Source organism: Narcine bancroftii, chromosome 3 (assembly GCF_036971445.1).
Source record: "Narcine bancroftii isolate sNarBan1 chromosome 3, sNarBan1.hap1, whole genome shotgun sequence".
NCBI classification, from domain to species: Eukaryota; Metazoa; Chordata; class Chondrichthyes; order Torpediniformes; family Narcinidae; genus Narcine; species Narcine bancroftii.
The window spans coordinates 236,969,512-237,097,613 of NC_091471.1; the positions used below are offsets into that span (position 1 = coordinate 236,969,512).

The 128,102-nt window shown below is 42.7% G+C and overlaps 5 protein-coding genes across 6 annotated transcripts; 1 reads left to right on the top strand and 4 right to left on the bottom strand.

Moving 5' to 3' along the window:
• Window positions 1–10,041: 10,041 nt before the first annotated feature.
• Window positions 10,042–42,224, bottom strand: get3 (guided entry of tail-anchored proteins factor 3, ATPase). The gene is made up of 7 exons (XM_069927163.1): window positions 41,968–42,224; window positions 37,866–38,013; window positions 32,293–32,441; window positions 30,981–31,131; window positions 29,023–29,130; window positions 18,922–19,122; window positions 10,042–12,528 (listed from the first exon to the last, which is right to left on the bottom strand). Exons 1-7 carry the CDS (start codon window positions 42,105–42,107, stop codon window positions 12,400–12,402), a joined length of 1,026 nt encoding a protein of 341 aa, XP_069783264.1. The 5' UTR covers window positions 42,108–42,224; the 3' UTR covers window positions 10,042–12,399.
• A 214-nt stretch (window positions 42,225–42,438) lies between these two features.
• Window positions 42,439–48,657, top strand: trir (telomerase RNA component interacting RNase). The gene is made up of 3 exons (XM_069927164.1): window positions 42,439–42,735; window positions 44,657–44,734; window positions 45,938–48,657. The coding sequence occupies exons 1-3, from the start codon at window positions 42,481–42,483 to the stop codon at window positions 46,043–46,045; spliced, it is 441 nt and encodes a 146-aa protein (XP_069783265.1). The 5' UTR covers window positions 42,439–42,480; the 3' UTR covers window positions 46,046–48,657.
• Window positions 48,658–53,944: 5,287 nt separating this feature from the next.
• LOC138758353 (RING finger protein 11-like) lies at window positions 53,945–66,514 on the bottom strand. The gene is made up of 3 exons (XM_069927162.1): window positions 66,262–66,514; window positions 56,406–56,575; window positions 53,945–54,425 (listed from the first exon to the last, which is right to left on the bottom strand). The coding sequence occupies exons 1-3, from the start codon at window positions 66,484–66,486 to the stop codon at window positions 54,254–54,256; spliced, it is 567 nt and encodes a 188-aa protein (XP_069783263.1). The 5' UTR covers window positions 66,487–66,514; the 3' UTR covers window positions 53,945–54,253.
• A 10,738-nt stretch (window positions 66,515–77,252) lies between these two features.
• kri1 (KRI1 homolog) lies at window positions 77,253–111,863 on the bottom strand. 2 transcript variants are annotated; one of them, XM_069927160.1, is made up of 19 exons: window positions 111,691–111,806; window positions 109,574–109,644; window positions 108,262–108,367; window positions 105,863–105,962; window positions 105,177–105,228; window positions 104,526–104,575; window positions 103,925–104,021; window positions 103,212–103,289; window positions 100,540–100,646; window positions 93,292–93,424; window positions 90,612–90,707; window positions 87,929–88,099; window positions 87,200–87,275; window positions 85,590–85,705; window positions 84,546–84,684; window positions 81,920–82,050; window positions 81,142–81,206; window positions 80,489–80,584; window positions 77,253–77,821 (listed from the first exon to the last, which is right to left on the bottom strand). In XM_069927160.1, the coding sequence occupies exons 1-19, from the start codon at window positions 111,767–111,769 to the stop codon at window positions 77,335–77,337; spliced, it is 2,250 nt and encodes a 749-aa protein (XP_069783261.1). In that variant the 5' UTR covers window positions 111,770–111,806; the 3' UTR covers window positions 77,253–77,334. The 2 variants fall into 2 exon arrangements, with proteins under 2 accessions (XP_069783261.1, XP_069783262.1); XM_069927161.1 differs by lacking the exon at window positions 80,489–80,584 and having other exon boundaries at window positions 111,691–111,863.
• A 4,981-nt stretch (window positions 111,864–116,844) lies between these two features.
• On the bottom strand, window positions 116,845–123,487 carry LOC138758360 (cyclin-dependent kinase 4 inhibitor D-like). The gene is made up of 2 exons (XM_069927172.1): window positions 123,310–123,487; window positions 116,845–119,926 (listed from the first exon to the last, which is right to left on the bottom strand). Exons 1-2 carry the CDS (start codon window positions 123,445–123,447, stop codon window positions 119,552–119,554), a joined length of 513 nt encoding a protein of 170 aa, XP_069783273.1. The 5' UTR covers window positions 123,448–123,487; the 3' UTR covers window positions 116,845–119,551.
• Window positions 123,488–128,102: the final 4,615 nt, after the last annotated feature.

Here is a 128,102-nt window from a genome sequence, read left to right on the forward strand (position 1 = left end):
CACGTTTCACTATTGGCCAGAAAAATCACCTCAACTCTATCTTGTCCCACTGTGTACTTTAAAAAAAAACATTTTAAGTGTTTTATTTCAATGGCACATTCCTGGGTGCAACGATCAATGTTGGGCAGAAGAAATTTATCCCAATGCTCACCAGTCCTCCTTCACCGTGGGCCAAACTCACCTCGAATACTGTGAGGCAATGACAGGCATCCTTAATGGGCAAATTGGTCCACAGCTGAAATTGCCAACTTTCTAAATCAATGTGAACAACTCAGAATGGTTCTCTTCATTTGTTTGGGGGTGAAGAGTTGTGGGAGAAATCAATGTGACCTCAAGGAGAGAGGGCGAGCATTGGCTGCAGGCAGGATGGAGCAAAGACCATCTTGGAACTAGGCTACGGTTTCAGGGCTTTGTGGAGATTTGAGCACGGAATCTGGCAGAGCTCCGAGCTGACTGAGTTATGGTTTGAGTGGTGTGTAGATATAAGGGAAGTTTGCCAAACACCCTGCAAATGCTAGACATCGACTAGAGAAGTTTAACTGGTCACAATGTGGACGGCACAGTTAGTGCAACACTGTTTCAGCATAAGTAATCTGGGTTCCAATCCGACGGCCTTTAAGGCGTTTGTATGCTCTCCCTGTGTTTGCGTGGGTTTCCTTTGGGTGCCCTGGTTTCCTCCCACCCTCCTAAATGCTCAGGAGGTTGGAGGTGAATCGATCTATTTGGGAACTCTAGGCACATGGACCAGAAGCACCTGTTGTCGTGCTGAACATTTAAATTAAAGAGATAAAAAGAGGGTTTGATAACAGTTGAATTTTTTTTTTAATTTTTTATTTTTCACACCATAAATCGCATTAACCATGATACACACTTTTTCCTTTTCACACATATACAGTGCCATTTTCTCCCCCCCTCCCTCCTCCCATCCCACCCTCCCTACCTCCCCCCTCCCGTCCATTTAAGGTATAAAATCTAGGATACATTAAACCAGTCAGCCAATGTTGTCATTCAATAAAAATACACCAGAAATTCCACTGAGTCCATTCTTTTCATTTCCTTTTCCTTCCGTTAACTTAGGTAGTGATTGTCCCCGGTAGGTTTTCGCTATTGTGTTTAATGTAAGGCTCCCATATTTGTTCGAATATTTCAATATTATTTCTTAAACTATATGTTATTTTTTCTAATGGAATACATTTATTCATTTCTATATACTATTGTTGTATTTTCAAATTATCTTCCAATTTCCAGGTTGACATAATACATTTTTTTGCTACGGCTAGAGCTATCTTAACAAATCTTTTTTGTGCATCCTCCAAATCAATTCCAAATTCTTTGTTTTTTATGTTACTTAGGAGGAAGATTTCTGGATTCTTTGGTGTATTGTTTTCCGTTATTTAGACTACACAAAAGAGTCTGGAAAAACAACCAACTGAAAAACCTCACAAAGATAAGCATATACAGAGCCGTTGTCATACCCACACTCCTGTTCGGCTCCGAATCATGGGTCCTCTACCGGCACCACCTACGGCTCCTAGAACGCTTCCACCAGCGTTGTCTCCGCTCCATCCTCAACATCCATTGGAGCGCTTACACCCCTAACGTCGAAGTACTCGAGATGGCAGAGGTCGACAGCATCGAGTCCACGCTGCTGAAGATCCAGCTGCGCTGGATGGGTCACGTCTCCAGAATGGAGGACCATCGCCTTCCCAAGATCGTGTTATATGGCGAGCTCTCCACTGGCCACCGTGACAGAGGTGCACCAAAGAAAAGGTACAAGGACTGCCTAAAGAAATCTCTTGGTGCCTGCCACATTGACCACCGCCAGTGGGCTGATAACGCCTCAAACCGTGCATCTTGGCGCCTCACAGTTTGGCGGGCAGCAACCTCCTTTGAAGAAGACCACAGAGCCCCCACCTCACTGACAAAAGGCAAAGCAGGAAAAACCCAACACCCAACCCCAACCAACCAATTTTCCCTTGCAACCGCTGCAATCGTGTCTGCCTGTCCCGCATCGGACTTGTCAGCCACAAACGAGCCTGCAGCTGACGTGGACTTTTTACCCCCTCCATAAATCTTCGTCCGCGAAGCCAAGCCAAAGAAAAAAGAATTTTATTTAATATCTGATTTAGATCTTCCCAAAATTTTTTTACTTTCTCACATTTCCAGATTGCATGAATTGTTGTTCCCATTTCTTTTTTACATCGAAAACATCTATCAGATACTGTTGGGTCCCATTTATTTAACTTTTGAGGTGTAATGTATAGCCTGTGTATCCAGTTATATTGTATCATACGTAACCTCGTATTTATTGTATTTCTCATCGTTCCGGAGCATAACTTCTCCCATGTTTCATTTTTTATCTTTATATTTAAATCTTGTTCCCATTTTTGTTTAGTTTTACCATTTGTTTCCTCATTCTCCTTTTCTTGCAGTTTAATATACATATTTGTTATAAATCTTTTGATTATCATTGTATCTGTAATCACATATTCAAAGTTACTTCCCTCTGGCAAACTCAAACTGCTTCCTAATTTATCCTTCAAGTAGGATCTCAACTGGTAATATGCCAGCGCTGTATCTTGAGTTATATTGTATTTATCTTTCATTTGTTCAAAAGATAAGAATCTATTTCCTGAAAAACAATTTTCTATTCTTTTAATCCCTTTTTTTCTCCCATTCTCTAAAGGAAAGATTATCTATTGTAAAAGGGAGTAACTTGTTTTGTGTCAATATTAGTTTTGGCAATTGATAATTTGTTTTATTTCTTTCTACATGAATCTTCTTCCAAATATTGAGTAGATGATGTAATACTGGAGAACTTCTATGTTGTACCAATTTTTCATCCCATTTATATAATATGTGTTCAGGTATCTTTTCCCCTATTTTTATCTAATTCTAACCTAGTCCAATCTGGCTTTTCCCTTGTTTGATAAAAATTTGATAGGTATCTTAATTGTGCGGCTCTGTAATAATTTTTAAAGTTTGGCAGTTGTAGGCCTCCTTGTTTATACCATTCTGTTAATTTATCTAGTGCTATCCTCGGTTTCCCCCCTTTCCATCAAAATTTCCTTATTATTTTCTTTAACTCCTTGAAGAATTTCTCTGTCAGTTGTATTGGCAATGCCTGAAATAGGTATAATATCCTTGGAAAAATGTTCATTTTAATACAGTTTATCCTTCCTATTAGTGTTAGTGGTAAATCTTTCCAATGCTCTAAATCGTCCTGTAATTTTTTCATTAGTGGATAATAATTGAGTTTATATAGTTGGCCGAGATTTTTGTTTATTTGTACACCTAGATATCTTATTGCTTGCATTTGCCATCTAAATGGTGATTCCTTCTTAAATTTTGAAAAATCCGCATTATTCATAGGCGTTGCTTCGCTTTTATTTACGTTGATCTTGTAACCCGACACTTCTCCATATTCCTTCAATTTCTTATATAATTCTTTTATTGATAGTTCTGGTTCTGTTAAGTATACTATAACATCATCCGCAAATAAACTGATTTTATATTCCTTGTCTTTTATTTTTATCCCTTTTATATTATTTTCTGTTCTTATCAATTCTGCTAGTGGTTCTATAGCTAACGCAAACAATAAAGGTGATAGTGGGTATCCCTGCCGTGTTGACCTGCTTAAGTTAAATTGCTTTGATACATGTCCATTTACTGTCACTTTCGCTAATGGTCCCTTATATAATGCTTTAATCCAATTAATATACTTCTCCGGTAAACTGAATTTTTGCAATACTTTGAACAAATAATTCCATTCTACTCTGTCAAAGGCCTTCTCTGCGTCTAAAGCAACTGCTACTGTTGGTACTTTATTCCCTTCTACTGCATGAATTAAGTTAATAAATTTACAAATATTGTCTGTTATGCGTCTTTTTTTGATAAATCCAGTTTGGTCTAGATTTACAATTTTCGGTACATACTCTGCTAATCTGTTTGCTAATAGTTTAGCTATTATCTTATAATCTGTGTTAAGTAAAGATATTGGTCTATATGACGCTGGTGTGAGTGGATCTTTCCCTTGCTTTAGTATTACTGTAATTATTGCTGTTTTACAAGAATCTGGTAAGCTTTGTGTTTTATCAATCTGGTTGATTACTTCCAGGAGCGGAATTAATAACTCTTTAAATGTTTTATAAAATTCTATTGGGAATCCATCCTCTCCTGGTGTCTTATTATTTGGTAATTTTTTTATTATCTCTTGTATTTCTACTATTCCAAATGGCTCTGTTAATTTATTTTGTTCCTCTATTTGTAGTTTTGGTAGTTCAATTTTAGTTAGAAATTCATCTATTTTCCCTTCTTTCCCTTGGTTTTCAGTTCGGTATAATTGTTCATAGAATTCTCTAAAGTTTTCCTTAATTTCTTTTGGATTATATGTAATTTGTTTGTCTTTTTTCCTTGATGCCAATACCATTTTCTTAGCTTGTTCTGTCTTAAGCTGCCATGCTAGGATTTTGTGCGTTTTTTCACCTAGTTCATAATATTTCTGTTTTGTCTTCATTATATTCTTCTCCACCTTATATTTTTGTAGTGTTTCATATTTTATTTTTTTATCCGCCAATTCTCTTCTTTTAGTTGTATCTTCCTTCATTGCTAATTCTTTTTCTATATTTACTATTTCCCTTTCCAACTGCTTTGTTTTCTGATTATAGTCCTTCTTCATCTTGGTTACATAACTTATTATTTGCCCTCTAATGAATGCTTTCATTGCATTCCATAGTATAAACTTATCTTTCACTGATTTTGTATTTCTTTCAAAATACATTTTAATTTGTTTTTCAATAAACTCTCTAAAATCCTGCCTTTTAAGCAACATAGGGTTTAATCTCCATCTATACATTCTTGGAGGGATGTCCTCTAACTTTACTGTCAATATTAAGGGTGAATGGTCTGATAGTATTCTAGCTTTATATTCTGTTTTTTTTTACTCTATCTTGCATACGAGCTGATAACAAAAATAGGTCTATTCTTGAGTATGTTTTATGTCTAGCCGAGTAATATGAATACTCCTTTTCCTTTGGGTGTTGTTTCCTCCATATATCCAAAAGTTGCATTTCTTCCATCGATTTAATTATAAATTTGGTTACTTTGTTCTTTCTGTTAATTTTTTTTTCCCAGTTTTGTCCATATTTGAATCCAAATTCAGGTTGAAATCCCCTCCTATTAATATGTTCCCTTGCGTATCTGCTATCTTCAAAAAGATATCTTGCATAAACTTTTGATCTTCTTCGTTAGGTGAATATACATTGAGTAGATTCCAAAACTCCGAATATATCTGACATTTTATCATTACATATCTCCCTGCTGGATCTATTATTTCCTCTTCTATTTTAAATGGCACATTTTTACTAATTAATATAGCTACTCCTCTTGCTTTTGAATTATACGATGCTGCTGTTACGTGTCCTACCCAACCTCTCTAATTTCTTGTGCTCCAATTCAGTTAAATGTGTTTCTTGCACAAATGCTATATCAATTTTTTCTTTTTTCAGTAAATTTAGCAGTTTCTTCCTTTTAATTTGGTTATGTATTCCATTAATATTTAAAGTCATATAGTTCAACGTAGCCATTTTATACTTTGTTTATCTTCCCTTTCCGTTTCTCGATCATTACCTTTCCTTCTTATCCATTTCTGTTTTCTTGTTTTGAACCCTTTATAAGACAACATTCCTAAAACATCAAACATTTTCCTTATTCTCCTATTTAAAACTTCTTTAGCCCCAATCTCCCCTTCCCCTCCTGAGTTGTCCTTTATCCCTTGTCGGACAACCACATCTCCCCTCTCCATTTGTATTTGCGAATTCACTCGCAAGCGTCAGCTGATTTTGCAGTGACCGTAACTCCTCCCCATCCAGCCCCCCCCAGAAAAGATTTCACTTTTCATATGTAACAAAGGTCACTCTTTTAATTCCCTCCTTATTCCCTCTATTCCATTTCCTTCCCTTATTAATTCTTGTCTATACTATCTATATTTTCCTCTAATTACGGATACATTCATGTATGCACATTATACATATACACACATATACCTCTTTACCCACATACATATAAATCGTGGACATTTTTACTCTTATTACATATCTTCATCTCTCTGTTTGTTTTGTAGTTATTCTGCAAATTTCCTTGCTTCCTCTGGATCCGAGAATAGTTTTTTTCCATAAGATCGTTTTCGATGTATTGAACTCCTTCCTCTTCTTCAGGAGTTCAAAACTTATGTGTCTTTTTAGTTCACAGTCTTTTGTACTCTCGTTATACGTCTTCATCCCTCAGTCTATTTTGTAATTGTTCTGCAAATTTTCGTCCTTCCTCTGGATCCGAGAATAGTCTGTTTTGCTGTCCTGGAATAAATATTTTCAATACCGCTGGATGCTTTAGTATAAATTTATACCCTTTCTTCCATAAAATCGCCTTTGCTGTATTGAACTCCTTTCTCTTCTTCAGGAGTTCAAAACTTATATCTGGATAAATGAAGATTTTTTGCCCTTTGTACTCCAGTGGCTTGTTGCCCTCTCTTACTTTTTCCATTGTTTTCTCCAGTACCTTTTCTCTTGTAGTATATCTTAGGAATTTTACTAAAATAGATCTTGGCTTTTGTTGTGGTTGTGGTTTAAAGGCCAATGCTCTATGTGCCCTTTCTATTTCCATTTCTTGCTGTAGTTCTGGACATCCTAGGGATCCAATCTTTTATAAACTCTCTCATATTCTTGCCTTCTTCATCTTCCTTAAGGCCCACTATCTTTATGTTATTTCTTCTGTTATAATTTTCCATTATATCTATTTTCTGAGCTAACAGTTCTAGTGTCTCTAACTTTTTTATTAGATTCCTCTAATTTCTTTTTTAAGTCTTCTCCCTCCATTTCTACTGCTGCTTCTCGTTCTTCCGCCTTGTCCATTTTTTTCCCCATTTCTGATAAGGTCATATCTATTTTATTCATTTTCTCTTCTGTATTGTTTATTCTTCTTCTTAAATCATTAAATTCTTGCGCTTGCCATTCTTTAAATGACTCCATGTTTTCTTTAATAAGAGAAAGTATATCCTTTGTCTTGCCTTTCCTTTCTTCTATTTGACTGTACTCTTCCTCTTCTTCTTCCTCTGGGTTGGCCATCTGTTGTTTCTTTGTTGTCCTTTTCTTCTCTTTTTTCTTGTTTTCGTTGTCTTCTATATTCACCTCTTGCTGCAGGTGTTCTGCAGCTGTCATTGCCAGCTGTGAAGATCGACTCTCCAGGTGGTCACCCCTCCCGTCGGTGTGTTTTTTTGCATGCGCGGTTGCGCACTTTTACTCGGCTCAGCGAGCCATTTTTGTAGTCCACTTTCTACCGACCTGAGGGAGCAGGTTTCTCTCTCCACCGCGGGCCTCTTCGAACAGGTAAGGCCTTCTCCTTCTTCCGTTGTCTTCTCTTCCTCTCTTCTTACCGTTGGTTTTGATTTTTCTTTTTTCGTCGCCATCTTCCTTCCACCTTTATACTCACTTTAATTTTTATTTTTGTGCCTTTGTGTTTTCCTTTGTTTTTTTCTGACTTTTCTGGAGAGGGCTGGAATTCATCGTCCAGCCACTACTCCATCACGTGACTCCTCATAACAGTTGAATTTTGAAGCCGATTTGATAAAACCTCACCAACAGTGAGAAAATGATACGAAGTATTTACTTTGGAAATGCAAAATGCCCATTCTATGGGCAATTCTGAGATGCCTTTATTCCATGGCACATTTTATTTAAGAAATCACCTATAATTGGTGAACAAGAGCAGGCTATTTAACAGTCACCACCAAGCTGAATCCTCACTAGTTCAGCCCCCCCCCCCCCCCCCCCCCCATAACTTGTCAATAGCTTGCCTGCAGGAAAATTAACTCATTAATGGAAGGTTCCCTTGCTGGGCCTGTAGCAACAGTCCACTGCTGACCTGGCAAAGCTAGATTTTGATGACTATAACTGAACACCTCTAACAGGACGATACTGCTAGATTTTAAACCAGCTTCAGCACTCCTTTTCTCCAACTTCTCAACCCTGTTCATAGAAATCAGAAGAGATGGGGGAAATTTTAAATGATTTCTTTTTCTTCAGTTTTCACTAAGGAAAGGAATATTGAGTCAGGTAATGAGGAGGTAGTACCGGCTAATTTAGAGAATAAATCACCAGGACCTGACAAGATGTTCCCCAGAACCCTGAGGGAGGTTAGTGTAGAAATAGTTGGGACTCTGACAGAAATATTTAAAATGTCATTAGCCACGGGGAGGATTGGAGGGTAGCTCATGTTGTTCTGCTATTTAAAAAAGGCTCTAAAGGTAAACTGGTTAATTATAAGCCTGTGAGTCTGACATTGGTAGTTGGTAAATTAATGGAGAGTGATCAGAGATGAAATATACAATTATTTGGATAGACAGGGACTGATTTGAGTAGTCAACATGGTTTTGTATGTGGGAGATCACATTTAACTTTATCACGTTTAATCTTATAGAAGTTTTCGAGGAGGTTACTAAGGTTGACAAGGGGAAGGCTGTGAATGTTGTAGTAAAGCCTTTGACAAAGTTCCGCCTGGAGAGGTTAGTTAGGAAGGTTCAAGCATTCGTTGAAGCAGTGAAATGGATGCAATGGTTGGATGGGAGATGCCAGAGAGTAGTGGTAGAAAATTGTTTGTCAAATTGGAGGCCAGTGGAGTGCCTCAAGGATCAGTCCTGGGTCCACTGCTGTTTGTCATATATATTAGGATGGTAAATTGAATTAGTAAGTATGCAGATGATACAAAGATTGATGGGGTTGTGGACAGTGAAGGTTATCAAAGCTCGCAGTGGGATATAGGACAGTTAGAAGAGTGGACTGAAAGACGGCAGATGGAGCTTAATACTGATAAATGTGAGGTGCTACATTTTGGTAGGACTGATCAGCAAAGGTTATACACGTTAAATGGTGGACAAGTGATGAGTGCAGTGGAACAAGGGGATTTAGGAATTCTGGTATGTAATTACCTGAAGGTGGAGTCACGTGTAGATAGGGTGGTGAAGAAAGCTTTTGGCACATTGGCTTCATAATTCAGAGTATTGAGTACAGAAGTTGGGATGTCATGTTGAAGTTGTACAAGGCATTGGTGAAGCCAAATTTGGAACATCGTGTGCAGTTTTGGTCACCAAATAACAGGAAGGATATCAACAAAATAGAGAGTGTGGAGAAAATTTACAAGAATGTTGCCCGAGTTTCAGGGTTTGAGTTATAGGGAAAGGTTAAACAGACTGGAGCATAGAAGATTGAGGGCTGATTTGAGAGAGGTATTTAAAATTCTGAGGGGGTGGGGGTCGATAGGAGTAAATGTGGATAGGCTTTTTTCATTGAGAGTTGGGGAGATTCAAACAAGAGGACATGGATTGAGATTGAAGGGGGAATTTCTTCACTCAGAAGGTGGTGGGAGTGGGGAATGAGCTTTCAGCCAAATGCAGGTGCGATTTAAATATTTAAGGAAAAGTTCAATAGGTATATGGACAAGAGAGGCGTGAAAGATTATGGGCCGGGTGCGGGTCAATGGGAGAAGGTTTTCGGCATGGACGGAGACCAAACTGGCCTCTTTCTGTGCTATAATTGTTATATGGTTAACCATAGAACATTACAGCACAGGAAAAAAAAGCCCTTTGGTCCTTCTTGTCTGTACCAAACTATCATTCTGCCTAGTCCCACTGATGTTCACCCAGTCCATATCCCTCCCATTCATGTGTGGTGGTACGAATATGTGACTGCCAATGGATAGCTACCATTCCTCACTCTATGGCCTTGGAGTTGTTGATAGAGCCTATCACCATGTACCTGTCCAAATCTATCTTAAATTTGATAAATGAGCTCACATTTACTTCAGCTTGTTCATACTCACACCACTCTGTGAAGATAGTCCCCTTAAAGTTGCCTCAATGGATTAGTGAAAGTAGATCCCAAGTAGCGTACAAGGGCAGTCAGTAACTGTGTTATTGAGCTACTTTCTTGAACAAGTAAACACAGTGAACACAACTGAAATCATTAACATTTGCACAAGTGACAGAAAAGATAATTGGCAGCAAATTTATTTTGACCCATTCAAAATAAAAATCTGGAAACAATTTTTTTTTTTTTTAAAAGATAGTTTGCGTGATTTTACCGGTCTAAAGAATGTCCGACATCTCAGCATTGGTCGATCATACAATCTCTGTTTCCTTACGCGAGTTTAGACAACATACCAGAAGTGCAGTCATTAGAGAGGTGGGACTTGCAATGCGCATCATCAATACATGCCTGTTGTTCACGAATGTGTGCAGCTCACTTCAGACTGCAGCCATTCTATGAAATTTACAAGGGGTCTAGGAGGTAAAATATGGGAACGGGAATGGCACTCATTCCTGTTCTGATCTTTTTACACAGCATGCATGACATGAAAATGGCAAACAGTACCTGGATGCAGCAGCGATGTAACAGACAGAAATGATTTCAAAGTTTGTAGAGGACGGAAACTCTTATAAATGAAAATGCCTTGTCAGAGGCACTGCATATTCTAAAGAATTTCACAAGGCAAGCACAAGGCAGCTACTTCTCAGAGGAGTCGTGAGCCAGATTCCTGCCCACTGAATATAAAGTCTGCTTCTCCATCAGACGCACTTGTGGAGAGATCTTTTAGCTTGCTGAACTGAATCTCTTATTACGAGCCTGCCTTCCACCTGTTGATGACATTCGTTAGCCATTCAGCACATTCTAACACCTTATTCATGTGCACATTTCTCCCATGTCAGACTAAATCTTGATGGTTAATATTTGAGCCCTAAGTTGTTCACATCTATATCCATTTTCCAAGGTAGATGAGGTTCATTTAAGAATGGCAGCTAATTTTTCATGTCCATTCTGCATGCATTTCCTAAGAACTATTCAACCAGAGATCCAACTGTTCCAGCAAAACCATGGGATCAAGCATACCATCTTCTTGGTCTGAAATGGTTCATTATTTTAAACCAGTTAAGACTCTGCAGGGAGTGTTGTGACAATGGGATCCAACACAAGTTTTGCCCAATTGCCCCTTTCAAATTCATGGACTGATGGGATCCAACACAAGTTTTGCCCAATTGCCCCTTCCAAATTCATGGACTGATGGGATCCAACACAAGTTTTGCCCAATTGCCCCTTCCAAATTCATGGACTGATGGGATCCAACACAAGTTTTGCCCAATTGCCCCTTTCAAATTCATGGACTGATGGGATCCAACACAAGTTTTGCGCAATTGCCCCTTCCAAATTCATGGACTGATGGGATCCAACACAAGTTTTGCCCAATTGCCCCTTTCAAATTCATGGACTGATGGGATCCAACACAAGTTTTGCCCAATTGCCCCTTTCAAATTCATGGACTGATGGGATCCAACACAAGTTTTGCCCAATTGCCCCTTCCAAATTCATGGACTGATGGGATCCAACACAAGTTTTGCCCAATTGCCCCTTCCAAATTCATGGACTGATCGGACTCCAGATTTGACAGATACAGGCCACGCACACCTGAACACAAATCCAATGCAGTAATATAAATATTCTGGTTAGTTATTCTTTAACATTTCTTGAATAAAAATTTTAATAAATCAGGAAAAAAAATTCCATAAAGCACAGGCAGCATTCACAACAGCGGGGCCTCAAGAATGATTAATTAAACACTGGGTGTGCCAAACAAAAGAGGGTCCTATAACACTTGACACCAACAGATTTCTGTTGCAACCCAACATACTTGGAGAATGTGTAACCAGAATAAGTGATGTAATGGGAGAAGTTGTTAAATTAGACCCAAACGAGAGTCCTTGGCAAAAGTTTCCCATTCACATCTTTACCTCTAACTTGTGTTGACACCTAATAAAGTAATATGGAGAATGCTGCTAGTGTTAAAGTGTTTAATGGACTGGACAAGTAATGTTATCTCTTAGCATACACATTATGCTGTTGCATCACAGTAGAACTGCCTCTTTAGTTGTGAACTTTGCACTTCCTTTTGACGATTATTACACGAGAAGGGAAAATTGATCTCACACTGAAGTGGAGCTCCAGTTGGGACAGGCCAGCAGTGGGTTCAGTCTCAGGTCAATGGTTAATTTCAGAGGGGATGGGTAAACATTTCTGGGGAGGAAGGCTGGTCAAAGCTGGTAAGCAATTGTCTGTAAAGTTTGCAAGAGCAAAGATTTAGGTTTGCTCCACAAACCAACTTTAACACCTTCTATACCCTGTGCAGTAAGTATTATCCCAAAACTACACCAACAGAACAAAACCCACTTCTGGCTCAAGAAAATAAATAACATCCACACACCCCTTCCCTATGCTGGTTCCTACAAACATAGTGTTAATAAATTACAAATCCTAGATTCTCTTGTGTCAGAATTGAAATGGAATGGAGGCAGTCTATTCATTTACTGGGTGGTATGTACGGCTCAAGCAAGAGCTTGGAGAAAGTGTTGACTTTGTCAGTGCCCCTGACTTCATGAGGTAACAACGGGAGCTTCACAATGTGAAAATCTTCATACAAGTCCTCCATCTGCAAAGATAAAATAGTTTCTTAATAAACGGAGTGCAGTGAACTATCCCCCAATGGAAGGGAGCCACTGCAAGTTGCTTCATGGAATAAAACAAAGCACCATATATACTCGTATAAAAGTTACATTTTCTGGACCAATTCTCATGTTAAATTTATGGGGTCAACTATTACATGCATATTACTTTTGAGAGGCTATCAGTAGCAGAAGTCAAATGATCTCCAAACAAATAAAATCAAAAACACAAGGAATTAAAGTAAGAAAAGTCTGTGCATCAAAGCACAAACCCTGCCACGTAACATAAACTTTTAGAGTAAAAGTCTGTAGACACCGTGATTGAAGTAAAAACACAAAGGATTGGGAAGAAATAGTGAGGAGGGTTTTGCGTGTGATGACCTGGGCTGTGTCCAGTACCTTTTGATGGGTGTCCCCATATCAGACCTGGAGGCAGCTGGTCAGCACACTTTCCACCACACATCTTTAGAAATTAACCAGGGTTTCTGGTGTCATACCAAATCTCTGCAAACTTCTGAGGAAGTTGAGGCATTAACATGCTTTCTTCACGATGCCATCAGTGTGTTGGGTCCAGGAAAGATCTTCCGAGATAGTGACTCCCAAGAACTTAATTTACTCACTCTCTCTGTGTGGGGGAGGTCAGGACTGCATTAAATAAATGTTGGCAGGAGCAGCTGGGACCGAATGGGAAATCTGTTTCAAAGGCAGCAGGAGATCCGGCCTGTGGGTGGTCGGGACCAGAGATGAGAAACTTGCACATTTTTTGGCCCACAATAGGGGGTCAACTTTTACATGAGTATATAAGATGATCATTTGGTTTCCTTGCTAACTAGATTCAAACCCCCAGGTCGGTTTTGTTCATTCAAGTATAATGGCAAAAAAAACAAATTGAACAATCACAAGAACAAATTGACTTTTGAAACAGAATTCCACACCTTAAATACCAGGAACCATTTGGTTGAACTGCTCAGGTTGTAGATCTGAAGGATGATCTCATCAAGTGAAGAACATTTGATTTTCAAGAACACAAAAAAAGTTATGAGAGGATTAACTAATGGTATTTTTGATGACAGAATTTTTGGTAATTGAATCTTATTCCAAATATTAATCAAATGTTTCATTAAAGGAGCACCTCTGTCAACAGTCATTAACCTTGATTCCCATTTGTAAATAAATTCAACTATATCTTCTCCAATTTTATTAAATTTCCACCCAAGATGGTTTAATACTTCCAAATGTGGAGACAAGAAACCTTAACTGTGCGCTTTATAATAATTCTTAAAATTAGGAAGTTGTAATCCACCTTGTTCATATTTCCATGTTAACTTTTCTATCGATATTCTCGCCATCTTACCTTTACAAATAAATTTTCTAATTTGTTTATTTAATTCTGAAAAAAATTTTATAGTATAGAAATTGGCAAAGTCTGAGATGAGGAAAAATTTCTTCTCTCAGAGGGTGGTGGATCTGTGGAATTCTTTGCCACAGAAAGTAGTTAAGACCGGTTCCTTGTCAATATTTAAGAATAGGTTAGATTTGGCCCTTGTGGCTCAAGGGATCAAGGGGTATGGGGAGAAGGCAGGAACCAGGTACTGATCATCCATGATCACATTGAATGGCCAAATGGCCTACTCCTGCACCTATGTTTCTATGCTTCTATTGAAGTCTTGGAAAGATATTCATTTTAATAAAATTAACTCTTCCAATTGAAGTTATAGGTAAATTTATCCATCTTTTCAAATCCTCATTTACTTTTATATAATTTATATTAATTTTTCAAATTATTATCTGTACATATTCCTAAATACTTAATCCCAGTGTTAGACCATTTCAATTGAATATCTCTGACATTGTGAATATTATCACCTTGCACTAATTCCACAACTACTTTTATTCCAATTTATTTGATAACCAGAAACTTTTCCATAATCTATCATCCGCTTATAAAGTCTAGGTAACGATAGTTGTGGCTGAGTTAAATATACCAACACATCATCCACAAATAAACTAATCTTATGTTCAGTTCACACTCCTGTTCAGCTCCGAATCATGGGTCCTCTACCGGCATCACCTACGGCTCCTAGAACGCTTCCACCAGCGTTGTCTCCGCTCCATCCTCAACATTCATTGGAGCGCTTTCATCCCTAACGTCGAAGTACTCGAGATGGCAGAGGTCGACAGTATCGAGTCCACTCTGCTGAAGATCCAGCTGCGCTGGGTGGGTCACGTCTCCAGAATGGAGGACCATCGCCTTCCCAAGATCGTGTTATATGGCGAGCTCTCCACTGGCCACCGTGACAGAGGTGCACCAAAGAAAAGGTAGAAGGACTGCCTAAAGAAATCTCTTGGTGCCTGCCACATTGACCACCGCCAGTGGGCTGATATCGCCTCAAACCGTGCCTCTTGGCGCCTCACAGTTTGGCGGGCAGCAACCTCCTTTGAAGAAGACCGCAGATCCCACCTCACTGACAAAAGGCAAAGGAGGAAAAACCCAACACCCAACCCCAACCAACCAATTTTCCCCTGCAACCGTGTCTGCCTGTCCCGCATCGGACTTGTCAGCCACAAACAAGCCTGCAGCTGACGTGGACTTTTACCCCCTCCATAAATCTTCGTCCGCGAAGCCAAGCCAAAGACAGCATAGTAAAGGAATTTGTAAAATAGGGGATTGTTATGAGTGGTAGATTGATATCATTTGATCAATTGAGAATTAGATATGGGGAGGGGTTGATGGTGTCGGGAGATGTGGAAAAAAACCTCCCCCGGCAGAACTATTAAAAACCCAATTTTTAAAGTTTTTGTAACTCTTTAGAAAATATTGAATATATTGTTGATATATTCTGTAAACAACTATGAGGGGGGGGGGGGAAAAAGTACAAGCAGTTTAAAAAAATGACTTCTAAACAGTTATCAAGTACGGAAGAACTTGGGCCAACCTTTGAACCGGCACCAACTTCACGTAGTGTTGCAGAAGATGTTGTCCTCCTCCAGATTATGAGGAGCAACTGCGCATGCGTGAAACCTCACACGTGCGTTATATCGCGGGGGGCCCAACTTCTCTCAGGCCAGCAATGCTGGGCTGACGGGCGGCGGGGGTGGGGGAATCCGAAATCACAGTTGGCTGAAATGCTATCTGCATCGATGGAGGAGGAAGAAGGTGACATTGGAGGGGGACTGGAAGAAGAAGAAATCTATCCAGGTATGGAGGAGGAAGAGAATGTTATATACTAGGGTAGGTCCATATCTAAACAGGTTTCAACAAAGTTTAAATCTGACCCTCATTATTCAGATCCACCAAGTTGATATATCTAAACAGATATAAATTTTGGCAACTCAGGTGGGTCAAGGTTTTTCATGAATGAAGGTCCAACTTACTGATATGAAGGGGGAGATATCATCTATTAAGTTGGATGTGGAAAAGTGTGTGAAAATGGTGAATAAGGTACAAGATAAATTTAAGAAGATTGAGGAAGATTTTCATGACTAAGGATGATGTGGAACAATGTAAAGAAAAGATGGGTCAGATGGAGGATTCATTTACTGGTTGGGAATTACAGAGAAATTATTTATTGAAGAAAATTTATGCGTTGGAGAATCAAAGTTGAAGGAATAATGTTAAAATTGTTGGTCTTCCAGAAGATTTTGAAGGACCAGACCCAGTTCAGTTTTTCCAGAAGTGGATTCCTGAAGTTTTGGGGAAAGAATACTTTCCGAACAGTCTGGAATTGGATGGAGATCATAGAGCGATAAGAAGGAAACCTCTTCCAGGTCAAGCTCCACGTTCTATCCTGAATAGATGTCTATGCTATCAAGATAGAGAATTGATCTTAAGAGTTGAAGTTCAAAATGCGAGAAGTAATCAAGGCTGCTTGGTGGTGAAGAATAACAGAGTTTTCTTTCATGTTGATTTGAGCCAAGCTGTTATTAAACAACATAAAGAATTTAATTCTGTCCAAGCTGTTTTGTGGAAGAAAGGATACAAATTTGCTTTTCGGTATCCTGCTAGTCTTTCATGGAGACTTTCAATCTCAGTTCTTTAGTGATGACACTGAAGCTACAGATTTGCTAATTCTCTACCAGATAATAAACAGATGAAAAGTCAAGAAGCTTTTCTCAACAGCCTGCACCAGTTCAGAAGGAGAAGAATGGAGGGCGAGAGAAGAAATCTCACCAGTTGATTGATATCGACAATGATCAAATTAATACAGATCTGGAAGAAGCATATCATTCTTGAAATAACTTGTCAGTTATTATTTTTTGTTCTGTTCGGGGGGGGGGGGCAGTTAATTACTGATTCTTCCAAAGTCGTTGACCTCTTTGTGGCATGGGTCACTCCCACTCCCATATAATTGAGGGGGGGGGTAATACTGTAGTACAGTATTGTTTTTTTATACGTTTTTTCTTTTGAGTAGATTATTTAGTCTTTTTTGCCATGGAAAGGAGTTTCATCATGTATGGTAAGGTAGTTTTTGAAATGAATTGCAATGATGGCTAATTTAAATTTCACTACTATTAATGTTAACTGGCTTAATAATACGATTAAGAGAAAAAATTGGTTGATGTTGCTTTTTTTGCAAGAAACACATTTGACTGAGAAGAAACATCAAAAACTGAAAAGAGGTTGGGTTGGGCAAGTTACAGCGTCTTCATTTAATTCAAAAGCAAGAGGAGTAGCAGCTATTTTGATTAATAAAAAGGTTTTTTTTAATTGGAATCAGTTATTGAGTCAGTTGGTAGACTTTTGATTGTTAATTATAAAAAAATTTATTAGCATATGTGAAACTACAAGAGAAAACACCCAAATTAGGTTTATTTAGGCCAAAGCAAAGATGGGGAACGTGATTTAAATATACCAATAGATCAACAAATTTGGCAAAATCTATGTAAAAATGCTATGTCTAATACAATTAAATTAATATATAGATTACTTCAGTATTATTTTTTTACATCATTGAATAGATGGAAATTGATACATCCAATCAATGTTTTCAATGTGCTGAAGATGTCGGAACTTTTCTTCATTCTACACGGTCTTGTTCAAAAGTTAAACCTTTTTGGATTTCTGTTAGCAACTTTTTGCAACAGGTTACAGGTGTTGTTTTTCGTTGAATCCTGAGTTATTTTGATGGGGAATTTTTAAACTATAACTCCTAAATTACATTTATCAGATTTTCAATTGAAATTTGTTAAATTAGCTCGGGTGATAGCAAGAAAATGTATTGCTGTTACTTGGAAGTCAGATGTTTCTTTAACATTAGGAAGATGGCAAACAGAGATTCAAAGTTGTATCTCCTTAGAAAAAATTACATATAATTTGAGAGGTAAATATTCTGTAGTTTTACAGATCTGGAGCCAATATGCACGAACATTAGTTTGAATTTTGAATTTATAAATAATTCATTTGAATCCTCCGGACTAGTGAAGTCTTCCCTTAATAAATTATGTTCTTTTGTGAAATGTTTTCGGGATCTTTGAGTTTCCTAAAGCAATCCAATTTAATATATATCTATATTCATATAGCATTTTAGTAGTTTAGTGTAGTTTTAGTGGGGGATAGAGGGGGGGCTTTTAGATGGGTTTTTACTTTGTACCTTTTTTCTCTCTTTATAAAGCAACATGTATTCAATCAATCATTTGTAACAATGTGATATAGTTTCTATTGATTTTATGTGTTAATTCTAAATAAAATATTCAAAAAAATTACATGCATGCCTCAAAACTCTTTAAGACTCCTTGGAAAGAAGTAACATCCCAACTAGTAGGTCGAGGAGGGTCCAAGAAGGCACAGAAACAACATGAATCTCTCTGTACAAAGGCAGAGTTCAAACAATACACGAAACATAGAACAATCCAAGCATCCCACCCACCCACTCTCAGGCAGCAGATCCTGTAATGGATTCACCAATCACCTTTGAACTGTGGAACAAATCAGTCATCCTCAAGCCTGAGGGACTGCCAGATTATTTTGAAAGTAGTTGGTAGGGAAGGTTTTGACACTGTAACAGGCACGAGTACAGTTGTACTCCCCTCTTTTGCACAATTCCGCGTCGATGAAGAGGACAGAACCATGAGTGAGAGAGCTGAGCTCTGCATGCATGTGTGCATGCTCCCACTGGTTGCCAAAGACAAATCCCTTCCAAGAGAATTTTCACTGACAAAATCCAGAACAAGGGGATACAACCAGAAGGTTGGGGTGTGCCCTTTACAGAATTGGGTTCAATCTAATAAAATATTTTAATTTTTCATATTGGGTGAAAGGTCTACAATAACCTAACTATTGGCCACATGATAAAATCTATAACCTTACAAAGAATTTGAACCACTCAAAGGAAATGTGTGACTAATTACCCATAAGAAACTTCCTGCCAACGGCAGCATACCTGGTCCAGGTATTTTGACTGGATTTTGTGCCGCGCCTCACACATCCGACAGGGTTTCTCCCCGGGGTCTGGAAACACCAGCTGGTTTACAATAATGTTGTGGGTGTCGATTTTGCACTTTGCCAACTCCTGAATTAGTCGCTCCGTTTCATACAAGGAGAGAAACTCAGCAATGCACACGCATATAAATGTGGTCTGTTCCTGTAAAACGCAAAACAAAGGCCATGGAACAAACAGACCGCAGTATTAATTCAAGTTTTTGTCAACTGGTCCCCACTCTCTCCGACTTCCCTCTTGGCTGGCACTCCAAAAGACAACTGTCCTCAGATGGCCATAGAGCCAAATCCCTGTCACTGTGGAAAAAAGTCTACAGTCCAGGGCAGCTCTGGGCCACCTTTCAGAAGAGATATTAAACTAAAACCATTCTTACTTCCTCGAGCAGCCAAGAGATGCCACAATGCTGTTTTGAATCTGCAATTCACATCGCAAATACATTGGTCATTTTTACTGCTTGAGTAATCTTTTATATTTAATTAGCAACTTTCAAATAGATGAAATGCCCTTTCCAGGGGTAATAATTAATTGTGAAACAGACATTGTAAAGCTCTCCTTTTATTGGTGAGGATTTCACGTGCTGTACAGCGGAATACTATCCCTCGTGTCCACTGATGCTCCCGAAACAAGCAGTTGCACAGAATAATCAACACAGCACATGCTAGTTTGTCACCTCCATGAAAGCCTTCTTTATTCAATTAACTGCTTATCCCACCATTCCTTGTGTGCCTCTTGCCTCTAACCGCATCCAAGCTGTCTAACTCAACAAACCTCTGGAAATACGTTCTGTATTCTACATAACATAACAATTACAGCACGGAAACAGGCCATTAGGCCCTTCTAGTCCGCACCGAACCAAACACCCCTTTCTAATCCCACCTCCCTGCACAATGCCCATAACCCTCCATCTTCTTCTCATCCATATACCTGTCCAACCTTTTCTTAAATAATACAATTGACTCCGCCGCCACTATTTCTCCCGGAAGATCATTCCACACAGCTGCCACTCTCTGAGTAAAGAAGTTCCCCCTCATGTTACCTCTAAACCTCTGCCCCTTAATTCTTAACTCATGTCCTCTTGTTTTAAACTTTCCTCCTCTTAACGGAAATAGTCTATCCACATCCATTCTGTCTATCCCTTTCATAATCTTAAATACTTCTATCAAATCCCCTCTCAACCTTCTACGCTCCAAAGAATAAAGACCCAATCTGTCCAATCTCTCCCCATACTCCAGATACTTAAACCCAGGCAACATTCTGGTAAACCTTCTCTGCACTCTATCCACTCTGTTTATATCCTTCCTATAATTAGGCGACCAGAACTGCACACAGAACTCCAAATTAGGCCGCACCAACGTCTTATACAATCTCAACATCACCTCCATGCAATGATTGATAAAGGCCAGCATACTAAAAGCCTTCTTCACCACCCTATTCACGTGAGTTTCTACCTTCAGGGAACGATGTACCGTCACTCCTAAATCTTTCTGCTCTTCTGTATTTCTCAATGCTCTCCCATTTACCACATATGTCCTATTCTGATTCTTCTTACCAAAATGAAGCACCTCACACTTATCAGCATTAAATTCCATCTGCCATTTTTCAGCCCACTTTTCTAAGCAGCCCAAATCCCTCTGCAATCCTTTTTTTTTTTTAATTTTTTTTATTTTTCACACCATAAATCACATTAGCCATGATATACACTATTTCTTTTTCACACATATACAGTGACTTTTTCTCCCCCCCCCTTTCCTCCCAAACCACCCCCCCACCCCCCCTCTCATCCATTTTAGGTATACAATCTAGGTTGCATTAAGCCAGTCAGACAATGTTGTCATTCAACAAAATTACACCAGAAATTCTACTGAGTCCATTCTTTTCTTTCCTTCTCCTTCCATCAACTTAGGTAATGTTTGTCCCCGGTAGGTTTTCGCTATTGTATTTAATGTAAGGCTCCTATACTTGTTCGAATATTTCAATATTATTTCTTAACCAATATGTTATTTTTTCTAATGGAATACATTTATTCATTTAAATTTGGTAGTTTCTTCCTTTTAATTTGGTTATGTATTCCATTAATATTTAAAGACATATAGTTCAGCGTAGCTCTTTTATATTTTGTTTATCTTCTCTTTCCGTTTTTCCATCATTACCTTTCCTCCTTTTCCATTTCTGTTTCCTTATTTTCAACTCTTTATAAGACAACATTCCTACAACATCCAACATTTTCCTTATTCTCCTATTTCTATCTTATTTATCCCCAATCTCCCCTTCACCTCCTGAGTTGTCCTTTATCCCTTGTCGGACAACCACATCTCCCCTCTCCATTTGGATTTGCGAATCCACTCGCAAGCGTCAACTGATTTTGCAGTGACCGCTATTTCCCCCCACCCCGCCTCCCCCAGAAAAGATTTCACTTTTCATATGTCACAAAGGTCACTCTTTTAATTCCCTCCTTATTCTCTCTATTCCATTACCTTCCCTTATTAATTCTTGTCTATACTATCTATATTTTCCTCTAAGTACAGATACATTCATGTATGCTCATTGTCTCTATTCACTCTTATACCTCTTTACTCGCATACATATCAATCGTGATCATTTTTACTCTCATTATCCGTCTTCATCCCTCAGTCTATTTTTGTCTTTACCCACATACATATCAATCGTGATCATTTTAACTCTCATTACCTGTCTTCCTCCCTCAGTCTATTTTTGTAATTGTTCTGCAAATTTTCGTGCTTCTTCTGGATCCGAGAATAGTCTGTTTTGTTGTCCTGGAATAAATATTTTCAATACCGCTGGATGCTTTAGTATAAATTTATACCCTTTCTTCCATAAAATCGCCTTTGCTGTATTGAACTCTTTTCTCTTCTTTAGGAGTTCAAAACTTATATCTGGATAAATGAAGATTTTTTGCCCTTTATACTCCAGTGGTTTGTTGCCCTCTCTTACTTTTTCCATTGTCTTCTCCAGTACCTTTTCTCTTGTAGTATATCTTAGGAATTTTACTACAATAGATCTTGGTTTTTGTTGTGGTTGTGGTTTAGAGGCCAATACTCTATGTGCCCTTTCTATTTCCATTTCTTGCTGTAGTTCTGGACATCCTAGGGTCTTAGGGATCCACTCTTTTATAAACTCCCTCATATTCTTGCCTTCTTCATCTTCCTTAAGGCCCACTATCTTTTTTTTTTTTTTTTGCATATTCTGAAAACATTATTTATATTCAATAATAAATGTTACATTCAATAAACAATACAATATTTATTTTATCCCACAAGAACCACACACCCATGGCTATCCATCCAAACCCACCCAACCCACTATTAAATGATACATAAATAAAGAAAAATGGAAACAATAATAGAGAACATCAACTAAACCAATACATTCAGGTATCAGTCGTGGTTTGGGAAAACCCTATCCCTTCATGTGAAATATTTTAACAATTTAAACACATTCAATCCATGTACGAGCTCCAAACTTTAACAAAAAGATAATTATTTTCAGATTATATGTTATCTTCTCTAATGGAATACATGACCTCATCTCTGCATGCCAACGTTGAATATTCAATTCAATATCATTCTTCCAGGTAACTGCAAGGCATTTCCTTGCAATTTGAAAATTGCTTAACTTCCTTCTTTTCTTTGGCTTGGCTTCGCGGACGAAGATTTATGGATTAATATTATCCAATAAAATATTATTGTGTTAAATGGAATTTTGAATTTAAATATAACTTCCTAAAATTCTTTAATATTATCCAAAAACTGTTAAACCGTCTCACATTTCCAACCAAATGTAAGAAAGTTCCTACTTCCATATGACATCTAAAACAAAAATATTAAGTGACATATTAAACTTTCTTCACCGGGGGTTAAATATAATTTTTTTTTTTTTTAAAGTTTTTTTTTAACTTTTTTATTTTTCACACCATAAATCACAATAGCCATGATATACACTTTTTCTTTTCCACACATTTACAGTGTAGGCCCACTATCTTTATGTTATTTCTTCTGTTATGGTTTTCCATTGTATCTATTTTTTGAGCTAGTAGTTCTTGTGTCTCTTTAGTTTTTTTATTAGATTTCTCCAATTTCTTTTTTAAGTCTTCTACCTCCATTTCTGCTGCTACTGCCCGCTCTTCCATCTTGTCCATTTTTTTTCCCATTTCCGTTAAGGTCATCTCCATTTTATTTATTTTCTCTTCTGTGTTGTTTATTCTTTTTCTTAAATCCTTAAATTCCTGTGTTTGCCATTCTTTAAATGACTCCATGTATCCTTTAATAAGAGCAAGTATATCCTTTACCTTGCCTTTCTTTTCTTCTTCTATTTCACCATACTCTTCCTCTTCTTCTTCCTCTGGGTTGACCATCTGTTGTTTCTTTGTTGCCCTTTCCTCCTCTTCTTTCTTGTTTCTATTGTCTTCTGTGGTCTCTTCTTGCTGCAGGTGTTCTGCAGCTGTCGTTGCCGGCTGTGGAGATCGACTCCCCAGCTGGTCCCCCCTCCCGTCGGTGTGTTTTTTTTCATTCGCATCGCGCACGCGCGAAGTATCGCGCATGCGCGGTTGCGCACTTTTACTCGGCTCTGCGAGTCATTTTTGTAGTCCATTATTTACCGACCTGAGGGAGCGGGATTCTCTCTCCGCAGCGGGCCTCTTCGGACAGGTAAGGCCTTCACCTTTTTCCTCCTTTGTCTTCTCTTCCTCTCTTCTTACCGTTGCTTTCGATTTTTCTTTTTTTGTCGCCATCTTCTTTCCACCTTTATACTCACTTTTCTGTAACTTTTATTTCTGTGCCTTTGTGTTTTCTCTTGTTTTTCCCGACTTTTCTGGAGAGGGCTGGAGTTCACCGTCCGGCCACTACTCCATCACGTGACTCCTTCCATCCCTCTGCAATCCTTGAAAACCTTCTTCATTATCCACTATTCCACCTATCTTAGTATCGTCTGCATATTTACTAATCCAATTCACCACCCCATCATCTAGATCATTAATGTATATAACGAACAACAATGGGCCCAATACAGATCCTTGAGGCACACCACTGGTCACCGGCCTCCAACCTGACAGACAATTATCCACTACCACTCTCCGGCCTCTCCCTTTCAGCCAATGTTCAATCCATTTGACTATCTCAAAATTTATACCTAAAGACTGCACCTTCCTAACTAACCTTCCATGTGTACCTTATCGAAGGCCTTACTGAAGTCCATATAGACAACATCCACTGTGCTACCCTCATCCACATTCCTAGTCACCTCTTCAAAAAATTCAATCAGATTGGTCAAACATGACCTTCCTCCCACAAATCCATGTTGAGTGCTCCTGATCAGACCCTGTCTATCCAGATGTTTATAAGTACTATCTCTAAGAATTTTCTCCATTAATTTACCTACCACAGACGTCAAACTTACAGGCCGATAGTTGCCAGGCTTCCTCCTTGAACCCTTTTTAAATAACGGAACCACATGCGCAATGCGCCAATCCTCCGGTACTATCCCCATATCTAATGACATTTGAAAAATTACCGCCAGAGCCTCTGCTATTTCCTCCTTCACTTCTCTCAATGTCCTGGGGAAGATCCCGTCTGGTCCCGGAGACTTATCCACCTTTATATTCTTCAAAAGCCTTAAAACTACACCTTTTGTAATCTCTATATTCCCCATATTTACCCAATTTGCTTTTTTTATCCCACATCTCCCAATATCCTTCTCCTTAGTGAATACCGAAGAAAAGAAACTGTTCAATATCTCCCCCATTTCTCTAGGTTCCACACACAGTTTTCCACTCTGATTTTCTAAGGGACCAATTTTGTCTCTAGCTTTCCTCTTACCATTAACATATTTGTAGAACTCTTTTGGATTAGTTTTCACCCTGCTTGCCATAGTTTTCTCGTACCTTCTTTTAGCTTTCCTAATTCCTCTCTTAAGATTCCTCTTACATTCAATGTATCTTTCAAACATCTCCTTAACTCCATGCTTCTTATATCTAATGTACGCCCCCCTTTTTCTTCGAACCAAGTTTCCAATATTCCTTGAAAACCACGGCTCTCTCAAACCTTTTGCCCCTCCTTTTAACCTAACAGGAACATAAAGCTTTTGCACTCTCAAAATCTGATCTTTAAAAGACTTCCATCTCTCTACTACATCCTGCCCATAAAACAAATTGTCCCAATGCACACCCTGCAAGTCCTTTCGCATCTCCTCAAATCTAGCTTTTCCCCAATCAAAAACCTCAATCCTTGGCCCTGATTTCTCTCTTTCCATAATGACATTGAAGCTGATGGCATTATGATCACTGGACCCGAAGTGCTCGCCAACACTAACCTCCGTCATTTGACCCATCCCATTTGCCAACAGTAGATCTAACACTGCTCCTTCTCTGGTCGGCACCTCTACATATTGTTGTAAAAAACTATCTTGCACACATTTCACAAACTCTAACCCATCCATTCCTTTCACAGAATGTGTTTCCCAATCTATATGTGGAAAATTAAAATCTCCCATAATTACAACCCTGTGCTTATCACAAATATCTACTATCTCCCTACAGATTTGCTCCTCTAGGTCTCGGTCCCCTCCGGGTGGTCTATAATACACCCCTACAAGTGTAACCTCTCCTTTCCTACTCCTCAGTTCCACCCAAATAGCCTCCGTGGATGTGCCCTCTAATCTATCCTTCCTAGGCACCGCTGTAATATTTTCCCTGACAAGCAATGCAACCCCACCTCCTCTTGCCCCTCCGACTCTATCACACCTAAAACAACGAAACCCGGGGATATTCAGTTGCCAATCACATCCCTCCTGCAACCATATCTCACTAATCGCTACCACATCATACTTCCAAGTATCAATCCACACCTTCAGCTCATCCACCTTTTTTACAATACTCCTGGCATTAAAATATATGAATTTCAGGGATTTCCCATTTTTTAATCCCTGTTTTCCCTCATCTTTAAGAACAACATTATTTACTTTTCCTGCCAATTGCCCTTCATCTTCTTCCAGAGCATTTCCCTTCTCTATCACCTGCCCATCCATATTCAAATACTTACTACAAACTTTCATTGTTTGCATTCTAACCTTCTCCTTACTGCTCTGTACTATTTTGTTCCCTCCCCCCCAGCCATTCTAGTTTAAAGGATCCTGAGTAGCCCTAGCAAATACCTCTGCCAGGATTCTGGTCCCCCTGGGATTTAAGTGTAACCCGTCCTTACTGTACAGGTCACATCTCCCCCAAAAAAGGTCCCAGTTATCCAGAAACTTAAAACCCTGCCCCTTACTCCACCCCTTCAGCCACGTGTTAATCCTCCACCTCATTCTATTTCTATTCACACTGTCACGTGGCACAGGGAGTAATCCAGAGATTACCCCCTTTGCGGTCCTTCTTTTTAACTCCCTACCTAACTGCCTGTACTCACTTTTTAGGACCTCTTCTCTAATTCTCCCTACATGTACCACGACCTCTGGCTCCTGTCCCTCCCACTTTAGGATATCTGGGACACGAGCAGCAACATCTCGGACCCTGGCACCAGGGAGGCAAACCACCATCCGGTTCTCCTTGCTGCGTCCGCAGAATCCCCTATCCGTCCTCTTAACTATGGAGTCTCCTACCACAATTGCCCTCCTCTTCCTTTCCCTCCCTTTCTGAGCTACAGGGGCCGACCTCGTGCCGGAGGCACAGCCACTGTCACTCCCCCCAACCTTGATGACCCCCTCAACAGTGCTCAAAGAGGCGTACTTATTGCTGAGGGTTACATTCACAGGGCTCGTCTCTGGCACCTTACGTTCTTTTGTCCCTCTCCTAACAGTTACCCACCTTTCATCCTCCCGTGGCCCTGGCGTGACCACCTGGCTGTAACTCCTGTCTATGACTACCTCTGTTTCCCTAACCAGCCTGAGGTCATCGAGCTGCAGCTCTAGTTCCCTAACACGGTCCCTGACAATCTGCAGCTCGACACACCTAGTGCAGATATGGACATCCGGGAGTCTGGAAGACTCCAGGACCTCCCACATCCGGCACTCCCGACAACACACAGCCTTAACACTCATCCCTTACCCCAATGAAGAAGTATGAAGACTATCTTAGCTTTCTCTCCGCCTGCTTTCGCCGAAGCCCGATGAGCCAAAGCCTGGAAATCCCACTCCTTCACTGGGCCACTCACTCGCTGGGCCGCTCGCTGTCCCTCTTATTTATTGGCCTTTTACCAATTAACCCCTTCACACTCTCCTGTACGCTGGCTCGACCAATGGCCGCCTCCGACGCCGACTCCTCCCCGCAGACCCTGGTAAGAGACTTTTTTTTAAAGTTTTCTTACCTGCCCCGGACTCTTCAGATCAAACAACTTTCTTCTGAATTCCTTATTTAGGCTTTAGTGAAACACTTCCAACAATATCCTCTACCTTTGGTCGCCTCCACAGATAGAAAAGATCAAACGTTCCATGAAATTTATCCATTTCAGTTATTGCTAAAAGCTATGTTTTCCCTGCCCACAGTCCCTAGTGCATCAACATTCTCTTTGTAATATGGCAACCAGAACAGTTCAAAATCCATGACACGTTTGGAGAAGCTTCTCAACTAATTGCCCTCAAACGGTTGCAGCAGGCAAACCTCAGCCACAGCACCACCAACTGTATTCCCCACTCCTTTTGCTTCTGTGCTCTATTTAGACCATCAATTAACAAATTTCCTATCAAAATATAAATATACATATATTTTGGTGGAAAACATTTGCCAATTGTACAACTTTGCAGCAACTTTATTCAAATCCTGCAATCTTGTTACAGCATTTGCAAATTTTAAACCTTTTTTTTTAAATTCCAAAAACCAAATGTTCAAGATACACTTTTCAGATTCTGCCTCTCAGAAAGGTGCCTTTTAGCTTTACCTCTACTCTCTGCTTTCTGACTTGCAGACAGCTAACCAAACTCCCTGCAAACAGTTCCCCAACTTCCCAGACTCTGACTTTAACTAGTTTATTCTAATATTTAAACAAGAACCTTTTTTTAAAAAAAACCTAATGGCATCTATTACATTTCCCTTGCAGAATAAATAGCTCCATGTTGAAATCCATTATCATTTAGTTTCTAGATACTTTTCTACTTTGAAGACACAATTATTTTGCTGACTGCTAAGCCTAACCTGACTATTGTGCAGTTCCCTAGATACTTTCCTAACCCATTAAATATTGGCTTAACCTCGGTGAGACAGCAAGGCCCTGGCGGTACACTTAACCTGTCCATCTCTTCAAAATCCCTTCCAGACTGCAAAATACTGAAGGAATCTACCATGGGTATCACCAGAAAGCAAAAGACTGGTGACTTATCCATCATTGACATCACTCTCAAGATTAACCAGAACATCTGTAATAGTGTTACCCTTCCCCCAGACTAAACAAGATGAGCAGAGGTTTGATATTTCAACACTGATGTAGGATCAAAAGAACTTTAGAACTTTACTTTAGAACCAAATGGGGGAAAAGTGAGGTGGGGGGGAGGAAGAGAATTAGGACTTGCCCTTACATTTCAATATCAAAAACAAAATTGTTGGATCCACTAAGAAAATGTTGCACAATAAGTTGATGTCCAATCTGTACTGGACCCTGGCATAATTAGGTAGTGGGTTACTATTATCTGATGCATGACTATGTGCAAACAAGGCGAGCAGGCCTGGGATAAACTGAAGATATTTAGTGGAGTGTACAAGGTGTTAGAGCCAAAAAATAGCATGCAACGGTTCCCCCCCCCCCCACCCATGACCCGTCATCACGACTGATTCACTTAATTTTAGTGGTCTCAGAATAACAAATACAGACTTCAGTTTGACTCAAATATTTGGCACTGGGAGATGAGTAAGCTACAGTCTGGTATTCAAGGAACTGAAATCCACTGGCTCAACATCAGGCACATACAGTGACAGGAAGGATAGTGAGTGTTTAATGCTGTGATTGCAGATTTGTGTAACAGGAGTTTTAAAACCCCAGCTAGACAACTTCTGCTGAACTATGAAAACAGATCAACACTGATGAGAGATTACACGATAATTACCGGGTCTTTAAACTGTTCACTGACTGAACGAATGACAGGCAACGTTTCTTCCAGCTTTGATGCTAGTTGATCTGCATTCATATCACCAAGCCCAAGCATGCTGCACATCTGAAATGTAGACGGCTGATTAATAAATACATTGCTGAAGTTGAATGTAGAACCAAAGATAACAGAGATCATCAACAATAGAAGTGAAAACTATTCAGAAATGTTTACAGAACTGGCAATGTTTTAACTATTTTAAATGAAATCACAACTTGCTATTTTAGTTATAGTTAAACTGCGAAGAAACTTAGCGATCTTGATTTTAAAGGTTCATTGGCAAGTGATGAACATTAAATTCACCTATTATTGAAAGCAAATGTTTCCAAATGCACAACAGGCAAATACAGTGCCAATTATTTGGGCATTAAGGTGGGAATACAAGGAATATTCATTCTAATGACTGTAGCAGCCAACCCAATTTCACAAGGAATTGTTACGCCTTCCTTTCCTGGCAGGAAGGCAATCGGCAAGCCCCTTTAAATCTAACGTCACCAACACCAGTAAAACTGTACAGGATCAAAGGAATGCAAAGTGTTCAAGTAGTAGAATTCCTAATCCTGCCACACGCTTAAATATAATTCATCTCTAGCTACTTACAGAAGCAAGATTTATGGGGTTGCATAAAATTAGATATTACATTGCAAGAACTAGAAGGGTTATGATGGTGTTGCAAAAACAGCTTTGAATACATTTTTTGGGGCCACTGAGTAGTGCCTTGGCAACAGAATAAAAATTGAATAAAGACAGAAAAATTAAAATTAATTTGTTAATTCCCTTTCTGAAAGGAGTGAATAGTTGGTGTAATATGGCTTTCTCTTGAGCCAAGCCCCATCATTTAGAAGCATTTCTCCTCACAGATATCGAGTGAGAGAACAGCACCAGGAGAAGGGATTTTGATGGCTTTCATTTGCATCCATTTCTTTGCCAAGGATATTCACCCCTGCCATAGCACTCAGTTATATTAATGGTGTGAACCCACTCCAGCCTGCACAGAAACAGGCCCCTTTGGTCCTTCTCGTTTGTGCTGAACCATTTTTTTGCCTTGTCTCACTGATCTGCACTCACCCCATAGCCCTTCCATGTACCTGTCCAAATTCTTCTTCAATGGTAAAATTGAGTCTGCATTCACCACCTCAGCTGGCAGCTCGTTCCATACTTCAACCACTCTCTGGGTGAAGATGTTCCCTTAAATTTTTCCCCTTCAGCCTTAACCCATGTCCTCTGGTTTGTATCTCACCTACCTTCAGTGGTGAAAGCCCATATACATTTACTCTGTCTATCCCCCTCAAAATTTTAAATATCTCCATCAAATCTCCCCTCATTCTTCTACTCTCCAGGGAATAAAGTCCTAACCTGTTTAATTTTTCCCTTTAACTCCGTTTCTGAAGTCCAGGCAACATCCTAGTAATCTTCTCTGTCCTCTTTCTATCTTATTGATATCTTATTGATATCTTTCCTGTAGTTAGGAAGGCCAATATGCCAAAAGCTCTCTTTACAACACTGTCCACCTGTGACGCTACTTTCAGGGGCTTGTGTACGTGTATTCCCTGATCCCTCTGTTCTACTACTCTCCTCAGTGCCCGACCATTTACCGTGTACATCCTTTCTTGGTTTGTCCTTCCTAAATGCAACATCTCACACTTGTCTGCATTAAATTCCATCTGCCATTTTTCCATCTCAACTTTAAATTTCATTCATTTCATCCAGGGACCTTCTGAGATATAGCCCAACCTCAGATAGCTCCTCCTAATGAAGCATCCAATTCAATGAAGGGTTTCAGCTCAAAACTTTAACCATCTATTCCATGGATGCTGCCTGACCCACCTGTGTCCTTCCAGCATCCAGTTGAAGCATCCAATCATCTTTTGACAACAGTTACTATACAATTTCAAACAAGTCAGTTTAGTATATACCTGAGAGATGAAAGGGCTGATCTGGTTTTTAATCTGCATTAGCCTCCCGAGACCTCTCTCAACAATAGTTGGGAAGTTCAAAAGTCGCAGTGTGTGTCCTGTTGGTGCTGTGTCAAACACCACTACTGAGAAATTCATGCCTTTTACCAATCTGTAAAATAGATGCAAAAAGTTGTTTCACAAAAACAGTGCCAAACCAAGAAAACACTTCTACAGTAAAAGTTGTTTCAGAGCACTGATTCAGTTGTAAATCACTGCACATGATTTTATACTAGAGAACCAATAAAAATCTGCCAAATCCATAATTCAACCTCAATGTATCCAGCAGAAAAAAGTGGATGGCAGGCAAGTACACACCACAGCAGTAAACGCCTGCTGGAGGAACTCAGCAGACGGAGCAGGAGTAGCATCAGTGGAAGAAAATGAATTACTGATGTTTCGGGTCAGAACCCTCATGAAGTCCCATGGCATCCTGAGCACCAGATTGTCTCTTGCTCCAGATTCCAGCATCTTTAGTCTCTTGTGTCTTAAGTGCACCAGCGTATTTACTATCCAGAGGGCTCCAGCATATAGCTTTAAATTCAGGAAACCAGCAACCACCGTTCCAGGATTTTCATGCACAGAGACAAGAGTTAAGCTTCAATAAAACCATGCAATTGGAAAATCAGGAGGTAAAATCTCCATTCAAGGATTATAGGACGTAAAACCTTTGGCACCACATGCAACAATGAAAAAGGAAACGTGGCCAAAAGTATTTACGTCAGTGTTAATACTCCACATGCAACTCCTTCCACCCCACTACCCCCTTGAGCATTAGCATATCCTATTCTCATTTCACCATCCCATTCCATCCTTTTTGGTTCACATTTCTCTTAACTTTCTTGGACTACATCCATATTATTCACCTCAACTACTGATGCAAATTGCACATTAAAATGGTCCAATAGTTTCATTCTAAGCTTATGCCACCAGACACATACATGTTCTTCCCAATCCTATCCCAGTCATGTCTTCCTACAGTTCTCCAAGTAGTTCAGGGGAGGTGTGGAGTCTACTATAGTATGATCACAAATCGATTTCAAATCATTGACCATTCTTTTGTTTAAAGAAGTGTTTTCTCGTGTTTTAACTTGATAGAAATCAAGAGGCAAAGTACAATCTCACAGTTAAGTCCATGCCTGGATGTAACAAATAGATTCTTCCTCTATTTGACATTGTTTCTGCACCAGTTCACAATGCAAGAAAGGAGTTTCTTTCGCCCAGTTAACTGGACCAATTATGGATGGACACCCGACCCACTGCCCCACTTTACCTCATAACTTCAGCATAGCTCATCGCTTCATCAATGCCTGGGAATGCACTCATCGCCTCCTGCATCATCTTCTTGCCCATGCTCAACATATTATCTTCTTCGAAAAATTCATCAGGCAGTTCAGCCACACCCAGGCTTGGATCAATTTCCTGCTCAACAAAAAGGAAACTAAAGCTAGATTGCTATCTGATCACTCACCCCTGTTATTAGCAATAGAACTGGAGGACATCCCACCAAGAACAGAGATTAAACTCCATGCTACTTAAAAGACAGGAATTTTGAGAATTTATTGAACGTCAAATTAAAATGTACTTTGAAATAAATACGGAATCAGGGAAAGACAAATTTATACTCTGGGATTCAATGAAAGCCTTCATTAGAGGGCAGATAATAAATTACGTAACTAAGATGAAAAAGGACTACAATCGGGAAATAGAACAGTTGGAAAGGGAGATGATAAGTACAGAAAAAGAACTAGCCACAAGGGACAATATAACAAAAAGAAGAGAATTGGCGGACAAAAAAAATAAAATACGAAACATTACAAACGTATCAGGTAGAGAAGAACATAATGAAAATAAATCAAAAGTATTATAAGCTAGGGAGAAAAAACACAAAATATTAGCCTGGCAACTTAAAACAGAACAAGCTAAAAGAATTGTATTGGCATCAAGGAAAAAGGACAAACAAATTACATATAATCCAATGGAGATTAATGAGAACTTTAAGGAATTTTATGAACAATTATACCAAACTGAGAACGAGGGGAAAGATGATAAAATAGAAGAGTTTTTAGCTAAAACTGAACTGCCGAAATTGTAAGAGGAGCAGCAAAACAAGCTGATAAAACCATTTGAAATAGAGGAAGTACAGGATATATTAAAAAAGCTGCCGAACAATAAAACGCCTGGAGAGGATGGATTCCCAATAGAATTCTATAAAACATTTAATGAGTTATTAATTCCTCATCTCCTGGAAGTAAAACACAAAACTTGCCAGATTCATGTCTTTGGCTTGGCTTCGCGGACGAAGATTTATGGAGGGGGTAAATGTCCACATCAGCTGCAGGCTCGTTTGTGGCTGACAAGTCCGATGCGGGACAGGCAGACACGGTTGCAGCGGTTGCAGGGGAAAATTGGTTGGTTGGGGTTGGGTTTTTCCTCCTTTGTCTTTTGTCAGTGAGGTGGACTCTGCGGTCTTCTTCAAAGGAGGTTGCTGCCCGCCGAACTGTGAGGCGCCAAGATGCACGGTTTGAGGCGATATCAGCCCACTGGCGGTGGTCAATGTGGCAGGCACCAAGAGATTTCTTTAGGCAGTCCTTGTACCTCTTCTTTGGTGCACCTCTGTCACAGTGGCCAGTGGAGAACTCGCCATATAACACGATCTTGGGAAGGCGATGGTCCTCCATTCTGGAGACGTGACCCATCCAGCGCAGCTGGATCTTCAGCAGCGTGGACTCGATGCTGTCGGCCTCTGCCATCTCGAGTACTTCGACGTTAGGGATGAAGGCGCTCCAATGAATGTTGAGGATGGAGCGGAGACAACGCTGGTGGAAGCGTTCTAGGAGCCGTAGGTGATGCCGGTAGAGGACCCATGATTCGGAGCCGAACAGGAGTGTGGGTATGACAACGGCTCTGTATACGCTTATCTTTGTGAGGTTTTTCACTTGGTTGTTTTTCCAGACTCTTTTGTGTAGTCTTCCAAAGGCGCTATTTGCCTTGGCAAGTCTGTTGTCTATCTTGTTGTCGATCCTTGCATCTGATGAAATGGTGCAGCCGAGATAGGTAAACTGGTTGACCGTTTTGAGTTTTGTGTGCCCGATGGAGATGTGGGGGGGGGGGCCTGGTAGTCATGGTGGGGAGCTGGCTGATGGAGGACCTCAGTTTTCTTCAGGCTGACTTCCAGGCCAAACATTTTGGCAGTTTCCGCAAAGCAGGACGTCAAGCGCTGAAGAGCTGGCTCTGAATGGGCAACTAAAGCGGCATCGTCTGCAAAGAGTAGTTCACGGACAAGTTTCTCTTGTGTCTTGGTGTGAGCTTGCAGGCACCTCAGATTGAAGAGGCTGCCATCCGTGCGGTACCGGATGTAAACAGCGTCTTCATTGTTGAGGTCTTTCATGGCTTGGTTCAGCATCATGCTGAAGAAGATCGAAAAGAGGGTTGGTGCGAGAACACAGCCTTGCTTTACGCCATTGTTAATGGAGAAGGGTTCAGAGAGCTCATCGCTGTATCTGACCCGACCTTGTTGGTTTTCGTGCAGTTGGATAACCATGTTGAGGAACTTTGGGGGGCATCCGATGCGCTCTAGTATTTGCCAAAGCCCTTTCCTGCTCACGGTGTCAAAGGCTTTGGTGAGGTCAACAAAGGTGATGTAGAGCCCTTTGTTTTGTTTTGTTCTCTGCACTTTTCATGTAAGACAGCAATAATTACAGTAATACCAAAGACGGGGAAGGATCCACTAACACCAGCATCATATAGACCAATATCTCTACTTAATTCAGATTATAAAATAATAGCAAAATTATTAGCAAACAGATTGGCCGACTGTGTACCAAAAATAGTAAAACAAGATCAAACTGGATTTATTAAGAAAAGACGAACAGCGGATAATGTCTGTAAATTTATTAATTTCATTCATGCAGTTTAAGGAAATAAGATGCCAAGAGTGGCTGTTGCTTTAGATGCAGAAAAAACCTTTGACAGGGTAGAATGGAATTATTTATTCAAAGTATTACAGAGGTTCAATCTACCAGAAAAATATATTAATTGGATTAAAGCATTATATAATGGACCATTGGCAAAGGTGACAGTAAATGGATATGTATCGAACCAATTTAAATTAAGTAGGTCAACTAGGCAGGGATGTCCACTATCTCCCTCACTGTTCGCTTTAGCAATAGAACCATTGGCAGAACTGATAAGAACAGAAAATAAAAGGGATAAAAATAAAGGAGAAGGAGTATAAAATCAGTTTATTTGCAGGTGACATCATAGTATACTTAACAGAACCAGAAATATCAATAAAAGAACTACATAAGAAATTGAAGGAATATGGAGAAATATCGGGGTATAAGATCAACGCAAATAAAAGTGAAGTAATGCCAATGAGTAATGCGGCTTATACAGAATTTTTAAAAGAATCACCATTTAAATGTCAAACACAAGCAATCTGATGCCTAGGTATTAGATTAGATAATAATTTAAGCCACCTGTACAAATTAAATTATCAGCCATTAATAAAGAAATTGCAGGAAGACTTAGAACATTGGAAAGAATTACCGCTAACGTTGATAGGGAGGGTAAATTGCATTAAAATGAATGTCTTCCCAAGGATACAATACTTATTTCAATCGTTACCAATTCCCTTAACAAAGAAATTCTTTAATGAATTAAAGAGAATAATAAGGAAATTTTTATGTAGGGGGAGGGGGGAATCCGAGAATAACATTAGATAAATTAACAGAGAGGTACACCCAAGGTGGTTTGCAGTTACCAAACTTTAAAAATTATTATAGAGCCGCACAATTAAGGTATTTATCAGATTTTTATGAGTCAAGGGAAAAACCAGATTGGACTAAGATAAAGCTAGATAAAATAGGGGAGACGGTACCGGAACATATACTTTATAAGTGGGATGAAAAGCTGGTGCAATATAGAAGTTCACCAGTACTGCACCATTTACTCAATATATGGAAGAAGGTTCACTTAGAAAGGAAAAAAACAAATTACCAACTACCAAAATTATTATTGATGCAAAATCAGCTAATCCCTTTTACAATAGATAACCTTTCCTTTAGAGAATGGGAGAGAAAAGGAATTAAAAGAATAGAAAATTGTTTTTTGGGAAATAATTTATTAACATTTAAACAAATGAATAACAAATATGGAATAACTCATGGTACAATGTTTGCATACCATCAACTGAAACCCTACTTAAAGGATAAATTGGGAAGCAGACTGAGGTTACCAGAAGGAAGCAGCTTTGAATATGTGATTACAGAAACAATGATAATAAAAAGATTTATAACGAACATGTACATCAAGCTGCAAGAGAAGGAAAATGATGAAATCCAAACAAAAGTGGGAAAAAGATTTAAACAAAGATTTAAAAAAACATGGGAAAAGTTATGCTCTGGAACTATTAAGAATATAATAAACACAAGATTACGCATGATACAGTATAATTGGTCACACAGGTTATATATCACACCCCAAAAGTTTAAAAAAATGGGATCCAATATTATCAGACAGATGTTTTCGCTGTAAGAAGGAAATGGGAACAACAGTACAACAAAAATGGGAACAAAATAACATACCAAAAAATCCAGAGATCTTTCTTCTAAGTAATATAAGAAGAAAAGAATTAGGCCTCAAACTGGATGAAGCGCAAAAAAGATTTATTATGATAGCCTTAGCTATAGCAAAAAAATGTATAATGTCAACTTGGAAATCAGAAGGAAGCCTGAGAATACAGCAATGAATGAATGTATTCATTATAAATGTATAATGAATGCATTCCATTGGAAAAAAATAACATATAATTTAAAAAATAAAGTCACATTATTTGAACAAATTTGGGAACCGTACATGGAACATAACAGAGGGCTTGCCTCCACCCCCTAAAATGATAAGAGGACAAAATGACTTGATCCAGAATGTAAAAGTAGATGACACAATTTTCCTGTTTATTTTCATTGTGTGATGACATTGTTTAATGGGTTTATTGTATTGTATATGTTGAACGTTTAATGGGTTTGGAGGGGGGTGGGTAGGGGGGAAGAAAGGGGAGAAAATGCCACTGTGTATATTTAAGATAGAAATGTTTGTATGTATTTTGATTGATATGGTTCACAGTGTGAAAAAAATTTTTTTAATTAAAAAAACAAACAGGAAACGAGCAAAGCTTCAAGCCTTCAATCTTGGAAACCAAACGTACATGATAAGAATTGCCACAACTCATCATATTGTGAAGGGAAAACTGGCTGAATGCCAGGAATTCCTCAGAGATTATTGAATGAAGATCTACCGGGACCAATGCCTGAAGAGGGCACACAAAATCAGTGAACCGGTGCGGACTCGAAAGGCCAACATGGGCTGTTTCCGCTCCGTAAATGGTTATATGGTTAACTGAATTAATCCATCCCAGATGAAGTAAGGTATAGTAATTAGTCTCAGCACCAGAGACTGCATAGGATAACACTGATATTCTCAGTGAGAGTGAGAATGACTGGATATTATCCCTGTCATTCTTTTTCCTTTTAGCATGAAAATGCCAAATGCCAAAAGACATAGGTTTAAGTTCAGAGGGCACGTTTAAGATTACTAGGAACAATCCCTTGTTGAATGCAAGAATATTTGATCCAATAGCTCTCATACCATAATTACCATCACTGCTTATTTCAAAGCCATAACAATTTCCTCGCAATCCTAAACATAAAAACTTTAATTCTCCATTTATCACCTTATGAAAGCGTACCTAGTACAAAGTAACCCAAATGTCCCTTACACATTTGGCATCATTCATTACTAAGTAAATTAAGGAATATTATCCTCTAATACTTACATTTTACTTACCATAGCAAAAAGGTTGACATAGCCTTTCACTTTTGTTGGTACTTTCGAAAATTTTTGATCAAATGCATCAGAAATGTTATGGGCTGGGTCTGTGGAAATAATTAGCACAGTCTCTCGAACTTCTGACAACTGCACAGCCAAGCTGCAACTGTTTGGAAGAAAAAGAGAGTTGCATTTATACAGCTGCATTTACACAGGGAAGTACTTTTCATCTAATAACTTTGTCATCTGAAGACACTGTTACAATGGAGAAGGGGATACAGCAAGCTCCTACCAACTGCAATAGGACAATGACCACACGTCCCAGAAATGGGAATAGTGCTCAAAAATGTCATTTTAGCAGGAATGACTTCTCTGCTCTTCAGGAGGGTGCAACAAAACCTTGAATGTCCAAATTAAAAAGTTGAGATAACAAAATCAGCACTCAACAATCTTTGAACCATAATATTAACCCAGATATGGAGTTATCAATTAAATCTTAGCTGGTAGACACAACTAGGAAACAAAGGTGGTATTGCAGCAGGATTTAAGGGTGATGATTACTTCCATTCACACCCAGCCTGTGCAACTCCAGCCAATGAACTGGACCACTGCAATTGACACAAGCACAAGACATAATCTTCAACAGTGCAAGCTCATTTTTCTTAACCCTATACCTGTGATGGCTTGAATAGAACACAGCACAGTACAGGCCCTTCGGCCCTCAATGTTGTGCCGTCTTATATATACCTTCTTAAACAAAAAAGTACTAAGCCCTCCCTACCCTCTATTTTTCTTCCATCCATGTGCCTAACCAAGAGACACTTGAATGCCCCCAATGTTTCAGCCTCCACCACCATCTGCAGCAAAGTATTCCAGGCACCCACAACTCTGTGTAAAAAAAACTTCCCTCCCTTCACTTTGTACTTGTGTCCTCTGGTGTTTGCTGATCCTGCCCTGTGAAGCAAATGTTGGCTGTCCACCCTGCCCATAGCCCTTTTTCCATTGGCACATTGTCCCAAGAATTAACTAGGACAAGGTCCAGTGGAAAAAAAAAACAGTCAACACGCCAGTGTCAAATTGTGTCAATCACATTAGGGATTAACAACCTCTACCCTACTCATAAGCCCCTTTTCCACTGGCATCCCAGTTAATTGACTTGCAGTGTCTTGAGATAGGAAGCCTTTGTGCCGTTTCCACTGGGCCACTTTTAACTGGGACACTAATTGCTTTTCCATTGGACACACTCATCCCCAGGGATCAGAGTGTTCCACCAACTGGAAACAGGCGACTTTCTGCTGTCCTTGTCCTTTTCCCACTGGTTTTATTAGCAAATGCCGAGGATATGAGTAGGGGTCAAGGCGGTTAATCCCCAGCATAAAATGACATCCAGTGATCAGACAGTGTTCCTTTTCCACTGGACCCTGTTCCAGTAAATTCCCAGTTAATTCCTGGGACAGAGTGCTAGTGGAAAAGGGGCTCTATCCTCTGCATCAGCTGATGCTGGCATGCCTAATAAACCAGTGGAAAAGGGACAGCAGAAAGTCACCAGTTTCCAGTTGAATGTAAAAAAAATTCCGATCTCTGGAAAATGGAAAAGCAGTCACTGTCCATGTTAAAACTTCCTATCCTGGGACATTGCACAGCCAATTAACTGGGATGCCAGGATAAAAAGGGCTTTTGCCTCACATTCTTGTAGACTCCTCTCATCCCAAAGAGAGGAATCCCAGCTCTACTAACCTTGCCTCATAAGACTTGTTTCCCAATCCAGGCAACATCCTGGTGTATCTCCTCATAGCTTCCACATCCTTCCATAATGAGGTGTCCAGACTGAGAATTGTAGAGTTACAACATGACCTCTATGGTTTCATGACCAATATGATGAAAAGACCTGAATTCAATCCCCCTTTAATGAATCCCAGCATCCATCGGTCTTCTTAATTATCCTATCAACCTGTGCAGCGACCAAGTAATTGCAACACATTTCTTAGCTATTTTAATAAATGAAAATTGGAACTTAGTTATTAATTGCTTATTTCAATAAAATTGCCCAAAAGATAAAGCTCCAGGTCACCCATGAAGGCCACCCGTTATCCTTGCTAATATTTCAGTACTATTGTGTGTGGCCAGAAAGGTAGCATGTAAAAACATTCCTATTTCTGGCCCACACCTGAAACACTTCCCCGATATTTCAGAGTTTGATTTATGCAACTTCTGTGGTGTGAGATATAATTGATGTGGAAAATTATATTGTACTAATTCGTATCTTGCATTTATAATTGACGTCATGCTATCCAAACACACCAATCAGACCCACATCTTTCACTTTTAATCCAATTCCCATCTCTCTCAATCTCTGTAAACCTGGTTTCGCACTTTCATTCTGGAGAGCATAGAACATCTTAAGTTATCTGATCTGGCCTGGGGACTTATTAATCTAATAGGCTGTTACAATGGCTTCAGCAACTATCATACCTCAGTGAACAAGCAACACCAGTGCAGTTGTTCAGACCAATCACCATAACACTAGCAAATACAAATATTTTTGACATTAGGTCAACTTTTAGTAAATAGAAATCAAAAGGAATTTGAAATTCAAATTGAAATTTTTCAACAACACCCATCAACACTACAGACAAAATGGATAGAACACTTGTGGGGAGAGAGATAAATGGACATAATGTCAGGTCACTGCTAGACTAACTCAAAACAGTTTCTCTCTCCATGGATGCTGCCCAACATTATAATTAATTCCTTCACTGGGTTTTTATTACAGATAGCTATTGTTTTATTTCCTCAAATAAACCCATTCCAGGCCAACTTCTTTGAATCAGACATGCCTTAAAAATCTGTTGGATATATTTTATCAGAACTTCCAAGAGCACAAATAGGTGTAGAGCTAGGTAGGCTACCTGACATTCATGAAGATCATGGCTGAACATCAACCACAAGTCCAGTTCTACACTATCCACATAATCTTTACTATCCAGAAATACCAGTCTCTATTTCAAATCAACAAAGACTGAGCCTCCAAAGTGAACGTCAAAGATTCACCACCATCTTCTCATGTTGATTACCTGCCCTTAATTCTGACGTTGTGGCTTCTAGATGCCAGACTCAGGAGAAACGTTTATCGTGATTTCACTCTTTTGAACAACCTCGTAAGAATTTTGTGAGTTTCAATTCTCAATCCATCTAAACGCTTGAGAATACAGGTCTGACTTTCTTCCATGGAAATAGATGACTTGTGGCAAATTCTATGCTAAACAACTTTGCAGCCCAGTCAATATGCCATGATGCTGAAAGTGGCACAACTTCAATGTAGCAAATAGACATATGCAGATGCATAAAAAACAACTTGCTGGAGGAATTCAGAGTGGAATAGCATCTGAGACATCCTGCAGGTTCAGCTGACCCATGAACTCCTCCACAGGTGGATTCCAGTGATCTTTATGTCAATATAGCATACAACAGATGCAGCGAAATGAAAGGATGAATGACAATTTGTATTGAAAATTCAATCTGGCCACAATTTAACCCAACAGCAGCTTGTGTTGGTTCCACACTTTAATCCATTAAAGAGTCTATCTGACAAAATGCCATGCAGGATAGGAGGATGTGGACAAACACCCAGCAGCACAAGGACAGCTTCTTCCCCTCCTCCACCGCCGCCTGATTTTCTGAATGGACGATGAACCCCAGACACTGGCTCACGTTCTCCTCTTTTCTTGCACTATTTATTTATTATTAAAATTTAATTTTAGAGCAATGTTTGCAGTGTGGTGCATTTCGTGACATGTTCATCACAATAAATTTGGATGCTGAGCCCGACGGGTAAGAGGGTTTCCTTTCCTCCCCTTCTTGCCCCTTTCCCTCCCCTCTTTCCCCCTCCACTTTCCCCTTCCTTCCCGGTGATTTTGCCCACACAACGGTCCGTCCGGCCCGACCCCGGGGCTCCACGCCGGTGTAACCCTGTCCCCTCCTCGTCCCCGGTTTCCCGGAGTCCCAGCCCCCCCGACGGCGCCGCCAAATTCCCCACGTCCAGTCCCCAGTCCGCCACACCCGGCGTAAGGTCCCCGCCCCCAAGCCCCCTCGGGGCCCCCGTCCTGACCCGCGGGCCCACCTGCACGTGGTCTTGCCCACGCCGCCTTTGCCTCCCACGAAAATCCACTTGAGCGATTTCTGCTCCATGATGTTGACCAGCGTCGGCTCCAGCGGCTCCACGTCGACCGCGTCCTCGAACTCCTCGTCGGCCGCCGCCATATCCCGGGCGTCGCCCAACCCGTCCCCACCGGGTCTCGGCCCCTCAACCCGGCCGAACAGCGCAACGACGCGGATCCCCTCCCGGCGCCAACCGCCCGCTCTCCTCTCGCGGCCGCCGATTGGTGCAGCCCCGCTGAGTCAAACCCCCTCCCATTGGTCCAACCATTAGCCCTCCAACTCCGATTGGGATAACTGTTCTCAAGTGTTTAAAATTAGAAAATATCGCATGATGAGTTGTGTTTGTCCAGCGAACTAACATTTAAACATCACTGACTGGGATAATGTAAGGTTCATCCAGAGGTTGTGTGAGTTTAAGGTGTGTTCGCCAGGCGATGGACATCTCCCAGCAGGCAGTGCGGCGGACCTTCCCAAGATGGCGGAGCGGAGACGGAGCCGCGAAGGTTCTGGAAGCGGCGAGGCGGGGGCCACGGCAGAGAACAAGGGGGTGAACGCGTTCGCCAACGACGGCAGCTTCATGGCGCTCTTCAAGAAGATGGAGGAGGAGAAGCAGCGGCGGGAGGCGGGCGCCGAGGGGCAGCGGCACGGAGGGAGGAGTGTGGCGGCGGCCCGCGGCGCCCAGGCCCAGGCCCCGGGCGAGGTCCCCAGCACCAAGGCCGCGGCCTACCCTGTAAGGACGGGGGGTTCGCCTGGGTCCCTCCCGCGGGGTGAGGAGGGGTGGTGGGGGGAAGGCGGTCCCCAGCCTGGGGCTCCGCCAGCAGGTCAGTGTCCTTTGTCGAGCAAAGGGAAAGGGGCCCGAACAACATCTCGGGCTCCGGGCCTCCTGTGTGGGAGTAAATGTGGTCAGGGGGTGGAGCACGGTCTCACGGGTAGGGGGTGGAACATGGTCCCACGGGCGAGGGGTCAGGGGCTCAGGCCCACGGGCGAGGGGGGGGGGAAGAAGAGCGGCCCCACGGATAGGGGGTATGGGGAAGGAAGGCGGCCCCATGGGCAGGGGGTAGGGGAAGGAGGGCAGGAGGTGATGGGTGCATAAGGGAGGAGGGAGGACACAGCAGCAAACGGAGAGGGGAATAGCTCTGTGAATGGAGAGGAATGGGGGTGTGGTGCTGGAGGAAAGGAGACCAGGGGAGGGAGAGTGGGCGAGCTGAAACCGGACAAGTCGATGTTAAAGCCGTCCAGTTGGAGAGTGGCGCAGACTGAAAATTACGTTACGTTTGTTAAAAAATTGTTTGTTTTTTAGCCTTGGATGCTTTACCAAGATCTGTCAGTACGATTTTGAAAATATCAATTGGCTTGGCCTCTTTGGGAAATAAACTGAAGATTTTGATGTGCTTCTAAATTTCTCTTTTAAGAAGCCTAGACCTAATTATATTGTGCCTCATTACTCTGACATTAATCCCTCTGGTGGCAAAATCCACTGACCATCCTGTTGCACATCATTTTAAAGAACTTGATCAAATCATGCATCAATCTTTTAAATTCCAAGCTAATGAGCACCTTTCTGCACAACAAAGTGGCATTCTGTTGAATCTTCAGTGTTGCCCTTCAATTGCCATGACATTTTGCCATCCGTTTCATGCCTGAAACTCGCTCTCCTGGCAGGGTTGTTCCAAACTCCATTCAAATGAATTCTCGTTCTCTTGATTCTAAATTCTAATGCCATTGAAGGTCTTCATTCCCTTGGATAACTTGTGTGTACCTTACTTTATATTCACTTGCTCAGTCATTTGTATATAATTGATCCAACATCAACAATTTATGTTTTGTGTTCTGCACCTGCAAGTACCAACAATGGCACTGTCAGCTTGCTGGTTAGAAATGTAACCATATTCAACATCTGTAAATTCTCTTTACAGGTTTCCTATTCAAGAAAAGGAGATAGAACCTAGAGTTATCCGATTGCAGACTAATCCTTGAAGTTAAAGCCTTGAAATGTGCCAATGCTCCATTATAAGCTTTTTTTAATTGGGTAGTCATACAGAAATTGTTCCAAACTGTAACAAATTAAAGCAAAAGAACAGCAAATACATTGACAAGGCTTCATGAAGAGAATCTTGCACACCCCAGCCTCAAGTTGGTGGTTATTTGATGATTAAAGCCCCTTAAACTTACAAACATAAAGCTTGGAATGAGAATTTTAGTAAAAGGAAGTAGGTGCCAAGCATTGTTTGTTTAAATGGCTAGTACTACAAACTTGTTTAACGTTTACAAAAAATATTCAAATTGCAGCAAGAAGTATTTCTTTAGTTGCAAAGAAATGTTACAAAATATTGATGGAATTGCAAATATTCATGTTACATGTCTGGCTAATTTGCCATTGAACAATTTAGAGTTGTTGGTGGTCTTTAAAATGGTAACACCTACACTGTCACTTTTGCCTTATAGGGGAGTGTAAAGGATGGCCTACCTCCGCTCGCAGTAGCTTGTACACTGTATGTTAGAGGTGCATTGAGACGTTGTCGTGGGAGATGCATTCTGTTGTGGAATGAGGTCTAATTTCAGGAGCCCTGTTTTATTACATAATGGGCAACATTGACATTGCAGCTCCAAGCGCTCGTGTAATGGTTGCAGTCTTCTGTCCCTTACACCAGGTGGGGAAGCGGCGAGGTGGGGCAAAGCTAGCCCTCAAGACGGGAATGGTAGCCAAGAAACACAAGGCTGACGAAGAGGTAAGAATCTGAAGCTTTTTGACAATGAATCATCATGCTTTCCCCCAATCTTTCTACTAATGTGAAATTGTGTTTTACATCATAGTGCAGGAGACCATTCTACATTGTGCCTGTACCAATGTTTGGATTGAGTTAACAAACTTGGCCCACTTCCCTGCTCTTTTCCGGTTACCTGGAGCATAGTTTTGTTAAATATGACCAGTTTTCTTTTAAAATTTAGACCAAACAATCCAGATTGCAGTAACTGTTTATTTTTAGGCTTCACATCACCCCTGACCCTGTTCAGTGGGAAATTCAAAGGAAAAGTGAAAATGTTTTCATCAGTGAGTAGCTGGAGGTGCGCACACTGTCTGTAAAGCTGATGGAGACAAACTTGAAATGTCCCTAAATAGGCAGGGCTTGGGCAGTGAGATTAAACTGGACAATTCTTTCATTTTGCAAGGACAAAGTGGTCTGAACAGCATCATTTTGCCATAAATTCCTGTGATTCTTTGACAATGACTTTAAATCTTTGCAGATTATTATACCCTTCTGCCATAGAAATCATTTCTCGTTATCAAAACCTTCATAATTGTGTCTACCTCTGTCAATTCTCATATCCTGAGTAAAAAAAAGTTTCTTGGCATTAACTTCCTAAAAACACATGACTAAAATTGAACTTTAGTTCATGGATCAGTAAAAACCATGAGTACAGTTTTTTGCTCTACCAATAAGCAGTTATCCTGCCTGGTCTGTTGGAAAAGAATCTCATGGTTGTATATAATGTTTATCTATTCTGACAATAAATCTGAATTGTAAACTTTTTGAACTTTGAAAACCATAATAATTTTAAAACACTGAATTCTAAAATTAGTGAGCTGGTACAACCTTGATATGTTTGCTGTTCTGTTCCTGGGTTTCAAAATCATTCCTGGTCCAGGGCAAGGACTTCTTTGATGTTCCCTTCTGTCAAATATCTGGATCCTCCCAAAGTAGATACAGGAATAACTTCCTGAAAGACTATTGGGTGAAACTGTTATCACAAGTCATTGCCTTGAGAAAAGGAGCAAGGTTTATTAATTAACCTGCGACAGAACTTGAATCTAGATATCGTCTCGAAGGCTCAGTGGGGTTTCCTGCACAGGCCTCAGTGCTGTTTGACATGTCCAGCTTCTGTTGAACACCCATGTTGAATCTGTCTGTTCTTTTCCCTTCTCTTCCTAGGCTGAGGCACGTGGAGGAGATGCGTGGGCCAAATACATGGCAGAGGTGAAGAAATACAAAGCACATCAGTGCAGTGACGATGACAAAACCCGGCCTCTTGTTAAATAGCCTCAATTGCAACCCCCTGCAGACAGGAACTGTATTATATTTTACACCGTTAAGTCCTCGACCCGTTGCCCTGACTACAGAGTATGAGAATTTTTGATGGCCTGAAATGTGTATTTATTTGAATTTGTGGTTTGAAAACAGCACCTGCAGAAACATCACAAGCATTGTTTAATTTTAGCATCAAAATCTTCCCCACCTTCAGTGATTATTAGTGTACAGTTTCCATATTGTTCCTATCCTACATTTTGTTTTCACCCTAGAACATAGTTTTCAGATACTTTTAATCTTTATTTTTTATAATATGCACGATATAGCTCCAATTGTCAGTAAACATGAAACTCCATATTTGTTCTTCTGTGCCTCCAGTTATTAGCTACTGAACTATGGCCAATTGTATATATTGTATACACAGCAGCCTTCACTATGGCAAATGAATTTGTCAGGTTGGCTGAAGTAAATGGGACTGGCTCATTTGGTCTTGGCTGGTCCTTCTGTCATTTCCATGAAGCATACAGGAGTAAGAAGCAGTAGGGCTTCTTTCTTGTTTGTTGATGATATCACTACAAGTACTGGAAGCTTGAGACCACATCAGGTCATGACTGGGCTTCACACCAAGTTTCATCAGGGCACAGGACGAAGCTGAGGATGTGACTGCCTCTGTGTCCTGCGACTGGGTTTTCCAGTGAAAGTCTTTGGCCCATGAATGGATGTAGTAGTACTAATGGCCAACCAAGCAGTGTAAACACAGAAATTGCAATGTTGTTAGCAAAAGTTTCTTAAGTTCACAAAACTACCTCAGATGTATTTAGTGGAACATTTTCCCATAGCTGTTGATTAGAATCTCCCTGGGATTTTACCCAGGTGGTAGTCATCTTTCAGCAGTTCCTGTAGAAGATTTGGCCTTGTTTGATGCTTGCATTTCTTCCCCATAAATAACTACTATGCCTGTTAGATAGTGGTGTTCAATGTCTCTGACCCTGGAGTTTTCTGTGAAGACGATAGAGTCAAAATAAAGTCAAATAATGAAATAGCATGGACTTACGGGTCACGTTCTGGACAAGGTGAACCAGGCTGCCACTGACAGAAATGCAGATCAGGAGGGGGGGGGAAAAAAACTACAAAGGTACTTGTACCTGTGTCCTGCATAGTTAATTCAGAGCCAGGGAGGGCTATGTCCTAACCACAGGCAAAAGTTTTAAATTTGAGTATGAAAGATCATGGGTGATACTGAAGTTTTTTTTTTGCAGGCTGCTTTAATAATGGGAAAATAGAAATAATTGTTAGAATTTAACACTCATTCATTTTGGTTGATGTATCTATCCCCTTCTCTGAATTCTGTTCCTTGCTCTTCAATCTTCTCTCAGATTTTCATGATTTCTTCATGCTTGGATTGTGAAATATGAACAACAATGGTGTAGCTGTCTGATGACATCTCTGTGTCCTTTAAGACGTGGGTTGCACCAGATTGCAGTTTTATCAGGCTGACTGCTCCAAAATGATAAATCATTTAAATGCTGTCATTCTGCCCTGGTATTGGAGAACATCTTCAGTCCCATAAATACTGTTTATGCAACTGATATTTTCTGCTTTTTGCAGTTTGATATAGGCCTGGGTTGGCAGAGTAAATGTCTGCCCTTCCAGTGCAGAGTCACTTGGATTCTTTGCCACTACTAGTTGTTTGTCATGTGTTGAGATACAAGGGGAAAACTAGTGTGCTATCTTGATAAGTCAATTCATTCTGGGAAATAGCAGCTTTTGCAAACTATAGCACTGAATCTGGGGTCAGAGAATACAGTTAAGTGCGGGGGGCCTTGTGAGAATAAGAGCATCTTTTACTGATTTTCCTTCAATGTTTTGGTAACAGAAGGAACTATGCTTGAATCGGGAAGCACATTTTCAATCTCATCTTCCACCCACAAGGTGGGGTATTGGGTTATGATATGTTGACCATTTTACAGAGACAGCAGTAGTGAGTCCACAAATCTGCATTTCTCCAGCATTGTTTTTACTTCACTTACTGTGACCACAGACTTGTGTTGTACTTCCCAACACTGCAGTTGCTTGTGGCTTTGGGAGAGCTGTTCACGTAGTACACAGGGTGACTTTTTGATACAGTATTCCACCATCTATGTTAAATGTGACAGTTGAGCTCCTGTTCATTCTTAGCCATCACCTCCTTCATGGGAGAATTCCTCCATATTGTTGACATGGTTTAACAGATCTGGTTCATTCTCCTACCCTCTGTTTTACTCAAATCTCAACGAGCTTCCCTTTGTACTTGTCCAGAAATCAATCCACATTCCTGATGTGCCACAACTTTTCTCCAGCATTCCAAAAGGTTCATTCCCTTCAGGATCCCCACAGCAATGAAAAAAAAATACATGTCTCACAATCCCAGATGAAATGGATAGAGGCATGTGTTCAGGCGAGGACATTCTGTTCCTTTCAAGATCCAGCTCCTCCATAAGCCAAGTCCACATTGGGTGACTGACTGATTTGTGGAGTCAAATCAAGGCTCCTACCTTGGTTTTTAAGCTTCTGCACTATTTGCATGCTACAGCCATCCACTTTTCTTGGAAGTCTATCTCCCAATAAAACCATGGACCATTAAATCAGCCTGTAGATCTTTATTTTCAAAAAATAGACAATTTTCTTGATTTATGTAACCAGCAGCAAGTGTAAACTAAAACATAATTTGTACTTAAACCAGAGTATGGGGCAGTTCTGGATTGCAACGTTTATCACGAAGATATGCCTCACCCGGTCTAGATTTCAACACAACTGAAGCAACATTGTTTGAGGTCTACAAACTAAAAATGGGGGCAGAATTTTGGTGGTGTGCCAAAGCCTAATTGACCATCAGTTGCACAATCCATAACTCAGTTCAGATAGGCAATCTTTAAACCCAAATGTGAAGCCAGGAAATGAGGGTGTAGTTATGGTTGTAGCGGTGATGCAAGTTTCACTTCAGCATGGCTCAAGGAACAGATAACACATCCTTGATGTGGAAATTCCTCTGCACGCATTAAATGCAGTGACAACCTGCAGCAGCAGTTCTCTCAAATAGGGATTCGAGAAGCACATCAGTTTTTCAATGCTGTCTATTTCTTAGCTCTTACTTCAAATTGAAGATTCAAGTTTACAAACATAGTGAAATAGTTTCCAGCCTTGGAAACTTTCACTAAGATTAACAGAAATTTTTCAAAAAGTGCAGTTAATACTGTTTCGTTTATACATGCCAAGTTGTGTCCTCAGCTATTTTTCTCTACTAGTACAGGTGAGCAGCCTCTGTATTGACGTTAAGCATCTAAAGCCCAGGCTCAGCGTGAACAGCGATACAAATTTCTAAGACCTGAGTTCCCCAAACCTGCCGTTATTTTCATTTGTTTGCTGTCTTCTGTCCACTAAAGAAATGTTAGCATTTCATCTTTTTCATGCCAGGGCTGTAGGCTTTGATCATGCAAACTTGGTTCTATCGCTTCTTAGGGAATAGTGTGAAACTTTGACAGTGAAAGCTCTATGCTCATGTCAAGTTTGCATGTAGCAGACCAAGTCTCCCTCATGAACAGGTAAGAGTATTTTGGATCCTGTCACATAACAATTCAGAGCCACTTTCAAATTCCCATTTACCCTCCACACTTTTCATGCCTCTGTAAATACATTGGTAACGGATATCCAGTTCAGTCATGCCTGTGCCAGGCTGTAACTGCAAATTACATGGACAATATCAAACACATTACAGTTAAAGTTTGCATCCACATTGACTTCTCACAGAACGTGCAAGGTTACAGCAAATCCATTCACTGCACTCCTATTAATGTTTTCTTCTCCAGGTGTCATTCTCCATCAGGGAGTCAACCTGGCTTTCCTCGCTCTCAAAGGTCAACTCAGACCAGTGGCTCAGCCTTTTTTCTCCCACCACCCACCCCCCCTTCATCTTCAGTAATCCCTTACTAACCAGAGTACCTGTGGCATAGGTGCTCTGTGATTAGTAAGGGATTGCTTAAGGTGGTATGTGGGTGGAAAGAAAGTTTGAAAACCACTGTTTTAATTGTACATAATTAACTCATAATTTCCACGGTTTCATAGCGCTAAAGGAAATGGGCCAATGACCATTTTTCTCAAGCAAAATATTTTAGTAACAATTGGGTTAAGAGCAGTGATTCTCAACCTTCTCACTCACATACCACCTTAAGTAATCCCTTCCTAATCACAGAGCACCTATGGCATAGGGAATACTTAAAATGGTATGTGAGTGAAAAGAAAAAGGTTGAGAACCACTGGATGAGACCTATCTTGGGAAACGACAACATTAAAACATAAACAAATTACTGTTCATTTTGCACAACAGAATCCCAAAATTAAAGAAAGACTCAAGGTGCAACAGTTCTGCAAAGGTTAGGGGGCACTTCCAAGGTTCTATCTGATGTGGTCTGGTAAAGGCACCAGCTGGCGACAGACCAGAGCATTTCAGCTTTGATTATTGGTTGAGAGAGAGTAGGTTGATCAGAGTTGTGGGACAATTGGAGTGTTATAACTAGCCAGAGTGGTGCAGAAAAGTGTCCACCGTAAATAGATGACTGTGGACCCCCCCCCCCCCCCCCATACACCGCTGTCAAATTGAGAACAAAGGTCACTCACTGGGGTTAACAAATGATCATGAAATGGAACCCGAGAGCAGTCTGAATCAGTTCAGGAATTAGAGGAAACCCAAGTGATGTTCTGGTCCGAATGAAACTTTCCAAACTAGAAGATGGTGGTTGTGGTGATAGCCAAATTCTGGTCAACAACAAAAATGCTCAACATTTGAACAACTTTGTGCAAATAATACCATCTTAAGTTGAATTATTTTAACTCATTTACAATTCCCTTAAAAACAGGAGAATTTTACACAAATGGACATGAAGTAAATGTGACCATATTTAGGTTTCACCCCAGGTAGTGGAGATTCTCATGTGTGGTTCCAGGTGACCCAGTGTACACTGACCCAGAGAGACCAATCCAGCTACAAGCCCTGGGATAGTCAGAGCTAGCTGTTCTGAGCCAGTAATGACAAGCAAACTTGCAGAACTGCTGCAATCTCCAGGAAACTTGCATCCCAAGTGGGGAAAAAAACATACAAATGGAAAAATAAAACAGGATTTTCATTTCATTGCCTGAATACTTTCTTTATAAAAATCAGGAAAAATATTGGAGATGAGATATAAACATGTTTGTTGGACAGGTTTTGACTAACAAAGAGACAATGAGAACTGAGAGCACAGGGTGCAGGGGAATGGGTAGGGGGGTTGGATAATTAAAACTGGAATGGATCCAACCAGTGCTGGCAACATTCAGATGAAAAAGCAATGACAAGAATGCCAGGTTTAAGGATCAAATCATATTCAGTGAAGTCCTGCTTTCAAGGGCCCATGCACTGTCAAAGGAGACGCCTTATAACAGCCCAGCTACACACATGGGGGTTGGGGAGCCGCACTGGTCCTTGGACACCAGCAGGACACTGCACTCACAAATGCCACAGAGGGAATAGTGCAGGTGACAAATTTCTGGAAAGCATGCTTTAAACTCTTCAAATAATCTAATACCAAGCTGACACAGGAACAGTTGCAGGGCAGCAGGAGAGGGAAAATAAGGAAAAGTCTACCAAGCCTGTGCGGGTAAATGGGAGAATGCCGATCATTTGATGAACCAAAGCTCCTGCCCTTGCCACCTTTAGCACTGATTAATGAGCATCAAAATTCAGAAACGGCCTAAATCAAAGCAAACACATGGTCAGTTGGGGCAGCCCCTCAAAGCTGCAAACCCATGACTGGCCTAATGGGAAACTCCCTCTCCAGCATGTAGAATCCAGCTGCCAGGAACCTCCAGCTCTTTCCCAAACCCTGATGGCCGGGACCAAGGATGGCAGAGACAACAAACCCGAGCAGGAACATGATTTAAAAAAAAAGACAACAAAGAGTCCACAGTGAGTTTGAATGCACTCTTTTTTGAATTATTCCAACCTTTCCATCATGCTTACCTCCTTACCATTCAAAATCCCAGCATTTAGGCTGGAAGGTTTGGTTCCATCTCCATTAAATAACAAGCTAGATAATCACAGGAGTATGGATGTGCTGACATGGTGGGTTCAGCAGAGGAATGCTGGAAATGGCACCATTTCCCCAATTACACCCCATCAACACCTGGAGTTAGAATTTCATTCCAAACCAGGAATCCCAACCCAACAGCACTTCCTCCATTCCAGACCTGTTGGAAGTGGCTGATGAGGTGAACTTATGACATGAAAGCTCTGCTACAGGAGGCACTCGACAAGACAGATGTGTGAACATCCTGCTTTTCTACTACTCTGCACGGCTTTCATCAAGAAAAATTAAGGTATACCAAATACTGGGAGATGGCTTCACTGAGCACCTTCGCTCTGTCCACATCAGCAACAAGGATCTTCCAATGGCCAACCACTTCAGTTCTGTGCCCCACTCCTATGTAGTCTCATCTACTATCCCACCAAAACCACCTGTAAATTGGAGAAGCAACACCTAACATTCCATCTGGGCCCTCTCCAGCCAGATGGCATCAACATCGACTTCTCCGGTTTCCACTAGCCCACTTCCCATTTTCCCTCTCTTCCCCATCCTTCTGTCTCCTCTCTTCCAGCTCTCCATGCCTTCCCTCTCCATTCAGAACCATTCCCCCTCCCCGTTAGCTGGTGCCCTCCATCCCTGATCCACCTATCGCCTCCTGCCTGTGGAATTATGCTCCTCTCCTGCCTACATTTTGCTCACACATTGATGAAGGGCTCAAGCCTGAAACAGTGGTTATGTACATAAAGTACACTCTTTGACCTGCTAAGTTTCTCCAGCATTGTGTTTTTACTTTTTTTTCCTCCATTTTGTCTGCTCGCACAGGATTACCAAGAGTTGGTGACATTTTAAAGGTCAGTCTCTCACCAGACGGGCACAAGATAGACTGACAGACATCTGACATCAAGCCGTGTCTGTACAGTCTGGCCACAGGAGTACATAGAGGGAAATGGTGGGGACGTTGGCCTGGAAGAGGGTGCTGATGTTGGTTCACTGATGATTGTGCAGAGGTGGCATTTGGGGCAGCACCTCTGTACTTGTCATCCTTGCCCAAACAGTGTGTGGAGATCAGTGCTGCCTGGTCGACAAGGAACCTGCCGCATGAAGATCTCAGTCTCTCCTCTCCTCAGCAGGATGGTGCACAAGGTTTTGCCTTAGATGTGCCTCCCTAGATTTAGGAAATGATCCAGGTTTCCCAGGGCCTGTCAGAACATGTTGTGCTTGTGCCAGGTTAGTGGAGGATATTTAGTGAGCAGTTCCATTCTCTCTTGTGCTTCATTGAAGGAGTCCAGTGATACAGAGCTCTCCTTGGCAGGGCACAAACAGTTCCAGGCTGCAATGTCCTTTGTTCTGCAGTAGAGACTGAAGAAAATTGAGTTTCCCATTTGACCTGTAGATGAGCTCTATTCTAGCAAGAAACTTAGTGAAGTTCAGCAATGCAGAGAAATGGTCTACTGTGGTCCAAACCTGGCAACTCATGTAATCTTCTCCAAGATGACAAATGCTGGCCACAGTGACAATCACATCCCAATCTTGGAATTGAATCATCCATCCCTTCCATGAACTGCAGCTTCTTTTTCTGCCCGGGGTCAATCATGAACCAATACCTCACAGCATCTGGGAACAGGCAGCATGGTGAAGATATTGTGGGAGCGGCAGGCAGCTCTGGAATGGTTCACCCCAGCAGGGGGCAGCACCAGTTCCCCAGGAGTAAAATCACCCTTAAAAGCACATCAAGGTTTCTGGATTCTCTCACAGCGAGCAAAGGCGTGAAAAGTGCTGACATTCTACGTGCAAGAGTAGCTAAAGAAGCAAACACTTTGAGCTGCTGCAGCGTGACTCCTGCATTCACTCTGCTTTTAATCAGTGTTGGCCAGATCGCAGCTAGAAAAGTGTATTGTCTGGTACAAACAAAAGGTGCAGTTGACGTATGGGTGGGGCAGAAAGGGGGCTGGGGGAGGGGAAGGACGACAGGATCATTCTTTGGTCTCAGTAAATGCAAGTTTTCCAACTCCTTCCATTCACCCCCCCACCCACTCCACCACCCCAGCCCTGACCATCTCTTCGATCCTTTTGGCAGCATGACATTCAAAGTGCAGTGAGACTCGCTCGGCAAGGGCAAGTCAGGTCAGTTGGTCTCATAGGACGAGAGCAAGGCAGCGTCGACAGGCTCCATACACGACGGACAGGTGAAGGACCTCATGAGCCACTCATCGATGCATTCCATGTGGTATATGTGCATGCACGGCAGGAACCGAATAGGGTCGCCATAGACAAAGTCCATCATACAGATCACACACCTAGCAAGACAAATAACACAGAAACATTACATCAACAGCATGCAAAAGGAACCACATCAGATGTTTTATGTACACACGCTGGAGGTCAGCCAAATTATGCTCTTAACAAATGTTATAAACCAGTGATTAGACCTTGTTGTAGGACTGCAATGCAGGTGCCTCTGGGTACGATGGGGTGGATGATAAGGCTGGAAGGTGCACACTACATTGCACAACATGGAGAGACTGGGATGCTGGCCATTGATAAAATTCTTCCCTGGCTCTCCCAGGTGTGTTCAATGAAACCCAATTTCCTGCATGATTTGGATCTGGTCTGGTAATTTCTGCCAAAATGTTCAGCTCCTGACTAGGACACACTAGCCTCTGCTCATCAACACAGTCAATCAGGGCAGCCATGTTATATCCATACAGGGAGCTGACGAGGGATTTAACCGTGAACGAGTCAGTTGGTTTCAGAGGGTTTATAAGGAACATTGCCAAGACTCAAGAGGCACTCCACGAACATCAGTGTGAGTGGGTGCAAGACAGCTGAAATGGCTGAGCTCATGATTAAATAGCGGGGCAGACTCGATGGGCTAAATGGCCTACTTCTGCTTTGTCTCATGGTTAATCAGCTCAGGTCATGTCTGGGGGATAAATGTAAAGTATTTACATCAGTAATGGCTGAGGTTGGGAGAGAGAAGCCGTCACCCCATCAGCCACCTGTCATTCTTCCCCCAGATCCCACCCCTCGCCCACTGGGGACAACTTGCAGCAGCCAATTATCCCACCACCCCGGGAGACACCCACGTGGCCATGAGAGCACCACACGCAGACAGAAGCCAAGGTCGGGATTGAATGTGGAGGGTTGTTGGGAGTGGGATGCCATGGCTGTGTCAAGTGGTGTTCCTGACCAGGAACCAGATAAACAGCCAATGCCAGGGTGATAGAAAAAAGTCTCCCATACATGTGATGGAAAGAGCAGCATTCACCACTCACTCATCCCAGCTGGACTCACACGACTAATTTCAGAGGAGAATTACCAGATATACGCATATAATAGTCCAGTATGTGAACCAATTGTTAGGGTAAAATTTAGGGGGGGGGGGGGGGGGGGCTCGACGATTACATGCATACTATTTTTGACCTGGTAAGTACTTGTTTCGACCAAGGCATCAGGAGCTCAGATGGGAGGGAGGCCAGCTGGGACCAGGTTCTAAGTCCATGATCAGGATGTCAGGGACAGTTGGGATTTTGGGAGCTCGAATGGGCAAATTGCTAGGATGGGTGTTAAGTCTGCAGTCGGGATGTCAGGAGTTCAGATGGACGGCCATTGGGATGGTCGTGGCATCGGGAGCTCTGGTGGGCAGACAGCCAGGGCCTTTACATGATATCAACTATTAATGAGTATATACAACAATTCATTAATGCCTGAAGTCACACAAAGGCAGAATCTAAGCTGGTGGAAGACATCCTTTGCAGTGACTTACTAGGTCCACACTACAACACTTCCAAGCTTGTCGCTGCCCCCTGACAGAGCCATTGCCTCACAGCTCTGGTGCCCCAGGTTCAATCCTGACTTCAGGTGCTGTGAGAAACTAGTCCCTTTTCCTCCACAGATGCTGCCCGGCCTACTGAGCCCTGCAGCTCCAGAATCTGTGGTCTTTTGAGTCTCCAAAATATAAACATCCTTCCCTAAAGGCAGATAGTAAACCAGAAGATCCAGTAGTTTTGTAGTCAATAATACTAACTTCCGTAACTTGACAACTGAAATTTAAAGTTCCCAGCAATGGTACAATAGATTAATCCTAAAATCCAGACTACTTGGGGACTAGGTCGGTCCAGATTTTCAGACAGTACTTTTAAAATTCAAAAGGAGAATAAAGAAATGAACAGATAAATTTTGGAAGTTTATTAACAGAACATTTTTTCCATATAGAGTACAAAAACCCCAAATAAATATACATTCGTCCATTTTTGCAACATCTGCCTGATACTTACTCCTTGATCTTCTTGTTGTGGGCATCCTGGCCACAGTCATAGCTGCCCTTGGGAAGGTGCTGGATGAGACCAAGTCGCTGGGCTATTCGAATCTGTTCCTCCTCTGTCAGCTGCGTGGCCAGGCGAGTTTGACTTGGAGTCGGGTGATAAACTGGAATTTGTGCTTGTTCCTGAAATAAATGCAAATCATTTCTTGGGTAATCAAGAGTTTCAAACAGGATGAAGGAACCCTGTCTGACCAACTTAGTCCACTCATTCAGACACTTCTGGAGTTTTACTCGTTCCCTGGTAACTAGAGGATAGGATTTTAAGGGGATTGCCAGGTGAAAACTTTACACAGGACATTTACCCCTCTGCAAATCCAAATCAAAACCAGATGATGCAGAAGCAGACAGGAGTTGAGAGTTCTAGAGCACAGGAAACAAGCCTTTTGCCCATCTTGTCCACGCCAATCGGGCTAGTCTATAGGACAGGAAGATTGGGAGATGGAGGTGAATCATGGACAGGAGGTGATGTACAGTTTGCCAAAAAGCAGAGAGCGATGTTTAAGCCAGGCACTCTAACACTTTTACCACATGCAGTTTTTAATGTTATTTTAATAAGCTACATGTTGCAAACAAAACATAAATAATTAAAATAGAAAATGCTGCATTTATTCAGCAAGTCAGCATCATCTGTGGCTGATTTAAGTTTTGCCAGCCTTTTCTTTACATTTCCGGACAGTTTTTAGAGCTTGAACTGAAAGAGCTTCCTCAGCTCTTCATTATTGCCCTAGTTCATGCCCAGTGACGGAAACTTGATCCTACTCTTAGAAAGCATTCACCTCCGCAGGTCACATGCAAACTAGTTTCAGTCTGACACAAAATACTGTAGTTTTCGCTTGGTTTTAACCCTCAGCATTGGATCAATGGGCAATGTACCTACCTCGCTAGCTAACAAATCCACAGACCTCAGCTGACAATCCAGTGCAGTACTGTGGGACTGTAGCACTGTCAGTGGCGCCAGCTTGCACCAAACGAAGTAAACCATGAAAGTCTGCAGACACTGTGATAGTGGTAAGCGCAAGAAATGCTGGAGGAAGTCAGCTGTCCTCGCAGCATCCACAGGAGGTAAAGATATACATATATTTCCAACGTTTTGGGCCTGAGCCCTTCCTCAGGGGGAGATGGTATAAACTTCTGAGAAAGAGCGCAGATTTCGAATCCTGGACCCGATTGCTGGCATTGTATCAGCATTGCGCTAACTGTGCCACCTTTATTTGGAATAAAAGCATCAATATCAATCCCACGTTAAAACTGCCTCAGTATTCGGAAACAATATGTATTGTTAGTCCTTTCCAACATATAACAGCAGCAAGTCTAAGATTAACTTAAATCAGCAGTGCAAAGAACACCTTAAACAACTCTTCCTCACTGCACTGGCCCAACACCCCTCACAGAGCAGTCACCAGCATTTACAGCTACTGGACCAGTCAAGTTTCTAGTGGTGCTCAGCCTTCTATCAGACTGCCCTGTTGGGCACCTTCAAGCACAAACGCACCCTTTCCACTCCCCTCTCCCCAGATAACACCGCTCTGAAGACCCAGAAACCTCCTGTACTTCCATCAACTGAGAGCTGCACAGTGCCATTCAGTCCTCTCCACGTGCGTGGATGAGAACAGCTCCCAAATCACAGAAGCTTGTCAACATTCAGGACAAAACAATTCGGATAAAAACATGATGCTGGAGAAACACAGCAGGTCAAACAGTGGACTTTATAAAGCAAAGATAAAGATAGAGAACCAACGTTTCAGGCTTGAGCCCTTCATCAAGGTGCCTGAACTTGGTTAAGATTATGCTAAGTCTGCATTCAAAGACAGGAATCAAAGGGAAAAATGACCTGAGGTGTGTCTATTTCAATGCAAGGAGTACTGTAGGAAAGGCAGACGAGCTTAGGAAAGCAAATGGAATGTTGGCCACTGCTGGTGAGATTGAATTTAGGAGCAGGGAGGGTTATGCTGCAACTGTACAAGGCTCTGGTGAGGCCGCATCTGAAGAACTGCATGCAGTTCTGGTCTTTGGAGACGTTGCATAGGAGGTTCATCAGATTGATTCCAGGGAGAAGAGGAGAGACTATGAGGAGAGACTGAGTCGCCTGGGACTGTACTCACTAAAATTTAGAAGAATGAGAGGGGATCTTATAGAAACATATAAAATTATGAAAAGCATAGGTAAGACGGAGATAGGCAAGTTATTCCCATTGGTGGAGGAGACTAGAACGAGAGGACATCACCTCAAGGTCCAGGGGAGAGGAGGAGGAACTGCTTTTCCCAGAGGGTGGGGAATCTGTGGAATTTGCTGCCCATTGAAGCAGTGAAAGTGACCTCAGTAAATCTATTTAAGACAAGGTTGGATAGATTTTTTACACAGTTGGGGAATTAAGGATATGGGGAAAGGGCAGGTAGTTAGAGATGAGCCTCTTATCACATCAGCCGTGATCTCACTGAAGGGCAGAGTAGGCTCAATGGGCCGAATGGTCGACTCTTGCTCCTGTTTCACTTACTTTACCCAGATCACTGATTACCTTAAAACTAAAGTGTCCTTGAACACCTGATCTTAAGTAAGGGCAGGGGATTCCCAGTTGCTGGGAAAACAGAATTTACAACACATGTGGGTTTTTATGGGATAAGGTTGGAAGTGGAACCACAGGTAATGTCCCCTTTACCGCACATCCAGTTGTTGCCCATCTAGTGATGACAATAACTGCCCATCTGACCAGTGCAACAAACCCCACCCACAGCACACCCAACAATCCACCTCCCCACTTGCCTCATTACCCTTCACCCTCAATCCCGCCAGCGCGCCCAATCACATGGCCCAACCCACCAGTCCGCTCAATCACGTGGCCCCGCCAGTGCAACCAATCACATGGCCCAACTCACCAGTGTGCCCAATCATATGGCCCCAACCCGCCAGCTCATTTACTGTTTCTCACTTACTGTGGTGTGCTCTCCGTGAGCCCTCTTCCCTTTCTGTTCTTCCTGAATTCTGATTCTTTCTTTCTTACTCTCAGCCATGTTGTGCTGTCTTCCTTTCTCCCCAATCCTGAGGATTGTGTGTACGTGCGTGCGCTTGTGTGCGTGCGTTAAGTTCTCTCTGTCCTGGTCTCTTTACTGCCTTGCCTTTCAATCTTCTAAAGCCTGCTGTATTCCAAAACGTATCAATCCTTTCTGGAAAAGAAAAGCCACATGGACGTCAGCTTTAGGAACACTCAGGTTTCTACACTTGCATTTCAACAACATCCTGCTTTATTAACGGGGCACTTTGTCCAAGAAAACCTTCCTAGACCAGTGGTGCTATACATGTGATACAAGGTCTATATATATCCTCAACCCAAAACCTCTTTCCAAAGTCTATTTATGATCCAACCCTACACTGTGGTTAAATATCTAATTATATCCTCTGATATATACCTGCAGATCTTGGACCATGTCCAAAAGCCACCCCCATATCTGTAAAACCAGACCATCTGTACCACAGTTCCACAAAGCCTCCATTCATGTCTGCCGACCCACCTTGTGTTCAATGAGTAGGTGACTTGTATTCCCAAGACAAAAATAAACCAACAAAATGTTCTAAATGTTTTCTGTGCAACACACGAAAGAAACTCTGGGGAAGTGCCTGCATGCTACTGAGCAAAACGCTAGTGTTGAAGTCAACACTAGAGAAATGACAGGCTCAACCCCATCGCAGAGTGGCCACAGGCAAGATGCAAACCCTGGGCTGCAACACTGTCCTCACCCACACTAGTGTGGGTACCAGTGCCACATAGGAAACTACTATAAGACCATATGATAGAGGACAAGTAAGCCATTCAGCCTGTCAAGTCTACCCCACCATTCCATCATCAGCTGATCCATTCTCCCATTCAGCCCCCCTCCCCTGCTTACTTCCCATAACCTTTAGTACCCTGACTATTCAGATACCCATCAATCTCTCCCTCAAATACACCTCATGACTTCACAACTGCCCGTGGCAACAAATTCCTGAGGTTCACAATTCTCTAGCTAAAAGGACACCCTTTAACCTGAAGTTGTACCCTCTTGTCCTTGGACACCCTACAATGGGAAACAACTATCACATCTACTATGTCCTGGCCTTTCAACATTCAAAAATGAACTCTAAAGAGTCCAGTTCAAATGTTCCTCAGATGCTAATTCCTTCATTCCAGGAATTATTTTTGTAAATCTTCTCTGAACCCTATCCAATGCCAGCACATCCTCCTTAAATAAGGAGCCAAAAACTGTGCCCCGTACTCCATGTGAGGACTTATCTGTGCCTTATAAACCTTCAACATCACATCCCTGCTCTTGTATCCTATCCCTCTCGATGTGAACACCAACACTGCATTCACTTTCTTCACCACCAACTCATCCTGGAGGTCAACCATCAGGATATCCTGCATGAGGACTCCCAAAGTGCTTTGCATCTTTGAAAGTCCAGGAGACATCGACCCTTCCCAAGCACTTTCTCTCTGGAGATCATGACTGCACTAACCCCTCTTCCCTGACTACTTGGAAAGTCAAATATACTGCTAATGTCTTCCACAGTGAAGACTGACACAAAATAATTATTCAGTTCCTCTGCCAACTTGTCTCCCATAACAATTTCTACAGTGTCATTTTATATCAGTCCCTAATCTACTCTCACCTCTTTTTTTTCCTCTCTTAATCTTGTTAAAAAGGTTTTGGTATTCTTTTTGATATTATTTACTACCTTCCTTTCAAAGTTCATCCCCTCCTTCCTAATGACATTCTGTTGCCTTCTATAGCTTTTAAAAGCATCCCATCTTACCACTAATTATTCAGTTCCTTGAATTTTCTTTATTCAGTTTTCAACCTGCACCATCCTTATTTCTCACAGAAACTCCAGCTATCGTGGCTCTGCCATCCTCCCTGCTAGTGTGCCTTTGGCCAGCTCCTCTTTCAAAACTCTGCAGTCCCTTTTATTCTACTGGTATACTGACACATCTGATGTTAGTTTCTCCGTCTCAAACTGCAGGGTGAATTCTATCACATGATGATAACTACCTCCTAAGGATCACACAAGAACACGGCAAAAACATAAGGAATAGGAGCAGGAGTCAGCCATCCGGCCCGTCCAGCCTGCTCCGCCATTCAATGAGATCACCGCTGATCAGATGATAGGCTCATCCTCACCGATCTCCCTTCATTCCCAAACTATGTAAAAATCTATCCAATCTTGCCTTAAATATATTTCCTGTGGTCACCTCCACTGCTTCAATGGGCAAAGAATTCCACAGATTCACCACCCTCTGGGAATATGTTGAAAAGGTTTAGAAATCATTATCACACCGAAACATCATTTACCCAGTACCAGCCTCTTGTCAATTTATCTGGCCTAGTTCCTCAAAGCCCCAACAATGACTACCTCATGTGTTCATCCTATTCCCTATTCAAACAGAGAGACAAGGAGGGTTTTTTTTAAAAAGATTTAGCAAGACTGGAATAAGACTTCAAGTGGGAGGGGGAATTTAATGCTCCTCATTCTTCCAAACTCAAGAGGGTTCAGCATACGACAAACTCGGGAAGAGTTCTAAGCCCTGCATGCACTTCACTCATAGCCAGTAAACCCTTCTCCTGGGAGGGAGGCCAGACCTGAATGCAGTTTACCAGGGTTCCAGGTATTATTCTGATTGCTGAAGCACACTGTTTCTTCAAATGATGCCATAGCTCGCCACTTCTCGGCTTTACATCAATGTCTGTAGCACTTGGACAGTACAATCTCAAAACAGTGAGCCACACCTCAACTGTGCCAACATTTCTGTGATAATTTCCTTTTCATTCAACTATCTCCTAATCCATAGATGCATTTAAAGAGAATTGAGATAAACACACAGGGGGAAAGGAATTATGTTTATGGTGATGATTTCATGGTATTGAGCATAATCATCAGTACAGACCACTTGGGCCAAATAGACTGCTGTAATGTCCACAAATCCCCAAGAAGAAAATATTGTTTCTGTCTCCACACTTTCAAATCAAGATTCAATTGTAATAAAAACAGTGCCACATTACATGAAATTGCCTTTGTCTGCTGTAAGGCAGACAGATTCACTATAGGCAGAAATTGCATAAAGTGCCTCTTACAGTCAGAGAAAGAGAAGCAAAAGAGAGTCCTCAATTACCAAGTGTTCGTGGATTCACCTCCAGCACTCCCACAGCCTCCGCTGTCACAGAGTCCAATCCAAACCATCAGCATACCAAGCTCCAGATCCAAATCACCGACCACACTACTCATTAATCATCCTTAAACATGCTCCCTAAGCACTTCAGACACATCACAATAATGAAATAAAATAATAATAAAAGTTCACAGAAACCAAAAGAATTACAAAGATGCTGTGAAAAAAAATGCAACCGTTGACATCCAACATAGTTTTCCTAATGTCTCAGACTATCTTTCAAAACCATGTCAGGACAGGTAGGCATTGGCAAAATTCACCAGAAGTCTTTCACCATCTTCCATAATAAACATAAAAAATCCATTTGGAATATAAATACTACTAAATAATCAGCCGAGAAATCTCTCCCACAACTATTTCTAACTATTTCCATACATCCTTTTATCTGCAACTGTATCCATTTGGCTCATTTCACCCTCTCCATCCCTGAAACTACTGATCCCTGCAATACTACTTTATGGGCTGATTACCTTGCAAGAGTCTGCCCTATGTGCATGTCTGGGTAGAGAAAGTTGGCAGGCTGTTGCACTGTGGGGGGAAATCACCAGGTCCCTTGACCCCATGTGCATGTGAGGATTGATTTGGGTTCAGATTATTTGGTACAGAATTCCAAAGCTTTCCTTGCAAGAAGGACAAAATGGGGATCCAGATACCCACGGCTGACCTGGGAATTTGTGGCTTTATGACATTAGCTTGCGAGGGAGAGAAACATGAGGGATCCCTTTTCAAATACTCCACCAAATCTGGGGTGGAACTGAACCAGGAGTGGAACACCACCATCGGCAAGGGAATACCATCCTCAGAGGAGGCATTAAAACAAGACGCCTCCAACCCATCCAAACTCATCATCTCGAAGAGCTCTCTTCATTGGCTATTTATCCTTCAATTAGCATCAAAGAGATTAATCAGTCATTATTCCACTGTAATTTTGTGGGGCTTTATTTTTACAAATATATGTATTGCCACATTTATACCTTAATCAGCTTCACATAAACACAAGATATATTTATTTATTTACAACATAGTAGAAGGCAAATCCAGCCAATAAGACCCAATGCTGCTCAAATACATCCAATTAACCTACAACCCCATATGTTTTGGAGTAGACAATCACTGTTCAGACTTGTTTTACATTTTAATAAGATCATGGCGTAGTAATTAACACAACACTCTTACAGCAAATGGGACTGGGGGTTGAATCCCACGCTGTTCTCCCCAAGTCTGCATGGGTTTTCCCTGGGGGCTCCCACTGTTCGAAACGTACTAGAGGTTGTAGGTCAACTGTTTGCAATTGGGAGCAAAATTATTTAACATTTCAGGCCTGAGCCCTTTAATTTAAAAAAAAAATATATTAAGAGCCTGTTTTTCTTTGGCTTGGCTTCGCGGACGAAGATTTATGGAGGGGGTAAAAAGTCCACGTCAGCTGCAGGCTCGTTTGTGGCTGACAAGTCCGATGCGGGACAGGCAGACACGATTGCAGCGGTTGCAAGGGAAAATTGGTTGGTTGGGGTTGGGTGTTGGGTTTTTCCTCCTTTGCCTTTTGTCAGTGAGGTGGGGGCTCTGCGGTCTTCTTCAAAGGAGGTTGCTGCCCGCCAAACTGTGAGGCGCCAAGATGCACGGTTTGAGGCGATATCAGCCCACTGGCGGTGGTCAATGTGGCAGGCACCAAGAGATTTCTTTAGGCAGTCCTTGTACCTTTTCTTTGGTGCACCTCTGTCACGGTGGCCAGTGGAGAGCTCGCCATATAACACGATCTTGGGAAGGCGACGGTCCTCCATTCTGGAGACGTGACCCATCCAGCGCAGCTGGATCTTCAGCAGCGTGGACTCGATGCTGTCGACCTCTGCCATCTCGAGTACTTCGACGTTAGGGGTGTAAGCGCTCCAATGGATGTTGAGGATGGAGCGGAGACAACGCTGGTGGAAGCGTTCTAGGAGCCGTAGGTGGTGCCGGTAGAGGACCCATGATTCGGAGCCGAACAGGAGTGTGGGTATGACAACGGCTCTGTATACGCTTATCTTTGTGAGGTTTTTCAGTTGGTTGTTTTTCCAGACTCTTTTGTGTAGTCTTCCAAAGGCGCTATTTGCCTTGGCGAGTCTGTTGTCTATCTCATTGTTGATCCTTGCATCTGATGAAATGGTGCAGCCGAGATAGGTAAACTGGTTGACCGTTTTGAGTTTTGTGTGCCCGATGGAGATGTGGGGGGGCTGGTAGTCATGGTGGGGAGCTGGCTGATGGAGGACCTCAGTTTTCTTCAGGCTGACTTCCAGGCCAAACATTTTGGCAGTTTCCGCAAAGCAGGACGTCAAGCGCTGAAGAGCCAGCTCTTCAGCGCTGTACCATTCAATTAACCTACATCCCCAGTGTTTGGAAGAGTGGGGGAAACTGGAGCCCCCGCGAAAACTCATGCAGACACAGGCAGAACGTACAAACTCCTTACAGACAGCGCCAGGTTTGAAATTAAGTCCTGGTATTTAGGAACAGTAAAAGTGTTGTGCTAACTGCACTGCCCCAACTGTGATGAGAAAAAAAAGCAGACAGCCAGCTGAAAAAAAAGTTGGGGGGGGGGGGAAGAGGAATGAAAGGCCAACAGGCAAGAGGTCAAAGGTGGATATGGATGGGAGGGCAGAGTGAAAAAAGCTGTTATAGGACAGTGGTTCTCAACCTTTTTTCTTTCTAGTCACATACCAGCTTAAGGAGTACACTGGGATAAGATGCCATAGGTGCTGTGGTTAGTAAGGGATTACTTAAGATGATGTGTGGGGGAAAAAAAGTTGAGAACCACTCTTTATAGAAGGGGGTGGAACCTGAGGAAAGAAGACAGAGGGACAGGGAAGAAAGGCCTAACAGAAACTGGGGGTCAATATCATCCAATTGGAGGGTGCCCAGACAGAAGATGAGGTGTTGTTCCTCAGATTTGCAGGTGGACTCAGTTTAGCAGTGCATGAACTACCCATGGACAGACATGTCACCGAAGTTTCAGGCCTGCACACTTCATCAGGGCAAGAGCAAAAACACACCGAAATGCTGGAGGAACTCAGCCGGTCTTTCAGTGTCTATACCAGACAAAGATATATTGCTGACGTTACGGGCCTGAGCCCTTCCTCAAGGAATAAGCAGTCCTGGAAAGACCGGCTGAGAAGAGGTTCTCCTTCTCCTTCCTTCGAAGGAAGTTCTATGAGAGTCTCTTTCACACTGCTCCTCGTCTGCACCTTCAATCTCAACGACTTCTGCTTATTCCTTGCAGAAGGGCTCAGACCCGAAACATAGGCAATATATCGTTGGTTCCTATCAATGCTGCGAGACCGCCTGTTCCTCCAGCATTTCGTCTGCAGACGTTTACAGCATTTCCACACTTTCGTGCTTTACGATGAGCAAAAGCAGGCAGGTGCCTGCATGTAAATATATAACCTGCTGAGTTTCTCTGGCCCTCTCCGGCCGTGCAGACCCTCCTGCTTCACAAAGAGGCGCTTCGGCCCGTCACTCAACACTCATTCCCTCCCACCCCCCGTCATGGCCTCTTGCTAGAAGGGGCGGGCACGGGGGATACACGAATGCAACCTCCGGGTCGAGAACCGCCTCTCCTTCCCTGCCGCCCTCCGCTCCGACCGACCTGGCGATGTGACGACGCCGCGGGCGGCCTCTGGATCAGCCCGGAGCCGGGGCCTCGCGTGGGCGCTCCCTCCGCCCCGTGCCCCGCGTCCCCACCTCCCGCTCCATCTCCAGCCTCGCTCGCCGAGTCATGCAGTAGCGAGATGTTGTCGCCCGACTGCGACTTGAAGCAGTTTCCCATTGCGGTTCGGTAATAGTTAAAAACCCATTGCGCGTTGTCGACCATCCTCGGCCGCGGCCATCTTGGCCGCCGTGCTCACCTCTCACACTAACCTGATTCTCCCCGGGTGGGAGGATTGACGGCCCGTTCAACCACACGCCGGCGTCGCCGCCAACTCAGTCGCCAATCACGAGGGTGGGCGGGCTCTTCTTGAGCATCCAACTTGACGCTAGTTTGATGAACAGCTGAGCTGGATAATCTGGGCGGAGAGCAAGGTGGGGGAGGGACACGTCGGATTGACAGACACGTTTGCCATTCACGGGCGGGTCTGCTGTTCATAAGGGCCAATCAGAGTAGTGAAAAGGCGGGGCAACGTTGGGGGATATGATGCGTGTCATCGTTAGGGCTGAGTCAGCAATGCAGCAGCGTTAAAGTGCACAGCGTTCACCGGCCGCCACTGACGCTCATGTTTACGGAACAATATTTGTGTGTATGTATGAGTGCTTGTCCCGCGCGTGGACGGACCGCGGGTGTGAGTGCTTGTCCCGCGCGTGGACGGACCGCGGGTGGGAGTGCTTGTCCCGCGCGTGGACGGACCGCGGGTGGGAGTGCTTGTCCCGCGCGTGGACGGACCGCGGGTGGGAGTGCTTGTCCCGCGCGTGGACGGACCGCGGGTGGGAGTGCTTGTCCCGCGCGTGGACGGACCGCGGGTGGGAGTGCTTGTCCCGCGCGTGGACGGACCGCGGGTGGGAGTGCTTGTCACGCGCGTGGACGGACCGCGGGTGGGAGTGCTTGTCCCGCGCGTGGACGGACCGCGGGTGGGAGTGCTTGTCCCGCGCGTGGACGGACCGCGGGTGGGAGTGCTTGTCCCGCGCGTGGACGGACCGCGGGTGGGAGTGCTTGTCCCGCGCGTGGACGGACCGCGGGTGGGAGTGCTTGTCCCGCGCGTGGACGGACCGCGGGTGGGAGTGCTTGTCCCGCGCGTGGACGGACCGCGGGTGGGAGTGCTTGTCCCGCGCGTGGACGGACCGCGGGTGGGAGTGCTTGTCCCGCGCGTGGACGGACCGCGGGTGGGAGTGCTTGTCCCGCGCGTGGACGGACCGCGGGTGGGAGTGCTTGTCCCGCGCGTGGACGGACCGCGGGTGGGAGTGCTTGTCCCGCGCGTGGACGGACCGCGGGTGGGAGTGCTTGTCCCGCGCGTGGACGGACCGCGGGTGGGAGTGCTTGTCCCGCGCGTGGACGGACCGCGGGTGGGAGTGCTTGTCCCGCGCGTGGACGGACCGCGGGTGGACGGACCGCGGGTGGGAGTGCTTGTCCCGCGCGTGGACGGACCGCGGGTGGGAGTGCTTGTCCCGCGCGTGGACGGACCGCGGGTGGGAGTGCTTGTCCCGCGCGTGGACGGACCGCGGGTGGGAGTGCTTGTCCCGCGCGTGGACGGACCGCGGGTGGGAGTGCTTGTCCCACGCGTGGACGGACCGCGGGTGGGAGTGCTTGTCCCGCGCGTGGACGGACCGCGGGTGGGAGTGCTTGTCCCGCGCGTGGACGGACCGCGGGTGTGAGTGTGTTTGTCCTGTATGACAGAATAGTTGAAAATAATGCCTACTCATTCACTCATCCCACTGGATCGATCATGTGGTCACAGCCCATCAAATAGAGGGAGATCGTGTTGTGTATTATCTAAACACACATGGAGGGGGGATTCTGTTTATAAATGTGGAAACATGTATTCTTTCATTGTAAATCGATTTTCTTTTTTCTACCTGGATTGCCCAAGCAAGTGCGCACTGACACATTGCAGACTGAGTAATGGAGTTGAGGGAGGAGGGTTCGCAGGTGGAGGAAATAACAGTTTATTGAGATGAGTGATAGTGAGATTTATAAATTTTAATGGGTTAAACGGGACGGTGAAGAGGAAAGGAGTATTGACATATTAAGGAAATGGGAGCAGACTTAGCTTTTTTTTTGCAAGAAACTCATTTAATTGAAAGAGAACATTTGAATTAAAGAGACTGGGTATATAACGGCGGGTTTAATTCTAAGGCAAGAAGTGTGGCAATTTTGATAAAGAATCTTCCAATTAAAATCCAAACTGTAGTAACAGACTCTGCGGGGAGATAATGTGATGGTATGCTGTACTCGAGATGGCAGAGGTCGACAGCATTGAGTCCACGCTGCTGAAGATCCAGCTGCGCTGGATGGGTCACGTCTCCAGAATGGAGGACCATCGCCTTCCCAAGATCATGTTATATGGCGAGCTCTCCACTGGCCACCGTGACAGAGGTGCACCAAAGAAAAGGTACAAGGACTGCCTAAAGAAATCTCTTGGTGCCTGCCACATTGACCACCGCCAGTGGGCTGATAACGCCTCAAACCGTGCATCTTGGCGCCTCACAGTTTGGCAGGCAGCAACCTCCTTTGAAGAAGACCGCAGAGCCCACCTCACTGACAAAAGGCAAAGGAGGAAAAACCCAACACCCAACCCCAACCAACCAATTTTCCCCTGCAACCGCTGCAGCCGTGTCTGCCTGTCCCGCATCGGACTTGTCAGCCACAAACGAGCCTGCAGCTGACGTGGACTTTTTACCCCCTCCATAAATCTTCGTCCGCGAAGCCAAGCCAAAGAGAGAAGAAGAAGATGCTGTCAAATAAATTCGCAATTATAGACTCTTCTGAATTTATAGGCACCAAATGTGGATGATGAGAAATTTATTCAAGAAACATTTCTTAATTTATCAGAGCACATGAGAATATTTTAATAGATCCACTAGGAGGAAAGACAAGAGCTAAAGAAGCAAAGACTAGATTAGTATTAACAAGAGAGACACAAACTTAATAGATGCGTGGAGGAGAATTCATCCCAGAGAAAAGGATTACTGTTTATTCCAGTAGGCATGATTCTTATTCTAGAAATGATTTATTTTGAATTTCAACACAAATACAAGGTAGGATTTTAGAAGGAGAATATAAAGTGAGAATTCTGCCTTTATTAATGACAATTGTAATTGATAAATAAAAATCGGTTTATAGATGGAGATTGAACTCATTATGATTTTAAAAAGAACAAATGTTTGTGATTTTATTAGAGACAACTTCAGTTATTTTGTGACAAATTTGAATCCTGTGAATATCAAGTTTGTAATATGGGAAGCTTTGAAAGCATATTTGGGAGGGCAAATTATAAGTTTTACTTCTAAAATTAAGGAGTATATGAAAGAGATAGATCAATTAGAATAAGAAATAAGTTTTGTAAAAAAGAGACCTTCAAAGGAGAAGTTCTGAAGATAAACGTAGACAACTAATTAATACAAATCTTCAAATCGCTGCAAACTTACAGAACAGACAAAGCAGTTACAAGAACTAAACCGAGGTTTTATGAGTTAGGCCAACAATCTCAAAGTACTTGCATGGCAATTAAAAGTGGAACAGATTTCAAGAATGATTAATGTAATTAAAAATTATTCAAATGTTGTTAGTTATAAACATCAAGAAATAAATTAAGAGCTTTTATTCTAAATTATATAGGTCAGAGTCTTTAAAAGATGAGAATAAAATAGATAGATATTTATCTCAGATAAATTTACCTAGATTGAGTATGGAAGAATTGAGTGCCCATTTTTCCCAGATAGAGATGAAGGCAATCCGTTTTTTCAGCTGAAGTCAGCTCTTTAATAATGCACATTTATTTTGCTGAAGTTCAATTGCTGGCGCATTAAACCTGTGTTGAAGCATCCGCCTGCATTCTGGCCTGGATGGTGATGTCACTGATTAATAAAACATCGAAGTCAGTGTAGTGATTAGCGCAACGCTGTTACAGTACCAATGATAGGGACCAGGGTTTGAATCCTGCACTGAAAGGAGTTTGTACATTCTCCCCGTGACTGTGAGGGTTTCCTCTGAGGGCTCCAGTTTCCTCCCACCCTTCAAAACATACGCTCGAGGGGGGGGGGGAGAGAAAGGTAGGTTGTAGGGTAATTGGGCAGCACAGAATTGTGGGCCTAAAGGGCCTGTTACCATGGAGTATGTCTAAACTTTTTAAAAAATTAAATATTTACTGCAAAGAAGCCCTTCAAACCAGGAATGTTGTGCCAACCTATATAAACCCGAACAGTGAATGCATTTCATTGTTGGTTTTGTAAAGACACAAGAGAAACTTGTCCGTGAACTACTCTTTGCAGACGATGCCGCTTTAGTTGCCCATTCAGAGCCAGCTCTTCAGCGCTTGACGTCCTGCTTTGCGGAAACTGCCAAAATGTTTGGCCTGGAAGTCAGCGTGAAGAAAACTGAGGTCCTCCATCAGCCAGCTCCCCACCATGATTACCAGCCCCCCCACATCTCCATCGGGAACACAAAACTCAAAACGGTCAACCAGTTTACCTATCTCGGCTGCACCATTTCATCAGATGCAAGGATCGACAATGAGATAGACAACAGACTCGCCAAGGCAAATAGCGCCTTTGGAAGACTACACAAAAGAGTCTGGAAAAACAACCAACTGAAAAACCTCACAAAGATTAGCGTATACAGAGCCGTTGTCATACCCACACTCCTGTTCGGCTCCGAATCATGGGTCCTCTACCGGCACCACCTACGGCTCCTAGAACGCTTCCACCAGCGTTGTCTCCGCTCCATCCTCAACATCCATTGGAGCGCTTACATCCCTAACGTCGAAGTACTCGAGATGGCAGAGGTCGACAGCATCGAGTCCACGCTGCTGAAGATCCAGCTGTGCTGGATGGGTCACGTCTCCAGAATGGAGGACCATCGCCTTCCCAAGATCGTGTTATATGGCGAGCTCTCCACTGGCCACCGTGACAGAGGTGCACCAAAGAAAAGGTACAAGGACTGCCTAAAGAAATCTCTTGGTGCCTGCCACATTGACCACCGCCAGTGGGCTGATAACGCCTCAAACCGTGCATCTTGGCGCCTCACAGTTTGGCGGGCAGCAACCTCCTTTGAAGAAGACCGCAGAGCCCACCTCACTGACTAAAGGCAAAGGAGGAAAAACCCAACACCCAACCCCAACCAACCAATTTTCCCCTGCAACCGCTGCAATCGTGTCTGCCTGTCCCGCATCGGACTTGTCAGCCACAAACGAGCCTGCAGCTGACGTGGACTTTTTTTACCTCCTCCATAAATCTTCGTCCGCGAAGCCAAGCCAAAGATTTGGTTGCCTTGCTGGAACACAAGATTTCAACATGGAGATCTAGATCAGTTTATTCCTACTCTTCACTTTCCCTCTAACAACCAATTCTCAATCCACACTGGATTGATTTTCTAACCTTAATTGCCCCAAATGAAGATCCACCTTAGTGAGTCTTTGTGCAGATAATCATTTAGACTAGTTTAAAATGAATGTGAAATTATGCATTTCACTGGCCACAAAGAGCAGCAACAATACATACCTCAGCTTTGCCTTGTCAGCCATAACTCACTGAAAACCCTGCCACCTTTGTAAGACACGACAGCCAAGGAAAATATGGACAATTGGCAACGCACTTCTCTGTGACAGTGCGGATGACTCCTGGACCTGGTGGCAGTAAGTCCTCAACTCTACTCCTGCCCAGACCTTCCAGACATGGCAGTATTAGCGTGTACTCAAGTTCAAATCTGCAGCCAAATGTGATCTCTGGCTTGATTCTCATTATATTTCATCGTAGTCAGTCAGGTCAATCATGGTCCTGGAGACACTGACAGGCCTGATGGGGAAGGGGCAGATTTCCTTCTGCTCTGACACCGTCACTATTACTGGTGATCAGTCTTCACACCTTGACAAAGGGGTCTGGTCCAAAATGTATTTTTGCTGTAAAGAGCATTGCGTGACCTGCTGAGTTCCTCCAGCAGTTTTGTGTATGAAACCATTACTGGCAATTGCTTTTTAATTACACTTTTGTTCAATGAACTGCATTTACATTCCCCAGCTGATATGGTGAAATTTGAACCGATGTCCTCATCTCAAGAAGATTACCAGGCCAATAATCACTTTGCTACTTTTTTTAAACAGTAACTTTTGTGTTAAGTCGCAGTGACTGAAAGCGGATTTTTGGGTTAGAACATGTTGAAACCTTGTCAAGGACATTGCGCAGTGTGGAAGTTGCACCAACATTCACAAAAAGAGCTTTTGCTCAAAGATCAGGCACATTCATATTTAACACCAGCCACATTTGTCCACCTTCTGGGTGAAGGTAGTTGGGAAATTTTCAACCAAGAATTCATTAAAAGGCAGAACAGTGAAAGAGTGAGATAGATCACCCTTACCGCATGTTGCTGTCACATCCACTCTGTCTGACAGCATTCACATCCAAGTTGGATACCAGCACTGTTTTCCACAGTGTGTCCCACACCAATGCTAATATTTGTAATCTTACAAACTTTCTTTGACACTTATCCAGTGAACAAATAATTCACTTTTTTTGGGAGATAAAATGCAGCATTAAATCTACCAGCAACTGATTCATCACAAAATGGACCAGGAAAGATTAAGTGGAGGTTGATGTAGAGAACAGAACCCCGAAAGCAAAAGTATTGTTACATTTTTTATGTCGTTTGTAAGACAATGTATGGAAACCACCTAATCCTGACTGCTTCACAGGGAATAGGCCCATAGAGCCAAAAAGGTTGAGAATGGCTGTTCTGATACCAGGAGAATCAGTTATTTCTAACACTGTGCAGGATTAAAATGTACAATGGGTGAACACACCATCATCTCGGCAGCCCTTCCCCTTCCAATCCCCTAGTTGTGTTTCCAACAATTTGCAATTCACAGCTGCCTGAGAGCAGATATATCAGCTCTCAAGTGCCTGTCAGACTGAGACGAGTCCAAGCTGAACGCCAGCTCAATAGAAAATCTCATGGGAACTATTTTCATTTATATTTTAATTGGAACTACTGACCTCTTCATTGTAAATGGATTAAATTGGGGACAGAATTTTGTTCAGGCATGTTGTTCCTTGTTCAATAATATTTAGAGATAGGCAACAAGCAATGATGGGAAGATGTTGAAAATTCTAATCAAGACAGGAAGTGCGAGAAACAGTGACAGGAAAATAATGTTAATTCTCTTTCCCTCCCCACAGGTGCTGCCTGACCTGCTGAGTGTTTCAGCAGCTGCTATTTGTTTTTAAAAGGTTTTCACTAATTGTCGGAGGTTTTGTTCGCAGGCTCTATGTCCCTGACTGGCACAATCCGGAGGGTCTGTAGAGTGGCACAGTTAGCACAACGCTATCACAGCGCCAGTGATCGGGACCAGGGTTTGAATCCCGCGCTGTCTGTAATGAGTTTGTACATCCTCCTAGTGTCTGCATGGGTTTTCTCCAGGGCTCCACTTTCCTCCCGCTGTTCAAAATGTACTGGGGTTTGTAGGTCAGTTGGGTGTAACTGGGCAGAATGCGCTGCTACTTTATGCTAAATTATGTCTAAATTTAAATGTTTAATTTAAAAAACATTTTTAATGTAAATTTTAAAAATTCCACCATTTCTGATGAATTTACTTAAACTTTCTAAAATTAGCTAGGTGAATGAGTAATAAGACATGGGATATGCGTTAGACCAGGGGGGGTCAAACTCAAATTCACGGAGGGCCAAAATTAAAAACTTGGACTAAGTCGAGGGCCGAACTAAATATTTATTGAAAATTTTCAACAACATCTGCATGTTTTCTCTTCTTTCAACATATGTAATGTTAAACTTTTTCTTATTAAAATAAATGTTTAATAATAGTTTTGGATAAACTCTTTCCAGAAGCATTAACAAATTAGAAATAAAATATTCAATAAATAATATTTCTCTATAGAGGATTTGTCAAATGTTGCTAGTGTGCTGTCGAATAGTAAAATCTGAGGGCTATTGAGAATGTGGGAGAATAACATGATTCCTGAAACAATCAGATGGGTGACTGATTGTGGGCATGAACTCTAGCAGGGTTATTTGCCATGCCCTTTTTCCATTGGTACAGATATCCTTTGATTTACACACTTTTCAAGTTTTATGCCTAATGAGCTTGTATCCAGGTGCAGGACCATTTTTAACCAGGAATATATTTATCACTGTGACATTAAACTATTGGAAGATCGTTTTATCCTGAGATTAAAGTTCATAATACTCAGGCCTGTGTGCGGGAGGGCGGGGTTTGCGGGCGATCGGGTTGGACAACGACAGTGCGGGGGCATCGGCTCTCGCTGCAGGGCGGCATCTCGGCGGATCAGCGGCCCCGTCACCGTGAGTCGCGGGTCGGCCTGCGGCAGGGAGGGGGAGTGGGCAACGGTCCTGGCGAGGTCAAGCCCCCCCGAGTTTCTGCCGGACCCCCCTTGACCTGCTGAGTTTCTCCCAGACCCCCCTTGACCTGCTGAGTTTCTGCCGGACCCCCCTTGACCTGCTGAGTTTATCCCAGACCCCCCTTGACCTGCTGAGTTTCTCCCGGACCTCCCTTGACCTGCTGAGTTTCTCCTGGATCCCCCTTTGACCTGCTGAGTTTCTGCCGGACCCCCCTTGACCTGCTGAGTTTCTCCCAGACCTCCCTTGACCTATTGAGTTTCTCCCGGACCCCCCTTGACCTGCTGAGTTTCTCCCGGACCTCCCTTGACCTGCTGAGTTTCTCCCGGACCCCCCTTGACCTGCTGAGTTTCTCCCGGACCCCCCTTGACCTGCTGAGTTTCTCCCGGACCCCCCTTGACCTGCTGAGTTTCTCCCGGACCCCCCTTGACCTGCTGAGTTTCTCCCGGACCCCCCTTGACCTGCTGAGTTTCTCCCGGACCCCCCTTGACCTGCTGAGTTTCTCCCGGACCCCCCTTGACCTGCTGAGTTTCTCCCGGACCCCCCTTGACCTGCTGAGTTTCTCCCGGACCCCCTTTTCTTTCCGTGCCGGTGTCCCAGGACCTTTCCAGGGCAGTCTCCGCGCTCAGGACCACGCTGGGATCCCGGTCAGCGGTGGAGGAGCAGGTGAGCGCGGCTAATCCCGATCCAGCCCACGCCACTCCCGAGATTGGCGGGGGGTTTCACCCTACCTGCCCGACCAGCCTCGCTCTCCACGTGTACTCCGGGCACCTGCCGCTGGTCCGGTGGGAAGGCGCAGGGCGGCTGGCGGCCGGCGCCCCCATCGCCCGGCGGGGAGCCCCAATCTTCCCTCCGGCATCCCAACTCCATCTGCAGCTCCAAGAAACGCTGTGCCACTGGGGTTCCAGGCGCTGGGAAGCGGCCTTGGCTTCCCCTGACACTGGCCAGGCCGCGCTGCGGTGGGGGGGTGGGCGGGGGGACACGACAGCGTGTTTATAAAACCACCCACCACTACTTTTCAAGGACCAGGATTTTTCTCTCTCTCTCTCACCCTGGGACACAGCGGTTACTGTGCATGCGCTATACTGGCGCGGCGGCCAGCAGGCCACCTCTAATACATTTTTGATATGATCTTGCGGGCCAAATATAATTATATCGCGGGCCAAATTTGGCCCGCGGGCCAGAGTTTGAGATGCGTGCATTAGACTGTTCAGGCAGTGAGCTGTCACAGGCTGGCATAATGGGCATTGGAGATGGAAATCAAGCTTGGTTCTCTACCAATTTTTCTCTGTGACTGCAGATTGAAACCCCTATTTGTGAGGTGATGTTCTCCCAAAGCAGTTCAGCAAACTGTAGAATGGTATCAATTTTCCCAAGTTATAGTGGAGAAAATCTGACAAGGCCTCCGATTCACCCAAGAATATGCGATGTTCTTATTTGAAATACCAATGAGCATCATGTCCCTACTCACTGCTCATTCACAAGGAGAACAGTTACTGTCTGCAGACACTGTGATTGAAGTAAAAACATGATGCTGGAGAAACTCAACAGGTCAAACAGTGGACTTTATACAGCAAAGATAAAAATACAGAACCAACATTTCGGGCTTGAGCCCTTCATCAAGGTGTGACACAATATAGGCAGGCGCCCAAACTAAGCTTGCTCATACCTCGTTAGAGGGCTCAAGTCCAAAATGTTAGTTATGCATCTTTGGTACATAAAGTACTGGTGCTCTGTTTGACCAGCTGAATTTCTCCAGCATTGTGTTTTTATACTTACTGACTCACTCTAACTTGTACAACTTGCCCATCACTTCCACTACACCCCATCGCCCTTCCCTCTTTCCCTCAGCAGGGATAAGATTAAAGCCATTCCTGGTGTTCAGCTTTCTGGCAGTGGCCCCCAAATGGATTCTTTCTCCACTCACTCTCCCCAGCTCCATCATGCCAACAATTGATCAGGATCACAGAAGTGTCCTTCTTACCGTTTATAAGAAGTGTTAAACTTCTCAATGTCTTCATCCCACAACTTTCAAAGGCATAAGATCTGAAAGACATCTAATTCTCTCACTGAAGGCTGCTGCCATTTGGCCAATTAAGCCTATGCTAGCTCTCAGAGCAGCCTGTATATCCCACTCCCCTTCAGTACTGCCCCTGCGAGGTGAGGCAGAGTAGATGGAGGATGTCAATGGCATCAGTTTGCACCATCTCTCTGCTGGCTCCGCCGTTCAGCCTCGTCTGGTAACAGGTTCTAAAGAGGTGTCTGTTCTGAGGGAGGGGATGCACAATCAAAAGATTGAAACAAATCACAGAATTCCAATGCAGGTCGAGTTACAGCTTTGAAAATGAAACACACAGCAACCCTGTATAAGGAGTTTGTACGCTGTCCCGTGTCTGCGTGGGGTGCTTCCAGGGGCTCCGGCTTCCTCCCACCCTTCAAAACATTCCGGGGGTTGTAGGTCAATTGGGCATAATTGTACATACCCTCACTCCCTAAAACCCTATGAAGGAGAAAAAGATTCTGGTCAAATAACCTTCCTTCCACATTACACAACGACCAGAATGTACCAGTAATGGGAGATACTTTAATGAACCATCTGTGATTTTCATAATGTATAAAATAATGTTGCTCAGTAAAAATAACTTCTCAGCCTTTACTCTGTTTCTTTTCCCGTTGTCTCTTGGCTCTGTCCATCTGTTTAAACTTCAGTTTGCGTGGGTCTAGTCCGTATGCCTTCAGCCTTCTGCCACTGAACACTCGACCACCCAGCTTCACTCCTGATTTCAGCAGCATGGTCTTCTTTCTCGATTTCTTCTTCCCAGTGGGATGCTGCAACCTCTTCCCTGTCACAGCTGGAGGAGGAGTTGACGTGACCCGTTTGTTGCTGCCCCCCATTTCCTGCATCGCCACCACACTCGTGCCACCGCTCTGTTTGCGAAGCAGGATATCTTCATCTACTTCAATATTCGATCCACCCATCTCTGCCTTTAACGTCACCGCTAGTGAGCCTTGGGCAGCACTCCCCTCGCCGGTTCCTGCCCCTTCCAGAAGTCTGGCCTTTCTCCGTTTATCCCTTTGCTTCTTTCCGAGCTTGGTTCTGGGAGCTGCCACATTATTTTGGGATTCCTCTTCCCTGCAGAGAAAAACCATTTGTAAGCCATAATTCAGGTTATTAACAGAAGAGCTGATCATCTCAGTGGGGCGAAGCTCTGCACTGTGCCCAGGGAGAGAATGGGGAAGTCAGCAGAAGTAACAATAGGGCATAAAGCAAAGTGAGAAGCCCACGGGTACCTCAATCCAACTCCAAAGCTGGGATGGAGACAGAAATGGAGGAGGAGCTTCGATGTGGTAGGTCAAGCTCTGGAAGTTAAAACTAAGGTACATTGTAAAGGAAGAATCAAGTTTGAGGCAGTATCTGGATTCTGTGCCCTTAATGGTGCTAATGTGCCCATAAAATGATATTTTTTTTAAAAGTGTGGGGGGAGGGGGGAAATGCTCATAGGTTGGTCAGCAGGGAGGTGAGCCAGAACTACAAAATGTATATTGTGTTTCAATCTTTATGTTAAGAATTTGATTATTCAATCGATACATAAATAATAAGTCAGATGGACAACCCCAAACAACCTTAGAATTTTTTACTTTGGGAATAGAGATTAAAAAGCTCTGTTGACCGTATACTACAGATGTCAACCATGCATCTTGCTTCAAGAATGCAGCTTTCAGATTTGTATTTTATGTTCTAGCTCCTGACCAGTCACATTTAGATTGCAGCTGCAACTTTAAGGTGAAAGGAGTGGTAATTCTGGTGTACATTATTTTGCTATTTTAGTTATAGAACGAAGGGAATAATGGTGAAAGTTATAAATTGAATTGTACAATTCTTAATGAGGCTTGAATTTTGTTTGTGGTTTACGCTCTATTTGTTGAAGATATAGATTTCGTTGTAGATGTGTTTTTATTATTTGGATATCTGAATTTTAACGTAATGATTGGGGATATTTAAATATGGTATTGGAGCTTTTATTGGATAACTATTCAAGAGTAAAAGGGAAAAATGGTGGAAGAGTACTAAAATTGAATTGTACAATGCTTAATGAGGTTTGAATTTTGTTTTAAGATGGTGGTTTATGTGACTAATATGATGATAGATGTGAAGTTAGTTGATACTTGGTGAAGGTTTATCTCTATAGAGAAAGTTTTTTTTTCGTCTTTTTTTCATGCTACAATTTTTTTTAAGAATTGATTATTGTTTAAGAATTTTTGATAGATAATGTTACTAACTTTACTAATTTTTTATATTAAGTTTGAGTTAAATATATGTTTCATCTTAACTCCGTTTGTTAAATATATGCATTTAAGTTTGATTTAAATATGTTTTTTAAGTCTGATATCTTAGTATTAATTACTTTTCTTTTTGTTAGTATTTTAATCGGATATGTTTTTGTTTTTTTGTAAGTGGGTTTTTTTCTCACATATATTATTAACTTTATTAATTCTTCATTCTTTATTTTGGGAGGGGAAAGGGGGGTTGGACTAATTTGAGTTGGGTTATGAATGTGTAATAATTATTGGGGGGGTATAGTTTATTTAGATTACTGATATTGTATTGTAATTTTATTATTTTATTCTTAATTTTTTTTAATGTAATCCTATATGTTATTCACGTTATAAAATCTTAAAGTTTAAAAAAAGATTGCAGCTGCACACTAGAACTCACTGGCCAATGATGTGTCTGGGGTAATTAGAGGGAAATCCCCAGCAGGCTACAACCACAGACTGCAATGAAGTCACGGGGAAAATGCAGATAATTTGTTGGCACCATCAGTTTAGATGCAATTTATTATAGATGTTGAAAGCTATTTTTAAATAAACGAAAGTTCCAAATTTTGTCCAATAAAAACCAAGAAAATTAAATACACAGGATACGCTGTATTAACCAAAAAAGTGGTTGCCCCATTACAGGAAGGTTGTGGAGGCTTTGCAGAAGAGATTTACTGGGATTCTGCCAGGATTAGAGGGTATGAGCTATGTGGAGAGGTCAGACAAACTTGGATTGCTTCCTCTGGGAAGACCTGACAGAAGCTGATCAAATTATGTGAAGCATTGAAAGAGTTGACAGAAATTATCTGAGGGTACAAATGTCACAAACTTGAGCATGTTCATTTCATGTGGGGGGGGGGTGGGGGGGTGGGGTGAGAAGTTTAAAGGAGATATGCAGAGGCAGTATGGTTAGCATGACATTGTTACAGCGCTAGCAATCCAGGTTCGAACCTCGTACTGTGCATAAGGAGTTTGTACGCTGTCCCGTGTCTGCGTGGGGTGCTTCCAGGGGCTCCGGCTTCTTCCCACCCTTCAAAACATTCCGGGGTTGTAGGTCAATTGGGCATAATTGTTACCGTGGTGTACATCTAAATTTAATTTTTATTTTATGCAGAGTGTGGGACACGCTGCCAGGAGTGGTGGTGGAAGCAGATATGATAGAAGAATTTAAGCAGCTTTTCAATAGACATGCAAATATGCAGGGAATGGAATGATATCTATCATATGCAAGCAGCAGAGTTTTAGGTTCAGCACAGTCACACGGGCCGAAGGGCCTGTTCCTTGGCTGTTCTATATTCTAAAGCTGAAAGCAAAACTCAAACTGGGTATCAGGCATAACTGTGTTTTCTCTTCAGTACTGTAAATACTACAGGACCATCTAGTCATTGTGATAAACACACAGAGACTACCACTTCCTTTCTCTAATTGAGTTCCTGTCATTTGTTGACGGTATTTTACACAGCTGACAAATGACACTTACTGCAGTGCAAAAGTCTTAAAGATCTGATGTTTTTTCCAAGCATTCTGTGATTTCTTCTTGTAAAGTTTTAGGTCCTGAAGCTCTTCTTTCTCAGTTCTGAGAAAATAGAAAATTGTACTGTTGTTGGGTTGGCACTAGTGTGCTGGACATGCAGATATTTCTAGTTTATGGCATGGAAACAGGCCATCTCGGCCTTCAAGTCCACACCAGTTCACTCAAACAACTCTGCTAGATCTCCCCACCTATTCTCCGTCCATAACCCTCCAACTTCCTCCTATCCATGTATATATCCAGCCTCCCCTTTTGTTCAGTTGTACTTATTCTCATTAAATTTATAGACCCAACAAAGTTAAGAGTACGTTATTACATTTTATGAGGTGAAGATGTATCAAGACAAAGATCAACTAAGTTAGCAAAGTCCAAGAATCTTCCTACTTTGCTCTCTCCATATTCAAAATCCTAAGTACAGTAATAAAAAAATTACATCTGGAAAATTCCAATGAGGTGAAGGAAAAGAAACAGGAATGATACAAGCCTAACCTCTGCCAAATACCAGTACACAATATTTCTACTAATTCCAGCTGATGAGTATTCATCTCAAAATCTCCAATATAAAAATCACCTCCAGAAAGATAAGTGCTGATCTCACTGACCTGAACTGACAGGTTTTCTTTAGCGAACACCAGGCATTCAATTCTTTATCATCTGCTGCCAAAATCTGAAAATGAAGAGACAAAGGTGACGAGGTGGGCATTTGGGCATCTATTCCAGAAGTACATCCACTGGTGTTCATGCAACCTGGCTCAAAGAAAGCTTAAAAAGAAGAAAATGTATATTTCTAAATCAATCACCCTAAAATTGGGCTTTTGCACACAAATAATTCACTTTAATAAATATCCTTGTTTTACGCTGACATTGAATGAAGATTTGAACTGAGGTTGTTACCAGCACCTAGCCACCACCCCTTTGGTGTTTGTACGCATCAGTTACACACACTTGTACATTCCACAGGATCCTTGTGAAGACAAAACAGGAGATACTGAGGCAATGAGAATGACAATGAATGTGCTTTTGTCATACACATTGTACAATGTACATATGTCTGAAGTGCTGGTCAGAAGACGATTTGAAGGGATGGGGAAGGATTTACCACAGGAGTTCAGTAGGATAGCTGAAAAAACAGCTGACATTGGAAAGCTGAAGAAGATGCAGAGTCCACAAATTCTTGCTTTTGAGGCTCTTTCCCATGAAACAGAGTTTTCCCCCCTTCTTTATTATCTCTAAAAACCCTCTGCTCAACAGCAATCTTGTGCCTGTGCCGAGCTGACAACCTGTAGCTCTCTGCACAATGTACATATCTGTAGGTCATTGCCCCTGAAGCTCAATGTCTCTGACCAGCTGAAGAGCTATGGTTTGACAGGACAAACATACCTCCTCTGTACTCAGCCCAAAGTCGTTAGGTATCACGCGTCTGTATTTGAACCTGCAGGGCAAGTCATCGATGATATCTTCGTAATCCAGCTGGTAATACTCATCCAAGTACTGCTCAAAGGTCCTGTCCTCTGCGATAAAAGGCAATTTGGACCAAAGTCAAAAGCATTAAAAGAGATAAAGGATAAATGCCACATCAACAAATTTACAATCAAAATGAACAGTGAAAGTGCACACATAACTGCTTCAGTGGAACAGACTATGCAAATCAAAGTCAAATACAGTAGAAGTAGTCCAAAAACCCGGATGCCAGAAATCCGGCCCATTCGAGATCTGGACTTTCCGAAAGCTCTCAAAACTTTTAAAAATATTTTTATTGAGTTTAACATATAAACCTACATACAAAGTCTTCTAATATAACAAACAACAGGCCATATCATATACATTTCACAAATTAAATTAAAAAATTAAAAACCTATTCATCATTGTTTTTTGAACAATATTTCTTTAAAATATCAAATTCTCTTTCTTTGGCTTGGCTTCGCGGTAATTAACCGTTTCTCTCTTTACCATAACATGATCCGGTATAGTACTGGGTAGAAAAATCAATAAAACTAAATTAAATAATCCCTTTATCTAAACAAAGGGTATATTCTGTCTTAATTAATGAATTGATCCAAAACAACCAGATTTAAACCCATGTTTAACCAGTTCATCGAAAAAAAAACAAAAAAATAGCTAAAATTAATTGAACTCTTTCCTCTAATCAAAGTCAACTCAAGTCTCCAAAGCAACCAACCAAACTTCTTAAATGTTGTGGGTTTCTCTGTGTGTGTGTGTGTGTGTGTGTGTGTGTGTGTGTGTGTGTAAGTGCCGCAAATACACAGAGGCAACAAGTGGCCATGCTTAACACAGGTCGTCTGATCACAAAGAAAATCATTTGTACATTGAATTCTTCTTTTACAGTGTTCATTTTAAACATAATTTCAACATTACAACACACCTTTTTTTTAAGTAGTGAAAACAACTTATGTATGTATTTTTGTCGTGTTGACTTTATTTTTCTTTAAATCCCCTCGTTTTGATAATTGAAGCGTGCTGTATTTGCTAATGAATAAACTATCAAAATTTACATGTTTATCTCTTCTTTATTCCTCCTTAAATTTGAATTTTAAAAGTACTGCCCAAGAATCTGGAAAATCCAGGCCGACCCAGTCCCCGAGCAGTCCGGATTTTAGGACTTTGACTGTCCAATCCAAATGAAGCACCTTACTCTTTACGGTGCTGTTGCTTCTTCCCTCGATAGTAATTCCCTTCTCCCCATCTTGCTATCTCTTTTTCTGGCTTCCAGCCACTCTTTAAAAGCCCCAAAGCACACTCACCAATCCAGAAAAAAAAGGAAACATGTACCATTTTGGAACATAAAAAAGATGCATTGATATTAAACCAGAGAAAGGCAAGAGGATATACGCACAACTACAACACATCACAATCCTGCTCTCACTACCACAAACACACTAAACTCTGATACCATCTCATTGATGCAGGACAAGCAGGTTTCCTGGACTATCAAACATTCTCTTATTCACACTCCATATTCTTTATTTATTTTGCAGTCGAATAAACTCACCCAGTGAGTTAAAGGATACATGGTGATATTCTGGCAAGTTAAAAGAGTGTGGGAAGTGGGAATATTACAACTGGCAAAACATCGGCATTTTTGAACAGTGGGAATAGTGAATTCCCTTTGTCCCACCCTTTCTGCAACAAAGCTAACCAGTTTTCTCTCAGTTCTGGTGCAGGGTCTTCAACCCAAAATAATTTGGTTTCTCTTCTGCAGATGCTGCCTGACCTGCCAAGAGTTTTCTGCTTTCGACATGAGCATGCTTGTGTTGGAGAATCGGCATACATCCGAGCACTGAGGAGGGATGTTGTCTCGTCTGTTCAAATTTGCAAATCAACAGAAAGGAAGCCTTTGTTTGAACTTTTTGCTGGTATTTTCCACTTCATGTGAAGAACTGGAGAACAGAGGGATTAATGAATCCCGTAGATCAGAGTTTGACTGCCAAGAAACAGGCATCTCAGCCCACCTCCTCCATGCCCATCACAATGCCAATATATTCAGACCGGGCAACATCCTGGTAACTAATGTTACCACATTCATCCAGTCGTGTGGAGAGTGCTGCCAATGTTTTGCACAGCTGAAACGTAACATCCCAACTCTCTTACTCAATGAAGACAAGTGTGCAGAATGCCTTCTTCACTTCCCTATCCACCCACAGCTCTGTTTTTGGGGAGATGTGAACTTGCATCATGCCCTTGAGCTCCCTGCATTTAATGCATATCCTGTGGGTATCTGGTGTCCTGAAATGGTTATCTTTCAAGCAGTTCACGGACAGAGACAGCACAGCCAAATGCTGGAGTAATGTTCCCTGTGTAGGTGGATGCTGGGCCTTCCAATACCACGCCAAGCTCCCCACACAGAACATCCTGGAAATATCTCATTCAGTCTCATAATCTGGGTGCAACTTCTCCACAGACACTAGTTCAGTTTAAACAGTAAAAAAAAATGCGCTTTAACCAAGGAGAGATCAAACGTGTGTGTAAAGGGACACAAGAGGCTTACTTGGATCAAAAGCTGGCTTCAACTTGCAAACTGCTTCTGCAAATTTTGATTTGCGCCTTTTCTTGCCCATGAATGGAATATCTAATTTCTTTTTCTTCTTGGAGACCACCTGCTGACTGGGATCGTAATCGGCATCCATCTGTTAAAGAAGAAACAGGTCAGTCTGTGCTCTGATCACAGTGCAGAGCCTTAGCTCTACAGTAGTGCATCCCCATAACGCTCCAATGGCCTGGATCGATAGCCAATACATTCACAATTAATGGCTGCAGAATTATACCTCATCCAGGAGCAGAATCAAACTGTGGACAACACAGTTAGCGTAGCCGTTAACGAAACCCTGTTACAATGCCAAATCCCACACAGTAGTAAGGACTTCGTACGTTCTCCCCGAGTCTGCATGAGTTTCATCGGGTGCTCCAATTTCCTCCCACCCTTTGTAATGTACTGGGGGTTGTAGGTTAATTGGGCAGTGCGGGCTCATGGACCGGAAGGGCCTGTTACCATGCAGTATGCCTAAATTTATTTAATAAAAATTAATTTAATTATTCAAGGGTGAATCAAATTAAATCAAGAGCACAGCATCATGGTGAACAGTGTCAAACTGAGCATGGAATGAGCCTAGTACCAGCCAGTCAGGGAGGTGCCTGGTCTGTGTGACACCATCACAGGGAAGTGTGCGACTGAGATGTTACCCAAGGGTGGTAGTCAGGCACAAACACCTTCTCCTTGTACACACAGCTCCGGATGCCCATGGATCTCATTCCCAGCCAAGGACGTGAAACTAATCCCCCCTCACACAGTTCATTGGCCAAATGTTGTGACAAGGGATCTCTGAGTAATACCAAGGCTGAAGACAGAGAAATCCCAAGCTCTACACCTTTACATCCATCCCTTTGTAGAAACACCAAGTGCTTCAGCACAAACCGACAAATGATATTACTAATGCCAAAAGTTAACAAAAGGGAAATTCCTCAAAAAAAAAAGCAGAAATTCCTCTGGTGTAAATGGAATTCTGTGGCAACCTTAACTGGAGTCTTGGCTTACCATGAAGTCTGGATCTTCACAGTGTGGCTCACTGTTCTCCTGCTGCCACTGGTCTTCTCCCTCTTCCCCAGTCCAGTCGGCATTATTGCCCGTCCACGTGTCCCAGTTCCACTCATCTAATGCAACAGTAAACAGCTATTTCAATCAGGTTAGGTCACCTGTCAACATAAAAGTTTACTAATGACACATTCTTTGTTTTCATTGCTGAAGATTTGTGGGACTCGCGATACCAGGATAACCACCTGATAATAGGATGGCCAATTCAATCAAGCCCACTTGGACATTTTTATTGAATGACAACATTGTCTGACTGGTTTAATGTATCCTAGATTTTATACCTTAAATGGACGGGAGGGGGGAGGTAGGGAGGGTGGGATGGGAGGAGGTGGGGGGGGGGGGAGAAAATGGCACTGTATATGTGTGAAAAGGAAAAAGTGTGTATCATGGTTAATGTGATTTATGGTGTGAAAAAAAAAAGCAAGCCCACTCGGACATCGTTTAATCGTTAGTACATACTCAAGCGCAATAAGGGCAGGAATCTTTGTTTTTTTTTAATCTGTGGCATCAAACTGCATCTAACGTACATCATTGTCATTCTGAAAATTGCAAAGGGCAATCCTGGAAACATCTAGTGAGCAGGTAGCAGGACATAAAAGGCATGCCATTCCATAACCATCGTACATTACCATCTCCAACTCCTGTTCTCATTTGCTCTATACATCCTGATTGTTATTTGGAGACCTGTATTTAACTCCATTTTGGGGAAGAGGTTGGATTTACCCTTCCAGTTTTGAACCTCCACCCTCAAGGATTCAACACCTTCTGATCCCACGTCCCCTCTCGATGATAAAATCTGAATTCATGTTTTTTTTACCCAGAGCCACATTGTGCCCTCTGCTCGCTTGCCTGTCTTATTGACGGGATGTGCACTCTTTTGTTTCATACTCTGTGTTCATTTAAATACAACACCTTCAGGTCTACGTTCACTACCCTTGCCATATTTGTCTCCAGGTTCCCAAAGTTTACATTTTTATCATTTTTTAAACTTTCTGTTCCGTCTTTGGTTCTGGAAACTTTAATAATCTCTCCTGCACTCTCCTTTCCTTTAAGATTATCCATGTGCAGCCTGGTTATCAACCTCCCTGCCAAGGAAAACTGGTCGTCATCGATTATATCTAGGTTTTAAACTCACATAAATCTCTCCACAGCCTCTTCACCAAAGATTGGAACCAATTCCAATCTTTCCTTACTTTTGATAACTTCCATGCAAATTTCCAAAATAATGACAGCTTTCCTATCCTGTGGCTAGTAATGGATACTGTACGACATCCATGCTTTGGTAATCTGGGTTTTACCTTATAATCAAATTCAGTTGCACACATGAATCCTTCAAGGATTGGCAGATAAGTGTCGTAGTCTCTGATCCTTCACTTACCACTTATTCTCCTTCCACACTTGAATACCCAAGAAGCGCTGCCTCACACCTGTCTAGATTAAATGCCAGTGAACACCATTCCAGTTGCACTTTCCTACACTAACAACGACACATAAAATAAGTGGCTGCAGTGAATTTACATTATCAGTCCAGTTTCGAAAGGAAGATACATTACCATCAAACTCTTCCTCATTCTCAAACTGTGGTTTCTGCCCATCTTCAACTCCATAATAATCCTCATTGAAGAATTTCTGCAGGGCAAGAATAGAAGGGACTACACGGTTACATAGCGGTTACCTCAATGCTGTTACAGCGCCAGTGACCAGGGATCGAATCCTGCGCTGTCTGTAAGGAGCATGTATGTTCTCCGCGTGTTTGTGTGCAGTTTCCCTGGGGGCTCTGGTTTCCTCCCATCCTTCAAAACGTACCGGAATAGCAGATCAATTGAGTCAAAAGTTTTCTCCTTATGAAAGCTAGATTTACCATATATACTCGTGTATTCGTTGAATTTTTTGGACCATTTTCTCAGGCCATAAAAGTGGGATCAACTTTTGCACGGGTCAAACTTTTGACCTTGAAGTACCTGCATCGTTCATGTGTCTGGAGCTCAGATGGCTGGGATCAAGTGGCAAGTCCGCATTCGGGGCATCAGAAGCTTGGATGGGCAGGCGGCCAGGGCAAGGATCTGCAGTCAAGAGGTCGGATAGGTGGGCAGTCGGAGCCAAAAAAAATGGCGTTGACTTTTACACAAATCGTACAAAAACACCTGATTTTTGAAACAAAACAGGGTGTGGGGGGGGGTTGACTATCACACGATATCAATGATTACAAAAGTATATATGGGATTTTTGTGATGTCATGAGACTGGCACTACAAGACGTAGTTTAACGTTGCTCATACAAACCTGCATCAGCTGGTCATGTTTGGCTGGGTCAAAGTCCTCCTCAAGATGCTCCTCACTGAAGCCAATGGTTTCATTCCCGGTGATCTCCTTTAACTGGTTCAGTTTGTTGATAATTTCCATTCTCTTCAGGTTCTTCAGCTGCTTGATCTCCTCCTTCTTCTTTTCCTTCTCCTAAAGAGCACATTTTTATTTATTACTGAACTGGAAGAAAACGTTTTTGGAGTGCCCACTGGCCATCACCGGCTCTAGGTGGTGCAACCTGGAAAAGTGCCATTTGTTTCTCTTCGACACAGAGTGACCGAGGAGAATCAGTCAACAGCAGAATGAAGGCAGGTGACAATTCATCCCTCTGCAGGGTCAGGTATTCATGTAGCGTTCACCCCACACAGCTGGCACTGGAAATGGGACCAGTGCTCTACACGATGAGGTGGGTGGAAGTCTTACCTTTGACAATGGGTTGCACCTGAAACAGTAAGTGCAGATAGTGTGCAGTGGGAGTGAATGTACAGTGGAAGTGCAGGCATGTTCCTTGTACAGTGAACACAGCTAATACTAGTCACAGTTGGACAACAAAGAAACAGATTTGCCACCCATTTGCACTCACCTTATTTGCCTGCATTAAGATCCTCGCGATCTTGCCTTATCTGCCTAAATATAGTACAGTAAAATCCCCGTTATCCAGAATTCAAGCAACCAGCAGCCTCAAGCGAACAGCAAAAAAAATCATGAAAAATAAATTTTAACAATTAAAATAAATAAGAATTTTTAAAAAAAATTTTTTAATCTCGCCAGTTTAAAATTGTACACGTTCTCTGAAGTCAGACATAAACCTTTGGTGAAGGTGGAGGCAAATATTCAGCCAGCAGAGGGAGGGCCTTGGTCAGGCTTTGCTCATAGAGATATATGAATAAAATTGTGTAAAACAGCAATGGTATCGTCCAGGATGAAGACCTGGTTGATGCCACTCGCCATTCAGGTGACTCTCTTAAAGTGTCTCCTTATCTCTGCTTAGTAAGAGTCACCCCGTCAGAGGCTTCATCTGTAAATTTGGGGAAGGGGGGTTAATTATTTACAATGTTATTGTTCATCTTTCAGACAGGTGGAGGGGGAGGAACCTGCAGATGCAGCAACGATTAAATGTTTTCAAAGAATGTGACTGAAAGTAAAGTAAAATGCTTTAAGGTTTGTATAGTCTTGCAAGTAAAGTTTGTTCAATGTAATTACAGTCTAGTATTTTTGGGATTTTTTAAACTATTTATTGTTATGCAGGTGTATTAGTGAGGCATTGTAAGAATTAGTCTCAAGCAAACAGAAAATCCAGCATCTACCAATCCCAATAGGTGCTAGATACCAGGGATTTTACTATCGTTGTTTCTGATTCCAGCTCCTCCTTTGGCAGTGGCTCCAGATTTCAAACACTTTGTGCAAAAAATTGCTCCTCAGATTCCCATTAGTTGCAAACTCCGGAGAAGCAGTGGACTTGGAGCAGAGCACCAGAAATCGGGAGACACTAACCCCCCCCCCCCCAACCGCCCCAGTCTGAAAAGGAGAAGCAGAGGAGATGACCCACAGGGTGGTGACCTTGGCAACAGACCATTGAGGGGTTCTGAAGCTGAATAACCCACAAAAGTGGCAGGTTGTTGGTGACTCGAGACGAGGAACCCATGTAGGCTGTGGGCTGCTTGAGATTGCAGTCAAGGGACTCGTACTAGGCTGCGGGCTGCTGGAGAATGGCTTGAAACCTGGTATCGGAACTGGGATATGAGAGGGTGATGAAGGGTTCCTAACTCTATCAGACTTTGGGTTCTGGGTGGCTGCAGGAGCACTAGAGGAAAATCCACAGACACTGGGGGGATCTTTCTGACTGTTACGCACTTCAGGCAATTTCTGCAAATGTCGAATCTGTCTGCTTTACAGCAGACAAAAGCAGTTTTGTGAAATATGACACCGTTTTTATGACATGACAATAAATTGAATCTTGAAATTCCTTCCTCTCTCCTTGTTATACCTTCTATGCCTCTCAATCTTGTATATCTCAGGTCACCGTTCAGCCTCCTTCACCCCAAGGGAAAAAAAACAACCCCAACCTATCCATTCTCTCCAACCCCAGCAAAAGCCTGGTGAATCTCCTCTGCACTCTCTCCAATGTAGCCACATCCTTCCTGTAGAACAAAGATCAGAACTCCAAGTGTGGTCTAAGCAGTGTTTTGTACAATTGCAGCATGACATTCGACTTATTTTATGCTCCAAAGGTTTTTTCCTTGTTTTTTTTAGATGTAATGGAAAAGTTACAAGGGGAACGACTTTTATTTACAATAGAGCACAGAAAATAATAACAGTATGAAGCAGAGTCAATAACTGTTGCAGGTCGACGACTGGTTAATAGATGGGATAGAGCTAGAATAAATTAGTGAGAAGGAAGGCCATGACTACAGAGATACCCAGGGATCTGTGCCAGAGTCACAACTGCTCACAATTCTTATGGCAGACTAAAGGCAATTTCATGTAATATTGCATTTGGTTTATTACATGACAATAAATCATATCTAATCTGATCTCCAGTACTCCTTGTGCTGTTGCTTATGTTCTCAAAAACATAATCCATGCAGTCTGTGGGTAATAAACCAAACAAAAATCCCAACATTGACACCATTCAGCCTCCACGATTATGTAAAACACTCACCCTTTTCTTCCGTTCCTTAATTCCTTCTCTTTTGCGTTTTCTTCTATCATCTTTTACTCTGACGGAGTTTACAATGGTTCGTGGGTATGATTTTATCTTCAGAAAGAGAAAGGAATCCACGTTTTGGCACTCCACATAACCAGTTATTCCATAGTTTTATCAAAGTTTTGTTGAGATTTTCCAGAGTCGGCTGTATTCGACAGCGACCCTCCTGTCGGTTGCCAGAGTTCTGTTCAGTGAACACCAAAGCAGATGGCACCTTCTCCCACAACTAGTGCAAATCATACTTCAATTAAAAGTGCAAGCCCTTGTTGTCTGATCCAAATGTTGAAATAAATATAAACTAACACCTTAAATCAAACAATACAGTGCCTATGTATAAAGCTTTTCCATTTGACTTTGCTGCATTTTCTAGTTGTGAAGTCTAATTAAACTGCTCCCTCAAAGGGCAAGCAATACTAAAATGGGCCAAATGTGCAACATTCTCAGATTTTTAGAATATTATTCCAGGTTCTGGCCCCCAGGCAACTGTGGGGCAGTTTCCAAAATCCATTTAGTAAAAACATATAGAAATGCCGGAGGAGCATGGCTGGACTCACAGCCACACTCTAAACATCAATAATATATCTTTACCTTCTACAGATGCTGAGAGACCGGCTGAGTTCGTCCAGCCACGCTCCTCAGGCATTTCTACGTGTTTTTACGAAATGGATTTTGGAAGCTGCCCTCAGTTGCCTGAGGGCCAGAACTGGAATAAAATTCTGAAAATCTGAGAATGACGCAGCACACCCAAATCCATTTGTGTGACTCAAATATCCAGGTGACTGCTTTAATCTCACTCGGCATCAACACAATTTCCAGAGTCACTGCATCATCCAGCCTCACACCTGATAGGTGCACATAACAAACAAGGGGAGCCATTTCCAACCCATCAGTTACTAAAAGGATTATTCCCCAGAGGCTGGGTCTCAACGCCCCTCTCTGTAACTGGATTCTGAACTTTCTAATGGAAAGACCACAGTCTGTCCGGGTCAGTAGCAAAATGTCGAGCACAGTCACACCTCAGGGCTGGTGCTCAGCCCTCTCCTGTTCATGCTACTGACCCACAACGCATCTCCACATCTAGTTCCAACAGTGTCAGAGAGTTTGCAGATGACACGACATGGCCTCGTCAGCAACAACAGACGACATGGAAAATCTCATGAAATGGTGTGAGAATAACAACCAGAGTCTCAACATGGACATGACAAAGGAGATGATCATGGACTTCAGGAACAACTATTCTCAACAACTCTGTAGTGGAGAGAGTGGAGAGAACCAAGTTCCTTGGAATTCACTTAACCAGTGATCTATCGTGGACACTCAACATCTTCTCACTTGTCAGGAAGGTTGAATAGTGACACTTCCTGGGAAGAATGAAGTAGGCAAGGCTACCGGACACCGTTATGTCACCTTCTACAGGAGCTCTATCGAGAGCGACCCAACCAACTGCATCACAGTGTGGTATGCTTGCTGCAGAGAAATGGATTGGAGGACAATCCACAGAACCATAAGAATGGCAGAGAGGATCACTGGGGTCTCCATTTCCCCCATCGACATGATCTACTGGGATCGTTATCTAAAGAGGAAGCGCAAATTCATGGAGCTGCTCCCATCGGGGAAGAGATCCAGGAGGATCAGAGCCAGTACCACCAGGCTAAGGAACAGCTTCTTCCCACAGGCAGTGAGAATGCTGAACGACCAGTTCCTTAACTGCTCACACTGACCCTCCAAGACTCTCAAATTGATGAAATAATATTTATTTATCTGTATAAATGAAATACTTGTATTGTCGGGATGTATGTCTGTGTGTTTTGGACTGAGGTCCAGAGAGCGCTGTTTAGTTGGGTTGTACTTGTACAATCAGATGACAATGAACAGAATTGACTAGCACAGATACATGGTGTGGTCTGGGATGGAGCTAGCTTACACAGATACATGGTGCAGTCTGGGATGGAGCTAGCTTACACAGATACATGGTGTGGTCTGGGATGGAGCTAGCTTACACAGATACATGGTGCAGTCTGGGATGGAGTTAGCTTACACAGATACATGGTGTGGTCTGGGATGGAGCTAGCTTACACAGATACATGGTGTGGTCTGGGATGGAGCTAGTTTACACAGATACATGGTGCGGTCTGGGATGGAGCTAGCTTACACAGATACATGGTGTGGTCTGGGATGGAGCTAGCTTACACAGATACATGGTGTGGTCTGGGATGGAGCTAGCTTACACAGATACATGGTGTGGTCTGGGATGGAGCCAGCTTACACAGATACATGGTGCGGTTTGGGGTGGAGCTAGCTTACATTACCACCCCCAATCACCATTCCTCAACTGCACAAGGCCAAAGATTTAAACATTGCTTGCTTGCTCAATCTCCTGAATTTCTTCCTGCCCTCTGACAATCATGTTGTAGAATGAGTCACCAGATTACGATTGTGAAACCTCACTGATTCTACTTCTGCCCTCTCTCCAGAAGCTGTTGATTCCTTCAAGAGAAACAATTTCACCACCAATAATCAAGAGCTACCTCAGCAGAACAAACATTGAACTTGAGACTCAAACTACATTACAACGCTGGTAATTGAGAGCAATAAAGAGAGGTGAAATATTATCCAGATTCAACGAGACACTTACAAATTCTGCATCGGGTTCCTCGAATCGGAAATTATATTTTCTTTCAAAGTCTTCCTGTTTCTTTAGAAATTCCTCCCCTTCATCCAAGGAGTCATCCAATTCATCTTGAACTATTTCTTCATAAGTAGGGATCCTTTGAGATTTTTTGGGGTGGTGGGGGGTGAGAAAAAGGAACAGAAGTAAATAAAAGCAGTGAGTGTCAACTCGACTCAGTGAAATTGAATGCCTTCACAATGCAGAAAGCATGTGGACAAGTGCAGAGAGATGTAGAGGGCATGTTATCTCTCTCACCATCCACATCACATCCAACAGCTGCATGCTCAAACAGTAAAGACATCAGTTTACAAGAATCTGGTTGTTGGTGGGGTTGGGTGGCAGGGATAGAGAAAGAGATTTACAGCAATGCAGTTTACACTCTGGGTCAGGTGAGGTTGATGTCCATTCCAGATTGATGGACAGACTTCTCACTGACTGCTGGGCACAATCCTATTTCTCATGTTCTTATGAAACCACACCAGGGGACCATGCTCCAGGGCAGGGCTTGACCCTGGTAACCGGACTCCAAGAATCTGGTATTGGGGCTGACATTCGTGAGGGTGCTTAAGGAGAGCAGGAGCCCTCAAAGGGCTTCGGGCACGGACAGCTGCCCAAATACTTCAGGGGTTCAGAACCAGGGGCCAAGAGGAGCGAGTTGGATGCCTGGAGCTCGAGTTGGATCAGACAGTAGGCCGTGGAGCTATGGAAATTATGGGGGAGCAGGAGGCAGTGGCTTTGGGGGAGATGGTGGGACACAGTGCCTCTGAAGGGGCTTCTCTTTGTCTTAGTGGCAGTGGCACTGTGTTAATAGATTTCTTTGTGTTTTTCCAGGGCGCACAAAGGAACCGCTTTTGTGCATTGATAATCTTGAATCTGCACACAATTATCCCAATAATCCAAATCCCATATTACCTGCGATCAGAAATTAGTCTCCATTCCATGCATGGAACAACACAGAACTGTGACAATCAGTTTCTAGGGGTAATATCCCCAATTTTTTCTCTTTGTTGTACATTTTAATTTCAACCTCTAATATTTCAGTGCTGGCCATATTCTGGTTTCTGCTGTTCATACCGGACGGAACATCATCCTCGAACTTTACCGAGTTCTTGCATACAGTTTACATGCTGGCAATGAGCTGGACTCATGAAGCTGCAAATTTCATCAAGCTCTGTCCCATATAACCATATAACCACTTACAGCACAGAACAGGCCAGTTCGGCCCTACTAGTCCATGCCGTAGCAAATCCCCACCCTCCTAGTCCCACTGACCAGCACCAAGTCCATACCCCTCTAGTCCCCTCCTATCCATGTAACGATCCAGTCTTTCCTTAAATGTAACCAATGATCCCGCCTCGACCACGTCTGCCGGAAGCTCATTCCACATCCCCATCATCCTCTGCGTAAAGAAATTTCCCCTCATGTTCCCCTTATAATTTTCCCCCTACAATCTTAAACCATGTCCTCTAGTTTGAATCTCCCCCTTTCTTAATTGAAAAAGCCTATCCACATTTACTCTGTCTGTCCCTTTTAAAATCTTAAGCACCTCTATCAAGTCCCCTCTCAATCTTCTACGCTCCAGAGAAAAAAGCCCCAGTCTGCACAACCTTTCCCTGTAACTCAGACCATGAAATCCTGTCAACATTCTCGTGAACCTTCTCTGCACTCTCTCTATTTTGTTTATATCTTTCCTATAATTTGGTGACCAAAACTGTACACAGTACTCTAAATTTGGCCTCACCAATGCCTTGTACAATTTCATCATAACCTCCCTACTCTTGAATTCAATACTCCGATTTATGAAGGCCAACATTCCAAATGCCTTCTTCACACCATCTACCTGAGTATCAGCCTTGAGGGTACTATTTACCACAACTCCTAAATCCCTTTGTTGCTCTGCACTCCTCAATTGACTACCATTCAATGTATATGACCTATTTAAATTTGCCTTTCCAAAATGTAGCACCTCACATTTATCTGTATTAAATTCCATCAGCCATTTCTCAGCCCACACCTCCAGCCTTCCTAAATCACCTTTTAATCTACGGTAATCTACCTCATTGTCCACAACACCACCAATCTTTGTGTCATCCGCAAACTTGCTTATCCAATTCTCCACCCCTACATTCAGATCGTTAATATATATAACAAATAATAACAATTGGACAAACAATTTTCTACCACTACTCTCTGACACCTCCCATCCAACCACTGCTGAATCCATTTCACTACCTCCTTATTTACACCTAATGCCTCCACCTTTTTTCCTAACCTCCTGTGGGGAACTTTGTCAAAAGCTTTACTAAAGTCCAAATAGACAACATCCACAGCTTTCCCTTCATCAACCTTTTTTGTAACCCCCTCGAAGAACTCAATCAGGTTTGTCAAGCATGATCTACCCCTGACAAAACCATGCTGATTACTCCCTATCAATCCCTGTACCTCCAAAAATTTATAAATAGCATCCCTCAGAACACTTTCCATCAACTTGCCCACCACAGACGTCAGACTTACAGGCCTATAATTCCCAGGTTTGCATTTGGACCCTTTCTTAAACAGAGGAACCACATGCGCCACCCTCCAATCCTTTGGTACCACTCCCGTGGCCAGTGACATCCTAAATATCTCTGTTAATGGCCCCACTAACTGTACACTAGCCTCCCTGAGTGTCCTAGGGAATATTTTGTCCGGTCCTGGAGATTTATCCACCTTTATCTTTTTTAACACAGCCATCACTACCTCCTCGGTTATCCTTATATGCTTCATGACCTCCCCACTATTTTTCTTTACTTTAACTGGTTCAACATTTTTTTCCCTAGTGAATACTGAGGCAAAGAAATCATTCAAAATTTCCCCCATTTCCTCAGACTTCTCACTCAGCCTACCCTCGCTATCTACAAGGGGTCCAATTTTATCTCTCACTATTCTTTTACTTTTAATGTACTTATAGAAACCCTTTGGATTTATTTTTACTCTGTCAGCCAAAGCCTCTTCATGCCTTTTTTTGGCCTTTCTAATTTCTTTCTTAAGATTCCTTCTACACTCCTTGTAGTCCTCCTTCAACTTCTCAGCTCCCTGCTCTTTATACCTCTTGTACACCTCCCTTTTTCTCCTAACCAAATTTCCAATATTCCTCGAAAGCCAAGCCTCCCTATGACTTCCAGCCTTTCCTTTGATCCACACTGGGACATAACTACTCTGTACCCTCAAAATTTCTTTTTTGAATATCCTCCATTTTTCATTAACATCCTTACCTGAAAATATCCTGTCCCACTCAATACTCCCCCATGGAACAGGAGGCCATAACTTCAGGATTGAAGGGCACACATTTAAATGTGGAGGAATTTCTTCAGCCAGAGAGTGGTGAACTTCTGGAACTTGCTACCACAGGGAGCTGTGGAGGCCAGGTCATTAGGTGTATTTAAGTCAGAGATTGATAGGTCAGGGGATCAAAGGTTATGGGGAGAAGGCTGGGGAGTGGGACAGAGTGGGAGAATGGATCAGCTCATGATGGAATGGCGGAGCAGAGTCAATGGCCTACTGCTCTTGTGTCTTATGGTCACTAGCTCGAGAGAAGTTCAGCACTGATTTCTGCTATCACCCCAGTGACATCTCCTGGTGATGAGATCAGACATCTCCAATAATGAACTGTGGTTTATTGAAAGTTTCCCTTGATGGGGGAACAGCAGAAGGAAACAATATCTCCCTGGTTATGGAGACGGAGCTATGTTGCTGGCTTCCAGGAATTAGCCGCTCTGAGATTATATCACAGCAATAATGATGGATTTAAGCAGAAATCCATATCCTTTTGTCTCCTTTCCTACAGCCCCACCATCTCCCCTCCCCCTGTTTGCTGCTGTGCCCTCCCTCCTTTATCCACCTATTACCTCCTGCCTGTGGGATGGTGTTCCTCCCTCTCCCCTTTCCATTTTGTTCAGGCACACGACTATATTGTGCTCATACCTTGAAGAAGGGCTGAAGCCTGAAAAATTGGTTCTGTATCTTTAAAGGACACTGTGACCTGCTGAGTTCTTCCAGCATTTTGTTTTTACTTCAATCATGCTGTCTGCAGACTTTTGTGCTTTAATCCATCCCTGCTGATCTTTCCGGTCTGGAACTAGAGGGCAGGGTACCATACCAGCAGGCGAATTTCCCCGAGAATTTTCTAAACATTTATTTATAAAGCTCCACAGATCATCAGAGCTGAGAACAGATGGTGGCTTTAACACAGATAGATGTGATAAGGCATGCTGTAGAATTAAATGTGATACTAGCATATGGGCTATTGCATAAAAGTCAGGTCCGAAATTCAGAGGCTGTAGACATCAGGGATATTCGTGGAAAAATTAACATTGTGGATGCACAGGAGGCCAGGGTTGGAGCTGCAGACAAATATACAAGTGTCATTCCGGCCAACGCAACAGGGTACGACATTCTGGTTTCCAATTGCAGGGCACAAACAGCCTGAATAGGATGTCTCTAGCCCTTCTTCCTTATTTTACTTTTTTTTTCCAGACATACAGGCCCTTTTGGCCCACAAGCCTGTGCCACCAACAACCTTCGAACGTTTCTGATGTGGAGCAATCGAGTAACGTGGAGGGAAAAGTCTATTTTTGAACTCAGGAAAATTTTAATTTTATTATTTTCCACATAACCATTTTATATTTCGTTGTTGAGGTTTTTTCAAAACATACATAAATGTTTGGAGTTGACCCCACATCCCTGCCTTTGCTGTGGGTTGTACAGGAGTGAAAACAGTTAGTTCTCCTTTTGTAAATAGCAGTTTCATATCTCCCGCTCTTTGCCAACTTACATTTTATTGGTCAAGATTTTAAAAATGACAAATCTTTGCAGTTGAGCAATCAAGCCAGTTTGTAATCAAGGCTGTCCGATTGACCTAGGTTGCAATAATTCCCGCTTATCCTTGACTTCTATTTCATTGGATGAAAAGAATCTGTGGCTGTGCCAATAGAATTGATGAAACAGGTTTGCATGTTGCTGGAATGTCACTAGCTCATGTTGCTGCAGCCAATCAGATGGTAGCTAAGCAGTTGGTGAAAACTTGTTATTGTGTAATGCAACACTGTTACACACATCCTGTGTCCCAGATGGCCGACCTGACAGTGCCCTGGCCTTGACTTACAACAGTTCACCAGAGGCCAAGATCTGCAACATTTTTAAAATCAAATACTACAGGAAAAGGGAGGAGGAATTTAGCCGTTCTATTACCTCAAGGTTATTCAGTATCTTCATGCCATCAATGTCCCTACTTTGTAAAATCCAACCTTAATTTGGACATTTTCAAATTGGCCCCTTCCCCAAATGTTTTTTTAATTGAAAAACCAGTGTTCCTGGTTTCCAGACACCACTGAGAGTTGGACAAGCTGTACATTTTAGTTTTGGCCTCTGATTTTTATATCTTAGAAGAACATTTTGGAGAGGTGATAAAGCAAAAAGTGTCAGGCCTCTATAAATAGAAAAATATTTTTCCTGCGTGAGTTTCCCCGGAGGCTCCAGTTTCATGCCACCATTTAAAACGTACCAGGGTTGTAGGTCAATTGGATTTAATTGGGTAGCACAGCCTTGTGGGCTGGAAGGGCCCGTTACTGTGCTGTATATCTAAATTTAAATTCCTTCCACCACCCTCAACCTTTATACCTCTTGGACTTTATGCAAGATCAGCAAATTTCAACAGCCTGTCCAGCTGGCTGAGGGCCACAGCTAAACTAACCCGGGCTCTGCACACGTTCAGTAGCATCCAAACTGGTTAGTGTTATCACAGTTATCAAGCACAGTTCAATATCAAGCTGCAATTTCTTCACAGGCTCTTCCTATTCAAGCCAGACATTTTTAATCTGCGTGCAAATGTGCATGCTCCAGAAGATTTCCCCACAATTGTACATACATGTACTCTGAAGCCCTGCCAGAAACCACCACAAATATGGACAATAACCAATTCCCTTTATCCCAGTTTTCAAAATCAAAAGAGAAAAAGCATGCTTTGTTGCGGTGTCTTGAAAGGATTATGCTTTAGGTCACCCAACAATTCCATATCAACCCACAGTGTGAACTTTTAAAAACTATGCTGCAATGTAAAAGTCCCTCTGCACTCTTTAGAAGGGCAGATGATGCCACCCCAGTTACCTGATCAGTTATTTATTTTTCAACCAATACTGATCTAGTAATTTGGACCATTACAAATTGACTCCCACATGCCTAACAACTGAAGCTATGTCAATAATTTCCTTCAAGCCTTGCCCGATTTGGCTGCACAGCATTTAGGGAATCTTAGAGACTTAAATTTGAGTCAATGTGCCAAATTTCCAGATATAAAGGTTAGGTACAATCTATTTTCCAATCGAGAGTCCTGAGCATTTATATTCCAGTTGCAATGGGCTCACAACAGGGATGTCAAATGCCAGTGCACCTGTGTTCCTGAGCTGCACTGGACTTTTCTTCTTGCCCAGAGCTGAGACACAGATGTGCTGAGCTGCAGGGCCAAGAGAATATAACGTCTTGATCCTTGGTGTTAGACCAGCTTTGGCAGATGTAACACATCCCCATCATTTACCTCGATTTTAAAAAGTTCTGGTTTGTGTTTTTCTCTTTTCACTCAAGTTCTATTCATTGAAGATTGAAAATGTCTGGAGATTTTTTTTTTAAACTTAAATAATTTTAAACAATGTTTGAGGTCATCAGATTTGAAAGGAGCTCAAAGGACTTTGACAGCAGCAGGTCGAGGGGGTGAAGGGGAGAGGGCGTGAGGCAGTCGTTACAGGGTCTTGGGGAGCAGCAGCAGGAGCACAGACTTTTGAACCAATGGGGCAAAACGTGTGACTGTAAGAACAACATAGGCAACCATCGATCAAGCACTTCCTGCACCAATGAGCTGTGTGCAAGGACATCACTGCCCATTTAAAACCGACAAGTGTGGAATGTACAACAAAGAAAGCAGATAAACCTGTTCATAGTTCATGTCTATTTATGAAAGCAATTAAACCCTATAAGCACCTTGGTTGTAAATTTCAAATGGAGTGGCAAACGAACAAAGTGAGAAATACAAGTTTACCCAAGACACACACAGACCCAAGATGGCCCAAAGTGTTCAGGACAAAAATCACTAACTTGCTGTGAAGCAAAGATCAAATGAAATAATGTTACCAAAACTGTGTGAATGCACAAAACACTGGCACTAAATGGAAATGTTTTTACCTGTCTTCTTCCTCCTCATCAAGGTATCTTTTATTGAGAATATAATCTCGCAGAAACCTCTCTCCTTCATCCAATTGAGGATTATTCCAGTAATCCTTTAGGTATTTCTGCAACACATTCAAAACATTCCCTTTTATTTTTGCAAGTCTGGGTTTGGAAGCAGTGCCTCAGATGAATGATGTAGTGTTTGGTGAAGCTCCGGAAAAGTCCACAATCTGTGTGCACAAACTCAGCTGCACTGACTTGGAAAGTAAAGCCAAGGCACAAATGAGGCAACTCCCTCAAACAGGAAGCAGCCCCGTGCTAGTCTAATGGAGGCTTCGCGAAGCAGTCCCACAGCATTCTTGTCATTCACTGGCCAAGACCCACCACAACCTTCCAACAACCCACCACTGCCTAAAATTATGAAGAACCACACGTTCCATATTTCCAATTCATTTTATTTAAACAATCATCCACTATGAAGAAACCAATCTACTGCAGGGAAGATTTCACTCAAGTATAATTAAAGGCAGAAGACACATTCTTTAGGTTACAGGACTACACGTCTTGGCTTGGGAGAAGAGGCTCCAACACTACTAATCAACACATTCCCAACAGTGTTTGGCTGATTTTTGTAACCCTGGAAGTGAAGGGGAAGGAAACTGATGGCACGGATCTAGGCTTGTGGTGTTTAAACCAAGTCATTGTTCAGTAGCAGATGCATTGATTTGCTGATTTTTTGTTTAACCCCTCGTCTACAGCAGGACTCAACATCAATCAGGAGCTGCAATGTTAACTGTTCTTGACAATCACAAGTCAGAATCCAAGACGTGTCCCCTACACTTCACCAACTGAGATTACTAATGAAGCTATAAACTTGGACCTCTGTGTATCCAGTGGCACCCTGCCTTAAGCTGCCCTTCTCTCCACAAGCCTCCTCACTACTTGTTTCCTCAAAACTATTAACAGTAAAATCCCTGTTATCTGGAATTCAAGCAACCAGCAAAATAAAAATAGGGAAAATAAATAAATTGAAAGACAAATAAAATAAATAAAATTTTAAATAAACTTTTAAAATTGTAAAAGTAAATGCTCTCTGAAATAATTCATAAACCTTTGGTGAAGGTGGGGGCAAGTATTCAGTCAGCAGAGGGAGGGCCTTGGTCAGGCTTTGCTGTTGGGTGAAACAGTGATGGCGTCGCCCAGGATGGAGAGTTGGTTGATTCCACTCGCCGTTGGGATAACTCTTTTAAAGTGTCTCCTTATCCCTGCTTAGTAACGAGTCACCCAGTCAGAGGCTTTATCTGTAAACTTTGAGGGGGGGGGGGGTTTAATTATCTATAATGTTATTGTCCGGCTTTTGGGCAGCTCCATGGAGGGGGAGGAACCTGCAGATGCAGCGACGGTTAAATATTTCCAAAGAATGTGACTGAAAATAAAGTAAAATGCTTTAAGATTTCTATATTCATGCAAGTGATGTTTGTTCAGTGTAAGTACATTTTTGATTTTAAACTGTTTCAAGCAACCAGAAAGCTCACTTATCCAGCATCTACCAATCCCCATAGGTGCTGGATACCAGATGTTTTACTGCATTTTGGAAGGTCGTTGTGCTTTGCCTTCAAATTGTGCAGCCTAATGCTGAATTTGAGGGATATTTAAATCTGTCTTGAAATATGCTGGCACTTTTATTGTTAGGTGGTGGAACCCCCACCTCCATTCATTTAACTGTCAAAAAAAAATCTCCACTGGTCATGAAGTATTCAGACCAAGTTCTGGGGCAGATGTATTGTTAAACTAGAAACTCAAATATATTAAACAACTCAAATGCACCTGAAATTCCTATCAAACCACAGAGTCTAACTACTCAGTGTGCAGCAGCTTACATCATTCCGATTTCTATGAGCAATTCTGCAGGAGTCGAAAACGTGCTCAGTTTCAGATTGAAAGTTACAAATAAACAGGAATTACAGTCAGAATGTTTGTGGATATTGAGGAATATTGGTTCAAGGTGCAGCAAAACATTAAAAGTTAGGCAGATCTTTGGCAGATGGAATTTAATCCTAAAATGAATTTTGGGAAGTCAAATAGGGAAAATTCATACATAACCTACAATAGGGCATGAGGAAGTTTGATGATTGAGAGAGTGAGGGTTTTCAAGTTTATAGTCCCATGAAAGTTTTAACACAAGTAGATAGGATGGTGAAGAAAACAAGGTGCGTGCTTGCTTTATAGGTCAGGGGGTAGAATTGAAAAGTTAGAAAATTAAGTGGTAACTATGCAAAACACTGGTTAGGCCACACTTAGAAAATTCTAATAGTTCTAGTTGCCACACTGTAGAAAGGACATGGTTGCACTGAAGAGAGTGAAAAGGAGATTCACTGGGAAGTTTGAGGCATTTAGACTGCTGCAAGGCACAGAACGATAAGGAACTAATACAGGTAAATGGAAATGGTGTAGATGGACAAGAAGGTCCACACGTGGGCATGGGCCGAAAGGCCAGTTTCTCTGGTGCTTCTACCCTGGTTTAAGAGTATTTAGCATCTGCAATGGGTAGCAAACTGGATTGTTAATTTTATTCAGCATTATGTACAAAATCCAATTAAAAAAACAAATACATAACACACATCCGCATAAAGAGAACTCAATAGTTGTCATGCTAAAATAATAAAAAATAAATTGAAAACACTCACGATGTCTTTTAGCTTCCCCTTCTCCTCCAAATCTTTTTGTCCTTTTAGCCAATTGATATAAGACTCTTCTTCCTTCTCCTTTGAAAGTACAATCATTATTACTGGTTAAGTTTAAATATACATTAATTGCTCAACTTTACCCACTGTCCAACCTCAGGGAGGAAATTGTACATGGATCCAGCAGAAAGTTAAAAGGGAGCCAAAACACTGTTTGTTCGGGAGTTCCAAAGTAAATCCTTGCATCCTGATGGAGTCTACAGCATCAACGCTTGTTCGCTTGCTTTATGTTTTGAGTTGAACTTTGCATTTTTTCGCTGAGACAATTGCAACCGCATTTCACAAATTTTAAATTGGAAGCTCTTGAATCTCGAGCTGATGTTACAAAAATCACTGGCCCCAAAACCCACAATTAACAGAATATTGATCGTTCTGGTATTATTCAGCAAAGGTAAAGAGTGTTCCATTTCCTCATATTTTTGTTTTTCCAAGTCACATTTTCAATAACAAGTATGGGACACATGACAAATACCAATAAAATTCTGCTTTGCCTACTCTTTGTAGAACAATAAAGTTATGAGCAAAAATCATTTGCTACACAATGAAAGGTTTCAGCCACTAGTGGGTACAATGAAGGGCACAGAGCCAAGAACCATCATCTTTGCACACAGTAAATCTGCACGGAAACTAAAGGTAGAGCAAACCACGTCAAGTACCTTCTCCGCTTCAGACTTCACCCGCAGTTTCAGAAAACCAGAGTTACTGTTCCCACTGTTGCTGTCCTCATCACTATCTTCAACAAACTGACGGAAGCTGCAGAAAATACAGCACCACAGTCAGTCTCTTCCCTCCATGCCCAAGGTAAACCCAAAATTCAGAAGAACTAGAAGCTGCTAGCTCCAGCCAGGCAGGCGCATGCACAGTTAAAACTCCAAAGGGTAGCCCATGCCTGTCGACAGTGGCCCATGGCTCTCTTACACAGCATTTGTGTAAGTGACCGGGCACTGTGTTAGTGTAACCGTACATTTCAACAAAGAGAGGTGAATGGATAAGGCAAGGAATACGGGGAAAGTTAAATAATAGTTGTTGAGTTACCTTGGTTCTATAATGAGGAATAAAAATAAATCAAGGCCAATATAGGTTTCCCAAAATATTTTGACCAAATTTAGAGAATACGTCAAAGATAATGACATTGATTTAATTCCTGTAAATGTAAACAATAATGGTGGACTTAAAATTATCTCTAGAAAGTAAAACTGGAGACAAAAATTGGATTTAAACATGTTCACCCCACCCATGAGTCCCTCACATACTTACTTTTCCTTCAGTTCTTTCTGTTCTTCGATATAACTGGGGGATGCTGCTCGCTGAAATCAACATAACACGTCACAAAAGCAAAGTAACAACCCAACCTTCAAATAAACAGAAATGGCCTTTGATAACTAGCTGAGCTCCCTGAAACACTAAAAGCTTATCAAAGCGCTACACTTCACTGTGGAGGGATTGAAATGTAGCATGCTTAAGATGGTGGATGAACTTCTTCCTCAGAAGGTTGGCACTCTTCAGAATTCTCTATCTTAGTGAGCCATGGAGGTGGAGACCGATAACTGCTTTAACCAAGGAAATGAAGGGAGGGAGATGGGAAGTGGCGTGGATTCCATGTTCTTGCTGAAGGGCAACTCCTGCTCCGGTTTTGCACGTTACATTTGACAAACCCAGTGTGCCAGCATGAGCCAGGGATACATCACACAGATCCAGCCAGCTCTCTAGAATGCTACCGCTGAAAATTTCCAGCTTGGAAATGTTAGCCAAATATCCAATTTTGGATGAATTTTTAACTGATCTCTCTCCCATCCTTCTTCCAAATCAGTATTACTTTGGAGGGAGGAAAGAGGTACTACAGCAGCTGACAGGCCTCAATCTGCCCTAATAATTCAGCGAATGACAGAGTGTAACCCAGTCCTCTACCTCTATTTTTGTTCTTGATTCTTCATCATCACTGTCGTCATCCTCATATTTCCTGTCACAAAAGAAAGGATACTTAGGAAATAAATTATAAAGGCCATAACTTTGCTCTGATTATCAAAATCTTATACCACATAATGGCTTATACAGTAAAACCCCTGGTTTCTGGCACCTATGAGGATTGGTACATTCTGGATAAGTGAATTTTCCAGTTGCTTGGGATTGCATGATTGGCAAACTAACGGCGATGTGTGCCAATTTTAAGTATCCATACTTTTTACCTATTCATTTTGCACAATTTTTTTTGCTGGTTGCTTGAATTCCACATTACAGGGGGTTTTACTGTAATTAACACGCTTCACTCAATATGAATTAAATATTTCAACTCCATTCGTGACAAGAAAACTTCATTCCAAGGTACAGATAATTAACTGCAACAAAAGGCCTCATTAAATCATACAAAATAAAAGGGCAAAATTGCTTGAGTAATACAGAAACAAAGCAACTTCTATTTCTTCCCCCATAAAGTTATCACAGACCAACAAAATCCTGGAACCTAGACTTTGAATATTGCCATATCTTTAGACTATTAATTGTAGAGACCAACAAGGAATATTTAAACACAGATTGGCTTCAGGCATCATACAGTGGGCCTGAAAATGAGTTTTATGTTCTACTAAATGACTTACCCCCCCTTCTCAAGGATGACTTTCCTTTCATAATCCTTCGGGAACATTGGTTTTTCTTTTTTCTTTGCAGTTTTTCCCTTGCCGCCTTCGTTATCAGCATCTGTGGAAAGATAGTTGGGTATGCTACCATCAGATCTCCTTTCAATCAGTTGCTCAATTTTCTCTCCAATCTCTCGATATAATTCATGGAAAAGGAGGCAAAACTGAAATCCTGAAGATAAAAACATGAAATTTGCAGCCATTCTATCTATAGTTAAAAGAGAACAACAGGTAAACAATCTTGGACAAAGAATGAAAGATTCGGAATCCCTTAAAGCATTTCACACACCCGGATTAATACTTTGGACTCCGTGGGGCTGTTTTCAGTGACTACCAACAAATGCATATAATCCGTGTCCACGTTTTCCGGGACTGGTTTGATACCCAACCACCAGCTAGGTCGTACTGGTGTTTGTACTGTAATTTACCCATGGACCCAATCCAGAATATATAATTATGAAAGGTTAAAAATGGCTGGAGTCCAAAGGGTCAATAAAATGAACTTGTTGGTAAGTACAATCAGCTTCACAGCCCCATCAAATGACAGATGCACATTAACCTGCAAAACACACATTTAGATCCTACCTTTAGTTGATATTTACCATCACTTGCTCAAGTTTGAAAAACATCAAATTAGCTCAGTGGTTACACTATCTCAGAAATTTGACATTCTTGAGATCAGGCCCAAGTACAGGACCCAAAACATATCATCTATGCCACCAGGACATTACTGGAGCAGGGAAGCACGAAAACTGACAAGGGAATCATTTTGCAGATGAGCTATTAAACATGATCCACAGAAGAAGGTAAATCAGAGAATATGGAGAGTCTGCAGAGAGATATAGTTTAAGTAAGTGGGCAAGGGTCTGGCAGATGGAGTACGATGTTGGTAAATATAAACTTTGGAGAAAAAAAGATCAAATTATTATTTAAATGGCAAGTGATTGCAGCTTGCTGCTGGGCAGAAGGACTTGGGAGAGCTTGTGCATAAATCGCAAAAGGTTGGTTTACAGGTGCAGCAGGTTATCAAGAAGTAAAAAAGGAATATTGGCCTTTCTTTGCTAGAAGGATTGAATTTAGGAACAGGGAGGTTACACTGCTACTGTACAAGATACTGGTGAGGCTGCATCTGGAGAACTGTATGCAGTTCTGGTCTCCTTACTGGCTTTGGAGGTGGTACAGAGGAGGTTAATTCCCGAGATTTCAAGGGGTTAGCCGATGAGGACAGAGTGGATGCAGATGGGATGTTTCCAATGATGGGAAAACCCAGAACCCGGGGCCATGGTTTGAGGATAATAGGCAAACCATTTAGGACCGAGATGAGGAGGAATTTCTATACTCAGAGGGTGGTGAATCTGTGGAATTCATTGCCACAGAGAGCAGTGGAGGCAGGTTCATTAAATATATTTAAGAGGGAATTAGATATATTTCTTCAGTATAAGGATATTAAAGGTTACGGAGAGAAGGTGGGGACGGGGTACTGAACTTTAAGATCAGCCATGATCTCGCTGAATGGCAAAGCAGGCTCGAAGGGTCGAATGACCTACTCCTGATCCTATCTTCTAAGTTTCTAGGAGAGATTGAGTCGTCTGGGACAGTACTCGTGGATTTTAGAAGAATAAGAAACATAAAATTATGAAAGGCATAGACAAGATAGAGGTAAGTAAGTTGTTTCCATTGGTCGGGGAGACCAGAACTAGAAGACAGAGCCTCAGGATTCAGGTGAGTAGATTTAGAACAGAGATGAGGAGGAACTGTTTTGCCCAGAGGGTGGTGAATCTGTGGAATTTGCTGCACGTTGAAGCAGTGGAGGGGACCTCAGTAAGTATATTTAAGACAAGGTGGGATAGATTTTTACATAGTCGGGGAATTAAGGGATATGGGGAAAAGGCAGGGAGATGGAGATGAGCCCAACATCAGATCAGCCATGATCACATTGAATGGCGGAGCAGGCTGGACAGGCCAAATGGCCAACTCTTGCTCCTATTCCTAATGTTCTTGTGTAAAATGTCTGTGGTAGTACTCAATAGAGGAGTTATTCCGGTGTCAAGACCAAAAATTTCCTTCATTAGCAGATGTCTGGTCAGCTTTCTCATGCAGAGTCTCGCTGTGCATAATGGCTGCTGACTATATAATCTCATACCTGTGATTGCGTTTTAAAAGCAATCACAGGCTGCAATGTATGTTAAAGAATGGTGAAGTAGATTGTTTGAAAGTCTACAATAATGGGGAACACAACCTATTTACCAAGAATTGCCCAACCAAGGAGAAAAAAGATGACAACAGAGCTTTCAAGTTGCTTGGCAGTAACAAAATGGCTGCCCAAGTACCATCTCCCTCCCAAACCTCACATAACCTACCTTTGGGCATGTAAAAATGTACATCTTTTTGGTAAATTTTGGGATCCTTCTTCTTCAACAAGGAGAGAGTTTTGTAGAAGTCAATATCCAGTGTGGGATCAGTTTCCTTTGTGTAAAACGGAGGCCAAACAACATTAGAAAAAGATCTGTCACAAATGTGTTCAATCCAACCTGAATTCCAACAACCACCTCCCTTAAAAGAAACATCCTCATTATTAAATTAAGGTTGAATTTTTTTTCTCTCTGAAAATTGTGTTGCTCAAGTCATTTTGGGAAGGGGTGGGGGGGGGGGAGTGAAATAACATTCTCTCAAATGTAGTTGAAGAGAAACGTTCCCGATCTTAGTTCATAAGCAATCTGCAGTTGTGTTGATGAATTCTCTCTGTGAAATGACCATGTTTGCCGAAATGGTGAGGACAGCTTACAGTGGACAGAGTTTTGTTGGAACTCAGCTTGTCTACAAAAGATGATCAACTAAATGGCATTTTTGCTAAATTAAATATTACAGTTTAGCTTTCTGAATACAAGTGGGTTTAAACTTTTACAAACATCTCTTGAATCCCACACCTTTCCAGGAGTTTTATTCTGTCCTCAGACCATGCTTATAGATCAGTCTTTCTCAACAAGAGCCGCACTCTTTCTACCCACCCCCCACCCCACCCAAATGACAACAGCATATTTAAGGTGGGGGGGGGGCCTGGACTGAAATTCAAAAAAAAATTTATGTAGTTGGTTGGAGAAAAGTACAGAAGCAACTAAACTTGACTGCTTCACAGAGAAGAGGGCCCTTAAACTTTGAGCAGAGTCCTGGGGGGTATAGCAAAAAAAAGGTTAAGGATGGCTGATGTAGACCACCTGTCTGACATTTCATTAGTTACCACATCCAGCCTATGGACAGCAGCATCCTGTAAAATCATTTAAAGAATTGAGTTGCCTTCCAGACTATGAGAAGTACAAATGCCAGTTCTTTACTAACCACATACTCACAGTGGAGAGGGTGAATAAGCAAAAGGCATGCATTCTCCTTTGTGAGAAGGAAAAAGTTCCCCAGAACGGAGATCACAAGCTCCATACATTTCAATAATTTATTTTACAACATTTGCATATATTCTGTGGGAGTGCTCCACACTTCAATGATGCTACAGTTTAACCACCTTTTTCTCCTCCCCCAAATGGTTCATTCCATTTAAAAGCCAGTCACTGTCTCCAACCACCCCAAATTGCAAGCAATCAAAGTCCTTAAAATGTTTAAATTTCACAGAAGAAACAGAAATGAAATGAAAGGAAACAAAAACATACTTGGCAACCTTACCAATTCACTGTCATCAGACTCAGAACTAGAACTATCTTCTTCTCCTGCTCTGTCACCGTAGCGATCCTTCACTGCAAACCAAAAAGGAAATACGAAGACTTGTGTACACTGCACATGCCTTCACTCTGGACACATCACAAGTCAGCCTGATGCACATGAAAAGATGACAAATCAACACGCTTCACATGTAGAGCAGCGTCTTGGGTGTAATATACAAGCACAACCATCATGGTTTTGTATGGTTGTGAGCGTTGGCCTGGCTGACAGGCCTGCCCCGACAAGCCAACTGACAGCTGCCAGAAGATTAGAGGGTATCTCACATTGTTCCATTGTTTAAAAAAGGCTCAAAAAGTAACCCTGGAAATTATAGTCCGGTGAGCCTGACATTAGTAGTAGGTAAATTATTAGAAGGTGTTCTGAGAAATTGGATATACAATTATTTGGATAGCCAGAAACTGATTAGGGATAGTCAAAATAGCTTTGTGCATGGTAGGTTGTGCTTAACCAACCTTAGAATTTTTCAAGGAGGTTGCTGAGAAAGCTCATGAAGGAAAGGCTGTGGATGTTGTCTACATGGGCTTTAGAAAGGCCACTGACAAAGTCCCACATGGGAGGTTAGTCAGGAAGGTTCAGACATTCAGTGTTCATTGTGAAGAGGTGAACTGGATTTGAAGACGGCTGGATGGGAGAAGCCGGAGAGTAGTGGTGGACGATTATTTCTCAGAGTGGAGGCCTGTGATTAGTGATGAGCCTCAGGGCTTGGTGCTGGGTCCATTGTTGTTTTTATCTATATCAATGATGTGGATCATCCATTCTCAGCGGGGAACCTTCACACACCAATCTCCACAGCACATTTAAGTAAGAGCCTGGTGTACTTTTCACCTGATGTAACATAAATACTTTTAATGTTTTTATGTAGTCGGAAGGAGAGAGGTATGGATGAACCCAAAACTTGACTGCTTCACATGGAAAAGGACCCATAAACAACGAGCAGAGTCTGAGGGGAGCGAGAGGTGGAAAAAAGGTCAAGAATGGGTGATAATGTGGTAAATTGGATCAACAAGTTTGCAGATAAAACAAAGATTGGAGGTGTTGTGGACAGTGAGGAAGGTTTTCAAAGCTTGCAGAAAGTTCTGGACCAGCTGTAAAAATGGGCATAAAAATGGCAGATGGAATTTAATGCAGACAAGTGTGAGGGTTGCATTTTGGACAAACCAAGAAAGGACGTACACAGTAAATGGTTGGACACTGAGGAGTGCGGTAGATCAGAGGGATCTGGGAATACATATACATAATTCCCTGAAAGTGGCATCAAAGGTGGATAGGGTGGTTGAAAATAGAGCTTTTGACCTTCATAAATCAAAGTAATGAGTACTGGAGTTGGGATGTTATGGTAAAGTTGTACAAGACATTGGTGAGGCCAAATTTGGAGTATTGTGTGCAGTTTTGGTCACTGAACTACAGAAAAGATCAATAAGATAGAAAGAGTGCAGAGAAGATTTACTAGGATGTTGCCTGGACTTCAGGAACTGAGTTACAAGGAAAGTTTAAACAGGTTAGGACTTTATTCCCTGGAGCGTAGAAGAATGAGGGGAGATTTTATAGAGGTATTTAAAATTATGAGGGGGCTAGACAGAGTAAATAGGTCAGATTTTTCCACTGAGGGTAGGTGAGATACAAACCAGAGGGGGGTGGGTTAAGGGTGAAAGGGGAAAAGTTTAGGGGAACTTGACACAGAGAGGGGTGGGGATGTAGAACGAGCTGCCAGCTGAAGTGGTGAATGAGGGCTCAATTTTAACATTAAAGGAGAATTGAGACAGGTAGATGAATGGGAGGGGTATGGAGGGCTATGGACTGGGTGCAGGTCAGTGGGACTAGGGAGAGTAATAGTTCAGCACGGACTAAACGGGCCGAAGGGCCTGTTTCTGTGCTGTGTTGTATGATCCTCACAGGCTGACCAGTTTCTCACCCCGATGGGGGCTTTTCCTGGCAGAGCCAGGCCCCAGGCAGCGGCCTACTCAGACAGGCTTCCCCCTGCCCTAAGAGACGGCCGCTACAGGCGGGGAGTGAAGGACAGGCCAGGCCGCCGCCGCCGGGGCCCCCGCGATGCCACTCACGCCGCTGCAGCTCCTCCCGCTGCCGGTAGCGCTCGTAGCGCCGGGCGAAGTGCTGGTTGATCCGCAGCCCCGTCTCCATGTCTCGGCCGTGACCTCCGCCCCGGTCAAAGGTGACAATCACCCCCAGCCAATGGCGGCCGCGGACAGGTTTAAAGGGACTGCTTCCCGCTCGACACAAACCTGGTCAGAAATAAATAGACGCGCAAATTAAAGCAGCAACTGGGAACATGATTGTGTCTGTCCAGTTGAAATCTTCATCCTGCGCCCAGGCACTAGGGGAGAGAAGGACCAAGGGGAGGGGAGGGGGGGGGGGGTCACAGTGAAGCAGGTAGGATAGGGACATTATTTGCCCCTCTACACTGTTTACTTTGTAATCAAACCATTCCACACATGATTAAAATGCACGTTCCAGATTTTATTCAAGGAGAAATTACAGCACTTTTTATACATAGTCCCCTCACTTCTGGGATATAACCAGCATATCAGGCTTGTGCTTTACACTAAGGTTTATTATGTACAGTGCACACACTTGGTTCGGGCGCCTTCCCACATTTTGCTCACACCTGGATGAAGAGCTCAAGCCCAAAGCGTTGGTTCTTTATCTTTGCTCTATAAAAGGACCTGCTGATTTTCTCCAGCTTTGGTGTCTGCAAGGTTTTGTGTTTTATTAATGGAGTATTCCAGCTCTTCAGCGCTTGACGTCCTGCTTTGCGGAAACTGCCAAAATGTTTGGCCTGGAAGTCAGCCTGAAGAAAACTGAGGTCCTCCATCAGCCAGCTCCCCACCATGACTACCAGCCCCCCCCCTCCCCCACATCTCCATCGGGCACACAAAACTCAAAACGGTCAACCAGTTTACCTATCTCGGCTGCACCATTTCATCAGATGCAAGGATCGACAATGAGATAGACAACAGACTCGCCAAGGCAAATAGCGCCTTTGGAAGACTACACAAAAGAGTCTGGAAAAACAACCAACTGAAAAACCTCACAAAGATAATCGTATACAGAGCCGTTGTCATACCCACACTCCTGTTCGGCTCCGAATCATGGGTCCTCTACCGGCATCACCTACGGCTCTTAGAACGCTTCCACCAGCGTTGTCTCCGCTCCATCCTCAACATCCATTGGAGCGCTTTCATCCCTAACGTCGAAGTACTCGAGATGGCAGAGGTCGACAGCATCGAGTCCACGCTGCTGAAGATCCAGCTGCGCTGGGTGGGTCACGTCTCCAGAATGGAGGACCATCGCCTTCCCAAGATCGTGTTATATGGCGAGCTCTCCACTGGCCACCATGACAGAGGTGCACCAAAGAAAAGGTACAAGGACTGCCTAAAGAAATCTCTTGGTGCCTGCCACATTGACCACCGCCAGTGGGCTGATATCGCCTCAAACCGTGCATCTTGGCGCCTCACAGTTTGGCGGGCAGCAACCTCCTTTGAAGAAGACTGCAGAGCCCACCTCACTGACAAAAGGCAAAGGAGGAAAAACCCAACACCCAACCCCAACCAACCAATTTTCCCCTGCAGCCGCTGCAACCGTGTCTGCCTGTCCCGCATCAGACTTGTCAGCCACAAACGAGCCTGCAGCTGACGTGGACTTTTACCCCCTCCATAAATCTTCGTCCGCGAAGCCAAGCCAAAGAAAAAGAAGAAAAGATTCTGCTGTTACTCATACTCCTTATAGTCATGGCTGTTATTGATATTGCACCTTATAGCCAGCTCTGCACTTTCATCTGCACTTGTATATCTTCTCCTTATGGATGGGTTCCACGGGTACAAATATTCATTCTTACAATATCCACTTGCCATGTTCACATTTATCTTTTTGGTCTATGTATTTTTTTCTTGAGTACAATTTGCACATCTGATAAGTGGTCATTCTGCCTGGCCCACAGAAAAAGGAATCTCAGGGTTATAGGTGATGTCATGTATCTACTCTGACGATAAATCTGTACTTTGTTTTTTTTCTTATCAACATCCCCTGGTAATACTGTATGCCTTCTCTCACCACCACACAAATCTTTTAACCTCAGCTAAATGCTACAAGACTACAAGTACAGATGTGACCCAAATTGGCCCTGGGAAGCTTTGGGTTAGTAGCAAATTATTCAATAAAAATTATTGTATAAAATATTAAGATTTTTTTCTTGCAAGGAACTGAAACATTATTTAAAGATCCCTTCCTAAATACTTTTTGAAAACTCTATAATTGGAACAAGAAGGAAGAATCCTCTTTTATCTACAGTTGAAATAACATAGTTTAGTAGAAAATCAATTCACCTCCATGATGCTTAAATTTTCCACTTTAAAACAAGTGCTATGTATTTTTTGGAAATAACATTAATTTTAAGAAATATATTTTATTGAAATGACAAGACTTGGCAAATTAGAAGCAAATAAGTGAAATTGTTTGAAACTTCAGTTTCTCTTTGGAAACCCCAGCAGAGAAGGTGGGAGAAGTAGAAGTGGGGTTTTGCACTGGTGAGAGGACAGCTTGCCAAACATTGTTAAAACAGAGGGTGCAGTGCTTCCTAAAATTATTTGAAAAAATGCTAGCACCTTTCATGTCCTCAGGGCATCACCACTCATTTTACAGCAAATTAAATATTTTTGTTGTGCTCACTGTTCTAATGCAGATAAACTAAGCAGCTGGTATGTACACAACAAGATCCCACTATAACTGGCTAATCTGTCTTTAATCGTGAAGGATAAATATCACCCAAGATGATGAAGAGAACTCCCAGTCTTTTTCAGAACAATGCTTGGCATCTTTTCCATGCACCTGACGGAGCAAACAAAGGCCAGAAGATCTAGGAGCAGAAATAGGCTATTCAGCCCATCGAGTCTGCCCTGCCATTTAATCAAGAGTTGATCCATTTTCCCCACTCAGCCCTTTTTTTTTTACCTTCAGGTTATCCTGTACGAGGACTCCCAGGTCCCTTTGCATCTGGAAATTTTCAATTTTCTTCCCATAGTCTGCTCGTTTATATTTTCTTCCAAAGTGCACGACTGTCCACTTTCCGACATTATATTTCATTTGCCACTTTTCTGCCCGTTCTCCTGATCTGTCCAAGTCTTTCTGCAGCCTCCGTGTTTCCTTCACACTACCTGCTCTTCCACCGACCTTCATATCGTCTGTATCATGTTAGTCTCACTCACATACTGGAAGGAATATTTTAACAGACAGGAACTGTTTGCAGATGTAAAATTACAACCAGCAGCCTATATATTACTTGAAACAAACTCTGAAACACGGTTGTAACTCCATCTGTCAGTTCGACAGAGACGCTCAGCTTTTCAAAAGCTAACATTTAACTATTTAACTGATATATTTTAAAATATAGAAAAATGTAATATACTGATAAATCCAACAGGAAATTCATGTGAAACTTCTTTACCCACATTGTGGTTAGAAAGTGGAACTCACTACCAAAGGGAGAGACTGAAGCCAAGAGAAAGGATGGATTGAAGAAGCAAGATAAACACACGGATGAGGAAGCTTCTGAAGGGTGTCCTGATAGGGTTAGATAACAAGGCTGGTATAGACACATCGGGCCAAATGGTCTTTTTTCTCGTGTAATAACCTTTCATGACAGATGGACTCTTTGGTTCCGATAAACAACCTCTTTCAAAGACTGGGATCTCCTTCTAGACAGTCTCTGGGGTTGTTCTATGCAGGAACCATTGAGTCTGCCAGAGATGTGGCAGGAAGTGGTGGATGGGGCAGGTGGATGGGTAGAGCCTTTGATCTTGCATTTTGGATGCTCACATTTGAAGTGCTTTAGCTTCTCAACATCTGAATGCTCCTTCTCCATTTTAAAGTCATTGGGCATGGATTCCCTACAAGTTGATGGGAATCTCACATCTTTTCAGACCTTGAGAATGGCCTTGAATCATTTCCTCCTGTTCACATCTCTTGATGTGATGAAACTTAGAATCCAAGTACATGTTGTTAGGTATGTAAATAGCATGGCCTAATCAGTCGAACCACCTGAAGTGTAAGTATGGATTCATTGCTGGGTGTTAGAACTTTACAGCCAGAATACAGGCCCTTCAGCCCTTCTAGTCTGTGACAAAATATTGTTCTGCCAAGTCCCACTGACGTTCACCCAGTCCATAACTCTCCAATCCATATACCTGTCTGAATTCTTCTTAAATGTTAAAATTTAGCCCGTACTCACTTCAGCTGGCAACTTTTTCCACACTCCCACTGCTCTGTGTGAAGACATTCCCCCTTCAAGGCTGGGAGCAGGGATCATTTCAGTCCTGACGTTATCACCATTTCTTGTTATCTGCGATAGAGTGTGCTGAACATCACAGAATGGATTTGTGGGAGGTGTGCAGAGGAAGGAGGAAATTGTTCTATGGAGGAGAGATTGAGGTCTGGAGGTTGGAAGAATGAGAGATCTCATTGAAACATTGATCTGTCCTGGATGCAAAACATCTCCTCACACATTGGGAAGGTGCAATGACTGCACCTCCTGAGAAGACTGAACCGGGCATGGCTACTGGCCACCATTATGTTAACTTTCTACAGGGGCTCTATCAAGAACTTCCTGGCTGGCTGCATCACAGTGCAGTTGCAAGTAGAGCATCAGATTAGAGGTCAATCCACAGGACCAAAATCAACATCATTTGAGGACACTTTCCAACCCACACACACACATCTTCCAGCTACTCCTGTCAGGGAAGGATCAGAGCCAGCACCACCAGGCTGAGGAACAGCTTCTTCCCACGGGTAGTGAGAATGCTAAACAACTGATGAACTGCTCACACTAACCCTCTGAGACTCAACTATTTATTTAATATTTGTATACATGGGTAGCATTTGTCTGTGTGTTAATCTGGTTGTGTGTTTGCAGTGTTCTGCACAGAGGACTGAAGAATGCTGTTTTGTCATATTGTACTTGTACAATTGGATGATAAATAAACTTGAATAGTTATGTGTCTCGATAGGATAGATCATTCGTCTGAGGCAGCTCAAAGGGGTCAGGGTAATGAACCACAGCCTCCTATTCCCTCTGGCCAGGTGCTCATGTCAACGAGCATCACCTCAAGAGGATCCGTGGCATGCACATATTCCCATGTGTGGTTGCAACCATAGCAAGTCTCCTCGTTGCTGCAAAAAAAAAGGCAAATATCCACTGATACCCGTTTAAACTTTCACAAGTTATAATTTATTTGCAATTTTAAAAAAAGTACAATCCAAACAATAAATCCAACTTCATAAATATAATTATATGTGCAACATCAACCAATAAAATCTTCAAAATGTTTCCAACACAGACTCTTCTCCCTTCTCCAAGTGTCTGTCTGGTGGGGTATTACCATAATCGGCAGCGAATCTCAGGTCTTCATCTTAATATCAGGGACTTGATATTAAGAAGTCAATAATATTAAGAAGTCAATAAAAAGTCAATGATCCATGCAATAGATTTTACAACACTAAACATGCGGAATGAGAAAAGCAACACATTTAAACAGCATTAGAATGCCATCAACATCACAACTCTCCGCAGAAAAGAGAACAAGCACCTATACAGAAAGAAATGCAGTAAAACCCCTGGTATTTGGCACCTATGGGGAGTAGTAGATGCCGATTAAGTGAATTTTCTGGTTACTTGAGATTGCGTTGATTGACAAACTGACCAATTTTAAACTTTTTTTTTGCCGGTTACTTGAATTCTGGATATCAGGGATTTTACTGTAGATAACTCTCCACAAAGGCAGAAAAAAAATGGAGGCTTCCAATCAACCCACAACCAGCAAAATAACATTGAAGCATTGTTGCTGTTATTACGTTGGAAATGCAGCAGCTAATTTGTGCACAGCAAGCTCCCATCAACAGAAACACGATGACCATGGGTCATTTGTACCCTTTCTCTAGCTGATCTTTATTAGGCAACGTGGAATCAAGCCCACGTCAACCAAGTTGTCTGCCTATTTGGCAAAGATCAGATTATTCAACATGTTCCAAGCTTAGAATCCGAGAGTTCCCCCCACCTAAGTCTGCTCAGAACTAAAACGCACTTCAAAGGCAACATTTTCGTGAGAAGAACCCAGCAGCCAAGTCTAAAAACCTGGATAACAAAACGCTCAACTTGTTTTGCATCTTGCACAGGCCTTTTTTGGGCTGTGAGATAGTTACATTTGGGGCCACGCCCTTACAGGAGGGCAGCAAGTTCAGTGAACACTTGATTCCTTTAATTATAGCATGACTGTTCAGACAAGAAATGTTCACTATCTAGTGGGTGTTCCCAACGTTTGGTTTTGCCTTCAGTATCACTAACATATTGAGGGAATTTTAATCTTTCTGTGTGAAAGTAGATAGGAATTTAACAGCATCAAACAGTCAAGGAGTTATTGGGGAGAGAAACTGAATGGAAAGATTTTACCAAGCGTTTCCTTGGCTGAGCTCCTTCATCCATTAATACATTTGCAGCTCCCACAAGCAGGTGGCACCGATGCCAAAAACTAAACCACATCTAGAGAAATGTGGTTTATTAGCCCAATGCACAGAATCAATGGCAAGAATTGAACAGGTTGCCAGACTCCTCAGGCCTGCTCTTCACCTTGTGGGGATCCTTCCTTTTTTTTTTGCAGCTATGTGAAACAGGTGGGGAAATTCCTCTTTGTATCTATTCCACACAAATATATTTGAAGATCTGTGCTTTTAAACTCTGGAATCTCTGTCGGTGTTCTGCAGCTCACAATCCATCCACACCTTTCACAACCTATCTTGTGAAACTTGGAAACGTACAAGCATGGCTTGAATATGTGCAATGTTGCTCAAACAGATCAAATCCAGAACTTTAAGTGCTTTACTATTTCTTCAAAAAAGCATGCTCTTTTTAAATTTAACGAAAGAGGTAATTAAAGCAATGCCTTTAGACGATGGGAAATTCATTTTCAAATCCAACAAGATAAATGAACACATGCTCCTTTATGAATTACTAAAGCACCCAGAACTCAAGTTCATTGCTACATTAACTGCTTTAAGGAACAGAAAAGGGGGGGGAAAAAAATTAACGAAAACCATTTTAATTTTAAAGAAATTTTTAAAGCCCAACTCATTTAAAAAACTACTTTAAATCAATGTAACACATTGATGAAAACAAAACATGAAACCTTGGATCTTTAGCTCCCCTATACAGTAAAATACCTGGCATCCAGCACCTATCAGGATTGGTAGATGCAGGATAAGTGATTTTTCCCAGTTACTTAAGATTATTACATGGATTGGCGATCTAATGGTGAGGCGCACCAATTTTAAACTCCTGTATTGTTTACTTTTTTTATTTTTCACCATTTTGTTGGCCAGTTGTTTGAATTCCAGATAATAGGGGTTTGACTGAATATGGATCTTTTATTTTGGAGACACTATTTTCGCTGAGGCACTCTTGTTTGAGGCTATGTCAGCAGAACAGGTGATTCCAACACAATCACTCCATGTTGGACAGTGCAGATCTCCCACAATGGTCCACAGCAGTGCTCTGCCCATCCCCACAGCTCATTTTCACCTGGCCAGTCCTCCAAAGGTGCTTCCTTCCTGAATACCAAGTTTGTGGACTGCACTGGGTGCTGATCATTGAAGCTCTCCTGCAATGCCCAAGGCTCCCAAAGCAATGTGCAACATCCAAGGTTCCAGGCCACCTCTGCCCATGGCTCCCTCTCAAATTTACATAGCATTGATGAGCAGATTTTTTTTGTCTTTTGGCTACATTTTGGGAAGATGGCCACAAAATTCTTTGGGGAGGAGATTCCACTCTAGTTCAAGACCCAAGGGACATAGTTTAAAAAATAGAGTTAGCAGTGCAATGACAATGGTTTGGAAGATGTCAGTGTCTCTACAGCTTGTGAATCAGTGCAGGCTTTGGATTTCCTTTGCTTGAAAATGTTCCTCCAACCATTCAACCACCTCGGTACTACCAGAAGCCCTTGCCAGATCCAGTGGAGTCTGCCCACTGGAATTCTTGTGCCAAATGCATGACCTTGGAGCCAAGAACTGGACAAGGTGTAAGTGACCCTCCTGGGCAGCAAGGTGCAAAGGCAGACAGCCCGAGCCATCCTCAATGTTCACGTCCGACTTGTATTTTGCCAGGACCACCATGGTATCCAAGAATCCACTACGGGCCACGTCATGTGCCGGGGTGAAGCCATTTTTATCCTGGACGTTAGGATCTGCACCGTTCCTCAATAATTCCTCTGCCACAAAGGTAGAGCCCATCATCATTACCTGCAAGGAGGAACGGGAGTTAGAACACTGTTCTTACAAACCATGAAGCAATCAACACCACAGCAGATCATCCAGCCTTGGTGAAAGCTGGCAGGAAGATTGTTGTTACTGGACCATTCACCAAAGGTGCCTGGAGAAGTGATCATGTGACAAATACCACAACAGTTTTATATACATAAAATATATCATGTATGTATTTTGCCTTTTCTAAATTGTATCCATTATTGTATGTTTAACATATCTATCACGATTTAATAAATAAATTTTTTTAAAATCCCACAACAGGAGCTGGAGAACTTCACATTATTGAATAAAAATGAGAAAAAGTTGCTATGGTTAACAAGAAACAAAAAAATGACTGGATAATTGTTAAAACCCATCTGGTACACTAATATGTTTCAAGGTATTAAATCCATATATGAGCTGGCTACTCTCCCATCTGAGCTCCTGATGCCCTGACCGTAGACTTACCACCCGGCCCTGGCTGCTTGTCCTTCCACCAAAAGTCACTACGCCTCTAATGGCTCAGGTACTTACCACAGTCAAAAGTAGTATGTGTTTAATAGTTGACCCCCTAAATCTAATGTTAAAAATGGTCCAAAAATACTCAACCTTTACACGAGTATATACTGTACTTCTCTGATGAGAGCTATATGTGACAGACTCCCGACTTTCCCTGGAAATGGCTTAGTTGGTCACTCTATTCAAGGATAACGTATGGAGACAATAAATACTGGCTTTGTAGACAAAACTCACAAGGAGTCAGATGGGGAAAGGCATGTGGGTGGAGATGAGCCTATCATCAAATCAGCCATGATCTCATTGAATGGCACAGCAGGCTCGATGGGCTGAATGGCCGACTCCTGCTCCCTTTTCCCTATGTTCTTATGAATTAATGTAGAAAACGACAAAGTCTCCATTGCCTTTAAAGTCAATGGTGCAGATGCCTTGAGATGGTCATCACTCAAAGTTCCATCTCCAAATTAGACACCATCCTCATATTTCTTTATGGATATTGCCTCAGAGCCAGCCCCACCAGGCTGAGGAACAGCTTCTTCCCACGGGCAGTGAGAATGCTGAACAACTGAAGGAACTGCTCACATTGACCGTCCGACATTCTCATATTCACAAAACAATTATTTCTTTGTATAGACCAATGGCTTTCAAACTGCCCCCCTAAACTCACATACCATTTCAAATAATCTCTATGCCATAGGTGCTCTGTGATTAGTAAGGGATTGCTTACGTGGTATATGGGTGGAAAGACAAAGTTTGAAAACTACTGTTTTAATCGACCCTAATTGACTCATTATGTGCATGGTTTCATAACTCCAAAGGAAATGGGTCAATGACAATTTTTCTCAAGCAAAATATTTCAGTGACAATTGGGTTAAGAGCAGTGGTTCTTAACCTTCCCACTCACATAATCAGATGGGCACACATTTGTATTTTTGCTAAACCTTGACAACATTAGAACAAACTGGAGGCAGGAAATGCAGAAAAATATTGCAGGTTTAGCATCAGTTGGCAACTTGCCCCGGACAAACCAATGGGAATTTTTGCCAGCGCGACTGTGCATCTATCAAACTCCGTCTCTGGATCACAGCTGTGGGATGATGCTCACATTCTTTGCGCGCGTCTTCCGTTTGTGCCTGCACCTCTCTGCAGCTGTGGGAGACGCAGAGGGGAAGATTTGGCTCCTTATCAACCCCAGGGCACATCGACCAAAACAATCCCTTTTTACAGTAAACGAGGAACAGGGTCCATTAACAGCAGCTTATCTTCCACATGTCAAGGCTGCAGACCCAGCTCTGTGGAGCCAGCTGGAAGAGACTCCGTTCATTCACGCCCACCACAGATCCCCATGAATCATGCGTTCAGTTTCTCTGCCCATCGCCGGTCTGATGCAGCTGTGGTGGGTGCAGTGATTTGCCCCCTGCTACCCGTCTTGTATCCCTTACAAGATAGGAGGAGGCCATTTGGCCCATCAACGCCGTGCCAGCTCTCAAAGTAATCACAATCCTTCCCATTTTTTTTCTTGTAACCCGTTCTCTCCCACATCAACCACCCCTCAGCCAACCCGTAGCATGAGAGAGGTAACCGGAGCACCGAGATACCCCAGTCATGGGGAGACAGGATTAAACCCAGGCGAGTGGCCCCGTGGGGCGGCGGCAGGACCAGGAATCATCATCCCCCTCCCCCCTCCAGTCTCTCCTTCCCCCCGCCCCCCCCCCCCCCCCGCAGCTGCATCTTGACACCACCTGCACAACATTCGCCGATACCTCTCTTCCACCCCCCGCAACCCACACCTCCAAGACTGAAGCTCCTTCCAATCCCAGTCACCTCAAAGCGAGCTCGTCACCGAGACTCAGGCGGCTGGACATTGGCCACGCTAAAATAAAAAGGTCTCAATGCCCGATACCACCAGTTAGTCGCTTTAGTAACTTATCATTGTGTTGATAGTGTGGTCTAGTTCTCGTGAACCTCGTCGCTCTATCGCCTCCTCACTCCAGATCTAAACCCAGATTTAAAGTCCGCTCCTGGTACTATTCGGAAGCTTCTTTAGAATTAATGAACTAATGGGCGGAAACTAACATCCCGTGAATGGTCTACACACACCTCCACTTAAAGCCATTTCTAACTAGTCGCAGCGATTATAGAGTTTATTTTAAATGAACATTGTTACGGGAATTGGTGGGAGTGATTTAGATTCCAAGAACTTGGCCGAATGCTCATTAATGATAGTTGCGGCTCCGCCCTTGTGGAATGTGTCACAACTTTGGTGCCTTTTAAATCTTTAAAAAAAAAACACATTCTTTGAGCCAGATCCTTCGGCCGCGTCAGCTACCAGAACTCAGGAACGGAATGCGCCTTTTTTAAATCCCAAATTGGATTTTCAATCCCGAATCGAACAAGGAAGCAGTTTCATTCACAAAAAGTTACCATGCAGCGGGATTACAAATACTAAAATGGTGAAGGGCTCGTCCGAAACGATAGTTATGTATCGACCTGCTGAGTTTCCCCAGCATTATATATTTTTACTTCAATCACGGTGTCCACAGACTTTCGTGTTTTACTTGCGCCCAACATCATCACGTTTAACGAGAGAAACGGACCGTTTTACACCTTGTCATGGGTACCTTAGAGACGTTGACAGCTCATATCCTCTCACAATAAATACATCGGCAGATGCCAATACAGGAGAAATGCAATTCTCCCAAGATCTTTAAATTCGCCAATTTCCGCACAAAAGATAAACGATGCATTCAAAATGGGGGGGGGGGGGGGGGGGGGGGGTGGAGAAGGGGCGAAATGGCCCTTTGCTGCCCCACTGCGCGGGGCGACTGAAGCCTGGAGCGACTGATTCGTCTGGAGGCACCAACCTGCAGTGCGGTCCGTCCGTACTTGTTCACTGCATTGACGTTCACCTTCTCTTCGATCAGAAGACGTTTCACCTCTCGCCAATCTCCTAGCGCCGCAGCGCTGCTCAGCTGGCTCGCCCCCAACATGCTTTTCACCATGCTGCTATCTTGCTGCTCTCTCCCCCCACACCCCCCCACCACGCCCCCCCACCCCACCTCACCCCTCTTGGAGTTCCGGCACCAGAACAGATCCGGAATCAGAGCCGATCTGTGACCCGAGCAGATCCAGGACCACAGTCGAATCGGGACTAGAGCGGCCGCCGCAACTCCACTCTGCCAACCTTCCCGGAATGAGTTCGCCTGCCACAGCCGGGCGTGTGATTGACGTGGTGCCAGCCAATCCGGGCGCCGCACCGCGCCGTCGCCCCTGGCAACGCCAGAGATTGAAACCCGGCGTTCGGAGAACCGACCGCGGGCCAATCAGTAGGCAGAAAAGGTATAAACGGCAACAATAACGCTGACGTCTGTGGCTTTGTGACGTCATTTGTTTTCGACACTCTGACCGCGGCTCACGTCTCGTCAGCTGCTCGCGTATTCAGCCAGATTAGAGAACCGAAAGAACATTACAGCACAGAAACAGGCCCTTCAGCCCTTCTAGCCTGTACCCAACCATTATTCTGTCTAGTCGCACTGGTCTGCATCCAGCCCTAATCGCAATGGCCTGCATCCAGCCCATAGTCCGCCATAGCCCTCCCATCCATATCCCTGTCAAATTCTTCTTAAATGTCGAATAGAACAATCTATCTGCAGAGTGTTTGTTGGTGCAGGTGCCCCAGGCTCTCTCAAACCAATCACATAAAAAAGCAACTCTGTAGTGGAGAGCACCTATCGTGGACACCTATCGTATCAGGAAAGGTAACAGCGACTGCACTTCCTCAGAAGACTGAACCGGGTAAGGCTACCGGCCACCAACACATCAACCTTCTACAAGAGCTCTATCAAGAGCATCCTGGCTGGCTGCACCACAGGTCCATGAGTGGCAAGAGGAATCCTGGGGTCTCCCTTCCCCCCGCCCCCAACATCAACCTCATCTATTGGGACCATTGTCTGAAGAGGATGCACAAAATCATGACCCCTTCCACTCTGCACACAGCATCTTTTAGCTACTCCCATCGGGGAAGAGATACAGGAGGATCAGAGCCAGCACCACCAGACTGAGGAACAGCTTCTTCCCATGGACAGTGAGAACGATGATCAACCAAAGGAAATGTTCACACTAACCCTCAGAGACTCTCATATTCAGAAAACAATATTTATTTGTTTATATGAATATTTGTCATGCATATCTATTGTTTGTCATTATGTGTGTTATATCTGATTGTGTGTCTGCATGTTTTGCACTGAGAACTGGAGGACGCTGTTTCGCTGGGTTGTACTTGTATTATTGTATTAAAAATAAACACAAGGAGTGCAGATCGGCAGGTCCAGCACCAACCACGGTTTCAAATGGACAGACAGCATTCGTTACTTCTGTTTTCCTGCATGCTTCTGAAATTCACTCAAGGTGCAGGGAATCAGCTCACAATCAAACAATTTACATTGAGCCTTAATAAGTCAGTAATTATCATGTGTAACGCAGCAGAACATGTCCTCAAATGTTTCACAGTAGTTTTAAAATAATGTTGTCACATCTGGATAAACAGGTTGACCCAGTCATCTGTAAAACTAACAGGGGAATGTCATATGGCACCCTGACTGATGTGCGTTAGTCCTAATGTCTCCAGCACAGCCAGTCAATCAGTTAGCAAATCTGAGTTTTCACCAGATCATCAACCTCAAACACTACCCCTAGGAATGTTGCCTGTCCCATTGAGTGTCCCTATCACTTTCTGCTGTCATTTCAGTGGGCAGCATCCTCTGCGTTTTGCTTTTCCACCACATAGATAGCCTGAAGTGGTTTCGGCCATGCAGTGCTAACGTGATGGAGAGTAAATGCATTGTCAAGGCCACAAAATAACCACAAGAACCCAGGTGAGTCTCTGCCCTGGGGAGATAACTCTTTTTTTTAAATTTTTTTTTATTTTTCACACTGTAAACCACATTAATCAAGATACATACATTTTCCTTTTCAAATATATACAGTGTCATTTTCTCCTCCCCCCCCACCTTCCCATCCCACCCTCCCTGGGGAGATAACTCCATGCAACCGAGACTGCCCTGGGGAGACTAACTCCAACTCCCAGCTCAGTGCCACCCTCTCAGCTTAAATTTAACCTGCTGAGTTTCTTCAGCATTGTGTTTAACCCTGTCAGCTCTGTCTGCTTCAATTGCTTGGATCTCCCAGTGGCCACCCATTTCAATTCCCCACCCCATTCCCACGCCCCCTTGTCTGTCCATAGAGGTTCTCACCTCCTCTGCCTCTAGATGCAGTGTAAGGTGAGAGAATGTGGTCATCCTCTTTGGGAGGGACAAAACAAAAAAAGACTGTGTGATGTAAATGGTGATTGATCAGGAAACTGCTTGTGGACACTAAAGTCATCATTTGCTATAGGAAGGGAGATCATGGCACTGATTTAGAAGATCGGCCAAGATGTGACGCTGCGGTCACATTTCCTGGAGACCACCCACAAATTGGAGAAGCAACACTTCATCTTCCATCTGTGCACCGTCCAACTGGATGGTATAACATCGGCTACTCCAGTTTTTGTTAAAACCCCACCTCTCCCATCTTTGTTCCCATCTCCTTTCCTCTCTCCCCTTCTCCCTCTATCTCCTTTCACAGAGTCAAAATCAATTCTAACCTTCTTATTATTTCCATAACACCTTCTGTCAGGTCTGGACTCTTACCCCTCCCATTCTTCCCCCTTTCTCTCCCCAGTCTTTATTCAGATGCTCATTTTTTTCACCTTGAAGAAGGGCTCAGGCATGAAACATCAGTAATGTATCTTTACCTCCTGTGGACACTGTGAGACCGGCTGAGGTCCTCCAGTATCTCTGTGTTTTAACTACGATCACAGTGTTTGCAGTCTTTTGTGTGTCAATCCACCTCCCCCTCCCCCCCCCCCCCCCCCACAACATACAATCCCCACCTCCCACTCAGGTTAAATTAATCTTCTGACCATTTTCATTTTGGGCTGGTGTTGAGTTACTTCCTCAAAAAGCTCAATTCAGCTCATGAGGCGAAACTTGCCCCTCACAAAGCCGTGCTGACTATCCCTGAGAAGTCTGCATTTCTCTAAATGCTCATAAATCCTGTTGCTAAGAATTCTCTCCATTAGTTTTCATGGCACTGACGTAAGTCTCGCTGGTCTATAATTCCCAGGATTCTCCCTATTACCTTTTTTAAACAAGAAGAAAACATTTGCCATTCTCCAATCCCCAGGCACATCCTCTGTGCTCAGGGAGGACATAAAGATCATTGCCAATGCCCCAGCTATCTCTTCTCTCACCTCCCTTAGTAACATGGGGTACATCTCATCCAGTCCTGGGGACTTATCAATCTTAATGTTTATAAGAAGATCCAGCACTTATCTAATGTGCTCCAGCACATACTCTTGTCCTACACTGATCTCACCTTGGCTAAGAACCCTTTGTCTGGTGAACACTGAAGGAAAGTATTCATTTTGGACCTCCCCCACCTCCTCTGCCTCTAGATGCAGTGTAAGGTGAGTGAATGTGGTCATCCTCTTTGGGAGGGACAAAACAAAAAAGGCTGTGTGGATGTAAATGGTGATTGATCAGGAATCTGCTTCTGGGCACTAAAGCCATCGTCTGGTATAGGAAGGGAGATCATGGCACTGATTTAGAAGATCGGCCAAGTTGTGATGCTGCGGCAGGGTTGTGCTTTCAGCCCACCTCTGCTCTAACATTTCCTGTTTTTTCCTTTCAGCCTGGCTCCTGCCCCTGGTGTGGGAAACTTGTTCAAGATTTAAACTGACCGCTCTCACACTTGAGGCACAAATCATTTTTTTCAGAATAAAGAACCTTTTTAAGATCTTTTTTGGAAATATTTCCTGCCTCTATATCTCGCAGGACATTTTCTGATGTAGTAAAAACTTCCTTTGGCTGTCCATGGTCAGGGTGGGCAGCCAGCTCAGTTTGACACCAAGCTGGTGCAGGTGAATGGAGTCAGTGTTGGAGACGCGGTCTCAGGTGGGTGCAACACGGTGACACACCACCCCCTAGTGGCTGAGGGCATCGGTACACCAGCACTCCAGTCCGTGCCGGGATCCGGACCCTCAAGGACACGAAGTGTGTGATAAGGGCTGATGACATGTGGGAGATAGAGGAGGGGGTGGGGAGGGGGAAGAAAAGATAGAGAAATAGAGAGGGAGAGGAAGAAAGCAAGAGAGAGCGAGGAGAAAGAGAAAAAAAGAAATAAAGAATGACAGAGGGAGAAAGAGAGAAAAAAAGAAGAGGGAGAGAGAGAAACCTGGGGCAGCAGGTTCCCTCACACTGACCCGAGAGTAGACAACCATTCATTCAGTGGCTATCATTCACTTCCTGAGGAGATTCGGTACCTCACCAAAGACCCTTGCAAATGTCAACAGAAGTACGGTGGAGAGCATTCTGAAAGGTTGCATCACTCTCTGGTATGGAGGTGCCAATGCACAGGACAGGAAAAGGCTGCAGAGGGTTGTGAACTCGGCCAGCACCATCATGGGCATCAGTCTTCACTCCATCGAAGGCATCTACAAGAGGCAGTGTCAAGAAAGCAGCCTCTATCCTCAGGGACCCCCACCACCCAGGCCAGGCCCTCTTCACTCTGCTACCGTCAGGGAAAAGCTACAGGAGCCTGAAGACAAGCACCCAGC

Coding starts and splice junctions, on each gene's coding strand:
- get3 (XM_069927163.1), bottom strand. CDS start 42,107: ATGGCGGCGGCCGACGAGGAGTTCGAGGACGCGGTCGACGTGGAGCCG. Junction 38,014..41,967: donor GTGGGCAAGACCACGTGCAG/GTGGGCCCGCGG, acceptor TCTTCCAAACAG/TTGCAGCTTGGCTGTGCAGT. Junction 19,123..29,022: donor GTGAACAGTTTAAAGACCCG/GTAATTATCGTG, acceptor TGCGTTTTACAG/GAACAGACCACATTTATATG.
- trir (XM_069927164.1), top strand. CDS start 42,481: ATGGCGGAGCGGAGACGGAGCCGCGAAGGTTCTGGAAGCGGCGAGGCG. Junction 42,736..44,656: donor CCAAGGCCGCGGCCTACCCT/GTAAGGACGGGG, acceptor CCCTTACACCAG/GTGGGGAAGCGGCGAGGTGG. Junction 44,735..45,937: donor AACACAAGGCTGACGAAGAG/GTAAGAATCTGA, acceptor TTCTCTTCCTAG/GCTGAGGCACGTGGAGGAGA.
- LOC138758353 (XM_069927162.1), bottom strand. CDS start 66,486: ATGGTCGACAACGCGCAATGGGTTTTTAACTATTACCGAACCGCAATG. Junction 56,576..66,261: donor CGGCGTCGTCACATCGCCAG/GTCGGTCGGAGC, acceptor CATTTATTTCAG/GAACAAGCACAAATTCCAGT. Junction 54,426..56,405: donor CACAACAAGAAGATCAAGGA/GTAAGTATCAGG, acceptor TTGTCTTGCTAG/GTGTGTGATCTGTATGATGG.
- kri1 (XM_069927160.1), bottom strand. CDS start 111,769: ATGGAGACGGGGCTGCGGATCAACCAGCACTTCGCCCGGCGCTACGAG. Junction 103,290..103,924: donor TGAAGTCTGAAGCGGAGAAG/GTACTTGACGTG, acceptor GTACTTTCAAAG/GAGAAGGAAGAAGAGTCTTA. Junction 84,685..85,589: donor GTGAAGATCCAGACTTCATG/GTAAGCCAAGAC, acceptor CTTCTTTAACAG/ATGGATGCCGATTACGATCC.
- LOC138758360 (XM_069927172.1), bottom strand. CDS start 123,447: ATGGTGAAAAGCATGTTGGGGGCGAGCCAGCTGAGCAGCGCTGCGGCG. Junction 119,927..123,309: donor ACGGACGGACCGCACTGCAG/GTTGGTGCCTCC, acceptor TCCTCCTTGCAG/GTAATGATGATGGGCTCTAC.